The 141,529-nt window shown below is 45.6% G+C and overlaps 8 protein-coding genes and 2 long non-coding RNA genes across 16 annotated transcripts; 4 read left to right on the forward strand and 6 right to left on the reverse strand.

Annotated features, from left to right (window-relative positions):
* The first annotated feature begins 16,579 nt into the window (after nucleotides 1-16,579).
* On the forward strand, nucleotides 16,580-32,582 carry LOC125745473 (metabotropic glutamate receptor 3-like). 3 transcript variants are annotated; one of them, XM_049018382.1, is made up of 5 exons: nucleotides 16,580-17,170; nucleotides 18,493-19,345; nucleotides 27,741-28,804; nucleotides 29,877-30,066; nucleotides 30,500-32,582. In XM_049018382.1, the coding sequence occupies exons 1-5, from the start codon at nucleotides 16,706-16,708 to the stop codon at nucleotides 30,574-30,576; spliced, it is 2,649 nt and encodes an 882-aa protein (XP_048874339.1). In that variant the 5' UTR covers nucleotides 16,580-16,705; the 3' UTR covers nucleotides 30,577-32,582. The 3 variants fall into 3 exon arrangements, with proteins under 3 accessions (XP_048874339.1, XP_048874348.1, XP_048874358.1); XM_049018391.1 differs by having other exon boundaries at nucleotides 29,877-30,051; XM_049018401.1 differs by lacking the exons at nucleotides 16,580-17,170; nucleotides 18,493-19,345 and adding an exon at nucleotides 26,223-26,912.
* LOC125745466 (endosome/lysosome-associated apoptosis and autophagy regulator family member 2-like) lies at nucleotides 31,744-62,766 on the reverse strand. The gene is made up of 22 exons (XM_049018369.1): nucleotides 62,634-62,766; nucleotides 56,909-57,029; nucleotides 54,710-54,899; nucleotides 50,001-50,148; nucleotides 49,179-49,268; nucleotides 48,834-48,939; nucleotides 48,601-48,753; nucleotides 45,979-46,067; nucleotides 45,453-45,633; nucleotides 43,064-43,192; nucleotides 42,255-42,345; nucleotides 42,067-42,169; nucleotides 41,781-41,918; nucleotides 41,140-41,403; nucleotides 40,464-40,637; nucleotides 40,010-40,199; nucleotides 38,798-38,894; nucleotides 38,424-38,525; nucleotides 37,041-37,167; nucleotides 36,713-36,891; nucleotides 36,175-36,337; nucleotides 31,744-35,485 (listed from the first exon to the last, which is right to left on the reverse strand). Exons 1-22 carry the CDS (start codon nucleotides 62,724-62,726, stop codon nucleotides 35,417-35,419), a joined length of 2,997 nt encoding a protein of 998 aa, XP_048874326.1. The 5' UTR covers nucleotides 62,727-62,766; the 3' UTR covers nucleotides 31,744-35,416.
* A 3,419-nt stretch (nucleotides 62,767-66,185) lies between these two features.
* Nucleotides 66,186-69,312, reverse strand: meig1 (meiosis/spermiogenesis associated 1). Of its 2 annotated transcripts, none has more exons than XM_049015966.1 (3): nucleotides 69,205-69,312; nucleotides 66,860-67,018; nucleotides 66,186-66,740 (listed from the first exon to the last, which is right to left on the reverse strand). In XM_049015966.1, the coding sequence occupies exons 1-3, from the start codon at nucleotides 69,211-69,213 to the stop codon at nucleotides 66,612-66,614; spliced, it is 297 nt and encodes a 98-aa protein (XP_048871923.1). In that variant the 5' UTR covers nucleotides 69,214-69,312; the 3' UTR covers nucleotides 66,186-66,611. The 2 variants fall into 2 exon arrangements, with proteins under 2 accessions (XP_048871923.1, XP_048871922.1); XM_049015965.1 differs by lacking the exon at nucleotides 69,205-69,312 and adding an exon at nucleotides 67,202-67,334.
* Nucleotides 67,308-72,365, forward strand: LOC125743789 (protein artemis-like). 3 transcript variants are annotated; one of them, XM_049015960.1, is made up of 15 exons: nucleotides 67,308-67,432; nucleotides 67,645-67,795; nucleotides 68,023-68,074; nucleotides 68,232-68,316; nucleotides 68,451-68,510; nucleotides 68,636-68,691; nucleotides 68,888-68,989; nucleotides 69,069-69,141; nucleotides 69,235-69,375; nucleotides 69,478-69,579; nucleotides 69,736-69,872; nucleotides 70,096-70,150; nucleotides 70,304-70,392; nucleotides 70,470-70,564; nucleotides 71,340-72,365. In XM_049015960.1, the coding sequence occupies exons 2-15, from the start codon at nucleotides 67,687-67,689 to the stop codon at nucleotides 72,089-72,091; spliced, it is 1,908 nt and encodes a 635-aa protein (XP_048871917.1). In that variant the 5' UTR covers nucleotides 67,308-67,432; nucleotides 67,645-67,686; the 3' UTR covers nucleotides 72,092-72,365. The 3 variants fall into 3 exon arrangements, with proteins under 3 accessions (XP_048871917.1, XP_048871916.1, XP_048871918.1); XM_049015959.1 differs by lacking the exon at nucleotides 67,308-67,432 and having other exon boundaries at nucleotides 67,443-67,795; XM_049015961.1 differs by lacking the exons at nucleotides 67,308-67,432; nucleotides 69,478-69,579 and having other exon boundaries at nucleotides 67,443-67,795.
* Nucleotides 72,366-72,874: 509 nt separating this feature from the next.
* hspa14 (heat shock protein 14) lies at nucleotides 72,875-77,886 on the reverse strand. Its single transcript, XM_049015962.1, has 14 exons — nucleotides 77,779-77,886; nucleotides 77,437-77,517; nucleotides 77,184-77,266; nucleotides 77,016-77,064; nucleotides 76,820-76,925; nucleotides 76,552-76,642; nucleotides 76,345-76,449; nucleotides 76,032-76,193; nucleotides 75,386-75,541; nucleotides 75,184-75,286; nucleotides 74,521-74,736; nucleotides 73,566-73,736; nucleotides 73,248-73,315; nucleotides 72,875-73,133 (listed from the first exon to the last, which is right to left on the reverse strand). Exons 1-14 carry the CDS (start codon nucleotides 77,833-77,835, stop codon nucleotides 73,055-73,057), a joined length of 1,527 nt encoding a protein of 508 aa, XP_048871919.1. The 5' UTR covers nucleotides 77,836-77,886; the 3' UTR covers nucleotides 72,875-73,054.
* Nucleotides 77,887-78,069: 183 nt separating this feature from the next.
* Nucleotides 78,070-79,998, forward strand: cdnf (cerebral dopamine neurotrophic factor). The gene is made up of 4 exons (XM_049015964.1): nucleotides 78,070-78,256; nucleotides 79,078-79,205; nucleotides 79,464-79,605; nucleotides 79,688-79,998. Exons 1-4 carry the CDS (start codon nucleotides 78,097-78,099, stop codon nucleotides 79,870-79,872), a joined length of 615 nt encoding a protein of 204 aa, XP_048871921.1. The 5' UTR covers nucleotides 78,070-78,096; the 3' UTR covers nucleotides 79,873-79,998.
* A 17,313-nt stretch (nucleotides 79,999-97,311) lies between these two features.
* On the forward strand, nucleotides 97,312-116,064 carry LOC125740952 (protein FAM107B-like). 2 transcript variants are annotated; one of them, XM_049012696.1, is made up of 4 exons: nucleotides 97,312-97,525; nucleotides 112,362-112,545; nucleotides 113,411-113,567; nucleotides 115,402-116,064. In XM_049012696.1, exons 2-4 carry the CDS (start codon nucleotides 112,418-112,420, stop codon nucleotides 115,519-115,521), a joined length of 405 nt encoding a protein of 134 aa, XP_048868653.1. In that variant the 5' UTR covers nucleotides 97,312-97,525; nucleotides 112,362-112,417; the 3' UTR covers nucleotides 115,522-116,064. The 2 variants fall into 2 exon arrangements, with proteins under 2 accessions (XP_048868653.1, XP_048868652.1); XM_049012695.1 differs by having other exon boundaries at nucleotides 97,314-97,535.
* Nucleotides 113,676-115,323, reverse strand: LOC125740978 (uncharacterized). The gene is made up of 8 exons (XR_007397813.1): nucleotides 115,209-115,323; nucleotides 115,086-115,167; nucleotides 114,922-115,003; nucleotides 114,741-114,880; nucleotides 114,513-114,659; nucleotides 114,332-114,471; nucleotides 114,128-114,168; nucleotides 113,676-113,760 (listed from the first exon to the last, which is right to left on the reverse strand). It is a non-coding gene; the product is annotated as an uncharacterized LOC125740978 (long non-coding RNA).
* Nucleotides 116,065-118,434: 2,370 nt separating the features above from the next.
* Nucleotides 118,435-122,073, reverse strand: LOC125705901 (G-protein coupled receptor 15-like). The gene is made up of 2 exons (XM_048972246.1): nucleotides 122,015-122,073; nucleotides 118,435-121,623 (listed from the first exon to the last, which is right to left on the reverse strand). The coding sequence occupies exon 2, from the start codon at nucleotides 121,300-121,302 to the stop codon at nucleotides 120,157-120,159; it is 1,146 nt and encodes a 381-aa protein (XP_048828203.1). The 5' UTR covers nucleotides 121,303-121,623; nucleotides 122,015-122,073; the 3' UTR covers nucleotides 118,435-120,156.
* Nucleotides 122,074-129,537: 7,464 nt separating this feature from the next.
* Nucleotides 129,538-136,280, reverse strand: LOC125746613 (uncharacterized). Its single transcript, XR_007399018.1, has 4 exons — nucleotides 136,074-136,280; nucleotides 130,309-130,375; nucleotides 130,000-130,141; nucleotides 129,538-129,725 (listed from the first exon to the last, which is right to left on the reverse strand). It is a non-coding gene; the product is annotated as an uncharacterized LOC125746613 (long non-coding RNA).
* Nucleotides 136,281-141,529: the final 5,249 nt, after the last annotated feature.

The raw sequence follows: 141,529 nt of genomic DNA on the forward strand, positions 1-141,529 counted from the left end.
TCATTTTTATACATTTACGCAAATGGTCATTTCATTAGAGCAGTCCGGCGCCAAGCACCTGACTCTAGGGTCCAACAGGTAGGACCGGGGATCATGCCTTATCGACACTCCTTAACAACTTCTCCTTTTTGAAGCTTAGACATCTATGGAGGAGAAAGTGGGAATGTTTTACTATATAAATGGAGCTTTAGTCTAAAGCACATAACCCATCCAAGTATGTAATGAAGTCTAGCTACTGTAAACTCATAAAGGATCGACTGTTGTCGCACTGCATTATAAGAACAACGTTTGCATATGATGTTTTTCCTTCTCGTGATGAATGAAACGATAACAGGCAGGCTTTTCCATTATTGTTTCAGCTTTGTCTGTATTCAGGGGCGTGTGGATGATGAACACCCTTGTGTCAGATGCGAGCGGCCCCAGAGGCAGCCCCCGCCGTCCCAGTGCCGCGTCATGGAATCAGCACGCCTTGAGTGCTCTGCCGAGGTGCTGGGCTGGGGCTGCCGCACTGACTCCGGCTGCTGAGCTCATCACAAGTCAGAGAGGGCCTCAGCTTCAGCCGGATGCCAAAACGCGGGATTCTCTGGAATATTCCACTGCATCCTTGAACCAGCTCAACGTTTCAGTGGCATTGAGCTGTGGTAGTGAAAAAGTTACAGTTCATTGATAAAAAAAAACATTTACAAAAACAGAGGAGCTCCTGCAGAATGGCACGGGGATTTGTAGCATCACCTTCGAGTGTTAGGGGTTCGAATCGTGCCTCAGTGCCCCTGTGAGGCTATTCATGAGTGATTCCTCCCCCAGGTTGATTGAGGTTCGCTTAATTGTTGTTTCTTAATTGCCAGTCGATGGACTTGTGTGATTTGCTGCATCCCGTACTGGATAAGTGGTCACGGATGGATGGATGGATGGATGGATAAATGGATGGACGATTTTACACATATGACAATAAGCAAAACCAGTTCAGACAGTAAAGATACCAACACTGCAGTATTCAATTATTTTTTCGGTATTAATTGGTATCAAAGCCTTTCCATCTATCTTAATACAATACCTGCTTATCTATGCGGAGTCATTTTCTTTAAACGGTAAGTTGATCATTGAAAACATTTTTAAAATTAGTTACAATTTGAAGGACTTGCTTCAAATTGGAATCATAAAGCTCCGAAATGTGGGGGGGACTGGAAATCATAAACTGGGAAGCAATAATCTCAGCAAAAATCCCAGCCGTTCCTACTTTCAGCCTTTACATTTTTAGGTTAGATCAAAACGGGGGGATGGGGTGCTGAGATTACAAAACAAATTGCTCCGTCTGTTCCCGGCTGGAGAGACTACACTCCCCCCTAGCTCACTCAGCAGCGGGGGGACAAAGGACGCATTATTCACCCATCAGCATTTCAGGACTGTGAAGCTGTTGAAGGCTCTCAGTACCCCGAGAACAGACTGCATGATTAACAAGATATGGGTACCAATTCCTGCTACCCACACGCAAAACAACAACAGCAACAACTACGCGACAGTACAACACAAAACAGCGACACACGGACAACAACGCGGCAAAACACAGATCCAGTCCAGAGAATAAATATATTAACATTTTAAAATGTCTGCTTTGAGATCTTAGTCTTCAATGCACAGGACGTGTGTCGTGCATGGTCTCTAAAATCGTGAAGGCATGTACGTCATTTGTCTTCATAGCGACGTACTACTTGGCCAACGAAAGATTCTCTACAGAACCAGGAAACCCAACGTGAAGTCCGGCTGTTGCCACTCAAATGCTGCTCCCCTCACTGAAAGCTTGGCACAAAAGATTGTTAATAAGACAAGTGAAAGGTTTGATATAAACATATAGAAACCGAATACCTTCTGTCTGGTAATATTTATGCATACAAGAAATTCTCATAATTGCAGTGCGAAGCGACCTGTTAAATGTCTGAAGATGTTTCAATTCTGATTTAATCAAAATTTATTAGCGGCTTCGAAAACACGATCTAAAGTTAACTTTAAAGGAGCCTTATGTTCTTTGTTTTGAAATGTACTGTGTGTGTGATAAATTATCCCCTCTTCGGAAAATATACCATTTAGCTAGAAAGGGAGCGAATGTATGGCATCACGCTGAGATCAGAGCAACCTGCTGGGAGCAGAGAGGAGTAGAGTGCTTTTCCGAATTTTTTTCCCGATACATTTAGTGATATTGAATTTATCTGCGCTAAGTATAACATTAATTATGTTGTGTTGGCATTAAAATGCCTTTTATTAAAAATTAATCGAGGGCATTGAAATAAGTTAAGAATTTTTAAAAAACTAGATACGTGTTTATGCAATATTATCAGTATTACTGACCATTCATTCCGTATGTTTCTGGAAATAACCTTGTTTCATGGTTTTACAATCAAATTTGTAGTGACTGATCGAGTCTGTGGCCAGCCATAAACTACATGCATGACCGATTTGGTTTGTTTACGCAGGATTACTGCTGCTTTAAAAATAACGTTAATTCATTTTCGAGTTACTAAAGTTAAAATGAGAGCCACAACTAAACGCAACTGTTGCGACTGACGTCCCCTTAAAATGCTGTAATTTTACACATGATGTACTGCATTTCACTTCACTTCACAGCATGCATTTTAAAACCGTTTAACAACACCCCTAGCTCATGTACAAAAGGTAAACTTGTAACATGCCCGTTTAAATACAATAAAATAAAATAAAAATGCATGCGCTACATGTAGATTAATCACGCGGTTCACGCATAAGTTTGGAGCAGAAACGTCATTTCGAAGTGTCGGGGGAAAAAAGTTCAATGCACTTTTCTAACCTTGAGAAACTGTAATACAGCGCACTTTAAATACTGCAGAGAGCGCCTCTTTACTCGAGAAGCGCCTTTTTGAGCTGCGCAAATTCACGTCCTCATTTTTATTGTTTAAAAGGGGAACGCAGAAGTTCTCCCAGCCAATCAGACAGCGTTCCGAGGCGAGATTGATTGCTGTTGCTAGGAGACGGGAGCATCCTTTGGCAAGCGGCGCTGCCCTATTGAGAACACGCCGCTTCCCCCCGCTACTCTTCCCTGGCGCGGAGGTTTTTATGGAGAGCTACTACACCTCCGCCGCTTATAACTCCCAGAGTGTGCGACGCCACGGAAAGACTCGCAGGACCGAGCAAAGCGTACATTTCATAAACACGGGAAGCGGCTGCTGGACGGATCTCTGGAGCGGATTAAGGAAAAGGGGAAGGCAAGTCAATCGATTGTTTTCATTGATCAATCAATTTAAATTACAGTGACAGCGGTAATTTCACATTGGCAAGTGGTCGATGCGCGGGAAACAGGTGAAGAGTGCGAAATGTTTTTTTTTCAATGTTTAATATACATTTTCATTAGTTATTTTTAAACTATGTGCAGGCGCATGCAGAACTGAAAAATGTCATTGTGATATTTGGTTTTCTTCTATTTGAAAGGCAACAACTAAGAGGTAATACAAGAGATGAAGTTAATGTTGCTATGGGCTGTCCTTTTCTTTGAGCTTGATCATTTTCGGAACTGTAATTTGGGAACACTTGCAAGTTATATAACAGGCGAGGCAGAAAGGGACAGTAATTAAATTGGAGGAATTTAAGCCGCTACAAAAGAAACTGTTTAAAATATAGAAAATAGTTAGGCCTAATGTAAGTTGGTTTATTGACAAGGCATAAACGTGCCCTTATCTCCTTTGCGGAAGCACCCGGTGCCTTACAGTGTTAACAATTAATCTCCTACGCTAAGCGCAACACCCAATTATTCACTTGTCATTCCTCTCATTTAAAGCGACGGCCCAGAGCTTGTTACTACAGCGGTGCATGAATGCGAGTTTCAACGCTTTCATTAATCGCATCTTGACAAAAGCAAAAGAACAATGGCTACAACGGATATCGCCTTGCGAGAGGGGCAGGTTTCTGCACCACGTTAAAAAATACTGCCAAGAGCTCCCCGTTAACTGAGCTGCCGATCGCGTAGACATTTAGACACCAAAGTATAATTCAGGTGAGGAGAGAATTGTCAAGGGGAAGAGCAGACGTGGTGAAAAACACGTTTGCTTGGAAATGTCTAGAAAAGGACCCCATTTCAATGCATCAGGCGTCATGTCCATAAGCAGTACCTAGGCACTCTTGCCTGTTACACAAGGATATCTTAAAAGTATGGGAAGGCATTATTTATATCAGCAAGTACCTTTCATGGACTTGGAAATAGCCGACATATGCTGATCCCTCATTCATATATAATTTAAGGGCTATATTCCGTGATTATCCACAGCATTAATACTGTTTATACCAGGGAAAGACATTTACAGCTTGTTCTGGATCGACAAAATCTCAAAGATGCTGACTGGGAACTGGGAACGAAGTGTACGTAAGACCTAAAGTCTGAGCGCAAGCAACAGAAAAAGCGGTAAATCTCTCGCAGAGGAGCAGTTCCATTTGTTGGCAAATCACAGTGCAAAATTCCCACCCTTCCTCCAACAGAACTCAGTCTCCAGTGGACACAGGGAACAATCAATGAAAAGCACATAATATTAGCTGTAAGCAGCTGTACACACGGCTTGTTTAGCTGAGGGTAATTATGGCTTTTTAAAAGGTTGTGCAAGTGTGATTAGATGTTAAGTGGAAAAGCGACCCGTTATCCTGCTTCAGCAGATGCTAAAATTGTTTTTTTTTTAACATGACAGATGCCTGTGACATTGCCACAGACACACACGCTGATCGCCTGTGTTCTGAAAACCGCCGCACAGCCCCCAGAGCGTGTATTCGAACCGCGTTCACAGGGCGGAGCTGTAGACAGACACAGGGGAAATTCTCACGTTCGCACGTTCAAGGCTGCCCGTCTTCGATCGCCACCAAGTACGCGCAAAACAACTTTGGCGAAAATGGGGTCTGGTGCCGTAGAGGGTGCAGTGTTCCTCCAGATCTTGGGAATTCACCTGTGTCTGGCTGCTTAAGGCGTAGCAACAAGGCTTGACCTAATGTAATAAATAATGATGCATCTCAGAGCTGAGTATCCATCACTGCTATTTTCATTTATCAGTATTCCAGTGAAAAATTATATTTAAGCCATCTGAAGACGAATGATGCCTGGGTGCACATACAGATCTCACTGTAACAGAAACCTGCTCTATGGATTCTTCCGTAATTGTTGTTCATAACCCTCTGATCATTCATCATATACCCATTCCATGAGCATTGTTAGGTACAGCAGAGTTCCACACAGGTTACATGAAACGGATAAATTCATATTAGACGGTTACTGCGAGAGTGGATGTAGCCTGAGCTAAGAATCATCAGTATCATGTCCTTCTTGGCCGGTCGATGTGTGAGCTGCGGTTTTCCTCAGGGCGGTCAGCTGTCACACGTCCTCCGCGAGACGTCCGATCCCCCCCCCCCCCCACTGTCTCCCTCCCCTGCTCCGAGCCGGGCCAAATCTCAAGCCATTAAACCTCCGCTCTTCAAAAGGATTGAACTTTAATAAAAACAAGTCGAGTGTTCCTTATGCGACAGCCTGTGGCAGTGGGTAGCCTTCGATCGCTGCAACCGGACCACAGATGCTATGGAAGAACTTGATTGTTATTGAAGAACCAATGAGCACAAATTTATGGAGAGCTGGAATCGGAATCACAGGGATAAATGAACGAGCAACAATTTTTTATTTTTATGGCCTTTTTAAAATGTCACCGGCACAAACATCTGGCAGCTTGTTATAATCGCCTTAAAAATAAGTAGCTTCCACACTTTGGTTAAAAGGTGGTCAGTGGCGGCGTCCAGTCCTGCTACGCCCCGATTCTCACTTCAGCCGTAGCCTCTGATGCCAGAGTGTCTTTCTCGCGATGGAATCTTCCAGACTGATTAGGGCCAATCCAGCAGCTCAGTAGCGCCGTTAAGAGCAAACTCCTCCTGCAGAGTCATTTCTTACACCAGAGCGTCTCAAACTCTCCAGTCAAAAGTACACATCAGATTTTTCTGTTCAAAGTCAGAGGTCTGGGACAATTTTCAATGACAAAACTGCGTTAAGTGAACTGTGATGAATTAGCAGTAACCTTTAATATAGACGTCAATATGTAACAAAAATGGAAGCATTTAACACCCACTAATTGTTTTGACTTTTTGTCATTGGCTGGGAGAATTATAAAGGGTTATGTGTGTGTGTGCGTGTGTATGTGTGTGTGTGTGTGTGAAGTTTGTTGGTTCTACATTGTATTTTTGTACTTCACACCACAAACCACGTTAAGCCATTTTATGTCATTCATAAGGTGGTAGGATTGGCACTCCAGGTTCTCATCCCTGATGTGCTGTGCTGGGTCCGGCAATGCACTGTAATCACTGCCTGCTCCATACCTTACTTTATTCATAAGGTGCAGTATCGGCTGGGTCCAGATTAACATGTAATTCAGTCTGTATCCAGACCACAGCCTGGACATTGGGAACCCCTGCCTTACGGAGTACGGCATTCGGTACACTTGTAATATATGGATACCTGCTCACAAAAACCATGACTTAAGAATATAAAGAGTTTAGGACTTTTCAAGACCTGGGCTTGTGTGTGGTTCAGCGGGCTAGGCCTCGGATCAGAAGGTTGCCAGTTTAGTTCCCGTGCTTGGCGGAGTAACCATATCATTGTTGGACCCTTCAGCAAGGTCCTTAGCTTCCTGAGAACATCCTCCAGGGTGGCTGGATGGATGGCTACTCTGCACTCAGACCCCAAGCTTTGCTCTGACCCCTATATGGGTGTGTATGTCTTTGAAAACACATCCCTGTGAGCCTGTGGTGTGGAAGCAAAGCTTCATATCATTTTAAATGAAGCGTCTCTGAGTGGTATGAGCAGGTAGGTGAATGGAGATGGGTTGGTAAATTGGCACCAAAAGCGAAGCTTCAGATCGGTGTGATTAGGGGCAGCGTGTGGGGCAGCGGGCTGAGCCTGTGTCCTTGTAATCAGAAGGTCGCAGGTTTGATCCCAGCCTCAGCACGTCTGCGGGTCCTTGAGCAAGACCCTTAACCCCCAGCTCCCTGGGCGCCGCTATGGGTGGCAGCCCCTCGCGGTCAACTTACTCCACAAAGAGCAAGGCGTAAAGATAATTTCCCTACAGGGGATCAATGAAGTATCTATTATTATTAATCACCACGCAGATATGCTGTCGAAGGCGACCAACTGCTCACCCTGAGCCCTTCCTGACTCCGAATCAAGGGGTTTATCGCAAATCTAATGCATCCTTACTCAATGATCACGTAACGATTTTCACACTTCAGCAGAAAAATGATAACACACACTACTCACATTCATGCACACGCAACACGCACAAGTAAGTTTAACACATACAAATACCAGTATTGTAACGTTACTGTATAATTGACTAAAGAGCTTGTTTTTATTAATACACAATGTACACAATCTATAATTTTTATTTTTCCCCATCAGCCAGCAGCCTAGCGAGTAACCTGAGTACGATAGAGACATAGAGAGACGTACTCGTAACATCTCCCATTCCGGGCATGATCACAAACACCAGAAAACGATTTTGGCTGCAGTTACGCATTGCCTGGCTACCGAGGCCATGCACTCGCATTCTGGAAGGTTCATCGGTATCGTCGGCTGGCTGTGAAGCCTGCGTCTCAGAGCCACATTCGGTGGGATCACGCAGGAATACGTCCGACACACTACGAGCCCCCGAAAGTACCAGTGCGCTTTGTGCCATCTCTGACCATGCCATGTGGCAGCTCCTTTCCTCCACATCTTTTTTATTGCGTCTCATACGCGCATTAACAAATGCACGTCGTTTTATCCGAGGCACCACAACACGCTTCGTGAAGCCTGCTTCCACAAAGCCCCAAACTTTAATTACCTTATAAGAACAGATCACAGAAGCTTTAAGGAACTCGGGTGTCTCCCTCATTTGTTTTTAGTGTTATTGTCCCATAAGGTGGCATCAGAGCAGTGTGATTTACGGTCCACGTATTGACCTCACTTTGATCATAATTGGGAACGTGTCTCTATTTCCAGGAAGAAAATTATGGTTTTCATCAACTGCATCTGTGAGGGAGAAAGTCCATCATAAACTCTATAATTGCAGGAGATGCATTACTTGGGTCATTGGTTTGAGAGCCTTACAGAGATGGGCATGAAGTGTACACACAAGTGTGTTACACCCAGATTAATTTCTGCTGTTCCTTTTATATATTTTTCAACAGTAAAATTCTTCTTTAATACGTTTTATAATGATATGAGATGTGAACCACTGATATGGATTTTTCGTGCATCTTCCATGTACAGGTATACATCTCCCACATGGGAGTGTCGGACACATAATGACTGTGCTTATAATAAATCAGGTGATGCACGGGGGTGAAACACAGAGAGACCATTCTGATAATAGAATATTCATATCCCATCAATAGATCAGTGGCATTTCAATCTTAAGAAATGATCTTAGAATGAGTAATAATATCTTACCCAGAACTCAAGTTCTGGTGTCTGGACTTGGGAAGTAGCTGTGCTGAATTTAAAATTCACAGAAGCTTGCTGTCCGTTCATAGAACTGCTCTTTCAAAGAATTACTGAACGTGTCGATCAGCCATAACTACGCAGAAACAGATCAGAGCAACATACCAAACATTTTCCCCTCGCTAATGAAATATAAATAGCTTCTTAGGTTACTGTTAACTCACAGGTATTAAGAGCACTTCCCTGCACAATTTCACAAAAGCATCTTTCTTGGGGTCCAAATGACCAACGTGATCAGGACTCGCTGTGGCACCTTTAAGCCGTGCACCAGTAAAGGCTCCGAACGTATCACCAGATAAAAGCTTCGTTTAAGCATCTAATTGTGGCACTTGTACAGAGACAGGGTGTAGATTCTTTAACTGTGAGGTTGCTGACTCTAGTTTCGAGATGGGATGCCATTATAATGCTCTTTCAAAGTGAGGAACTTGACCTCAACTGTGCCAGTGAAATACCCAGCCGTACAAATGGGTGATACAAGACACTTCAGATGGTATTGAGCTTCCCATACCCTGTACAAATGGCCATCGGTGGAAAATTGCCAAACCTGGATTTCTGAAGGAATTCAATAATGAAACAGGAGCAATGAATTTTGATATAAAGAGGTACATTCTCCGGTGTCATGTTACCATGGCAGATAACACGGTCAGTACCGCAGAGGTTTAACCGGTACCTAAAGAAGCCATCCAGTTTGGCTGAGCAACAAATAGCTAAGAATCGCTTATTATGGTGACGTGTAGCGAGACAGCTGCACATGTAGCGGGGGCTGATGGGACAGCAGGCTGAAAGGCACCACGACTGGAAGAGATAGTGAGGTCATGCTTCTCTTTCACTCTCCAGTGCGATGTGTGGTCTCCATGTACCCCATGGGAGAGCCCCCGCTGTGCACGCAGGCCCCATGATCCCTGCCGACCAGGAAGGTCAACTCCAATAGCATCTTCAAATTGAAAGCAGCTTACCTCCTACGAAATGCAGGACTCCTTTGATGCTCCATTACCTTCCATGAAAAAAAGAGAGAGACCGAGGAACAGAGCAGTTTGTGTAAGGTTGTATAAAAGCCCACCTTTTGAATTAGCATTTTAAATGACAAGCTATTAATTATTCAAATGAAAAGAAATGTTATTCAAATTATCACTGTGGAGTACTCTAGAATTAAGAATTATTTGTCAAGTTATAAAATGCAAAAATAATTCATCGCATTAGTTAAACGTTAAAGCAGATTTGCATGTGCAGAAATGAGTCCCCCCGCCCTCAGCGATTCTCTCAGTCTCCTGTGAAGTCAAGCAAATCTCAGTTAAGTATAGAATATCATGGTGGAGTGATTGGGGTCTCTTAGAAACTGCTGAATGGGTGCCGTTTAGCATAGCTGTGATAATGGGCTCTGCATGGTCACCATCGTCGGTCACTGGAACACGGGATTTGCGCTGGGACCAGGTAGGGATGGGCGAGCACCTTTGGTCTGGAACCAAAAACAAGAGAACACAATAGAGCACAGAGGGGAGTGGCAGCCATGTTATTGCCACCTACCAGTAGGGCGGCGACACTCGCCCCATAAAACTGAGAGGGAGGAGAATGATAAAATTGAGTAGAGGATGAAAGGTCAAAGCTTGCAGGTGTTATTAGGTTCAGGGTGTCTTAACATGACTGTTGAACTGCTTCTGAGTTTGTAGTAGGAGTATTTAATCCAACTATCAAGCTCGCGGAAGAAAGCTTTTCCCAAAGTCTGGAAGGTTAGATTTATGCACCAGAATAGCCATCAAAGAGGTGATCTAAACAAATGGCTTATGGTGCATTCTGAGGCAGAGTGGGGGCTCAGTGAACAGTATGAGGTTTCAGGCCATTTCCTTTCTCAGGCATGCTGGGGGGGGGGGAGAGCTGTCAGTTTCCATTTGCATGTTGTCATGTGTGTCCAGCAATGATCTGACATCCAATCCAGGGTGTCCTCCTGCCTCCAGCCCTGTGCATCATGGGATACGGTCTGGAGTCACTGTGACCCCATACTGAGGAGTAGATAGACAACACAGGAATGTATGGATGGTTAGATTGTTGGATTCGCGATCGAGGAAACATTCACTTATTGGGCGGATTTTTAATGGAATACTGCAAATTTGTTAGTTTCACTAACATAAGTCATTCAATTGATAACAATTAAAATACAACACAAGGCAAAGGGTATCTTAGTCTAGGCAAAGCTTTTTATTTACTGTTAGTGCTGATATCTGTGCATATTCCTTGCCAGGAAACTCCCCACTAAACATTAAACCAAATAACGTAACCTCATTCTAACCCTTCGCCAACAATCAGTCGTACTCCTCTATTAAACAAAATCGAACAACCATTACCAGCAATTACCCACAAAAATTGCAATTATAATAACAGCTTGTATCTCTGGTCCTCTTTCATTATGGCAGAAATCACACAGGCATATTGCATTCTTAATATTGCCTTAATTAGGAAAAACATCAATTACTTATACCAATCATCTAATCAAACCCAATCAGTGTTGCTTCCCGGGAGTTAAACAGTCCGTGGCAGAACGGCTGAGGCGAGCAGCGGTGTCACGAATATGACATCATAGTCTACACTGGAGGCCCGGCTCATTCTTAGGAAGCTGACATACTTGCACAAAACATATAACATTGCTAAGCCAAAGCTTATGCCTGCATTTTGACAGTAGATTTATGTGCTACAAAGAAGCTAGGAATACAGAATCACTTAAGAGCCTTTGATGCAAGCGCGCCGAATGCTAACACCATACAAAACTGTGAGCACTCTCATTAAATGCTAACAATACTCCCCACACCCACAAGCTACATCTGCCGGGGGGTAACAGCAGGGGGCAGCAACTGCGACCATAGTGGCCAACTCCCCCCGTCCAGCCACCTGACCGTCACCCTGCTGGAGGTAACGTCAGTCATGGTTGGCCGTGATTAATGTCCTTTCTGTCATTATAGAACTAACGACTAGTGACTGGCGACAAACCCCTTACTTTGCAGATAGCAGACTGAAATAAAGGTATACAATAACCAGCCATAACATTAAAACCACCTGCCTAATATTGTGTAGGTTCTACTTATACCACCAAAAAAAGCTGTGACCCACGGAGACATGGACTCCACAAGATCTCTGAATGTGTCCTGTGGTTTCTGATACCAAGACACTAACAGCAGATACTTTAAGTCCTGTAAGTTATGAGGTCAGGCCTCCATGGATCGGGCTTGTTTGTCCAGAACATACCACAGATACTCAATTGGATTGAGATCTGGGGAATTTGGAGGCCAAGTCAACACCTTGAACTCTTTTTCATCTTCCTTAAATCATTCCTGAACAGTGTGGCAGGGTGCATTATCCTGCTGAAAGATCCACTGTCATCAGGGAATTCCATGAATGCCGTGAAGCGGTGTTTAGGTAGGTGGTAGGTGTCAAAGTAACATCCACATGAATGCCAGGACCCAAGGTTTCCCAGCACAACATTGCCTAGAGCATCTCACTGCCTGGTTTACCTTCTTCCCATGGTGCATCCTGGTGCTATTCTCTTCCTCAGGTAAACGACGTACATGCACCTGACCGTCCACATGGTTTAACAGAAAATGTGACTCATCAGACCAGGCCACCTTCTTCCACTGCTCCATGACCCAGTTCTGATGCTCTTGTGTCCATTGTAGGTGGACAGGGGTCAGGATGGGCACTCTGACCGGTCTGCAGTTAAACAGCCCTGTACACAGTAAGCGGCGATGCACTGTGTGTTCTGACGCCTTTCTATCATAGCCAGCATTAGCTTTCTCAGCAATCTCTGCTGCAGTAGCTCTCCTGTGGGATCAGACCAGGCAGGCTGGCCTTCGCTCCCCATGGGCACCGTGATCCTCGAACGACCATGACCCCATCACCGGTTCACTGGTTGGCCTTCCTTGGCCCACTGTAGGTAGTTACTGACCACTGCATACCGGGAACACCCCACGAGACCTGCTGTTTTGGAGAAGCTCTGACCCAGTTGTCTAGCCATCACAATTCGGTCCTTCTCATAGTCGCCCAGATCCTTACACTTGCCCGTGTTTCCTGCTTCCTACACATCAAGTTCAATAACTAACTGTTCACTTGCCTAATACGTAATGGCTCCGTCGATAGGTGTCATTGTAACGAGATAATCAATGTTATTCAATTCACCTCTCTGTGGTTGTAATGCTATGGCTGATCGGTGCATAATGACCTGGAACCTAACCCGAGGGGGAGCAACTGCTAGCATTAGCTTTGCAGCATCAGTTTAGTGATCTTGGGCACATGGCAAGAAGTCCCATTGTAATAAGGGAATCCCATCCAGAGCGGCATATCTCCAACTAAGGTGACGAGTTTCCCTCGGATAGCTAGCAGAACAAGAGAAGCAGGCCTCCCCAGGAGACACTGAGCGGAATATGAGTCATTCATCTCTGTCTGTCTGACGGAAGTCTGTCTGCGTGCCTACAGGAACACCGAGTTCCATACTGAATTTCGTGAAAGGCGGCTTTCCCTGGCTACCGTGCGCTGTGCTGACATGCGGCTCATCCCAGAATCTAGTACGTGTCTGTTCAGACGATCAGAAACCCTTCATAAGTATAATTCCTATATGTGTGCCCAGATGTCACACTCATCAACAAGATGAATAATGGAGACAGTAAGAGATACAGAAGATGTAGCGCAGTGTAATGAAAAGGGAATTGCATTTATTCACAGAAGAACACATGTATGAATGCCTTTTTACTGCCCCCCCCCCATCATTTTATGGAATGATGCTGTATTTTAGCACAACAGCTAGTTCTCTCAGCTGTGACACAAAGCAAGGGGACCCTGGGAGCAAGGGGAGACTAGGAGAAGTGGGACATTGGGAGAAATGGGACACTAGGAGCAAGGGGACACTAGGAGGGGTGGGACACTAGGACTGAGGGGACACTGGAAGAAATGGGACACTAGGAGCAAGGGGACGGTGGGAGCAGGAAGGCATTAGGAGAAATCGGACACTGGGAGCAAGGGGTCACTAGGAGCTAGGGGACACTGGGAGAAATGGGACACTAGGAGCAAGGGGACACTGGGAGCAAGGAGGCATTAGGAGAAATGGGACACTAGGAGCAAGGGGATGCTGGAAGAAATGGGACATTAGGAGCAAGGGGATATTGGGAGCAAGGGGACACTAGGACCAAAGGGACACTGGGAGAAATGGGACACTAGGAGCAAGGGAATACTAGGAGAAGTGGGACACTAAGAGCAAGGGGACACTGGGAGAAATGGGACATTAGGAGCAAGGGGATATTGGGAGCAAGGGGACACTAGGACCAAAGGGACACTGGGAGAAATGGGACACTAGGAGCAAGGGGACACTGGGAGCAAGGACGCACTAGGAGAAATGGGACACTAGGAGCAAGGGGACACTGGGAGAAATGGGACATTAGGAGCAAGGGGATATTGGGAGCAAGGGGACACGAGGACCAAAGGGACACTGGGAGAAATGGGTCCCTAGGAGCAAGGGGACGCTGGGAGAAACGAGACACTAGGAGCGAGGGAATACTAGGAGAAGTGGGACACTAAGAGTAAGGGGACACTGGGAGAAATGGGACATTAGGAGCAAGGGGATATTGGGAGCAAGGGGACACGAGGACCAAAGGGACACTGGGAGAAATGGGTCCCTAGGAGCAAGGGGACGCTGGGAGAAACGAGACACTAGGAGCGAGGGAATACTAGGAGAAGTGGGACACTAAGAGTAAGGGGACACTGGGAGAAATGGGACATTAGGAGCAAGGGGATATTGGGAGCAAGGGGACACTAGGACCAAAGGGACACTGGAAGAAATGGGACACTAGGAGCAAGGGGACACTTGGATCAAGGAGGCATTATGAGAAATGGGACACTAGGAGCAAGGGGACACTGGGAGAAATGGGACACTAGAAGCAAGAGGATGTTGGGACAATGAAGCCATTAGGAGAAGTGGGACACTCGGAGCAAGGGGACACTAGGAGAAGTTGGACACGAGGAGCAAGGAGACACTGGGAGAAATAGAACACTAGGAGCAAGGGGATGCTGGGAGAAGTGGGATGCTAGGAGAAGTGAGATGCTGGGAGCAAGAGAATGCTGGGAGCAAGGGGACAAAAAGCAACATGTTCAAGGTGTTAACTTCGATAAAAGCGGGCATTAAAAAAATTAAATCATCTGCAAAAATGTACTCTAAATTCATATATTCACAAATAATTGATAGCTATTTCTGTCTCTGAACTCAAATGCTGGACCAGCTTATAATTCATTGTTCAAATGTGTCTGTTCATAGCCTTGCATTTGTACCTCAGCTTTCACAACTACCGTCCACGCAAATTAGTTTGGCCCTTCATCTCTTGTGGATTCATCTCCGCACATGTTCTAGCTTTGGAATTAATTGCCAGATCAAGGTGCAGAAAAATTAAAAAGCAGTAATGAAATTAACACATCTATAACTACGGCCCCTTTGCAATGAAAGAACTTTAATAGAATTTTTACCCTTCTGTCCATTGTGGAGGATAAGACTATTGCCAAACAATGAACTGCACCCAGTAATCTCAAGGATGGTTTAATGGAATAAAACAGCAGTAATGTATTCATCCAGATATTAGGTTGCTTTCACATTTTCCATCTCGCTCTCCACGACAGACATATACATGTAAATACATTCGAGAGCAAGTTTGGAGAGTAGGGTTAGCGGACTTCAGTGTCTCTGAAGCAGTTCAGGTTAAGGACCAAAGATTACTCTGTTGGGATTTGAACCCACAACCTCCTGTATAGGTCCCTAATCCTCTGAGCTACACACCATCGAATATGAATATCAGAATATGTGCCCAATATACTGGTGGGGTGGGCTGGGTTGGGGGGTAATTGCATCCCCTATGGGTCCCCACCCCCCTTTTCTCCATCTAAACTCTGACAGACTTTCCCCCCCAAGGATGGATTTCTCCCCCTCCCAGCTGATTTGAGACTCTACCCCCCATCTGCCCAATAGCTGGGCTTCAGGTCCAAGTTCAATCAGAGCCGGACAGAAGCGGGACAGAATACCGCCGGGGGGGGGGGTGCTGTTTGTCCCTCAGCTGAAGGGGGCAGCGTTGCTATGTGAGGGGAGGCCGGGAACTGCCAGGGGAAGCGCCGGTCCGGCGGTCTGACTGTGCTGCTGCCAGGTCCATTGAAGATCAGTTCGGTTTCATAGGGGCATCCCCCCACCCCTCACCACTACCACCCCACCAGAGGGGGAAACCCAAATGAGATTAAGGCAGCTTTGCCAAGACCCAAGATCAAAACACAAAGGCTCATACATCAGCCTTTGATCTGAGCGGGCTCATCCGCACACAGCCAGCAGCCACTGCGGACTGTAATAGACCCCGCCCCCCCACCCAAAAAAAACAAAACACTCAAAAAAGGCAAATGGAACGTTATCGCGACAGCTGCAGTGCTGCAGGGTCCTCTGCTTGGCGTCACACTGCTGTGCTTGGCCGTTTAAAAGGCTTCTTGGGCTCTTTTGGACTTTAAAGGGTTTGCTCCCCTATAAAAGTACAGCCCTTTGTCTTCGAAACAATGGATATTTTAATTAGGCTCTTAAGTAATGAGAGTTAATTATCATTCCATTATCGTTATCAGTGTGAAGAACGATTTTAGCACAATAGGGGAATGGTTATCATTACTGTAAAATGGCCTTGTCAGGGTTTGGTGAAAGATGATGTGTCCTAGTTCCTGAGCTTCTGGGTCCTTGGAATTTAGCTGCAGAAACAGCACCTGCTTCACGATATGCTTATAGGGCTGAAGAAAAGATGTATGAGGTTAATGCTTCATGATGCGTGTATGGCTGCGTTTCTTGACCCGGTCCTTGGGGACCCCCAGTCAGTTCACATTTTTGCTCCCTCCCTGCTCCCAGCACACCCGTGACAGGCTTTCGGTGTTCCTGATTGGCTGGGAGCTGTGAGGGAGCAAAAATGTGGCCTATCTGGGGGGATCGCCACGGAATGGCTAGAGAAACACTGGCTTATGCTGAACAGAACCACCTTGATGTAAATGTTACTTGCTTTGGTGCTTTTCAGAGGTCCTGGGGCCTCCTGGTCCATGCTCAGTTGGACAGGACACCTGTCACCCCATCCATGGGCAGCATCCAAGAGCCCGGCTACGCCTGAGGCCCCGCCCCCATCCGAGTAATAACCCCGCCCTGAAACCATGACGACCAGGCTCCCTGCCCCACTGCCGCTGCTGCTCCTGCTGGCCAGGGGCCTGCCATCGCTGGGCGACGCCAGCTTCGGCAAAAAGGAGATCAAGATCGACGGTGACCTGGTGCTGGGGGGGCTCTTCCCTGTGCACGAGAAGGGGGCGGGGACTGAAGAGTGCGGCCGCGTCAACGAGGACCGCGGCATCCAGCGGCTGGAGGCCATGCTGTTCGCCATCGACGAGATCAACCGCGACCCAGTGCTGCTGCCCGGCATTTCGCTGGGCGTGCACATCCTGGACACGTGCTCCCGTGACACCTACGCGCTGGAGCAGGCCCTCGAGTTTGTGCGTGCCTCCCTCACCAAGGTGGACGACACCGAGTTCATCTGCCCCGACGGCTCGTACGCCCTGCAGGACAATGTGCCGCTAGCCATCGCAGGGGTCATCGGCGGCTCCTACAGCAGCGTATCCATACAGGTAATCGCCACCAGACCGCAGGTGTGATTGCATGCATTAAGGGTGTTAATTAGCAAATGTAACCATTTCCACGCAACAGGAAAGAGTGAACATCAGGAGATACTGGGTACACCGACATCGTACGTCTGCAGGCTCCCACGCGATATTATAATGCTGTTCGGCATATTACATAATTTGGCAAATGCAAACATTAAAATTCGGCCATTTCCGCTGAAGCGGTTGCTTCATTTTCTTCACGGAAGACGGGCTGTTTCAGCACCTCGCCGTAGCCCAGCTTGACGGCAAGGATTCCCTCAGCTTTTTCCTTCAGGTCTCCCTGCCCACACGCCCGCGCCCCCCCCAAAGGCCCACTTCGAGGAGGCTGCGTTCTGGGTTATATTGCACCCAGGGAGTTCTTCTGACAAAAAGGAGAGTATTTGCATAGCTTGAGAAAGAAAGCCCCCCCCCCCCCCGCCCCAAAGCACTTTGCATTCCCACACAAAAGGACTGCCTCCCTATCTGCTGCGGAATCCTTAATCTCCTCACAATTCGGGATCCGGCCTCTCACTCTCAGAGGAGACCCTGGGGGACCGATGACCTCAGCCTCGAATAAGGGCTCTTATCCCCAGAGGTGGAGATTTAAGGTCCGGAGAGTACAAACCCAAAGCAAGATTTTGTTTCAACCAACCAGTTGAGTAAAAACAGTCACAGTGACAGAGTACTGAACTGGAACCGACAGCCTGTCTGCATCTGCATTTATATGTCCATCCAGGTCCAAGCTAAATCTCCGCTGATGCTTGTCTGGGCACGAAAACCATAGTCATCTTCACTTTCAATCAGGGCATCACCACTGCTGTTTTTTTTTTTTTGGGGGGGGGGGGGGGGGGCTGTACCTTAGCCTATAGCCAACAGTAAACAATAAGATATAGATATCTAGATGTAGATATATACTGTAGATATCAATAGATAGATATAGATATCAATATATAGATATATAGAACACATGTGAGCCAAATGCCAAATTCATGTTTTAGTCAAAGCCCACGTGCACCCAAGACAAGCCCCCCCCCCCCCCCCCCCCCAGTAGACGGCACCCTAGACAGCCGCCTATATAATTTCATGGATTAACCGGTGTCTGATGATCCTAGAACCTACATCCCAAGACACTCAACGCAATTTAGAGACACCACACTGCATGTTACCGGAGTGCAGGAGGTGACCAGAACAGAGGGACACGACCAAAACCCCATGGGATTCGAACCCAGAAGCTCAGAGGTGAGGCACCAATGCTAGCCTCTGTGTAGTTTTAACTACTAATAGGTCCAAAATTTCTGCCCCCCCAGGTGGCCAACTTGCTGCGGCTGTTTCAGATCCCCCAGATCAGCTACGCCTCCACCAGCGCCAAGCTGAGCGACAAATCCCGCTACGACTACTTCGCCCGGACGGTGCCACCCGACTTCTACCAGGCCAAGGCCATGGCGGAGATCCTGCGCTTCTTCAACTGGACGTACGTGTCGACTGTGGCATCCGAGGGTGACTACGGGGAGACGGGCATCGAGGCCTTCGAGCAGGAGGCGCGGCTACGCAACATCTGCATCGCCACCTCTGAGAAGGTGGGCCGCTCCAACGTCAAGAAGTCGTACGAGGCCGTCATCCGGCAGCTGCTGCAGAAGCCCAACGCCCGCGTGGCCGTGCTCTTCATGCGCAGCGATGACGCCCGAGAGCTGCTGGCCGCCGCCGCCCGCCTTGCCGTCTCCTTCACCTGGATCGCCAGCGATGGCTGGGGGGCGCAAGAGAGCATCGTCAAGGGCCACGAGATAGCGGCCGAGGGCGCCATCACCCTGGAGCTGGCTGCCCATCCTGTGGAGGAATTCAGCCGCTACTTCCAATACCTGGACCCGGGAAAGAACCGACGCAACCCCTGGTACAAGGACTTCTGGGAGCAGAAGTTCCAGTGCTCGCTGGGTGGGGAAGCATCACGCAAGCCGTGTGGGAAGCACCTGGCCATAGACCGCACCAACTTCGAACAGGAGTCCAAGATCATGTTCGTGGTGAATGCCGTCTACGCCATGGCGCACGCACTGCACAAGATGCAGCGGACGCTGTGCGCTAACACGACGCGCCTCTGCGACGCCATGAAGCCGCTGGACGGGAGGAAGCTGTACAGGGATTACCTGCTCAGCGTCAACTTCAGGGGTGAGTGCTTTGGCTGGGCGAAAAAGCAATTAACGGCTGTCCTTAAGTCGGCATGCGCTTAGTCTGAATATCGGGTTTTGCATAAGAATCGCGGAGATAGACTATTCCTGTATGCACCCTCTCCAAATGCAAAAAAAATAAAAGGTTAAACTGGCGGAAAATAACTGGACGGCGCTGGTCACTGAGATTTAAAATCCAGCTTCTATAATCGTTATTTCACACTTAAGCCTACCTGTTAACTGAATGATGACAGGGAAGAAATTTAAAAAAAAGAAAGAAAAAACAGCCCCGCAAACAGCTGCCGGCTTCAGCCCTGGTGGGCAGGTGCAGATAAGGGGTCTGGTGTGCCCCTCTTTCAAAAGCACCATCGTCGTCTTCCAAGCTGGGAATTAAAACGGGGCGTGCAGAGCTGTCTGGGACCACTTAACTTTCAACCCCGCACCCATTTTTTAATTGTGGAGAGCCAAACCCCACCCTCCAGACCCGTGGTGACCTGTCCTGGCTTTTTTGCAGCCACATGCGTGAGAATTTAGAACCGCCCAACATAAACCAGCTCAAAACAACGGTATGCTTAATAAAGGCTCATCGTCGCCATCGCTTATGACGGTAATAATCGCCATTAAGCAGATGATAGGCTGCCGGTGATTACGGCTATCGCCATGAATAATGAATGACAAGCCGTCCGCTGCTTTGCACACGGTCCCAGCTTTTTGTGAAATCCCGCAGAGCGACGCTTTAACGTAGCAGGTCAGCAGACTGCCTTTTTTTATCTTTCATTGCAAAGATCACCATGGCACCCCCCACTCCCGCATACAGTGCAGCAGAAATTCCCCGGTGGGTTTTTCTTGGGAGGGGATCGGTAAAGGACTCGGACGTGCAAGACAATACAGTTTGAATCTCTCGTGGGGAGATTTGATCAATAAAACGCCACGTGCATTGACAGAACAAATAAATGCAAAGTACCCTAAAGCTGAACAGAGTACACAGTGATATAAAATGGCAGGATAGGGAAAAAACAGCGATCAGGATGTGAGGAAGTGCGAAAAGGAGTTTACAGAATAGATCGGTATAAAGCATCCCTCAACACGCCTCCACAGCGACTCGTAACAAGTGTGTCACGTTACGCCCTCCCCCCTCCCGGAGCATCTGTTACAATGCACGTCCAAAAGCAGCACACACCATCTGCAGGTACCAAAGAACCAGAGGGGAGAGGCATAAAAGCGCTCTCTGACGGACAAGGCGTCCAGAAACGCACAGACTCCTTTAAACAGCAGATTTAAACGCGCATCGCTTTGAGGCAGTGCTGTGTTGCATATGGCTTAGCGATATTGCGTCGCAGCGGAAATCCAGCCTTTGCCTCGCCCGACACCATCCCCCTACTCTGGATCCGGCGTAAAACAACATCGCATCACGCTTTCATCTTCCACAGCTGTGGCATTTATTCAGTGGGGAGGGAGGGAGGGGGCGATCTTGAGGATAACTCTACCCTATACATTTTTAAAGCCATCACACCACACCCATACCCAGCATCTATCCACCCTCTGCGCCCCTGATCAAACAAACACGATTGTCTCTCCCATTTTCCATGCGCTTACATTACCAGTACTGTGCCAGACTGGAGCGAAATGTCTGCAAGACAATATTTAGCCACGAAATGAAAGGGTAAACCGCCAGTAATGACCGCAAAACTCACTCCACACGCCCTCCTTGTGGATTAAAGCATGCACTGCTACATCTGCACGCAGGAAGCAAGATGTCTGCTCAGAAGTAGTCAAGAAATCACAGCATGGTCTATTTTAAAAGGTGCAGTCACTGGAAATACACAAAATATCCCACGTTTGGAAGGGTCTGTGGGAAACGTGACCAAGTTGTGTTTTCCGGCTCTGTTTTTTAATAAAACACAAGAGCAAATCTGGTATTAATAAATCCATCTTAGCCCAGATCATTTCACTGAGCGATGAATGATCGATGGCTCCGATAAAGGCGCCCGCTTCTCGCTATCTTGAGCGCGTGACTGACGTCTATATTAAATTACGCCTCATTCCCCTTTTCCACGGGCATTTGCATGTTTGATTGTACGACGTTTAGTGTGCCACCCACTTCATTTCACACACGACTGCCTGCCTTTTGCACAGCCCCCCCCACCCCCCCCAAAAAAGAAAACAATCTCCATCTATAGCTATCTCTCGTTCTATAGCTACAGTCATATTGTGCTGTTTACTTTATAACGTTCTGAACACTCGCTATAGCTACAATTAATAACAGAAGCAGACAATCAATACAACACATGATATTCCCTTTATGAATTAAGAAGATAATATCTTTTATAGCGCTAAATTCAGACAGTAGTACCAGCTATTGTAGGAATAGTTACTCAAGACCTTTAACTTGACTTCTTATCGACAATTTCTTTTGCCACTGAGATTTTCACTGGCATATAGACATTTTAAATAAAAGCGTCCAGTCGTTGCGAAGGCATCACCACCCTCGCCAGGAGAAGTGGGCCTTAAAGACGAATGGCGGAACTGAAATCTCTGCGAGCCGTAATTATTAAAAAAAGGCGCACATACACACACGGAGCGTTTGTAGTGAGTCTGCTTCTGGCCAGGACAAAAAAGACATTCTAGAGGGAAAAAAGACACCCCCCCACACACACACAAGCCTACACACCCACTGCACTAGAGGAACGAGAATAAATTGGATGTGAGGTTGATTCCCAATGTGCGCCAGACTCGCACATCGGAATTGAAGGATGCGTTCATTGCGCGATTTTCCTCTCCTGATGGGCGGGCTTTGGATCTAAGCTGTTTAAGTAACAGACATAAAGCTGGTGTCAGAAAATCTATACGGAGGTTGTTTACTGCACCTCTCCATTTTGCGTAATATAAAGTTCGCTGCACGAACGTAGTTGCAGACCGCGGTGAACGGGTAAGATAAGACAAAAAAATAATCATGCATAAGAACACGAAGAAGAGGTTCTCACATTCAAGTTAATGGTGTCTTAAAATGTAAACTTTAGAGAGCCTACGGAAGTTTTCTAACCGGTACATCTACAAATTAAAAATCTGCCTCAATCTCCATCTTTCAGCAGTTTTTTTTCTTACATCAGTATGCGAGTTATCGTAAGAAAATTTTGTTTCCTGGCCAGGTGTTGCAAACTACATTGCATATTTCGATATTCCATACGTTTTAAGGCCTGGAGAATTCATTTCTGATGCAGCGCCTAATTGTGCAATTGGTCAGCTACGGCGCGCTCCCTGAAAATGACGTTTTCGATGTATTTATGGCATAGAGGCCGTCTTTTAGAAAGCATAAATGATGGGGCGCTGGAATTTGCATCATGGATGTCCGTGTTGGCACAGCCTGCAGCATTAGCAGTTTAGTAGCCAACAGCTAGTTGAAAACACACCTTATGAAACCAGTCGCAATAGCCAAGCAATAGAAGCGAAAATCCACAATTCACTCGTCGCCAGGTTCTGCGGGCACATGTTGCCAGGAGATAGGTAATTCTCCCCAAATATTACGCGTTCCTCCCTGGAGGTAACATGTAATTACAGGAGCTCGAGTACGTCTGACGTGGACGAACAGCAGACCTCCTTTCCGCAGCAGAGCGCGCTACTGGGGAAGTTGCCTAAGTGCAATTCGACAAGGATCCTCCAGTGTTTGTTTTCATCTTTTTAATGAGAGGCATCTCCCCAGGAGTGTGTGGAATCTACCTAGTTTTGAGATCAGAAACACAGGTGCTAGACGGACTGATTTTTTTTCCTCTCACGTCTGGTGTTCAGGTACAAATATGAACCCCATCCACCCCCACAGCTCAAAACGAACGTTTCTAAATCTAGCAAAAAAAATAAATACATATAAAGGTGTGAGGTGTGGAAAAGACATTAATGGGGAGAGGATCCTTCCTGGTAAGTTGTGACAAAAAATGAAATAAACAGATAGGTAGGGGGAAAAAATTAATTAATTAGGTCTGATGTACCTGGGAGCCTGTGCATGGTGGTTCTAGACCATTTCACCTGGGGGCAGACTGGGCCAGTTGTTATGTTAAGGGGAGGGGGCATTTGACTTGAATGTCCTCCAAGTAGTACTTACACTAGATTGCAAGCATTAAGAAGCAAAAGACCATTTTGAAAACCGCCGAGTTATCTCACTCCGATCTCTTGTTTTGCGTGTTATGCTTGGGGTAGCGATGGATTAATGGTTAAGTAAGTGCACCCTGAGCAAGGTACCACCCCCAAGCACTGCTCCCCGGGCGCTGAATTAGCTGCCCCCTGCTATGTCACATATGGGGTAAAAGCAGACGACATATTGTTTTGTTGTGCTGGAAAAGACAATTATTCACTTCCGCAAATTTGATGGTTTTGTTTCCGTCGTTAACTTTGTTTTTCACCAGCTGAAGCAACTCTAGCACCCGGGGTGCTTAGCCGTACCCGCGTTTATATCACGTCAAGAAAATGTGCTTACCGTAACCCTCACAATAGTAATAGTAGTAGTAATTATACATTTATTTTAGATCGAAGTAGCATACATATTTAGGGGGGGGGGGTGTATGTTGTGACGGGGCACTGTCCCCCAGAACCGCCCCTGCTGGGTGCAGAACTACTTTTAACATTAGCAGAATCACTGTAAACATTACATAAATATCATTTATGTAATAAGCCTGAACAATGAAAGGAAGCGGAATACACAACAACAAATGTGTACGTCGCTAACTCGCTTTCGGCAAATGTACCAGATTAACATATGTGTTAATTCTGGAGACAGTATTGTTTCTGAAACGAAAAGCATTGTCAATAGATGTAACACAACAACAAGACGTCTATTCCCCATAGCACCGATGCAAGCAGCTGAGACTGACAGCAAGTGGAAATACTGTACGGAGTATCACAGAAGCCTACAGCTGCTCTGCCTTTAACCTCAGGGTCGCCAACTCTCATGCATCTGACGCGACACTCATGCTTTCAGATTCACCCTCACCCAAGAAGTCTTACGGCAAACCGTAAGATTATTATTATTAAACCCAAAGTTAGCTACATCAAAAGCGTTGCGGCAGTTAGCAAACCCTACAGACTATTTACAAGGTAATAAAACTCTTACATGCGTGTACATGTGTGTGCAGACTTGTCTCGAACTGAAAATGTCACTCCAGCCTGCTGACCAAAGTTGACAACCTGGCTTTCTAGGCAAGCTTCTCACAAGAATATGTAGATTACAAGGCACGGAAAAGGGCATCTGAGGGGCTTCAGACCCGAGTTCAACACTCTTCTCTTAAACAATCATCTTCTCTTTAAAGAAGCATGTAAATATTTCCCTCTGATTCAGCAGACGGTATTAAAGCGCTATGGCTTTATCTCAGCCTGCAATCACCACTAACCTTTTCAGAATAAAATCCTTGCGTAGATATTGACCGTAAACTCATTCCTTCCCCACCAACACAACTATGTTGTCCTTATTTTTATTATATAAAACGGTTTTAATCGGTTCATCATCTGCATACTTTCATATCTCCATAACCAGGCAGGCATAATGTGCGTTTGAGTTATTATGCGGATATTTGCGGAGAAATGCCGGCTTTCTATGGTTTTCATGAGCTTTGATCTGATCCGATAAGCTCCTTGTATTCACGTTTTGATGACAGCTGTTAGTCCATAAAACCGCTCACTAAGTTAACTGGCCTCCGTCTTGGTAAGCAGTATATTTGTGAGATTGGATCTTCATGTTTTCTGCGTCGAGATGTATGGGGGCGGATAAAGTGCAACATGTCCCGCATTTCTCTGGACCCTCCAGCCTCCCGGGAGCAGGACCGGCCCTGCCTGGGGGATTTGCGCGTCCCCAAGCCAGGGAGCCGCTGATTAGCGACATCATCAAGCCGGCGTCTCTAACGCGGTTAATTTCAGCGTCCGGTGACAGAGCGCCTGCGTGATTTAGACGCTCAAGATACTGGAATGTTCGCTGGGTAATATGGAGGGTATTAGAATGAAGATCAAGATCGCATTTTATACTCACACTCTTTTATACCCAGCAGAATATGATACATCCTTAATGCCCTCTTTAATGTTCATTAAGTCACATTTCCTGCTGAGACTTCACATGCACATTAACAATAAAGAGATAATTACATCCATTATTATATACGATTTGAGGTAGGGATACAGCTGCTTGGTGTTCATATTAGTTTATGCTCTTTATTCCTGGATAAAACACTTTAAAATCATGCGTCGTATCAAGCATTTTTTCCACAGCATTCCCCGATCCTCCGCATTAGTTTAGCGCCATTTTAGATGCATTACTGCCCCCTAGAGGTAGGAATATGTAGACTGATGGATCTGATCCATGGACGCCTGCTCCCTTTGGTAACACATTATACCTTGTTCACATATAGTTATGGGAATTTCTCAACCTCCGCGTAACCCATTAGTTGAAATTAAGGTGGCTTGCGATCTGTTCAGGTATTGATTTTTAATAAATCACAAATCTCCTCAAGTAGTAAAGAACCCCATTAAGCAAGCAATAAAATTTCACGCTATTACTCCATTCAATTATGTAACAATCATCAAAACCTTAGCAAGACAAGTTCGTTCCTCAGAAAATAACAGCAGCGCAGTTTAGATGCGTGAAAAGTGATGCTCTTATCAGGATCAGCGTTTTCGTCTTTACATCCTGAGGTAGAACGTATTTGTCGTTTCTTTGTAAAGCGGTTCTGTGTTTTTCAAATCCTCTGCAATCGTGCAGCTTCAATGAGAAAAAAATAAGTATAAAAAAAGTATAATTTTAAATTATTCCAAGAAAACAAGCAATATTCAAAGGTTTCGTCCAAATTTTAATTCAAACTCCTCTCTGGCAAATATTCTGGAGGCCAAAATCTTGCCAGACGCCTTCACACTTCCGGATTAGGACACGTCACTCTGGACAAGAAATTCTGGTTTCTATGCCCGTCTTTCCATTTCACATGGGTAACAATTTAGGTTTTACTTAAGGATTATGTTCCAAGCTCCAAAATAACTAGAAAAACCTTTCCATTTCAGTCGTTCTCTGTCAAACTGTCTAATAAAGATCATTTGTAAAAGCTGCAACTTTCTGCATAGTATCAGAGGATCAGCTTGGTTTAAAATTGAGACCCATCGAAGTATTTTTTAATTTAAATCCTCTTTGTTATTGTAACTTTCTTTATTTCAGGGATTTGTTTAATAGTAAAATACCAAATATATCCTTGGTTTTGATTGCATCTTGAAAGGAGCAAAAGTAACATAGGATGCTAGTTGAACTGATTGAAAAAAGTAAAAATCAGCGATTTGATCGTGAATAAATATGATTTTTTTTTGTTCGCTTAATGGGCGTTGATCAAAACAAATAACAGGCAAATGAGTCGCAATTAATATTTATTGACAAAATGTTTATAACATTCGATGAAAAGAGGCAAATGTATCACTTATGAGAAACCCAGGGAGGCAGCCTTTCTGGGTTTGTCTACTCTACAGATGCACTATTTCTTACGGGGTGTGCTTGATAATCTGGATGACTATTAGGTCCATTTCCAGGTGCTACCTTGAAAAACATGGACCAGGTTAGGAAGGTGATATCACCTTGCTTTTTAGATATATTCGCTGTACTAGATGTATCGGGTTTCTGTCATATCCAGAGGGGTGATTGGGGATGTGGTGTTATGTTTTATTCAGACACCGAATCCAGGGAACCATCTAGACTGTGTGATGAACTGTGAGGGGTGAGCTGTGTTTAGAGCTTTGGAGGTCACTCTTGGGTGAGTGCAGTAGGTGCGTTTTAAGCTGTGAGCACTGCATGGTCGGTGCATGGAGGCCTGAGGTCAAAGGTCACCTCCTCATGCCCTCCCTAGCTTCCTCCTGCCCTCTTATAATCCATTATCCTGTAGACTCAGCAGGAGGGGTAGCACAGTAGCTGTTTGGCAACTCGATTATCGACGTCATCAAAGGGTCGACTGTCTTGCTTTTCATCCCATCTGGCCAACAGATTGTCCACTACCTCTGGCCAGAGCTGAAATTTTACAAGATAGCTTTTCTTTTTTCCACATTTGAATATCTCATGTTTTAAGTTAAGTTTGGGGGTCGTCGATCCCGTTAATCAAGCTACATAAAAACAAGGAAAGTACATGTTATGCCAATAAGAGAAAATCTCAGACAAACACGCTTGAAACACATCTAAAAAGAAACTGTCCGTGTAAATGACACGTTTATTCTTAAATCAACAGCGTGTCATATTGCATTTGGTCCTTTAATGATTTCCTGAAGGTTCAATCAGTATTTTACAAGAGGATGAATGTGATAGGAATCGATGCGGCGGTGTCTTCATGGACTGTGAAATCCCATCATGTCTGCCGATTCTGACCCTTAGAAAAAAATCCATTTTCACTCCCCAGCACCTTTCTCTCCGTCCGGCGTGGACAATGTGGTGAAGTTCGACGCCTTCGGCGACGGCTTGGGCCGCTACAACATCTTCAACTACCAGAGGCGGGGCGACAGGAACGGCTACGTGCATGTGGGCGAGTGGGCGGAGACGCTGACCCTCAACAGCGAGCTGATGCAGTGGCCCCGCCTCTCGGTGCCCACGTCGCAGTGCAGCGACCCCTGCGCCCGCAATGAGATGAAGAAGATGCAGGCGGGCGAGTTCTGCTGCTGGATCTGCACGCCGTGTGAACCCTACGAGTACCTGGCCGACGAGCTGACCTGCGTGCCCTGCGCAGCTGGCCAGTGGCCTACTGAGGACCTGACAGGCTGTTACGACCTGCCTGAGGACTACATCATGTGGGAGGATGCCTGGGCCATAGGACCTGTGGCCATCGCCTGTGTGGGGATCATCTGCACCTCCCTGGTAGGTGGCATCTTCATCCGGCACAACAACACGCCGCTGGTGAAGGCATCTGGCCGTGAGCTCTGCTACATCCTGCTGTTGGGCGTCCTCATGTCCTACTCCATGACATTCTTCTTCATCGCCAAGCCCTCGTCGGCCATCTGTGCCCTGCGCCGCCTTGGCCTGGGCACCTCCTTCGCCGTCTGCTACTCGGCACTGCTCACCAAGACCAACCGCATCGCCCGCATCTTCGGCGGCGTCAAGGACGGCGCCCAACGTCCCCGTTTCATCAGCCCAAGCTCCCAGGTCTTCATCTGCCTGAGCCTCATCTCCGTCCAGCTGCTACTGGTGACCGTGTGGCTGCTGCTGGAGGTGCCGGGGACGCGGCGCTTCACCCTGCCCGAGAAGCGCGAGACGGTCATCCTGAAGTGCAACGCGCGCGACTCCAGCATGCTGCTCTCCCTGGCCTACGACGTGCTGCTTGTCGTCCTGTGCACCGTGTACGCCTTCAAGACCAGGAAGTGTCCTGAGAACTTCAACGAGGCCAAGTTCATCGGCTTCACAATGTACACCACCTGCATCATCTGGCTGGCCTTCCTACCCATCTTCTACGTGACCTCCAGCGACTACAGAGTAAGTTATTAGGCGGTCGTGAGATCAAGGCGTTAATATAACGTCAGCTCAGTAATAGTTGCAACCCATGCCGGCAAGATGTATCTCTGGTCCCCCTGTCTGAGACAAAGTGAAATTGTGTTGCTAAGTCTACACCCCCCTTAGAAAACAGTGGCCTAGATGGCCGCCTGCGTTGCTTAATGGGTTGAACGGCAATAGCTCAGATACACACATACAGTGTGGCTACTTTGCATACTAAATTCACCAAAGTAGCATGGTCATGTCTGGAGTATCATGCACATTGCTGTGTGCTCATAGGATTTATGTTGATTATTTTCAGCCACTGATTTATTATGTCCTATGTTAGAATATGAATGTTTTTATTCATCAATTACAAAAAGTACATGAAGTTCATTTTGGTACAAGTGATGGCGTGAAGTGTACACTAAAATAGTATAAAAGTAAAACCAGTAGCTACAGAAATAAGAAAGTACAAATAAACTAAAACATGCAGGTGAGATAACTGGATACAATCAGCTTTAAAGTATGTGCAGACAAGCTTATAAAATTAGGCACTTATTCGTAAACATGCTCACAGTCACTCTGCATGCATACACATATAGCAGTTTACCTATTCTATATATGTAAATCACAGAAATCTATTATGAAACAGTTATAAGGTGTTTTAAACATTTGCCATACGTACGGACACATCGAGGCTTGTGTAAGATGTGTAGTAATTTAAGTGCAAAATTTAGAGAGACAGCAGTCTATTTAGTGTGAGGTAATGACTCACACGTGGAACTTGGAATGAAATTTGTTGCTACCCCTTTAAATGAACAGCCTGTTATTTAATATGGGATTTAGGATAGAAGTGAACTGAGTTACACAGGAAGTGAATCATATGGGCACGTTTGTGTAGCGTTTTAGTTAAGTGTAAATGTCAGGCTGGCTTTCAGCTTTCAGCTTCAGAGAGCCAGGCCTCTGGGATGTTACATCACAGCTATCCATCACCTTGCCTCCCCGCTGTGTTGTCTGATGACAGTGCGACCTGGAGGGGGCGCTCATAAGTTTCTGTCTGGCTCCGCTTCAGGTACAGACCACAACCATGTGCATATCGGTCAGTCTGAGTGGCTTCGTGGTGCTGGGCTGCCTGTTTGCCCCCAAGGTTCACATCATCGTGTTCCAGCCGCAAAAGAACGTCACCAGCCATCGGCTGAACCTGAACCGCTTCAGCGTCAGTGGTACAGCCACCACCTACTCGCACGGTGAGCCCTCAACGGGTCAGTTCTTCATTTGAATCATTATCCACTTACAATGTCTTCCCCAAAATAAGATTATAGATTTCAAGCTCAATAAAAATATCGAAAGCTACTTAAAATCTGGATCAGATTTAGTTTATAACACAATAATACACAATAGTATATTTAATATTGTGATTCCTTTCAGTTAGGTGATTATAGACTGCTGTGTTATATATGCATTATAGTTAGCACTGTACTGGTTAGCATTAGCATCTCAATGACTTTTTAGCTATTCCTGTGGCAAACTGCTCAGGTAGATTTAAGACCCTGTAGCCCAGGTGTGCAGGTTCAAGATGACAGGATATTGGAGCTAGGTGTCTGCGTTTGGAGAAACATCACGTAGGTCTTTCCAGGGCAGTGATACGAAGCGATTGAGAATATGACCTAGACTGACACTGTCCTCCTCTTTCAGCGTCGGGGGGTGCCAATTACGTCCCGACTGTCTGCAACGGGAGAGAGATTGTGGACTCGACCACCTCGTCCTTGTAACCCACCGTCAAACTCGCTGTCGCAGCTGTTAGACTGTTAGCCAATTTGCACATATTGTGCATCTCCTATGAGCTAGAATCATTTACGTAGAAATTAAATTATTTTTAAGGGCTGTACATATTAACTGATGTTGTAGACAAAAAAAGAAAACATTTCTAGGATGTTTTGATAGTTTATTATACCTTGTAAATAACCATAAACTTCACTGGTAAATGGTTTCCATTGGGTTAGCTAAGCACTGAGTGGCTTTGGCGATTCCCAGACAATGTTTTTTCATGCCATTTTATAGACCTCACGGTAATAATCAGCGGGTTATACATTTCTATGTTGTACATATGTATATTATGTCTAACTGATGGTTTCAACAGCACAGTAACAAGTTAGCTGTATGTAACATGTGTGCCGGGGAGGGCAAGAGAGTCATGTGACAAGATGTTAGAAGGATGGAACGGGGCTTTGTTTGGGGCCAGGAGCAGAGATGGCTTTAGAGAATGGTGAGGAGGGACAAACACAAATGGCAGCCATTTTGGAATTGTCATATAAGCTAAACATATAAACAAAATGGGTGGCATGTCTCGGGAGAGCAACAGTGGAGTGTAGGGAAAGGCTTCGAGGTCTGGGCAAAAACAAAGAAACGAATAAACAGACCTCATTTTTAATGACTCCGTGATAAGGCATGTCCTGACTCGTCCACGCCTCTCTGTCTGACACCACTTTACCGGAATCATCTCTGGAAGACAGCCATTTAGACCCCCTGACACAGACATGTCACGGCTGCAGGTAGCCTTCAAGATGGTGGAATCAGCGATGGAGAATTTACCCATATAATATGTGACCCTCAGTAAAAATGTAATAATTTTTACACTCAGTAAAAACAATGTAATGTTTAAGAATGGCTAGTTGTGCCTTAACTTACGTCTTGTAGTTTTACACTGAAGCCTTGCTGTTAGATTTTGTGCATGTAGGACGTGGCGGGGAGCCACCTTTGTATGAGTTGTTTACATTTTCGTACCGTGTCGTACTTTTGACCTCATTCGTGAGACTGTTTTCAGAGACTCAAACTTCTACCAAGTGCTGCTGTGTCCATTAGTGGCTTGCGTTTGACGAGTTAGAGACTAGCTCTCATTTTTAGCGACGCGGGAAGTCGGCAGGAAAGCGACACATCTCTTAGAAGTGTTGCCCAAAGCCAGTGACGTTTATTCAACCATCCCAACAACAATAAATAACAGGTTATAAACAGGTTTGATCAGCCGCGATGAACACCACAATACAAAACATACAAAAGAAGTCACCGAAATCGCTAGAACTGATCCGTGTCGCCCATTGGATGTAGTGAGAAACGGTTATCGATCTGTCTTCCAATGCATCCCCACCGCCAGGCCGGTGGCTCGGGTCTAACCGTATAGAGACTCCCTCGTAAAGAACATCAGATCTGAGCCGAAAGAACTGCACGTTTTCAGAGAAGACAGCTGGAACAAAGACAAACAAAAGAAAAAAAGAGGGAAACAAACATGGGTATCGGAACCTCCTTACTGGTATGGGTCACTGTACTATAGGTTTCTGGGTCTACCTAGTCCTTGTTCTGTTCTCGACAAACTACTATGGGAGTCTGAGAGTGAAAAGGGAACAAGTGACATCCTATCAGTCTTGCCCCAATTTCACTGGCCTAAAATAATGAACAATAAAACCACCAGGGTGCGCTGTGCAGTTTTGTGGATGTTCTTTATCGTACACATTCAGTTTCTGTTTGTGTCAAAATGGCTGCTTCCCCACTTGTGAAGTTGCTCCCGCTACCCAGCAAAGTTTCTGCCATTCTCCGCACAGAGGACGATGCCAAAGAGGATTCCGGAAAAGCGGAAACCTTAGCCTCGTTCGAAATTAAGCTGTGGTTATGAAGGGACCAGCTGGACTCGACCTGGGACAATATAATGTACACCACTGGGTTTATGGCTGACGTTTGAGATATAGGAAATGGTGGTTGAGTTTTTCTGTCCAATTTTTCATGTGTCCTAATTAAAAAAATACCCAGCAAAAATAGTGTTCAGTCAGACTAAAGTCTGGCTAAGTCTACCTAATCCTGAAGCAATAGTTCAGTGCTCGTCGTTTGTGCAATAACAAGGAAATGATGGAACAGTAATAAAATAAATAACTATTCACAGTCTGGATCTGCTTATTCTCAGTACTTCCCAATGCCCGGTTCCCTCACCCAGACAACCAAAAATGACTAATTACATTCATCGGGGGTGTTTGCCACCACTCAAGCCACATGTGGGGCTTTTAACTGGAGTGCTTGTGACTTCTTGAGGCCCCAGAAAAAACGAACCAGCCCCTCATTACATTTTACTGGAAGGGTGTTTTTCCACTGCCACCAGGAACCGAACCAGAACCGACCTGTACCGTGAACTGGCGGTTTTCCAATGCACAGTATGCGAGCCCCACCTGAGCCGTACTCATATAGAATAGAATGGATTCATAATGAAAATGTACGCGAGCAAAGACAATTCCGTTAGTGTTCGATGCAGACACAAGACGGTGATTCTCACTTGCTAGCAGAATTTAGCACATAGTAAAACATCATGTGCACTGTGGGAACAGTAAATAAGCTGCTCTTCCGTTTTGCGTCACTGTCGCTCTTTACGCCTTTACCGAGCCAAACCCTTCTGTGTGGAAAACCGAAGCAAGCTGGAACGGCGCTGTGACGAGGTCCAGTTCATGGTCCGGGTCCGGTTCCGGTTCCTGTATGCCAGTGGAAAAGCACCGTGAGCCACAATAAGCAGCCATATCTAGTTGTGGTCAGTTGTGCGGGTTTTTGAGTACAAAGTCCTTCACTGACAGCTGAGGCATCAGGCGAAGACACTTTCCAAAGAATTATTTTGACAAAGCACTGAGGGACTGACAATAACCTAAACTTCCCTAATACACATACCCCTGTATGCCACTGCAGAAATATCAGCCAAATCCCAAACACCGACGTCTTACTTCAGTGTGCGGAGATGTGGGCCACACTCATTCAACCTTCTGTGCTCCAGGCCTAGTCTTCCTCTTTCTTTATTAGCTTTAATAGGACAGCAGGACGCGATGTGCAGCTAACTGAAACCTGCCGAGCTTCCATGCTACAGAACCTTCAGTAAGGATACTTCAGTTGCTTCAGCTAAACACCCATCTTTGTAAGCCCCTCACTGCAATACAAGTCAGGGCTGCCAAGCAACTGCGATTATAATATAATACAATTAAAAGCAGTAAGTAGAGTCTAACCCTTATTTCTGTTCCTCAACATTCCTCCCACTACCCATCAATCTGAATTAAATTGAAAAGCCATATTTGCCCCTTTATGAATGGGGTTAATGCATTTATGGAGACTCCTTTCCAGCTGAGCAAATTCATAGTGAAGAAAGGGGTGTTTTTTTGCTGGTGTGTGATGGTGAAAGGAATTTTCTGGAATTTGGGAGAAAAAAATGTCTGTCCTTCCTGGGACAGCGGCTCCAGTCTGCCTTTCTGGTCCCAGTTACTCTCTCTAATGATTAAGTTCTAATCGGCCTGAAACCCAGCTTTACCCAAATGCCCCCCCCCAGAGTATGGATCTCCCTCTGCACCCCCCTTCCAAAAAACTTCATCAGTCTCAAACAAAGAAAACAGGATGTTAGGGCTGCTTTTAATTTTTCTTCCTTCTTTTGTATTTTGTCTTGAAATGAGATTAAAAGTATAGCTGGACATGACCTATAATGTACTGCAAGCCACCACAGGACACTGTCCCCTTTCCCATAATGCACTGCAGGCCCAGGCTGACCACAGGACACTGTCCCCTTTCCCATAATGCACTGCAGGCCCAGGCTGACCACAGGACACTGCTCTGTTTCAGCTACCGCACTCAATAAGTCAGAGTTCCTTCAATCCACCGACTCAGAAATCAAATCTATAACATTTTGAATAGCTTCATTTTGACAGCATGACAGGAACATGTCACTGTACGATAAAGAATGTTCCCTCAAAACTGGTAGACTTTGATTAACATTGATATATTCACCCAGCTGAAAGGCTTACTGCACCCTGCTGCTGGGAACTGACAGTGTGGTATTGCATTAATAGCAAATAGAAGTTTTATTTCCTGCAGTTATACCGTTCATTGAAGGGTAAGCCAATATCTCTAGAAGCACATGCCATTCTAATTATCTTAGGCCTTGTCTAAAACATAATGTCCAAGAAGGTACAATATAGTCCGACAGAATGAATATTAGCACAATAAAAATAAAATCTTAAATAACACATCTCTGACATTCACAGCAATTACCAAGCCTTTGGTGAGAAACCTCAGATGAAATATGGCCTCCTGCTATTTTAAATGACCATAGGGACACATCCTACAAACCCCTGTCACTACCATGGCCCAGGACGCTGACGTCCAGCTGCAGATCAGGTCTGGGGGACATGGAGAAGTGGAGGTTGGCTGCCCTTCCTGCTCTGACCCTCCTCTCCAAAGGGTTACACAAACAGGGAGCTTGACTGAGCCTGATTTTATCTCAAAACATAAATGGGGTAGATTTGCCAAGGAATTGGGGGATGGGCCAGCATTACTCAATGTTACCACGTGAATAACCGGCCAAGAGAAAAGCCCACATCGGTTTAAAATAAAAAGAAATGGTCTGGAGGCGTCTATCTCCACGTCAGCACAGTCCCGCACATCTTCAGTCTCCAGAGCCTCTCCGAAGCCCTCCACTCAGATATAGGGCCACCAGCTGTAGGTGTCTTCTCAGTACTGTACTTGGGTTGCGAGTCTTTCCTTGGGTTGTGGGGTTTTTCCGTCGTTTCCTTAGACCCTCCCAGCACCAGTCACGCACCCCCTTTATCCCCACACCCATCTCTCTGTCCCAGAGGACTTCAGCTGGACCGACTCGCAGTTCTCGCCGTTGCCCTGGAAACAAAGAGGTACCACACGTTGCACACGTTTTAATTTTTAAAACACTCACGCTGTAGTCGGACTCAGGCAAAACACTACAAGCTCACTTGCAGAATCTCACCCTGACTCCATCTGCGAGAAATCTGCACGTTCTTGCCATGTTTATCGTGAACCAAACATGTGTGTTGAGTGTGTCCCCTACAATGGACAGGTATCCTGGTGTCCTCTACTAATGCTTTGGATATACGTACGGCCCATTCTTTTGTACTATAGAGACTGTGTACATTGAATCCTGAAAGGTCAAATATAACACAGCAAGCCATGAGTTCACAGAAAGTGCAGCCAATGACACTCTGCAAATCATAGACCATAGATGCCACAGCTTCCTGTGTGCACCCTGATTTTGCTGAGCAATAGCCCTCATTAGCCTGTGAAATGGTTTCTGCACCTTGAGTAGTCAGGCATGTAGTCATTTAGTAAATTACGTGTTTGAACCCCCTTGAAATCCTCAATCAGCAAAACCTATAGAGGGTGACCTCAACCCCCCCCCCCCCCATCAGCTAAATGACCGGAAGGAGATACCCCCACCCGCCAATCACCAAAATCTCCTAAGGGGGACTTAGCGGATTGGTTGCCGGACCTCTAACAAAGTTCATTTCTGGCTAAGGGCCTGGTAGGAGTAAATCCTGGCTCCTCGGCCTCACCTTTGTAGCAATGGACTTCAGCTTGCCCAGTAGCGAGGGCTTGTTGGAGTAGACCACATCATCATCATTGTCCTCGCCTTCCATGATGGCGCAGCTGTCGGCCGCTGGCAGTTCGCACTCCCTGTTGGCGGTCATCACCAAGCGGGAGTATTTGTACTCCAACCTGCCAGGGTGCAAAAAAAAACACACATTAGTTGCCATTCAGCCCTACCAGCACACAATATGACCACAAGATTCACAGATGAACTAATCAAGGCTCACGCACAAACATTTAATCTCCTTCAAGGGTGCTGCCTGTCTTGGCCAGAAGGTGTCAAGGAAATTCTCTTAAAATTTAGATTAAAAACACATCCGTCCACCGTTACTTTTAAGCGTTTTCAAGTAGCTTCAAAGCTTCTAGACATATCTTCTCTGTAGCTAGTGAAGTGTGTCTAACAGAGTCAGTTCCTGGGGGCTGGCAGTATTCACTGTGCCAGACATCACAGAAGGGTCTACACTGAGGACCACAGAAACTGGCCATGAACAAGTGCGCCCGTACTTTTTGTTCTTCTTCCAGAAGTAGCAGGTGAGGGCAATGAGGAGCACGCCCATGAAGGCGCCGAGCCCAGCTCCGATCTTCAGCCAGAAGTTGATGTCTTCACAGGGCATGGTCTTCTTCGCTGGGAGCCGGATGCCTTTGGTGCAGAGCTTTGGTTCATTCCAAACATAGAGAGTGTCCTGAAGGAAGGAGAGGAAGAATGTAGGCCCAGATCAATACAAACACATGAAGGAACAATGCAACAACAATACATCACATGTGCACACAGTCACTTCCGGAAGCCCGTGACAATATACATGGCAAACAAACTAAGTAGGCAGATATTCACCTGGGCTCCACTTTTGCAGGCCCCCTCGATCTCATGGTAGTCCATCTCTGTGCAGCGAGGGCATGCGCTGGAACTCTCCCAAAGGAAGTTGAAGATACAGCCATCGCAGGTTCCCGCAGGGCATTTACTGAGCAAGCAGACTGGGCGTTGGTCATACTGAACCATGTATAAATTGCTATATTGGTGTTCCATTCCACCTAGAAGGATTCACTGTTCTCTTTTTAAGATCTACCGTCAACTTTAAAACATTCCAATTAGGTTTTTACACAGGCTGAAGCACTGCAACATCTTTACCAGAACTTCGGAGGAACTTCTGAAGAACTCGGAGTACTTAAAGTGTGCTGAATTGAGCTGAATTTGCCAGGTCATACATCAAGGAAGATCCAAATGCTGCGACTAATTTAAAGGACTGAGTCAAATTCAGTGAATCCCGGGAATTTGGTTCCCTGAACATTTCATGCCTCAGCTCCTTCAAAGTCTCCTGCGTTGAAGCTGTAATCACTTCTTCCAGGTGTCGATTGTGCACACATGTGAACAGAGCAACAAAGCAACAAGCCCATGTATAATCCTGGTGAAATGCTTTTCATCTCTATTCATACATCGTTGGTCACTTTAATTATCGTCCATTGTTTAGTATTCTACCATATTTACAGCACAAGAATATCGTTTTATACGCGGAAGACTGGGAGGGGGTATGCAGGGGCGCCGCTAGCAATTTTGGGCCCTATGACAAAATATGAGGTTGGGCCCCCCTACCACACCCATTCAGATCTCTGGGGGCCCCTAAAGGGCGTGGGCCCTTAGAATTGTCCCAACTTTCCCCCCCTTAGCGGTGCCCCTGGGGGTATGTATGCCCTAGGTGAAGACCCCATTCATTCACCTGTTCCTAATTACCGGAAGGCTCCTCTCTCTTGGCCTTTCGGACCACACACACTGGTTTTGTGTTCCAATCCAGTCATTCCCATGCATGTGGTCCTGACCACTGTCCTTCCTTTAGCTCTTATAAAATGCATTAAAAGACACACTGGAATATCTGTTGACTTGTTTTTGTACTTATTTTTGTTCTCACGCATGTCCATGTGAAGATGCAGGACACTGCATACTCATGAAGAAAAGCTGAATTCCACTGAAGTTCTTTCGAATGCTGCAATGCTTTAGTCTGTTCAGAGCCTTGCCGTACCCTTCTGCCTCTTCTTCAGTAGTCATCCATCACTCATTTTCACCCCTCTCTGCTTAAATGGCATTCCTCAAAGCCACCAAACACCTAAAGTTCTACAGATCGTCAGGTATTACTTTGAAGAACACCCTAAAATTGCCTGTGCAAGTCAGGACACGTGTTGGCAGGAGACGCCAAATGGGCGCCTTGCATGGAGCGACAGCTACCTGGGCACGGAGAGCTCTCCTCGTTCTGTTTTCTCTGGGTTACATCTTAAGGTGATGACCGTATGTCGGCCCTTGTCACAGGAAGATGTCGCCTGCGGTGATCTGAGAACGGAAGAGCGTTCTCATGACATCGAGCAAAAATGAGCCAACGAGTCATTGGAGAACAAAGTTCATATTACAAATCTGAACAAAACAGAAAATTTCGTAGCAGCGTGAAATATCCCCAAAGTAAAGTAAACAGGAATCATGCAACCAAGTCTAAATTTGGTACCTAAAATAAACAGATATGTTTATCCATTTGATTGAATTATACTGAAAAATATCTTCTTCCTGACTAACCCTTAGCACATGCTCACTCATCTGCAGACACTCACCGGTAGAAGAAGTTGACGTCTGGCACTTTCCTCAGAGTCCCAGGGAACAGGTCAGGTTTCAGGGTGACGCCGGCGAGCGTGCCGTCCACTGTCGCTCCTTCGGGAATCAGATGGGATTACAGAAGTCAGACTCGGGGCATCGGAAACACGAAGGCCGGTTCTCAGGAAAATAGCGGGAAAATGCTGATGAAGATTTCTCAGGATTTCTCAGTCCAGATGCTATTCATAGCATAACTGCTAGACAACAGAGTTGCCCAAGCGGCTCAGATAAACTGACAAACTTGGCACATCTTTATAAATAAAGACGTACGACAGACACACTCCTCTATAATCCATTATCGAACTTTAGCTTCTGGGAAAATCATTAGGTTTGTAGCATCTGTGTGTTTTTTTTTTCCTGTAGCAAAAAAAAAAAGTTCCAGAACTGATGGCAGCTTTGCCGGTAAGAAGAAAGCAATTTCACACAAGGCCGCCCCTGGCTGTCTTTAACAGTGATGGTCGGCAGGTTCCTGTCAGGCAGGAACAGTTAACAACAGCGTTAAAGAGCTTAGCTCTCCATTTGAATGAGCTGCAACGGGGCTCAGAAAGTCGCTACTCAGCAGACTGACTTGCAGGTCTTGAGGGCTGGGGCTTTGGGAGGGGATGGGGGGGGGCAGTGGCCTATTTTCTGGTGAGTAGTGGTGAGTCTGACATGTGACCCAAGACACTGGGAACAGATCGAGGCCCCATCGTACTTAGCAATCAGCTGAAGAACCCTGGATTCTCTTAATATTGTGGGTGAGTTATATTATTCTCAAGGTTAACATCTGGCATCAAAAACATTTAACTGAATTCATTTAGCAGACATTTTTTATCCAAAATTCTATCCTATAGCCAAAGCAGAGTCAGACAGACCCTAGAGCAATTGGGGGTTAGGGACCTTGCTCAAGGGCCCAGCAGTGACATCACTCTGCTGACGTTGGGATTTGAACCAGCAACCTTCTGATCACAGCATCCTAACCCACTGAGCTACACACTGGCCCAGTTATCTATTCTGAGGCAGCTATAATGCAGTGATTTGCAAAATACTGGATAACACTTAGTACCTCCAAGCTAGCAGTAAGTACCATGAAGTACCACTAAGTGCTACTAGCACTAAGCAAGTGCACCCCCTCACTATCTCACTCCCACTATGCCTAGCTTCTCTGCCACGTGTAGGGTAGACCTCCTTACCCAGGAAGGTGTCTGCGAGACTGATGGACTGGGAGGAGAGGGCTGTGCGGAAGCCCCGCCCATCCGAAGGGATGATGGTTGATTGGCAGATGAAGGTCTCCACCCAGTTCACCAGCTCGCTGGATTCGCTCTGCACGTCCTTGCTGGACAGGTCCGTCACGTTGTCAGTGCACATGGCCAGCCGCCTTCCCTGTGGAGTGGAGCACAGGGATAGACATTTTCAAAAAGGCTGTTTTCATCAAGTATCACCTCAACTGCGTGTGAAAAAAAACTGAACACTCCAAATCTTCACTCAGTAGGAAATCAATAGGTAAACCCTGTAATATACAGGATTGTATAGCTCCTATTTTGCAAATACAGGCTTTAGTCATTTGCAAGAAGCAAATACAATCTATGGCAGGAGACCCCCACCCCTCCACGGGGGTAAACAGGGCAGCCGGTAACGGAGCCAGACCTCATGTCCGCACAGGCTGATGTTGAACTGGTGGAAGTACTTGGTCCCCTTGGATGTGAAGCTTGGCCCATTCATGACGGAGCTCACAGCACTGAGCGGGCTGAAGTCGTAGGTCAGGGTTTGGTTCTGCACCGTGTGGGAGAAGCTGCAGTCGCTGAAGCAGACGGAGTGCTCCTTCCGGGACAGAATGGGACATGGAAACGGGTTGGATCAGAACCCCGGACAGAGTGCATTCTTTCAGTGACAGCTATACCTGAAGGCAGGCCTCCATTCCCATTCCAATTCCCACACTGCAGGGTGTCCAGATCATCCATGTCACGGGGGACACTCTGAGCTAGGACAGGGTTTTTAAAGTACTGTTTCGATTAAAAGGACCCGGATTTCACTATAGCATTGAGTTCTTGCTGTGTGCTGATTGGTCAGTCTCCTAAAATCATGCTTGTGCCACTAATATTAATGCGAAACAGCTGGATGAGTCATTCAATCAGAGAAACAAACTAGTCAAATTCACAAGAAGAACTTATCCTAGCACAGGTGCCTTTCAGTTTTAAAGTAGCTTGTAAAACCTAAAGTAGCCCAAAGAGTTTCCCCTCACATGGGTTATCTGGTCACCCTACCATATTAGGAGGCAGTACTCTCAGCAATGCCCATACTGGGAGGCGATACACTGTGATACCTTGTTGCTCTTGCTGCCAGGACCGCAGGGCAGACAGGCCTCCCTGCCGTAGATCTGATGTCCTGACAGGTAGGTGTCCGGGGGGCATTCCCGGCATCGGTTGGTCTCCTTGTCGATGTAGTGCCCAGCGGGACAGGGCACGCAGGAAGACTCCGACTGCTGGGATACCATGGCGCAGGCACGGCAGGAGGACGCCACGCCGTCCTGGGCATTGGTGACCGTGATGGAGTAGATCTTCACGATGTCGTTGACCAGCCTCCTGCCCTGGACGACAAACGACATGTGGGGTTGTAGCATGTTTCTCAATCTTCGGTCAGCAAGCTAACGCTGCCAGGAGATTCCTCTGCCAGGTAAGATAAGCTTAACTCTAGATATTCTATTCAAAGCCCTGCAAACAATCACCCACCATAAAAGCACTCCCAAAGAACAAGTCTCCTGACCTCCTACTCAGAAGAGCAGAGGAGGTACAGGTTCAGATCTCCTCCAACCTTGATATTCCAAAATCATTTAATAATTTACGCAATGCAAATGAATATCAATACTGAGTGTGACATGCGGTCACTGAGCTCTTAGGCCAGTCCCTCTGAGACTACATCATCAGTTGTCACCCGGTGTATCTCCCCAGCCGCCGGGACACTTACATCAGCTGCCTGATTGGTCCGTTGAAAGGCCCACGTGTAAGACACCGAGGCGTTCTTGGTGATGACGTGGCTGTATGACTGCCTCTCCTTGCTGCCCTCCCATGACTCGACCACACTGGTACTCTTCCTGTTCACATCCTGCAAGGGCACAAGTGTTTCCAGACAGTCCACATTTCTGCTCCCTCTGGGAGCTAGGAGGGAGCAAAAACGTGGACTGCCTATGGGTCCCCCAAGGACTGGATTGGGAAACACTGATCTATGGCTATGGGTGTGGAGACGGACGCACCATCATGAAGTAGAGCTCGCAGTCGGCAGAGCAGATGGTCTCAAAGACAAAAGTTATACGGCCGAACTCGCTGCCCTTGCTCTCCATCACAGACGTTGGAAGCCTATGGGCACAAATGCACTGTAAGGGTCCAGCCCCCCCCTCCAAAGCGACAGTTTTCCAAATCGACACGGATCCCGGCCGCTCACCTGAATCCTGTAACGCGGAGGTTTAGGATGAGGTAGTCATTGTCGGAGCTTCCTGCTCCACTGCGGATATGGTCCCCAGCCACCTCCCAGCCTAAAAGAACCAAAAACATATTTCGTCCAGCAGCTTCTTACAGGCATGACATTGTCAACATACAACAGGGTTATGGTGTCCTTCAGTGCTGCTTTATATGGACCAGCTGCCACAGCCTAGGCCTTCAGTGCATCTGTGGAGGCTCACTATACACACGAGTATCACCTTCTCCTCAAAAGATCTCAACCCAAATCTGAATAACCTCAACAGAAGCCCTAAGAGGCCAGCCTTCCTCATTCTCCTTCACAGACCTTTGCTCGTGAAAGGATGTAAAACGAACCCCGCTCAGCTTTCTGGAACTCCGAGGTTCTGACTTCCAGGCTGTGAGACCAAGCAGTTAATCAATCGTCCCACTGAACACTAAAATCGGGGACCCATGTGGCCACAATTCACTTTTCGGGGCAGAACATTTCCTGTGTGAAATGTGCGAACGCCTCTAGGTGCAAGCACGCCCTTGCAATAATGTAGGAAACAGAGTGGCAGATCTAAATGGCTCCCATTCCCTCACATGCGCTGGTCATCCCAGTCGTCCTACTTCAGTGGACAGCAGTAAATCACTTTCAGTGTTTGAGGTAATGGAATAATAAAATATGAACTTGCACATCGGTCTGGAATGAACATGTACCGTCCAAGCGTCAAGTCTAAAGGCATCACTGTTTCATCGATGGTCCCACAGCGCCATCTAGCCCCCAAAAGCCCTTACTGCATCTTTCCTCACCATTCATGCCGTCACATTTGGAGTTGCCCACATTGAAGCAGGATGTCTTCATGTTGGCAGGCAGCACGTTCCACCACTTGTACTCGTATCCGAGGGCCGGCTCCGTGCCCGCTGGGCACTTCTGGCATGCTGGGAGAGGGGGTGGGGTTATCAGACTTTCTGATGGGTGGGGCTTCTTTTTTTCTATTTTTTTAGAATTTAGATATCAGTGGTCATTGTTGACACACCACGGCACACAACAGCAAAATATGTCCTCTGCATTTAACACATATGTGACATCGCAACATAACAGGCGGTAGCTAACTCAGCACCCGGGGAGCAGTGCTTGGGGGCGGTATCTTGCTCAGGGTACCTCAGAAGTGCCTTGCTGGTCAGGGATTCGAACCCACAACCTTTCAATTACAAGTGCACTTCCCTAACCATTAAAGCACCACTGCCCTGGGGACAGACTAGCAATGCTAACACCTGAAATGATTCACCCTAATGACATAATTAGGTTAGCGTAGTATAAAAGAGTTTTCTAGTTTAATTTGCATTGGCCAGGCAGACATCTCCCAGAAACGCTCCCAGAGAGAAACTCCCTGATTTCAAGGCTGGTGTTAGCCCTTAGAGTTAGCTGTTAGGCCTTATTGTTAGCTGGTACCTGACATCCCACTTTAGGCATATTGATTTGAAGGAAGTGGATGACGGAGAACCAGGAGGCAGGGTCCTGGCTGTGAAATCTGTCAAGCGGGGTGGTGGTTTGATGATGTAAGCTAATGGAGGGGCTGGGGGAGTGAGGGTGAGTGTAGTTGGCTGTAGGTGGGAAGACGATCTGTTGTCAGGGAGCTGCTGTACATTTGTGGGAGACTCCCGGGTCTTCCAGGACAGATGGGATGTCTGCTTGTCGTTTTGGGGGAGAATGTCACAGGCCTTGGGCTTTTAACGGTGATCATCTATCTCATTAATGCTTTTAGGGTGATGATACACAGGGCAACCTTCCCTGACCAGGTTGCAATGTTCCTCACTTTCCCATTGATACTAGGAAACAAATTTCTATTTGAAAAACTTTGATCAGAAGTGGCCGACTTATCATGTTCATTCAGATCCAGATGAGTTGCTCCTTGTCTCAGCTGGTTGGCAATTGCCTGGCAACATGGTTCAAAAAGTGGCATAAAGCCAGTTGCTCAATCCCACTCGAATCCCACTCCTACCTGAGTGTGTGTGTTCCAATCCCACTCCTGGCTCAGTGTGTGTGTGTGGTCTAAGCCCACTCCTGGCTCTGTGTGTGTGTATTCTTATCCCACTCCTAGCTTAGTGTGTGTGTTCCAATCCCACTCCTGGCTCTGTGTGTATGTTCCAATATCCCACTCCTGGCTCTCTGTGTGTGTGTGTGTGTTCCAATCCCACTCCTGGCTCTGTGTGTGTGTGTTCCAATATCCCACTCCTGGCTCTGTGTGTGTGTGTGTTCCAATCCCACTCCTAGCTGAGTGTGTGTGTTCCAATCCCACTCACTGCCGAGTGTGTGTGTTCCCATCCCACTCCTACCTGAGTGTGTGTTCCAATCCCACACCTGGCTCTGTGTGTGTGTGTGTTCCAATCCCACGTCTGGCTCTGTGTGTGTGTTCCAATCCCACTTCTGGCTCTGTGTGCTGTGTGTGTGTGTTCCAATCCCACTCCTGGCTCTGTGTGCTCCAATCCCACTCCTGGCTTTGTGTGTGTGTGTGTGTGTTCCAATCCCACTCCTAGCGGAGTGTGTGAGTTCTTCGCACCTCTTTCCCCCAGGGACTCTGATGCCCTCCCGTGTTCCAACCTCATGTGGTTAGGTGACCTGGAGTCTCCAAAATGCCCTTAGTGGTTGTTTTCTGCACTGTGCTTCCTGGGAAAGGCTCAAGACTCACTGTGACCTGAGTCACTGCTTAGATCCTATCAGATACCATATGATAGTATATCTTAGTGCTATTTAAAAACAGATAGATCATTCATATTTGAAGTGTGCTGACAAGAATCAACACACACAAGAGAGTTTTTAGGTGTATTACACATCAACAAAACAGACACAGATGTCCAGATGTGGGATCCACACCACGGATCAGGCATAACAGCATGGATGTGTCCTCTAACGAGAAAAACATTGAGCTCAATGATGAATGAGATTGAAATAAAAAAAAATGCACAACTAAAAAAAAAGTGAATTCAACGTACTGACATTAACTGAGCCAAGATCTTTGTGAAAAATGAGCTACAGCTGAAAGTAGCGTAGCGATGAGTAAGTGACACCTATGAGAACGGCTGGTTTACTACAGACAGTTTCCCAGGGAGGCACCGTGGGAACACCCACACGCGTCAGTCAGTGCCAGTCGGACCATACGCTCACAGGAGGGGCCCGCGCCCATGTTGCCACAGTTACCTTCGATGCCATTGGAGAAGGTTCCGGGGGGGCAGGGGGAGCAGGTGGCCGTGTCGTGGTTATAGAAACCGGGATTGCAGGGCGGGCACTTCTCTCGCTCGCCAGAAGGGGGCAGTGCCACGGCCCGTGTGACATTCTCCATGCAGATCTTGGGCTCGATCCACTTGTACATGATCTGAGTCTGAGACAAGAATATTTTAAATGTGCTAGTTATCCTTCTTCTGTAACTAGTCCTACGCAGGGTCCGGAGCCTATCCCAGAGCTTATGGGCACAAGGCAGGGAATAACGATGGGGGGAACTGCAGTTCCCAGAAGAATCCCCATGATAACATGGGGAGAACAAGCAAACTCCATACACACAGGCCAGGGTGGAGCCTCGAACTCTAGTCCCAGAGATGAGCGACACCATGTCACCCTTATCCCAGTTATCTTTTTTTAATTTTTTTTATTTGTCAGGCCCTTTATTGGTTTATTGTTGGATCACCAGAGGGATCAAGGAAATCAAACACGTGCGTAAGGTCCTTACTTTGCCATCTCTGTCGCAGGGCGTGTGAATCTGGAAGTAGTCCTTCTCCGTGCATGGGAGCTTCCGCTTACAATCCGCTGATCCCTCGGCTGTGGAAAGAGCAGATTCAGGGAACGCGCATGCAGGGATCTGCTTTCAGGCTTTCGGCAAGCTGGGATAGACGCTGAGGCAGCACTGGTTCTCCAGGTGACAGAGTTGCCTGGTTTAACTCCGCCCTCTGCTGGCACCACGTCGCCCCCTGCAGGTGGGCAGCGGGTGCAGCACCCTCTGACTCAAGCATTACTCAGAGGCCCATGCCGCGTTCGGTCCGACAGCCTGGCACGCTCAGACACTCGACCAGCGAAGGCAATGCGCTCACAGAGGGCCAGACCGCAGAAAGCCGACCACGCCCCCAGAGTGCCAGACCTTCCAAACTGTCTTTCGCAGAAGATAAACAGAAGGAAATCATGGTTTCCCAGATCCTCATTGATCCCAATATTTACAGGCGCCTGTCCAATACAAAATCAAATATTGCCAATTAAAATGCCGCCAGCTGGGCAGGAACAGGCCTTCTTACAGTTTTTCTTAGCTGTTTACACACAGTTACTTGTACTTAAGACACAATGACTACAACATGTAACTGATGCACCAACCCCCTGAACCAATTCTGCTAAACTACAAGCACAATTCCTGCTTTACACTCAAATTGCAGTTTTAAAACACACTTTTTTCAAAACACGACACTTCTCTGCATTTGGCACAATTTTCATGAAGAAAATCTCTTGTTTTCACAAGGAACACACTGTCAGTCAAAATTGTAAAGTCAGTTAACCCTACTTTGCATACTAACTCATCACATGGGTAAACACCTGTCACACATAATTGTAATTTAGAAATCAGAGCTTTATAAAAGGCCAACAGGTGAGCTCTTCTGTTTCGGCAGCAATGGATGCCAACGTTGGAAACAGAGGCAGAGCCAGAGGAGTGAGAGTAAGAGGAGGAGGACAGGGAGGACGAGGAAGGCCAAGGAACGTAATCTCTGATGAGATCAAAGCCACTTTGGTTGACCGTGTGGTCAACCATGGTCTAACAATGAGGGAGGCAGGGCAAAGAGAGTTGAAGAGTTGAAGTCCCTGGCCAGCGTGGTGGGAACATCACAATGTGTGCAGCAATTACCAGCCATGGTGTCATCCATCACCATGCTACCCTTGGCCCCTACAACACTGCCCATCTGATCACATTCCTGGAGATCCTACACAACACACTCATTCCAGCAGATCAGATAGATGGCCCAGAGCAGCTCAGGTATGTTGTCATTTGGGACAACGTAAGTTTCCACCGGGCTGCTCTGGTTCACAGCTGGTTCTCTGCCCACCCACATTTTTTAGTTGTTTATCTCCCTCCATATTCTCCATTCCTCAGTCCTATTGAGGAATTTTTTTCTACATGGAGATGGAAAGTGTATGACCGAAATCCACATACACGTATACCCCTTCTCCAAGCTATGGAAGATGCATGTGGAGATATGGCAGTTGATGCTTTTCATGGCTGGATTCGTCATGCTAGATGATATTTCTCCCGCTGCTTGGCCAGGGCAAACATTGCTTGTCATGTGGATGAGGTGCAGTGGCCAGACCGAAACAGAAGGGAGGATGCAGCAGAGTTGTTTTGTTTTTTTTACTGTAACTGTATTCAGTAAATTCTTCTGTTGTTTGTATATGTAACCACGGTGTGTGCAACTGCGTTGGTTGGGATGAACACTGTGTACATCGTTTTTGTGGGAAAAATACAGTAAAATATATATAAAAAAAAAACAAAAAAAGGCTTATAGTAAGTCATTATAATGAATGGAGAAGAAGTGGTCATAGTGTTTTACATTAAGCACATCAGTGATCAACTGGTTCTTATAAATGTCTATTCATATGATGGTTTGCGTGTGTCATTTGAAAACAAAATACCATTTTGAGAAGAAATTACATTGTTTTGAACGTAAAGTTTCATTTTGCTAGAGAATTGAAGGGTTTTGCTCATTGTGTGTGTGTTTTTTGATTTGTGTGTAGAGTTATGACAATATGGGGCATGCTTTTAGAAAATGTGTGTAAACAATTGGGAAAAACTGTAACACAACTAAATTCCCCCCAAATTTACTCAAGCTTTCACCACCGGGGGCAGTGTGTGGCTCAGACAGCTATATCTCATTGCCTTGATTCAGAAGATTGTGGGTTTGAGCCTTGGCCTCCGCAGAATAGTCACATATCCATAGGTCTTTAAGAAAGGCCCTCAACGCCCAGTTCCAGGGGTGCTGCACCCCGGCTGTCCCTGTGCTCACACCTGCATGTGTGTCTGTGTGTCTCATGGAGAACGAGATGGGACAAAAAGGGAATTTCCCCAAGGAACTAACAGAGTATCATTATTCTGTATTATATTCTTACATTGTACCGTCTTGTCCACCTCTCTCCTACCGCGCAACTGACAGGAATTTCACTGTGTTCTCCTGAACACATGCTAAAATAAAACTTTAAAAGCCATGAAGCAGACAGCAGAACCAAGAGCAGCCAATCAGCAATCATCAAAACCACGGGCAGGATCCACCGGACGCCACTGGCCGTAACATGTGAGGCATGATCTCTGACCGGAACCTACGTGAGTACTCCTTCTCGTCGTCGCAGAGGGTACAGGAGCTGGCCCCTTTGCCCGAATAGGTGTTCCTGGGACACACCTCACACGACGAGGACCCCGGGGTCCTGCTGAAGGTGCCCGGCTTGCACTGGAAGCACTCCGATGTGTAGGCGACACCTGGGAGCGAGCCAGCCAACGCTGGGTTAGTATCAGAGCTGTGGCAACGGCAAAATGCGAATTCTCCAGCTCTCTCTCACCCTCAATCTGAATGTTCTTCAGCAGCACGGGCTTCAAGACCTTGGTCCCAAGCAAAATCCCAGTTGTCCTCCAGTACAAGATGTTGGTCCCCGACTTCAGGTTTACCTGAAATAAGAAACAACGTAGGAGATACTGGAATGTGGACCGACAGTGAGAATCTACTGCTTGTTCTACACAGTTTTGCAGGATATCATTTTTCACAAAGCAAGCAGATATTCTTAATGGGCACTAGAGGGCGCAGTTAGGCCCACTGCTGAAAGGACGTATTGTTTTGATATTGGAGCTTGTGAAGTCCAGAAAATCATAAAGGGATTCGATATGGTTGCGTGACGTGAGGGGCTTACGGTGTGAGTGCCCCACTCGCCGCTGTTTGTCAGCTTGATCCACTTCTGCTCTGACGTTTGATCCATTTCCTGACACTGATCATTCTGGATCTGAAAGAAAAGTCTGAGTAAGCAAACTAAAAACATATCTTTGAGCACAGCTGTTTATATGAATGATTCTGCTGATAAAATGAAAAATGAACCATCTGCAAACACAATGTCGCGTGACAGCAAAGAAGGCTATCACATGACAGACAGACAGTCAGTCAGACAGACAGACAGACAAGTAGGCAGGCAGACAGACAGACAGACAGGCAGACAAACAGGCAGGCAGACAGGCAGACAAGTAGGCAGACAGACAGACAAGTAGGCAGACAGACAGACAGGCAGACAGGCAGACAAACAGACAGGCAGGCAGACAAGTAGGCAGACAGACAGACAAGTAGGCAGACAGACAGGCAGACAAGTAGGCAGACAGACAGACAAGTAGGCAGACAGACAGGCAGGCAGTCAGTCAGACAGACAGACAGGCAGACAAACAGACAGGCAGGCAGACAGGCAGACAAGTAGGCAGACAGACAGACAGACAAACAGACAAGTAGGCAGAAAGACAGGCAGACAAGTAGGCAGGCAGACAAACAGACAGGCAGGCAGACAGACAGACAGACAAGTAGGCAGAAAGACAGACAGACAAGTAGGCAGAAAGACAGGCAGACAAGTAGGCAGACAGATAGACAGGCAGACACAGAGAGACATAGACAGACAGACACATTACTAATCCTGAACAAAAGAGCAGGTCATTCATATGGATGTAATATCTTCTTAAATGCAAAGCAGACTCACAAAGAATTCAAAGAAGATGTGGTTGTCCTCATACTGGTAGTCAAAGGACACAGATCCCTGCTTCTTCAGGTGCACGGCGTATATCAGAGAGACAGTGCACTCGTCCCTGTTAGACTCCAGGTAGTTCCCTTGGGGGACCCAGGTGGAGCTGTAAGGAGCAAAACAATGCAAGCTGTGTCTCAGGAATCAGATATAGGGAGGTATAAAGGCATAATGTGGGTTCCTTATTGGCATGATGCGGGTTCCTTATTGGCATAATGCGGGTTCCTTTTTGGCATAATGCGGGTTCCTTATTGTCATGATGCGGGTTCCTTACTGGCATAATGCGGGTTCCTTATTGGCATAATGCAGGTTCCTAATTCAGACAATGCGCGTTCCTTATTGGCATGATGCAAGTTCCTTATTGGCATGATGCGGGTTCCTAACTGGCATAATGTGGGTTCCTAATTCAGATAATGCAGGTTCCTTATTGGCATGATGCGGCTTCCTTATTGGCATGATGCGAGTTCCTAACTGGCATAATGCGGGTTCCTAATTCAGATAGTGTGGGTTCCTTATTGCCATAATGCGAGTTCCTTATTGGCATGATGTGGGTTCCTAACTGGCATAATGCGGGTTCCTAATTCGGATAATGCGGGTTCCTCATTGGCATGATGCGGGTTCCTTATTGGCATGATGCGGGTTCCTTATTGGCATGATGCGGGTTCCTAACTGGCATAATGCGGGTTCCTTATTGGCATGATGCAGGTTCCTTATTGGCATGATGCGAGTTCCTTATTGGCATAATGTGGGTTCCTAATTGGCATAATGTGGGTTCCTACAGTCGAACCTCGTTACTACGTACAAGACGGGATATCAAAAACATGTACGTTATAAGCATAGAACGTATCCACTTAGTGCAAGATGGATGAAAGAACTCACGAAATATCCATGTAAATGATAAAACTTTAATAGAACAGACCCTTAAATTGACTACAAAACAAACGAATACATTATTACTTGTTAAATAATTCGACAAAGCTCATTTGGATCCTTGAAATTTTCCTTAAATTACTCACGATTACTTAGTGCCGGCCGGCGATAAACGGCAACGAAAATACACAACGGCTGGTCAAAATGGATTTTTAAAATAAACATTCGCATCCAAATTGGCATTTGGCCTGAAAATATTAATGATATTATGATATTAAATCATAAAATCCTTTACTTCCATTATTATTCTGAATTCACAGTTACCGGCATGACCGGTATTTCACAAGGCTTAATAAACAAAGAATACGCACATAACACTTAAGCCATTACTACGCAATCCAATAACGATCGGTCAAGGCAACTCATTTAACGCGGGAAGTTACAACGCAATAGACAAATGTGCATTGTCGGGCGAAGATCAGGTAGATACAGGTAGATGTAGCGACACAAGTTATGGTGCGCGGGGAGAGCGCTATACGTTGTAACGATGGTTAGTTTTCGTATGTTCTCTAGAAATTTGGATGTTGTATCGAAGTTTACGCTGTAAGGGTGTACGCTGTAAACAATGGCTGCTATTGGAATAATACATAGGCTAAAAACGAGAATTAGAAACCTGTACGTTGAAAAGGTGAGAACGTTGTATCCGGGGTACGTAGTAATGAGGTTCGACTGTAATTGGCATAATCCGGGTTCCTAATTGGCATGATGCGGGTTCCTAATTGGCATAATGTGGGTTCCTAACTTGCATAATGAGTTCCTTATTGGCATAATACAAGTTCCATCCATGACATTAAAAGGAATTTAGGTACACAAACCCTGAAGACTTTACCTAATCGAAAACGCTTCAGCAAAGCAAATGAAAGTCCTCAAACACAGCACTTGGAACAAACACGCCTCAGCAAAAACAGCATCTGACTCAATCAGCCGTAGATGTGGGGCTTGGATGTGATGGAAACTTCTCCCACTGGGTTTACTCTCGTTCTAAAGTTATCCATGGAGATAAGTCTGTTAATCATTACTTTTAACTTCCCCGACCTAATTATGCTCAAATCTGAAATGGGGCACAGGAGGAAAATTGAATTAAGCTTGCAGTTCTTCTGGCTAAAGTGCAGAACGGAGAGTAAGGTGAGGGGAGGGGGAGTGCCAGACTTACTATCCTCAGGATGGGAGGGGGCTGTGTTTTTCTAGTAAGATGCTGAGACATTGTGAGCCTGTGCCGTCCCTGTGTTAGCATGTGCCGTCCCTGTGTTAGTATGTGCCGTCCTTGTGCGTGCTGTGCTGTCCCTGTGTGAGCATGTGCCGTCCCTGTGTTAGTATGTGCTGTCCCTGTGTGAGCATGTGCCGTCCTTGTGCGTGCTGTGCCGTCCCTGTGTGAGCATGTGCCGTCCCTGTGTTAGTATGTGCCGTCCCTGTGTGAGCACGTGCCGTCCCTGTGTAAGCTGTGCCGTCCCTGTGTTAGTATGTGCCGTCCCTGTGTGAGCATATGCCGTCCCTGTGTGTGCTGTGTCATCCCTGAGTGAGCATGTGCCATCCTTGTGTGTGCATGTGCCATCCCTGTGTTAGCATGTGCCGTCCCTGAGTGAGCATGTGCCGTCCCTGTGTGAGCTGTGCCGTCCCTGTGTGAGCATGTGCCCCCCCTGTGTGTGCTGTGCTGTTACTGTGTGAGCATGTGCCGTCCCTGAGTGAACAGGTGCCGTTCCATGTGTGAGCATGTGCCCCCCCTGTGTGTGCTGTGCTGTTATTGTGTGAGCATGTGCCGTCCCTGTGTGTGCTGTGCTGTCCCTGTGTGAGCATGTGCCGTCCCTGTGTGTGCTGTGCTGTTATTGTGTGTGCTGTACCGTCTCTGTGTGTGCTGTGCCGTCCCTGTGTATGCTGTGCCGTCCCTGTGTGTGCTGGACCGTCCTTGTGTGTGGTGTACTGTTATTGTGTGAGCATGTACCGTCCCTGTGTGTGCTGTACCGTCCCTGTGTGTGCTGTGCTGTTATTGTGTGTGCTGTACCGTCCCTTTGTGTGCTGTGCTGTTATTGTGTGAGCATGTGCCGTCCCTGTGTGTCCTGTGCTGTTATTGTGTATGCTGTACCGTCCCTGTGTATGCTGTGCCATCCCTGTGTGTGCTGTGCTGCTATTGTGTGAGCATGTGCCGTCCCTGTGTGTGCTGTGCTGTTATTGTGTGTGCTGTACCGTCCCTTTGTGTGCTGTGCCATCCCTGTGTGTGCTGTACCGTCCCTGTGTGTGCTGTGCTGTTATTGTGTGTGCTGTACCATCCCTTTGTGTGCTGTGCCATCCCTCTGTGTGCTGTACCGTCCCTGTGTGTGCTGTGCCGTCCCTGTGTGTGCTGTGCTGTTATTGTGTGTGCTGTACCGTCCCTGTGTGTGCTGTGCCGTCTCTGTGTGTGCTGTGCCGTCCCTGTGTGTGCTGTACCGTCCTTGTGTGTGCTGTGCTGTTATTGTGTGAGCATGTGCCGTCCCTGTGTGTGCTGTGCTGTTATTGTGTGTGCTGTACTGTCCCTGTGTGTGCTGTGCTGTTATTGTGTGTGCTGTACCATCCCTTTGTGTGTTGTGCCATCCCTGTGTGTGCTGTGCCATCCCTGTGTGTGCTGTGCTGTTATTGTGTGAGCATGTGCCGTCCCTGTGTGTGCTGTGCTGTTATTGTGTGTGCTGTACCGTCCCTGTGTGTGCTGTGCTGTTATTGTGTGTGCTGTACCATCCCTTTGTGTGCTGTGCCATCCCTGTGTGTGCTGTGCTGTTATTGTGTGAGCATGTGCCGTCCCTGTGTGTGCTGTGCTGTTATTGTGTGTGCTGTACCTTCCCTGTGTGTGCTGTGCTGTTATTGTGTGTGCTGTGCCGTCCCTGTGTGTGCTGTGCCGTCCCTGTGTGTGCTGTGCCGACCCTGTGTGTGCTGTGCCGTCCCTGTGTGTGCTGTGCTGTTATTGTGTGTGTTGTACCGTCCCTGTGTGTGCTGTGCTGTTATTGTGTGTGCTGTGCCGTCCCTGTGTGTGCTGTGCTGTTATTGTGTGTGCTGTACCGTCCCTGTGTGTGCTGTGCCGTCCCTGTGTGTGCTGTGCTGTTATTGTGTGTGCTGTACCGTCCCTGTGTGTGCTGTGCCGTCCCTGTGTGTGCTGTGCTGTCCCTGTGTGTGCTGTGCCGACCCTGTGTGTGCTGTGCCGACCCTGTGTGTGCTGTGCCGTCCCTGTGTGTGCTGTGCTGTTATTGTGTGTGTTGTACCGTCCCTGTGTGTGCTGTGCTGTTATTGTGTGTGCTGTGCCGTCCCTGTGTGTGCTGTTATTGTGTGTGCTGTACCATCCCTGTGTGTGCTGTGCCGTCCCTGTGTGTGCTGTGCTGTTATTGTGTGTGCTGTACCGTCCCTGTGTGTGCTGTGCCGTCCCTGTGTGTGCTGTGCTGTTATTGTGTGTGCTGTGCCGTCCCTGTGTGTGCTGTGCTGTTATTGTGTGTGCTATACCGTCCCTGTGTGTGCTGTGCTGTTATTGTGCGTGTTGTGCCGTCCCTGTGTGTGCTGTGCTGTTATTGTGTGTGCTGTACCGTCCCTGTGTGTGCTGTGCCGTCCCAGTGTGTGCTGTGCTGTTCTCATTCAGAGCCCAAAATAGACACAACTTGCTGTCCAAAAGGCTAACTCCTGAACAGACTGCGAGTGGGAGTTTTATTCGGGGGAGTTCAACACGGGGGCCGATGGCACGGGGGCGGCTGCTCCGGTGTGGCCAAGGGGCCTGAGCCACTCACTTGCTGCAGGTGAGGGCTTCATCCCCACCGGGGCCACTGTCCAGGTAGGTGGCCAGGTTGGTGAAGCCGGCCGGGATGTCGTCCCATTCGTCAAAGCGAACTCCACTGCCCAGGGAGTAGGTACCAGCCGCGCACTGCGTGCAGTGCTGTGATGACATCTCCAGGAACTCCCCGGCATTGCAGGAAAAGGCTGGGGGGGGGTACACATGAATCATAAATTGGGGAGGGGGGGGTTTCACATGGATCACAAAGGAGGACGTAAGAACCAATAATGGGTAGAATCAACTCTCTCTGCTGCCAATCACTGGCTTCCCAAGGCAATAAAGCAACCAATGACATGTGGTATAAACTCTACACTGCCAATCACTGGCTTTAAATCCAATAAAGCAATCAATGAAGTTTGGCATTACCTCCACACTGCCGATCACTGGCTTTTCGACTCAGTATACCAACAAATGAAATGTAGAGTTAACATTGCACTTCCAATCACCGCGTTTCTGACCTAATAGAGCAACCAATGAAATGTGAGTTAAGCCAGGCCAGGGCTTGATAACCCCACCCACAACGGATGTAGCAGCCGTATATTACTGTTGCTTAAATGAGAACTTCAGGGATCAAACCCTCTGAGACCCTCTGAGAAACATTAAAATGTGTTTGTACCATTTACCCAGGGCACAGCATCACTTACAGTCCTGAAGCACCAAACATTTTTAAAGAAATCTAGTTTGATTTCAAGTTGAAATATTAAACACATTAAAAGTAGCATCGACCCAATAATTCTCATTTTCACACTTTCAGTCTCCAGCCATGGTTTGTCTATTCTAAGGCACTGACTCAGAAGTATCTGTGAACGGACACAGCGCCATGATGGTGCCAATTACCGTCACACTTCTCTGGTGGAAGCAACCTGCCAAGGGCAAAATGTATGGTCAGTGGGGGGAGGGGGGGCAGGGTGAGTGTCTCGCCCCCCCCAATATTCACAGAAATAGCACTCCCACATTTGCATGTGTATAGCTACTGATTGCACACTTGCCCCCCCCCCCAGCTCTTATAGTGCTCTGACATCATTTCGGCGATGCCATTCTGCCACAGAAACATCCCTCGTTTCTGTTTAAGTGGCTGGCGGGCGGCACAGCGGCACTGGGGCGGGCGGCTGTGGGCGAGTACATAGCAGCTGCCGTTATTGACACAGAGCAGCTGGAAAAGGGGAGCAAAACTGAGTGAGCTGACCGGGGGGGGTTGGGGGGGGCAGTTTTAAGAGAGGGGGTTTGTTCCTGGGACACCCCAAAGCTCAGGACTCCCTTTACATTAATCCCGAGTGCTAGGCTGGGCCCCCACATGGCACACAGCAGACAGGACAGCCTGACCCCACTCATTAATCGTTAATTACGCTCAAGGCTGATTTCCGACACATCACAATGGCTTGGATTAAACACACAAATGTCACACACTGATGGTGACAGAATAATGGACAGACTTTCACTAAATGAACCGCTGAGATCATCTGTCATCCCTGCGCTGTCTCTCCTGTGTGTTGCCATGGTAACCAGTTTCCACGCACATCCAGGCCACGGCAGGTTTTAATTCACGGTTCGCCATGCCGCGACGTGGTTACACCAAGGCCAGCACCCATCAGCACCCTGTGGCGTCTTAACCAATAAAGTGAGCTGGATTTTTGACATGCTACTGCTGGGGTGGTTTTGCCTGGTCTCCATGGTAACATGGGGAGCAGCTTGGACCCTTTCTGGCTGCGTCCTTCCGGGGGCATGTCCGAAAGCGGTTTGACCCGGCTGGTCCGATAGCGAGGTGGTCTGCTCTCTGTCTCCAGCAAGACTTGCGGAAAAGGACGAATGCCTAACGCTGCAGGATCTCTGAGGCAGGACGTGTTTGGACGGGAAATTCCACACCAGAGATAAGCAGGTGTCAGGAATGCTGGGGGGGGGGCGATAATCACACCCTCACATACATCCTTCCGAGACCCACGACAATTAGCAGGCAAATTAACACACAGGCTTCCAAAATGCCTATTAAATTAAATGTCTGTTAATTTCACCCTTTATTTAAACGATGCCATCATTTTTCCTGATTATTGTTCCCTTGTATCCATCTCCTCCTTACCTCCAGGGAGGGAGACCCCTTCCTAAGGAACCACTCGCTTCCGGCCTGATGCGTACCAGACGGATTCCCTCCCATACTCACTGCAGTCGGTGCCTCTGACCGGATCCGGCAGTCCCGAGCAGAGTCCCTGTCCACGGGGGATGGCCACCCTCCACCGGGACCCCGTGCTGTCACACTCCGTGTATTCGAAGTAGTAGTCCGTCTGTTGGAAGGGAGCACAGAGCAGAGCTGTCAGTCGCTGTTCTAAGAGCGCCAGGCCCTAGCTGCAAGTGACACATCCGGCACCAGCTCGTCTATACAGCGACGGCTTCGCTTTTTGGCCACTGTCTGGCGAGGTCGGCGATGCCCTGGGGTGAAACAGCATCCGGCGTGGGGCGAGAACTGTTACGCAAGCGGTCATCCGCATAAGCCGAGCTCGCGACATCCTCTGAGGCGTGGCAGGACCTGCTTGTCACGTCACGGTCACCTTAGAGCCTGTACCAGGAATCATGGGACGCCAGGACACCATGGATGGGATGTCCGTCCAGTGCAATGCTAAAGAAACTACCAGAGTCAGTGATTCTCAACCCACTCCACAGGGATCCCCAGACAGTCCACATTTTTGCTCCCTCCCAGCTCCCAGCCAATCAAGAACAACGAACACCTGGCACAGGCGTATTGGGAACTGTGAAGGAGCAAAAATGTGCACTGTCTAAAGGACTGGATTGAGAAACATTAATCTAAACCACAAGTCTTCAGACTGTGGAAGCTTAAGCACTTATAATATCCACGAGGGGCAGTTGGTTTAAAGGGGAAAAAAAAATGCATTTTGGTCAGAAGCACATTTTGGGTGAAGAATACGTTTTAATGATCAGCTGTGTGGGGGCAGAGGGGGCCCCAGTCAAATAAATAATGGGGTCAAAAGTGCAGCGATTTAACAGAAAGGGGAAAGCGGTGTCGATAACCAGCAGCGAAACTGCCAGAACTGCCTGCTCTCCGCCACGGCGGCCATCATCCTCACTGCCACGTTAGCGCAGTTAAGTCACCTTAACGAGGCCCAATTAACCTGCAGCATGCGAGTGCAGCGTTTTAGCGGAGAAGGGGTACCTCCATGGTGGGGACACTCATGTCCTGTTGGGCGTCAGGCGGCAGCCTGTCATGGGATGAGGGTGGGTGAGGATTCAAGGAGGGGGCTGATGGAGCCACCACAATTCCATGACTAAAAATGGAAATGGTAGCCCTCTCCATTTCTCTGGCATGCCCCCGTGTCTTTCCCTGAGCCTCTTCACAAGGTCAAACGCAGCCGGCTGTGCTGCACGCAACAGTCAGTCCCCCCCCCCCCCCCCCCCCCATCTCCCCACACCACAGATTCTGATGCCGGGAATCGCTCTCCCTCCATACAGTCATCCCAGCTTCATGGGGGCCCTTTGTGATACGGAGTTAATGATCTGCGCAGTCATCCCCTCGTTTACTGATAAACAGCGCAGGAACACTTAAACAGCGGCCTCCCAGAGAAAATAAAACGAATCAGCCACGACAGTCGAGATTCCATTTCGCTGAAATTTGCTCTCCATAAAAGACTCATTATTCTTATTCAACTCAAGAACAAAAGAGGGAGTGTTAGTCAAAAAGTTATTTTTTGGGGGGGTGGGTCAATTATCATCCCACTGCTAATTTTCCCAAACAGTCCGTGTTGTCAGCAGTTGCCTTCTGGAAACTTCTCTTCACAGGACAGCACAGATAGCGGAAAGGGACGAGACACGATGCAGAACAACCCCCTCGCTGGGACTCCTATTGGCGCCAAAGCCAGTACAGCAACAGCTGCTTTTATCCAAAGTGACAAACTGACAAAGTTCCCTACAGCAATTGGGGTTTAAGAGCCTTGCTCAAGGGCTCAATGGTGACATCACTCTGCCAACCCTGGGATTTGAACCAACAACCTTCCGGTTAAAAGTCCCAACCCGGACACCAGTTGTGCATGCAGCCCTGTTCCTATGCATCTTGCTTGCTATGTAATTTTACTGTGCTCAGAGCTCAACGACATGAATTACCCATGCGAGTATTGGCACTTATGAAGGATATACGAATGTTAAAATCAGCAGACGATCCACACCTGTAGGCTGGGAAGTAGCCAGACTGCTAACAAAAGTGTTTCCTGCCCTTTGCAGGGGAAACAGTACGAGATCCTTACAATGAAGCAGAGCTGCCAACTACATGTGGCCTAATTCACACCCCCTCACCCTATTTGCTAGACTTCAGCCTACTTTAGATCCCAGTTAAATCACAGAAGTCTGCGGCACATCCTACACTTAGCTTAAAAAACAAAATCTGGTCATTTAAAGGGGCTTATTTTTAGTTAAAAGCACGAGAAAAGAGGGAGGAAGCCTGCAGTGCTTACGTGACGTTTTATCTGATAAAGAGCTTTTAATTGAACAAAAACTCTTAAAAGAAATAAGATTTTATAAAGGCAGAATCTCTCAAGTACTTGCAGGTAGACACACTAGATTCATGTCACCCTTTTGATATCAGACCCAAAAGGTGCTGGACTCCAGCACATACCCTGAAGCTACAATCGCTAAGCTAATTCATTAGCACGTCCCACCGCCAGCCAGCATCAGCATAACCACTGATCGATAATGAAACACGACCCAGCTGAGGTGAAGCAGGGAAGCCCATTTACTTCCTCTTCCAAAGCACAATGTCCAGGATTCTTTTTCAGTGAAACCATAAAGTGCCCCATCCACTCACAGGAGAAATGGGAAACTGGAGTAGAGACGATTGCCAAGCATAAGTGAAACAAATTTGCCTTTCCCTGAAGAGAATGGAGGTCCGTGGTGGACTGGAAGAGGCAGGCTGTCAGTCTGACAGTGGTATAAGGACAATAAGACATCATCTCTCCATACAAACTATACACATTTTTTTACAGGGAAAAATTTAAAGCAAAGGAGTGCCAGAAGCCAAATGCGTGGGCAAGGTATAAACGGCAAAAAACAAACTGGTGATAGTACAGTGAGAAACCACAACCGCAGATGGCTCACCGTTTGACTGGATTTACTACTTCGCCGCTATAAATAGGTCACCGTTTTATAAATAGTGTAAGCCACCCCACATTAAGGTGATACAAAGCGAATGTAAAATAAATAACACGATTAGCAATGGAAGAAGGGTATATATACAGAAGGTGAGCTACTAGAAGGTTCGCTTAAATTAGCCCCTTCCACAGAAATGTGTATCTGTTAAATGACCCTATTAAAGAGTCTTTGGTCCGATAGCGAGAGTGAGTTGTAATAGCAATAACGAACTATGTGTATCAAACCGGAGAACCAATACTATAGATCTACCGATCTCTCCGATTTGATACATATTAATTTCCGTAAAGTACATCGACAGAAACAGGGAGGAGAAAAACGAGAGAAACATTAACGGAGAGTGCAGAGCAGTTCACAGCTCAGATGGTAATTATTAGGACGGATAGGGCTGAATATAATTATTCAAAACGATTATTATCATGTAGATGTTAGTAATGTGTTCACCTGCTTTTCTGACAAAGGTTTCAGCGGAAAACAGACCGAGAGGACGTGCAGCTGTAGAGATAAGCATGCGCTTCTGTTTTGTCATGTTAATCAGCCCTCGGTTTCAAATATCGGGGGGGGGGGGTATTTCATGTCAGTACCAAATAACACGAAAAACAACGAATGTATGACCAGCTTCTGCTATGCCAAGATGGAATCGGAATTTGTTTACTTTGCACATTTTTCAGAGGCAAAATTTGTCTGGAAAGGTAGCTACATCAATCCTCGGTAAACACTTAAGGAGGAGCCGTGTCATAAAGATATCCATCCATCCATCCATCATCCGTTTTCCAAACCGCTTATCCTACTGGGTCGCGGGGGGTCCGGAGCCTATCCCGGAGGCAATGGGCACGAGGCAGGGAACAACCCAGGACGGGGGGCCAGCCCATCGCAGGGCACACTCACACACCATTCACTCACACATGCACACCTATGGGCAATTTAGTAACTCCAATTAGCCTCAGCATGCTTTTGAAACCGGAGTACCCGGAGGAAACCCCACGACGACATGGGGAGAACATGCAAACTCCACACACATGTGACCCAGGCGGAGACTCGAACCTGGGTCCCAGAAGTGTGAGGCAACTGCACCACCATGCCGCCCCTCATAAAGATATTTGATTTCAAAATACTGTAGATCGCATGTATGTAATATGCAAGGATTATAAACATCATTGCTTTGTAACTGGTTTTATGTTTTTTTAAGATTATATGTGACGATCAACTAGTAGCTGAAATAGACACTCAAACTGAAGTAGTTTGAAAAATGGGGTTTAAAAACTCACGCATGTTAATTATTTAGTAGTGCAGGCCTATTTAACGAGAACAAACCCCATTAAATCGAAAAAATACATGATATACAATTATATCACAAGGTAACTATCGGTCTTTACATACACAATAAAAATCAGAACTGATTTTGAACGTATCTTGCCAGAAACTGACATACAATTGTGCAAATTTAGAACTACTTTAAATTCATTATCATTAATCTACACATGAGCGTCCTAACTGCTAAATGGCAACAACAATATTGATGTAAACAAGAGATTCTTACAAGAGTAGGTTACACACAAGTAAGGGACATCTAAGTGGGGTTTATAGCTTATCAGGCTGGGACTCGCAGTGATTGACGAGATTAGCGCGCGTTGCCTGGCACCGAGACCCCTTCGAGATGGTAAATCATGGGAGTCCAGCGTCATGGCAACGGCTGATGGGATGGAGGCAGCACCTGGGTTAATGAAGCATGTGTGCGCCCAGTATGCAGGGGACCGGTGAACGCAAACACGATCAAGCGCCGCAAAGAGTAAATACGACGAGTCAACAGCTCAGAGGATCTGGGGTTAATGTGTGGCCTATGCTATTTAGCGCGATGAAACACCAATCTCCTAGATGTTTGACAAAGTCTGCCAATGTCCTTGTCATTTTGAGAATGTACTTTAATTCCCTAGTGGAAATAAAGGAATTGGATTTTTGTATACATTTCTCCTGAGTGTTCACGAGGAAGAACCACAACACAGCAGTTAAGTATTTTATAAAAAGGCTTTCTCTGAGAAATACACGCGATTCAGTTTCATCTGAGGTCGCTGCCAAAAGATGGTCTGATCTCTGTTAAAGGTCGGTATTTTATTCGTTATTTATATTGATGACGCTCCCCTTTACATTGTAAGAGTGCACAAATAGCAAACGTACAGCTTTGACGCGGACTATCCATAACGGAGATAAGGTAGGAAAATAACACCGTTTCATGCTGATACTGTTACTCGCTGTAATTGTTTATTACATAATAATTGCAGTTTGCAGAATCCAGCGCTAAAACTGGAACAAACAGTCCAAGTACATCAAGGGGCTGCAAGGACTGGCGACTCGTGGCGTCTGCTAATTTCTGTCTCAACTGTACAAGTGTGACTCATACTATAGTATTAGGATTTATCTCCACGTATTGATGAATGTACTATTTCTGGTACAAAATTTAATTCGATGTAACTCATTTTTGCAAATATGAGGCCCTGTGATCAATATATGATGCATGTGTAATTTAATGAAGGCGCTTTGATTTAAAACATTAAGAAAATTGACTAGTAGAGTATTATATATATTTTGCCATTAACCACGGTGCCTCAAAAGATAATAAAGAAGCCTTGCAGTGGAATCTAAAAGCCTATCCTTACTACTTCAGCATGTCCAAATAAACAATAACACGTCGGTACTGCTTATAAACGGACCGGATTCGTACACATTCGATGGCTTTTTACCTCTTGGCACTGAGGCAGACCACCGGCCGGGGATACCAGCTGAAGCGAGCCGACGATGAGGAGGACGCAGCGCAGCCAGGCGGAGGACGGCATCGCACTGATGAAACCAACGCGGCTCGCAGCTTCTCCCCACTTCCGTGTCTTGTACGATAACCTGCGGGTCCTCCAGGCGAAGATCCGCGTCGTGTTCACATGTGGTTTCGCCACTGCTTATTTTTAAATCTGCTTTTCGCCGTGTGCTTTCTTCCCTCCCAGCCAGAACCCCTTCAGACTGCGCTCAGATCCGCCGGCTTTTCACAGCGATTCGTGTGACGTAATTTGTCATCTGGTCAGGGCAAGCGCACTGAGAGATGTCATTTTGCTTATTAATATACTAGTAAATACACCGAAGAAGGGGGTCGACAAAAAGAAATGCAATTGTGCGAAAAAAGCAGCTCACAATAATAGGCTATATAAATAAGTCTAAGCAAAACTACATGCTATATATAAAACCATTAAAACATTTCCAATTAAGATTATATTCACAGCATTAAATTCTTCATTATGCTTTTTTATTATTCTGTCAATTATAACAGAGAAAATGTCATGTCAGATGCTAGGCGCTTAATTGCTTGGAAAGAGTCCCATTGAACAGGCGTAAATGGTGTAAGCATGTGAGTTTGAGATTATTCTATAGAAATGATATGTTTATCACGTCGATGAAAGCTTTACACCATTAAAAAATTATATTAGTCAACATATGCGTCTAATCGCCTTAATATGATCATGAATTCCGCATTAGAACAATAGAATGGTGATTGAACATAGGCCTACACAGATAAAAATGGAAATACAAACAGCTTCTACGACACTGGTCACGAAGAATCCATGAATGTGGAGATTAAAGCATCAATCGCATTATTTTCTTTTCTTTTAAACAAAACATTTACGTTACAGTTTCAGTTATATCAACACACTTTGAGAATAGACCCAAAGTCCTCCAGTAACCAACTAAATGTAATAAATTGGCCTATATTTCCGGAACACATGAGTTTCCAGATAAATTATTCGGCGAACAATAATTAAAATACAACCTCATAACAAAAGCAACAACAATAATCATGATAACAACAAACACGTCTTTATAAGTCGCATCATGTTTACATGTGAATATGACTATTCATTTCGAATACTTGTACGACTACATAGTGCAATTACACGTAGAATCTGTCTTCGGAGATGTAAAGCGGTTTATGTCGGCTAGTATTGGTACCCAAGAAAGGTCTGTGTCGAACATTGTATTAGACCTGTGGGGTGCAGTAAACCCGAATAAACTTTCTAAAATATAAGATGTAGAATCTTGCCAAGAAATCTGTAAACACTGCGGCTACTGCTTTGATGTCAGTTAATAGTATCGCTTGTTTTATTTAGGAAGAACTGAAAGGTGAAATACATTTGCGCAAATTTAACAGACGCTTTTGTCCAAAAGGACAAACCGGCGGAAGGTAGTCTTGATTTCCGGTGCTTATCCGGTGCCGACTTTTACCTGTTTTTGTATGTCCTGTTTTTCCCGAAGCCGAAACGGAAAGCACGCACACAGGTCCATTAAAAGTCAAATAAAAGTCAGCTGTTAAAACGTCTGGTGAACCGTCTTCCATAGGTAATTAATTCATATAAGTAAATATCGCAACTCAGTCCTACAGCGGCCTGAAAACACCCAAAAGCATCAAATAAATGCTACACCAGTTAAACACTGCATAAGTTTGCAACGTGATACATAGTATCTCTTTGGGAAACACATAATGTATCTAAGCGTGTTACCACGCCGGACTATTTTCCAGGCGTAATCATGGATACAGGAAGATGTCAAATTACATTGATGCATTTTAACATTATTTGTAAATAAATGGCATATAATTCACCATCTATGCAACACAAATATCTCGTTTCTCAGAAGATTATTTAGTTTACTGAATAATCAATACAGCTGCAAGATTAATAACAGAAACCATCAGTCCTTGTTTTATTTGTTAAGACTTTTCGACAACGACTGTTGTGTTCAGCAATAATCTCCATTAACAACTGACTATAATCTTATCCAGGTGTTTAGCCATCCATTTCACCTAATTCGAAACAGTCTAAATCTCTTTAGATTGATGTATTCCTAGCAGCTGGCATTTAATGTTCGGCTAAGGATTGCCTTGTAGGTCTTGGCACACTAAAAACCCAATCAGATTGTATGTCCGTTTGGTAAATCCAAATATTAATTGCAGAACTAAACTGCTATAGAAATGATGAGATTTGGGGTGTTTCTCAATACCAAGACCACAAAGACCATACTTGTGGTCTTGGGAAGACCGGTCTTGCTAACTTACCTCCCAACAATGAACTTGGGCTGCAATGAATCATGGGATTGGTCTCATTTGGAAAGGATGCAATCCATATGATCGGTGAGGTGATGAAAACAAAGGGCAGATTGTGAGGGGGGGGGGGGGTCTCTTCATCCTGACAGGTGTGTGGCACTGGCTTTCAGATGGCCCAGACAACAAGCAGAGCCAGACACTGAAGAAAAATTTTGACAAATATCTTTGATCTTTGTCTTAATCTTCAGCTTTTACAGACATACTTGTGAGCTTTTCATGACTGGTTATGTTCCAGTGTTATCTGACGAGATTAATTTTGTTTAATAATGAATAAGCACAGGTGTCACTGGAGATATTCTGAAACCACATTTATGAAATGTAACTAAGCCATATATGTCATACCTTCTTCTAGTCTGTATCCCAAGAATACTGTAAAAATGTGTGTGTGTGTGTGTGTATATATATATTATACACACACAGATACACACACAGAGCTCTGGAAAAAAATATTTGCTTAAAAATCTGCCTTTTTAAATCCTGGTTTAATCGTGGTCCTACTGGCAGAAGGCTACACTGAGCTGCTTCCAGGCTCATAATTACTAAGACAGCAGTGTACAAGAATATGGTGAAGCAGGAGACACTGGGAACGACCAGAAACCAGTCAGACAGAAGTGACTTATTAATACCTGAGATACCCATCAATTTATCCTATAGCGCCTCATGAATCGTAGGATGACACCAAGTGACCTTAAAAAAGAATGGGAAACATGAAGTGCAGGTGTGAAGTGCACTGCTAGGACAATTCATAACAGGCTCCTAGAAGCAGGACTGAAGTCCCATAAAATAGGCAGAAGCCTTTCATCGAGAAACAGAGAACTAGGTTGGACTTTGTGTTCTACACAGACGCATACATTGAGAAAGGAGTTAAACAAGCAAATCGTGCTGTGGTCTCTTAATTTTTCCCCCAGAGCTGTGTGCATGTGCATGTGTATGTGTGTGTGTAGAAAATAATTTATATTTTAGTTAATGTGTTTTAATGTTTCCTCATATATTGCACATTGTAGTTCAAGTATGTATGTATGCATCTGTGATGATCCAAGAGGTAAATATGCAGACACTTTTATACAAAAGTTCAGAACCAGGGTTACAGAAGATATAACAAACGATGCAGCTTCTTATAATAGATGCCTCAAAGTCACAAGGTCAGACATTATCATATGCAAACATACACAAACTGCTTTAATAGCATTTACCTTCACTATCAAACATGCCCAGATTTAAATACAGAGGGTACATACAGTACTAGCAATGAAGAAGGTTCGCGTCAGAAGGTAAAATGTGAGAAATCAGCAAAACTAGACATCAACCTGCTTTTCCATGTATTTTTTTTTAAATAGGTGTCAGTTTGTTGGGGGAAAAATTATGTTCTGTAGGTGTGTCCACACTTGTGATTGGTACTGTATAAATATTTGTGCATACTTTAACCACTATTATCTAAATAAATAGGACAACACATACGTTATGCTGCTCTCAGTGCTAGTCACCCAGTTCTACCATTCCATGCCTTTGTTAACTTAATTGTGCACTAGTTCGTCATTGGGTTAGGCATTAAAATGGTTATAAAAGGCCGCGATGGTCAGTAAACATAAACTTTCACTTTGTGGACCTCCTTATCATCGCATTCTCTCTTTCTGTTATAATAGTAAAACGTGTTGTCCCGACGCTGCAGCTTTTTCACGAATCCGGTCTCTGGCCAACGATCAACCTGCAATTAATACAAGTAGGATTAAAACATTGATACTGCCGTAATATCACATTTTAATGAAAACTGGACCCGCTCTATTCAGACTGGCCACCAGTTTAAACAGTTTTAATAGTCTTTACCAGCTCGACCCGTTTGACTTGCTTGTACTCCCGTTCATCCCGGTATCCAGCCTGTTGGAATCTGTACAGATTCTCTACCTCATCTGTCCACCGCTTCGCCCTTGTAATGGTTCTGGGGATCACGTCAGCATCGATACATGACGCACAAGCCATTTGTTCCTGAAGCATAATGTGAAACACAGAACGACATACATGGTTCAATGGTCGACAGCACTGCCTTGGTTAATTACAGCGTAAATACTGATTCCTTTAACTAACGCTAGTGCATGCTGACCACCATGCTACGTGTATTTTTATAAATTTTATTAGACTGGTCGTTACGCAGAAGTGTATAATGCTCACTTTATAGCTGACGTTGATTCGGAAATGTAGTATATTTCCAACTAACAGAGCCCGAAAACTGTTCTCCGAACAGTATCGTCGCATAGAAACATCTGCTCCGGTGTCTCCTAGCGACGCTAACGCCGAAGCCGGAAGTGACACACTGCCTCGGCCAACTAAGTGCTTTCCCGGGGTTTTCATGCGCTCCTTCACGCACTGAAAATGTGTTCACCTATAATATGAAGTTCATCGGTATTGTCCGTTTTAAATAATACAATTTGACCATAATCGTAACATAAGAGTTTACAGACTGAATTGTTTTACCAGCAATAAATGTACGCAGCCTTCAATCCACCAGATGGCGTACTGCTTTGTGTTTACTGCGTCAACACTGATCATAAATGACACAGGGGCGGTTACAAAATGGTTAACCAGCCCGCAATAAATGTCGCGTTTTTTTCTAGGACTTCGTGTCCAGTCTAACACCAGGCTGCTGATTACTCAAAATGAGCTCATTCGGCGGCCGCATGAAAGAATATCCCAGTATTTCCCTGGACCGTTTCGATAAGGAAAATGTACATGCCAGAGCCTATTTTTTATCCCACTGCCACAAAGGTAAGAACCGGATCACAAACTAGACAGCAGGACGTTGGACATTTTGGCCAGGCATAGATTTATAAGTATCTCATCCTTAAGCCTGATAACCAGGCGGGAAGTTAAAGAAACCGAAAGGAGTCGTTTTAGTCAAAATGGTTGATTGCTGTTTTGCTGGCAGCCTACTCTAGTAATTCTGCCCACTTTTTCGACCAAGTCCTTGTAAACTAAGTCTAACAATTCCACAGATCATATGAAGGGACTGAAGGCAACGGCCCTGAGAAGGAAACTAAAGTTTAGGTATGATGTGATGTTTGCTTACAGGGTGCTGTCAGTGAACGTTTGCACTTTTTACTTTATCAGTAGTTTAACACAGAAATCGTTGTTTATCTGGCTTCATGTCTCATCTGTGGATGTTTTCACTGACGCATGCATAATATGTTTCTGTATGTTCTAGCTCGACAGTCAAATTGTACTGTTCGCCTGTGACAAAGGAGATTTTGCTAAGCAATCCAAGATATGGATTCTGGGAAAACCACGTTGTAAGTAGATATACGAATCATTTATAAGATCACAAGATTGTCCAAACTATTACGACCACGTGGTGATCGAAAAAGGAGGCAGTTTTTACGAATCGGGATAATACCTGGTTTGTGCTTATTGCCATTTATACCAGGTTGCTCTTGAGGTGGAAGACCCAACTCAAATATCTCTGGTTGATGAAATCTCAGGAGAGGTAATTATATGTTCAAGATTACTAGGAGGATGTATGCAATGTTATTGATGTGTAAAGAAGTATCATTAAAGAGACCAGCGATCAAAGCTGTATATCCCTGAATAATTGATCATTTTACCCGTTAGAAAGAGGACATTCTGGTAACATTGATTCCAGCTGGACACTGTCCTGGATCTGTCATGTACGTATCAAAACAACACTTTACTTTTGAAACGCTAAAAAAAGAAAATCCACATTTAAGGATACGGGAAACATTTTCTTTAAAATACTACAAACTTCTATCTAGATAAAGATGTGGTACCCCGACGTTGCTGTAGTGGGCCTACTTGTTCTTTTAAGTTGTATTATATATGTATTGTATTGTTTCCCTGGTGTAGGTTTCTGATAGAAGGGGACCGCGGCACGGTGCTGTACACCGGGGACTTCAGGCTGGCCCAGGGGCAGGCGGCCCGGATCCAGTCCTTGCATGCTGGCGGCCGGTACGGTTGCCTCGAATCGCTACTTGCCCGCGTCGGCATGACGCCGTTTTCCTTACGTGATGCGTTTCACTGCTGTCAGGATAAAGGACGTTCAGAGCGTTTACCTGGACACGACGTTTTGCGAGCCCCGGTTCTTCCAGATACCGAGCAGGGTAAGTTCCGTCCCTAATCTCAACCCAGGCGGGCCCTGCAGTGCCAGAAGCGCTAACCCTCATCTGCACCATGCCCTGCTCGGTGTCGTCCAGGAAGCTTGCTTAGATGGCATACGGGAGCTGGTGAGGGAGTGGATCGCCATCAGCCCGAACCACGTGGTGTGGCTCAACTGTAAAATCGCCTACGGGTACGAGTACCTCTTCGTAAATCTCTCGGAGGAGTTCGGATGTCAGGTAAGCACGTGTACTTGGACGTCTTATTAATGTAACCTGCAGGGACTGCGTGCCCCCACCGCGTCCCACGTGTGCCTTTTTAAATCCGCCCCTCTTCTGCAGGTTCACGTGAGCAGCGCGCACGTGTTCGCAGGGATGCCCGAAATACTGTGTCACGTGACCACGCGCCGCGACACGCAGATCCACGCATGCAGATTTGCCGGGGTGGGATGTGCGCGCTGTCATTGCATACCGTGGTGTCAGAAATAAACTCATGCAACAAGTCGGTCTTTTGACGAATGTCTACTATGTGTCACGCTAGCATTGGTAAACTGAAATTCAGCTGTGAAATGTGCCTTATTTTCACTTTTACAATTTTAGGGTGAGGAGTATATCAGAGGCAGCAGGCTGCCTTGTGGCATGAAACCCTCGGACGGAACTGCGCTGCACGTCATAAGCGTCAAGCCCTCAACCATGTGGTTCGGAGAGCAGCCCAATAAAACTGCCGTAATTGTCAAGTGAGGATAGATCTCAAGATCTTATACCACTGCAGCTGTAGTCCAGCGAAAGCAGCACGGCTTAGCGCATTTCCTGTAATGTTTCAGGTTAATTTAACAGCTGATATCAGTATGCGTGTAAAAACAGTGTCTGTCAGTCAGGTTACGCTGTTCTTGACACGTGTAGTTTTTCCTGGATAAGAAGAAGGTGACATTACTTTGCTGATGCGAGATGTGCTTTCAGAACGGGGCCGACGTCTTACCGCGCCTGCTTCTCCTTTCACTCCTCATACTCAGAGGTGAGGAAAAGATCTACACACTGACACCGGCTCGCTAACCACTTGGCCCAGTTTTATGTGCAGAATGACGTACAATGAATGATACTTTAATCGGAAAAAATAAAACCGCGCGTGCTCATTTCCTCTTCACCTGTTTGCGGATTATCTTGCCAGATCAAAGATTTCATGTCCTACATTTGCCCCGTCTACATATATCCGAACGTGATCCCGTATGGAAAAACTCTAGAGGAAGTTCAAGAGATGTAAGTGAATCGCGTGACTGGCGCACCAAAAGCAAGCAGTGGCCCTTTTTTGTAAACTGCACACAAATTTCTTTCAGATTAAAACCGATGTGCAGAGAGCACTGTGGACGAGGATTGGTGGTGTACAAACCTCTGGGAACCCTTAAAAGATCGAAAGTGGAACAAATAAAAGGTATAGTGGGCATGAGGCCTGTATTCATCAAGCCAGTGCACCTGCATGTTAATGTTATTCAGGGGTGAACAGCCTTGTTCCTGGACTGCCAGTGTCCAGCAGGTTTCCTATCCTACCTGATGAGTTACTATCTGTCCAGGATCAGGCATGGCTCCTCAGTGATCAATTAGGAGGGAAACCTGCCAGACACCGGCACTCCAGGGTTAGGGTTTCCTGCCCCTGTATGTAAAGCACCTGTCTTTAGTCATTCAGCGTCTGCCAGTACTTAACTGTTCACTGTCAAGGCAGAGGACAATATATGCTGAAAGACTTCATAAACAAAACTGCTTCTGATCAAAACTTTGAAGAGTTTAGGGATCACGATACAGATAGTTTAGTGTAGAGGCAGACAAACACGCTGGCGTTACGTCCTTAAAGAGGGCGACATTTCAAGGGCTGTGCCGCATGGCATGTGGCACATTAATTACCAGCTCTGCTCCTACTGTCACTATTGGCTGAGGAGTTGGCCAATCAGCTAACGGTTTCACTGGCCCAGTGAGGCACTGGTACTGAGTGTTGGCGGCAGTGAGACTTACTTAGGAATGGTTACTTAATTGTCTAGCATAGCTTTAAATCCCGTGTATCCAATTTGAAACCCACATTTGGATAAACCTAATAAATAAAATTTGACTGGCATCCTCTCCATGGGGGTCCCATTCAAATCCTGCCTAGGTTACGTAGGTATATGGGGAAATGGATAAATGGGAATGTTTGAATCCCTGTCTCTGTTCCCCAGATTCTGACAGCGAGTGTGATTTATTTGACGACGAGGATTTGGCTCCCCGCCGAAGGAAAGTGCCAGATAAACACCCCCCTGAAAAAGACGGGTCACCGATCCCAGAGAGGTTGGTCCCTACGACGGACCCAGAACCCACGTACACAGCCGGCCTGCTAAATGAGAACTTTCTGGACTGCACGGAATCGAACGACGAGGAGGAAGACAGCGAAGATGGAGACGAACCAGCAAGTCAACTCGGCACCTACAAGGTGATGAACGGAACAGACGTCGGCCGTCTCGAAGCAAAGCTGCCGACATGGGAGGCGTTTTTCTCAGTCGACCCGGAGCTGACGGACGAGAGCCCGGAGAGCAGCCAGACGCGGCGGACGGAAATGGGGGCGTCGCAGTCTCCCAGACTCTTCAGCGACTCGGACGACGACTCGACCCACTTCTCATCTCAGTCCACCCACATCTCAGACCCAGGTATCAACAGCCAGGTGGACACCATCCTTATCCGGCCACCGGAAAACATGCAGGGAGATGCTGGGCTTCCCAGCCACTCTAGAGACCACAGAGAGTCCAGGGATGCACGTGTCACGTCGACGGAGACGGAGGAAGAAAAGCCAGATTCCCAAGTCTCCTCCGATTTTGAAGTACCCCCAACGCCTGAATCAAACCCCCCTCAGCTAGGGGACCTGAAGGAGATGTATAAAAGACTGGCCGCAGGAGAATCTCTTTTTAAGACAGGCAATCAGACGGGCAGCCTCTAGCACACCGCGGCAGATAACTACGGACCCATAAATGAATTTTAATACCTGACACTAAGATGGGCCTTCAGGGAACATCCATTGTATTCGCACAACGGTATCTTGCACAGTTCAAATTCAATGTTTACAATGTATTTAACATCTGCTGGACTAATTAAAATGGAATGATAACAGTATGATATTATCAATATATATTTTTTTACCTCAGAAATTGCACAAAACAAGGATTGTAAGAATTTTAATTACTACTTAATTAAATGCATTTCTCAGATCTAAACTGAGGGATTGGTCTGTTTCTGTACTTCTGCTTATATTTAGTTTTTCCTTTTTTTAGCATCCACCTCTGTAGATCCAGCGGCACTCAATGGGGCAGGTGTCCCCTCTTATTTGCTAGCTCGTTCTGTTCTCTGCACTAGCAGCTGAATTCAGGTTACAGCTGCCAGCCCTCCGCGGGGGTGGGGGGGGGTTAACCCAGTATGCAATAGGGGCTGGTGCAGAGACTGTTACGCAAGCAATGTTCCCAACATGACATTTATAACCTTCTGAATTATTTACATTCTGACGCTTCAGAACCAAAAGTAAGCAATTAAAGATGTAGAAATGAGCAAAGGCGACGGACCAGGACCAAGAGATGCCAGAAATTGATGCATTAATCAGCTAGAGATCTGAAGGTTAAAAAAAATTCAGTCAGACTTGGGTCATAAACAGCCATTTACCCAAGACAGCCAAACACATTCAGTCCTACTTATCAGGCATTTGCGTGTGTCAAACAGTGCAGCGCAAACGTTAATGAAAAACAGGAATATTTATTAAATACAGTAGGAGTTCCATGTCACGATGCCCAGATGAGACCAAACAACGGTTGCTGGGTCGGCCTGACAGCTGAGAATGAGGGCGATGGTCGTATCCATCACCTGCACAGAGGACGGTGTTTTCGGGCTGAACGAGGACACAGGAGGACCACCCTCAAGAAGCCAACGCGATGGTGATGGCTTCGGACCTGCCGCTCTCCTGCTCTGTGCAAGTCACGTGCAAGGACCCGTCCCTGTGGAGGTGGGGACCAGAACAGAGGGATGTAGCCAGAAGCAGGGCCTGGTGTGCTGGGTGTCCGCAGTGGAGGTCGGTGCCAAAGGCCGCACGGCACATGACAGCGCCTTACCTTTTCATGGTAACGACCGTAACAATGTCCCAGGGGTCGTCTTTCGGCTCTAGGTTCCTGAGGACAATCTAGAAAAACATTCGGTAACAGAGAAATCCAACACACACAGGCAGCTGCAGATCTTTCTGGGGTACATTTAAATAAAAATAAATAAATTAAAACCATTAGCCATGGGATTTGAACCCATAACCTTCCGGAAACAGGCGCAGATCCTTAACCCACTACACACCAGCTTAGTACATCTATGCACTATATACACAAGAATTGACATGCACTCCCTGCATATGGCTACGGGCACAAAGTTAAGTCAAAACCTACATCTGCCACTTTCTCCTGGGGGTTGCAGTTCTGGCCATTCGATTGGTAGAGCTCCAGGCAGATGGAAGACAGGCTTCCTGGGCCCTGCAGGGTGTGCTGTCGGCGGGCAGGGAGGGGCGTGCCCGAGGGGAACAGCACCGTGTACACATCTGCACCAAACTCATCTGCCTCCTAGAGGAGGGGAGGGGTAATGCGGGTCATAAATTAAGTGAACATACTACAGTAAAATTCCATTATAGTGGACTCGCTTATAACGGAATATCGTCTATGACGGACGAGGTCCGCTGGTCCCGGCTGTGCGGCTTTAAGAACTTGCAGAAAAAGCATCGGATATACCGGACTCGCATATAACGGAATCTCGCTTATAATGGACAAACAATTTGCCCCCCCAGGGCCGCTTTTAGCTGTAGTTTTGTTCGCTATAATGGACATGCAGGCTCCGCCTACAAGGTGCATGGCGTGCCGGTGATATCCAGTGCAGATACGTAATCGGGATTATTAATAGTGACGCATCTGGTCAGGTAAAGGTGTACTACATGTACAATATAATAATCTATACCACAAGTGTATCTGCTGGGGTGTGTCATGAGTAAATATTGTCCTGTAGTTGTGTTCTGGGCATACAGCAACTCTGGATATAACAGACTGTTTTGCCAGGTCCCTTGAAGTCCGTTATAACGGGATTTTACTGGACTGCACGGATCAAAACTTCCGCAATTTCCGCAAAATGCAATGAATACATAACATTATTGGAAAAATGTCTCATGTTTAATTTAACGAGATGGACATTAGGAGATGCACTGAAAGCAGAGTATTTTAAATATCAAAGGAAATTTGTTTTTAATCCCATTATAAAACTTCCCTTTTCTTTCTCATTAGCATCAGATAAGCACGTCACAGAAGCATGATACAGTTCATTCCAACCTAAGTCATGAGCTCGACGCCACCTCCTCACCTTAACCAGGATATCCTTGGCGCAGCAGTCCACCGTGATGGAGTCCTCATCCAGGGAGGACGTGTCCCTGCCCACCAAGATGCCCGCCTCAATGGCTGCACCCACAGGGATCACCTCGTCCGTGGGGATGGAGTTGAGGAGCTCCACGTCAGGGAAGATGTCCCGGATCATCTGCTGGAGTTTGGGGATGCGAGCAGACCCCCCACACAGCACCACCTGGTGGCAGTGGAGGGTTATGGTTAGATGCAATGAGACATACAGATGGTTCAGTTTCATTCTGTAATTCGCAATACGGTTAATAAGCATGTTAAACATAATATGGCCACTTTATTAGGTACACCTTGCTACTTCTGGGTAGGACCTGTTGTATTAGCTACACATAGCTAGTACTGGCTAGGACTCACTTTTGCCTGCAGACCCACTTCAAGGGTAGATAAGTTTGTGTTTAGAGAATCCATTCTGCACGTCACTGTTGTACTTCGCAGAGACTAAGCATCTGACCTGTTTTAATGTTTAGCCAAAGAGCAGCTGAACCGCTAGGCCCTGTCTGTGTGCTGTATGTGTTCAGCTGCAGCCACATACTGGTTTCCTTTAACAAGCAGGTGTCCCTAATAAAGAGGCCAGAGAGAATTTAAAAATGTTCTAACTGGTTCTCCATCGCACCTTGTTGATGTCACTTGTGGAAAGACCCACTTGCTCCAAAAGCGTTTTGATGGGCAAGATGCTCTTATTAAAAAGGGAGGCACACAGGAGTTCGAACCGGGCCCTGAAAGGAACCGCAAAGAGGCGGGACATGGAGTTGGTGACACGTTAACTGGCTCTGCCCCCTCGCTCCATCCCCGGCACCTTCCCCCGACCCACAGACCTGGACACATTGCACTCGAAATCCATGCCGTCGTACAGCGAGTCCACAAAGCAGTTGGAGCTGCCCAGCGTGGAGAGGATGTGCTTCGCCACGTCGGCGCTGTTCATCAGCTTCATCATGGCTCTGGGGTTTCCCGTCACGTCGTGCTTGAAGGTCCTCGTGTCATGGGAGAGAAGGAAGGGAGAGAGAGAGAGCTTCTCAGTAAACAAGGGGAGAGTAATGTGAGGGTCAGGAGGTCATGGCCAGACTTCTTGGCTGCCGAAGGCTGGATTATTAACAGAGGTGGAAAGTTCAGGTACAGAAAGTAAGATTTTGTTTCAACCAACTAGTTGGTTAAATCTAAAGAGTCACAGTGAAGGAGTATTCCGCTGATGGGTCAGAAAAAATCTTGGTCTGGATTTTTTACTTTCTGGACCTGAACTTTCCATCTCTGATTATTAATAGCCATCCAACCATCTTCCAGAACCCCTAATCCAGTACAATGACAGTGACCTGGAAGCCTAGCACAATAAGCACAGAGCACAAGGCAGGGGGGACCCTGAACAGGATGCCAGTCCAGAGGGCAGACACAGGAACACAGGTCAATTTGAAGTTGCAGATCCATCCAACATCCCAACAGGAAACAAAATAAATAAAAAAATCTTACTTCTTAAACTCTGCAGCGAGATACTGAGCCAGGGTCCGAGTGAACCCCTCCCCACCCGTGCTGTGGTCAGTGTGGGTGGCCAGAACTCTGTACAGCCCGCTGTTCACCTCCATGACTGTCACCGTCAAAGACGTCCCTCCCAGTTTGTACACCATCACGTGGCTGTGGGGCATTTTAAGAACTCTGCTAGCTGAACCCAGAGGACAAGAACCACAACCGACTACACAGACTACGGATGGAAAAACGTTAACCCTTAAAATCAGCACAGGACTAGAGCATTAGACTTTCTAAAACCTTGAACACTTAAGTTCACCTCTTTCCAGTGGGTGAATCTTGGCCAATGCCATAGGCCAGCAAGGCTGCAGACGGCTCATGAATCAGCCTGAGAACATTGAATCCAGCATCTTCTGCGGCCAGCCTGAAGGATAGAGAGGAACTTTTAATGCCTTCTTACGTGGGGGCGAAGCATCTGTGCACCACCGCCGGGTCACTGTAGCAGAGATCGTGGTTTCCAGCTTACCGGAGGGCATTCTTCTGCATTTCTCCAAACTCAAAAGGCACAGTGATAACAGCATCACTGACATCAGACCCCAAAGCAGACTGGGCCGTTTCTTCATCAAGACAGGTAAGAAAAGCAAACGTATGAATTAAAAATTAAGTAACACTGCCAATTAAAACTGGGCAAACTTCCGCATTTCACTGAGCAATAAGTTTCCACAAATACCCCGTGTATAAAACGATAAGTACATTTACTCTAAATCTATGTTCCACTTTTAAAAGGCACCTACCTTTCATTTTGTGGAAGACTAACTTCGCCACTTCTTCAGGTGACACAAATTTGGTGACCTCGCCAACATCGATTTCATACATTGGCTTATCACCTTTGTTGAACACCTTTAGAGTGACAGACAAACATCCAATAAGCGAGTATTTCCCACGTTACGCTCTTCACAGGCAAAACGCAGAGGTGTTGGCGGCATTTACCGGGCATTTGCTGTCGGCTTTGTGCGCCTGCGCTTCTGGGTCATCAAAACTAAACGGGGAATTATTAGGTGAGAAGGACAAGACTAGTTACGTTAGTATCCTTTAAATTTAAATATACAAAAAATAAGAAAAATCCATCCACCAAAAATATTCATGAGAATTATTCACCTTCTTCCCAATATTTGCTTAACTTTGACGACGGTGTTGGCGGCATTTCTTATTCTGCCTTGCTTCGCGGCTATTCCGACAATCTGTCAACGACATCACCGTGGTCATGTCAGTACACACACACACACACACACACACACACACACACACACACACATATATATACACATACACATACACATACATACATACAAGCACACGTACATACACAAACACATGCATGCATGCATGCCAAAGCGGTAAAGTGTGATACCTGTTCAGTGTCCCGAAAGGCAACGACTACAGGAGTGACTCGATCGCCGGCATCATTTGCGACTACATCCGCCCTTCCGTCCTAAAATTGATACATGAAGTGCGATTAATCAATTATTCTCAAGAAGAAAAAATAAAATTAACCATTTAAATGTAACGTACAACGCAGTGCAATTCGTTACAAAACAAATGAAGTTGCTAAAGTGATTGCCGCCGGTCCGTCAGCCTGCTACTTACACAAGCACCTAAACCAATGTCGACCGCTATCCTTACTCACATGGATAAATATACATATAAATTGCTGTTCGTGTCAGTTTATCTACCTAAATGTCCGGCGTCTTACCTTAAATATTGCCGCACAGGCACATGTGTAACCAAAGTGTACACCTATAGCGGCCATGCTTTTGGTAGATGTACGGCAGTCGACCGGAAGAGGTTGAAATCAGTTTCTTTAGTACGACCAATAGAAAACGAAGGTCCCACAATTTATCCAATGAAATTGGGCAAAATCCAAGAGTGACTGAAAACATAACAAATGAGAAGTTGACCTGCGGGAAGGGTGGCCAATAATAATCGCATTACATTACGCGATTAGGTGTGAAGAACCAATAGAAAAGGAACATATCGACCAATAAAAGATACCATTCATCGTTATTTATTTATGGAAAAATGTAACTTGCTCTGTATGAAACGGAGAGCCGCAGACTTTGCGCAGGTTTTAAGTATGACGTTTTTCAAGCAAACGTTGTCGTTCATGAACATTTCCAAAGTTGTCTTTCTGTGTGTCATGCTTGACTTCTCTAGTGCGAGGGATTGCGAAGGTGAGATTTGACGTGAAGGGTTGCCGTGCGCCTGAAGGCTGCTTGTAAAAATAGTTGCCTGCTTGGTTTTGCGGACGCTGCACAAATTTGGACAAAACTGAAGGAAAACGCATGTGCATGTGCTCGCATTCCTATCGTCTGGGAGCTTTTTCCTCTAAAGAAGCGAATAAATTAATAAAACGTGCATTACCAATAATATGAAAACTATAATAATTGACTACAGATATGGAGTGCACACGGAAACACACTTCCTGAAAATAAAGATGGAATTGACGTTTGGCTTCATATTAAAACCTGGGAGTTTCTGATGATTTGCGTATGTTTTATTTCATTAAACCTAATTTGTTTGGCCTGCAGAGAAGCGTCATAACACAACAGCAATATTATGATGAGGTATTTATGCAGTCGTATAAACAAAAACACACAAAGGAAAACTGCAATCAAATTGGGGTCTAATACGCCAACGTGGAGTTAATAGGTTTTATTTTTCAGACATTGGGTGCCTGTGGCTAATTAATCAGTGAATATGTATAACACCGGTAACATTTGTATTTAACGTCACTAGCAAAGCAGTCAGCCCCACAATTATTCTAATAAAAAATTAATATGATAAAATAAATACATGAATAATACGACTTCTCCATATCCATTACTGAAAGCTGCTTGATATCTGCTTGCTGAATAGTATTACCTATGCATGTACAGGTCGGCCTATATTAACGGAATTATTTCCCGTGTGTATTATCACCGCTTTTACTAACATAGCTTGTTTTCAAAATATCTAAGATAATATCACGTGGCTAACATCACTGCTTCCGCAGTGTGCGTAGGATTTCTGAGTAGGCTATACGAGGGTCTGATGTCCAGGCACGTGGAGCTGACCCCTGCCGTGGTGGAAGAGGATCTTCTGACGGCCTGTGGAAAGGCCGTCAGCAAGGAGAACAGGCTGGTGAGGGAAGAACCTGCTTCTCCTTACGTAGGGGAACATTATGGCAACACACTCAGGACTGGCCAACTGACACCCAGGGCCTAGAGATAAATCATTTAATTATTCATCAACATGTTTGGATCAATTGTGATATAGTGCTGGTTCTACACTGGGACATTCACGCTTCCCGCAGGGCCGGATCCATTTCCCGATTTGGGCGAGGGCATTTCCACTTGGTTTTGTCTTGATTTGGTTTTGCTGCCCTTTCTTTACTTTCAGTGTTATTACTTGGGAGCCACCAGTGATGCGGCCACAAAAATAACAGGGGAAGTCACACGGCCCATGAGTTTCCACCTGCCCGTAAATAAAATCTGCGAGCGGCTGCAAAAGCGAGACAGTCAGATTTGCGAGCTCACATACGGTACGTCTGAGACACCGAGTCTGATTGCGTCCGCAGGTTTGTTTTCGTCGATGCAAATGGACCTCCTGCTTCTGTTTTGCAGAAAAGCAGGTGACAGACCTCAGTAGAGAAGGCCTGTCAAAGCTGAGAGTGGCCGAGCTGAAAAACATCCTGAACTCCTGGGGCGAGGTGTGCCGCGCGTGCATCGAGAAAAGTGATTTTATTAGCCTTATCCAGGAGGTGGCGACAAAATACAGCAAACAGATGGGGCAAAAAGCAGAACTCTGATAGCTGAACGATTTGTATTTTCTAAAAGCCAAATATATTTCGTTAAATATATTGTCGAACCTATGTTACACTATGAGTATAAACTCCTTAGCTAAAATATTAATAAATAAAGGTCTTAACAACTCATTTGAAAGTGGTGTTTATAAAAAAGCCTTTATTTATATTGTTTTATACTGATATTTTGTTAAAATATTCTGTTTAAATCCAACTGTCATTTGTTTACATTGTCTAATTTATTGTGACATTTATTTAGTTTTAATTTATTGTGATTTATTGTAGTAGGGTGCAGTATATCGTGTGTTGCGGAAATGTAATACCAGTGCTGCTTCTTAACATACGGTAGGTGGCGCTATTTTCATATTTCAGTTTGAAAATTAAGCTACGTGTTGATTCTCACGCTGAGGTGGATGATCCGACAGAGACCGACAATATTATTTCTTTAAATGTATTCCTGCTACGACTGTATCGAACTAACTGCACTTGTGTATATATTAACCCAAGGCAGTTCTGCAAACAATCTGCAATCTGTCAACAATTACATAAGTGTTCTGTAAACAGTTATAAGAGCACTCTCCCCACATTTTCCAATAACCCCGTTTCGTCGTAAGATAAAGATAGTAACCTTGAGATATTTTAAATTCCAGGAAGTTAGACTGGTCCCCTGAGAACAAAACAACTTTCCTTATGAAATCTTACCGTAGACCGTTTGCAAAGTCTTATATTTCCATGGTATTCGTGATTATTTTCTTACTCTATGTCAGTGTTTCCCAACCTTTTTTGAATTGTGTACCCCCTGAGAGATTTTCTCATACCACAAGTACCCCCTTTGTCAAATGTGTTGATGATTCAATAGTTTGTCTTTTTTTGCTCTTTTCATTGATAAAAGCTGGGTTTGTTATTCATTAAGCAACACATCCCAGATAGATTTTCTTTCTATACCAGGGCACAGCTAATGGAATGGCTGATAATATTTACCCATCATCAGGGAAATTAAATATAAAATTTTTTTCCACGTACCCCCTGTAATGTGCTCGCGTACCACTAGGGGTACGCGTACCCCCGGTTGGGAATCACTGCTCTATGTAACCTTTTGTAACTTTCTCAGTGTCCTTTGTTACTTCAGTGTGTTACATTACACACCACAAGTCTTGATTTTATATTAATTCTCTGTGCTGTTGTTATTGAGCGCTACCTCAGCGGCACAGGTGGGCCTGGGTGGTCCTGGTACCAGGGACCACCCAGGTGAAACTCAGACCCAGCCAATCAGCGCTCACAGCGAGCGATACAAGCCGATAAAAACTATCGTGTCTGACAGGTAGACCTACGGTTGTGTGCGACTAATTAATTAATCTGAGTAAAAGTCCTATTCGGAGACAAATATATTTTTCTTTCTCTTTTTCTTAAAATCTGAAAAAAAAATATATGTAACCTAGTATCTAGTGTGATTTTGTCCGATTTTCTACCAGCCCACTTACGCTATGGTTTCTGACTGATTGTTGCACCGATAAACGTGAATACATGTAAAAGTATCAGATAATAATTCGCAAATTTACATCCTTTGCACAAGGGTACACCTGCAGTTCCATCCAGGAAGCTTAGCCAGTGTGAGCTATTCCTTTTCTTCATGAAGATAAACATCGCATCTCATCATCAGCATTTTATTACTGACAATAATCTTTATTTTCACAACATGTGTGTTTCCTTCTGAAACATTGCAGTTACGCAATTTTTGTTTGCAAAACACGTGTGCAGAAAGGCACACCACCCTTTATCTTAGAATAAAGTGACATATCGCTGTACTTTAATCGGATAATTAATATTTTGACTGGGTATATTTTTTTCCTGTAGAAATACTTAATAATTTATTTGGTTCCCCACAACATAGAAACTACAAAATATATGAGCAATATAACTTGTCGGATTTAGGGTAGCCCAGTTGAAATTGTCTTCATTCACTTACATTTAACCCAGACTACCTTAAATCCAACACATTGTCCCAGATTAATCATAACCCAATGTTAATATCCCTGTCGAATGAGTCACACAGATTCGACAAAGGGAATCGCTTGCCCTGTCACCGAATTACACAGAGAAAGCTCCAATTTAGAAGGTCTATTTTAAAGTTAACAATCTTTCATAATTTATATTTAGCAGCAGTTGACCGTTAGGACGATTTAAGCCTGGTTGTTTGTTATCAGCCGTATGCATCTCCTACTCAGAGTTCTTTAAATACGGTGATTACAAGAGCTGTTAGAGTCACGCCGATGTTCCGTTCGCTCGTCCACACCGACCAATGGAAATAATATTAATCTGTATATAAGGCCTCATGGCATTCTGGGAAATGCGTGAAAATCACAGACCTGCTGACCTATTAAGAAAAGGAGAAAGGATGTTTTATAAACATGCATTTGTTCTATGTGTTTGCTATGCAAACAGTTCCAAGAAATGTAAGCTTTAAGCTGCACATTTTCTAGAAATGACAGTATTTTGTAATTGAAAGCTTCTCTGTGATTAATAAACAGTTCCCATGTCTGACATAAGTCTAATATATATGCGTGCAAAAAATAAAAATGTGCTTCAAAACCAGACTACGTCTCTTTAACTCCAATCACTTCTGTATCATTTAAAGCAGGGTTGTCGATGTGTGTTGAATAGGAGGCACACAAAATATATACAAATATATTGTTTTTATTTCTGGTTAAACAATTTGCACAGTGTACTGTTGTTAAATTGACGGTCTGGGTACTGCTCAGACAGCTGGACACAGGTGCATTGTGGGAGGTAGGGCCAATATTTCCAAACCCTTAACAAATAACAGGGGTAATCTTTTTACGTGCTGGTGTAAAGCTGTCCTGCTGACATCTCATAAACAGCCCTTTGAAATATACTCCCACCTCCGTGATAGGTTTTACATATACCGTCATTCTCAGATCCTTCGCCGTTCATACTTAATTGTTCTATTGTATTAAGTTAGATCTTAGTTTCGGATCTAAGGTCCTTTATTTTTTTGTTCACACGCGAATTTCTTTCTTTTTAGCAGAAAACTGAAACGTCGTCAAACAAATTTTCAGAAATGTTTCTGAAATGTTTAAGGAGTCTTTAGAAGCCAAAATATACTTTCCACAGAACACTGAACACACAAGTATGAACTCCTGCCCTGCACTAAGGTTTGTTGTAACAATCGAGGACGATTTCCTCAATGCATGATAAAGAAAGACCACATTGAATTTAGTCTGATCTTATGACCAGGAATAGCTGGGGGAATTTCTGGAAAACTGGGACAGGAATGAAATATTTACTGGGAAATGAGTAATTGTCTTGGGGCTGATTGCAAGTCATATCCAAGCCATATGAGTAACTGGATGAAACATCTTGTCACACTTCAAAGCCCTGGGAAACAGACTTGATAAAGTACAGGCTTCAGCAGTCTGGGTACTTTTACATCTCTGTGATGCTGAAATCATGTGAATCCAGACTCTGTATCGTCAAACAGTGTTTCATTTGAAAAACTAGTTAAGGCTTCCATGTTCCCAGGCAGGCAAGGGATAATTTTGTGGTATTGTTCACAAGTGAAATGCACCATTATTCAGTACTGCAGAACCTTTAATATCTCCTTTATGAGTTTAATCTTAAATGTAATTTTAAATATTTTTTCTTGTGTTCCTACTGCTGCAATAATGTCTCATGGTCAGAGAGTCATGTCTTTGGATGGTCGAGTCATTTACAACCAAAATGCAAAGATGTGCCAGACCAAAGTGAACTGAATTTTAAATGAACACTGTAACCACATATTCAACAAACAGGCAGCGGAAAAGTGCCCAGGGCAGTGCCGCCGAGGACGTTATTTAAATGGATATCAACAAACTGCTTTTAAAGGTCATCTGTGCTTCCTGCTTTAGAGGAGGACTTAGACCGCCTTGAGTTTCCAGCGCGTGACACTTCTGAGCACAGCTCACGCTGGGCTTGTGCTGGCCGCCTGGGTCCATCTCTCGTTTCACCTACCGCAGTGCAACCTGTTGTACAGCTGTGCCCCTGGGGGGCGGGGGAGCATTCTCTTTAAAAGCTCAGATGTTAAGATTAACATCTGAAAGTTAAGTTTGACGTAATTAGCCGCCTTGACTTTTTCCAGCAGCTGCGGCTCGGCCCAACCAGGCCTTGATCGACGGGAGCCTGCAGGAACACACTGGGGACCATGAGAGCACACTCATGGGCACCCCCCCGGCCCCCCAGGTGGAGCGTGTCGGGTGAACGCAAGGACGCCCCAGCAGGTTTTTGGCCACTGACCGAAGCAGCAGAGCATCCAGAGAGTGGCAAGTAGCGGGGTCAAATGGATGGATAAACATTCGCCAGCAACCCGCAGAGGACGTCTGCATTCGGCGATGAGAGGAGAGCTGCCTGTGATCATTAGCTCAGGCGTGTGTCGAATTAGCGATTAGTGGCTGTGTTCCCAGTATGGCGGAAGTTTAGACCGATGCAGGGCTAATGCTCCCCTAAGCAGCACAATTAATGAAAGTGGATGGCGGAGACTTTGCAGACAACTTCAAAATGGGATTCTGGAAAAAAAACAGGCTAGGCTAAGATCCAGCAATGGCGCTTGGCGAAAACAGCTCAGCTCAGTGCAATAGAAAGATGCCTTTGCCCCTTTTCCTCTGTCCCTGTTCCTCTGTCCCTGTTCCTCTGTCCCTGTTCCTCTGTTACTGTTCCTCTGTCCCTGTTCCTTTGCCCATGTTCCTCTGTCCCTGTTCCTCTGTCCCTGTTCCCCTGTCCCTGTTCCTCTGTCTCTGTTCCTCTGTCCCTGTTCCTTTCCCCATGTTCCTCTGTCCCTGTTCCTGTCCCTGTTCCTCTGTCCCTGTTCCTTTCCCCATGTTCCTCTGTCCCTGTTCCTGTCCCTGTTCCTCTGTCCCTGTTCCTTTGCCCCTGTTCCTCTGTCCCTGTTCCTTTGCCCCTGTTCCTCTATCACTGTTCCTCTGTCCCTTTTCCTCTGTCCCGCTTCCTCTGTCCTTGTTCCTTTGTCCCTGTTCCTCTACCCATGTTCCTCTGTCCCTATAGCCAGAAATGCATGTCAGTGGCTCAGCAGTGGGTATGTGTCTTTACCCAAACTATATCTGACACTTGCTATGCAGCGCTCAGCTCAAAGTCTCAAACTACTAGAACAAGTTCATTTGCAAATAACCAAAGAGTACACTACTAGACTTGGCATCAGCTTGCACTACATTTGATAAACAAACAAACATGCTTTTTTTCCATTTGCATAACCATAAGTACAGGTAGAGGTAGATGGGAATGCTTGTCTTCGCTGACCAATCTTGCTCTCCATAGGTTGGCGGTAACAGTGTGCGGTCATCTAATGTGCAGGGCCCCTGAACCGGGGGTTAAGGCCCTTGCTCAAGGGCCCACGGTCATGTGATTGTTCTTCTGACCCATAAGACTCATTTCGTGGTGATGGGTCACATTTATCAGGAGGCCATGGATTGTATAGAGTAAGAAAGATAAATTCAGGCTTTATGCATCCCATTCGGATTTATTATAATTTATTACCAACCCTCCTTAATGGCTTACAGGAAGAAGCTCAGTCATCCAGTATGGTGTAAAGGTGCATAGCAGGATGGGGTATAAGGGGTGGGTCACCCCCCCCCTCCCGGTTCCAGCTGTTGTTCCCGCCCATGCCGCTCGTGGTCCTGGACGCCTTCCGCTGGATCTGTCCAATTTTACGCTGTTTTGCTACGGCATGAATCACTCACCGTTTCCTTTCATACATCACTGGCTAATGGTGCAGTCAAACAGGCATTTTATAAGCATTTGTTGTGTGAATGTAACTCCACCTTGGCTCTGCTAACCAGCCCACTTGTTCCAGAAACTTCCATCCAATCAGTGGCCCAAGATCCAGAAAACTACCTCTGTCCTGTCGTGCCCATTGGAGAAACTGGGCGGATAAGCCGGTATGGAAGGGGCAGCCCAGACCCGAGTGCTCGTGTCAGTTTTAAATGAGGGTAGAGAGATTAATTAGTTAGCAGACAAACCTACAAACTAATACAACAAAAGCTATCAAGTGTCCTTTTACAACCTTGAAAGTGTTCTTGCTTAGAAGACACATAAAGATCAGTGTAGCTGGTAACAATAGCTAACAATGTTACTCCTAATAGCACAGCCTGTGAAGGCGTGGTAGCACCTGTGTAAAGGATGCCTGTTTCATTATGTGATTTTGGGCCCTTTCTTGGGTCAGTGAGACTCGATAAACCATGTGGGAAAGGTACCAGGCCTCTTAAATGGCGGATTGGCGGGTTGTCTGTGGTTGGCCACGCCCTCCAGAACGTTCCAAGTTAAGCTTATAACAAGCAGCCCCCCCCCCCCATTCTCTTTCAGGGGACAGCAGAGTGACTTTGGGTCATCATGCATGCCTACACACCACGTCTGTTTCCTGCACAGGCCCTGTTGACGTTATTGTTCTGCAAGTTTCCAAACCCCTCCGCAGCCATCAGACCAAAACAATCGAGTCACAGATATTTCACATTTGTCCAGAACTAACTGTCCATCCCCGAGGAAAAGGTATTTCCGGATTTTATCTAAACATCTTGTGACAGCTACGTGATAATCACACGGGCGAGATGTTGCGAAAGATATGAGTGACGCGATGGGGACATGCCAAGCGAGACAGTCAAACATGATAAATGAACTTTTATTAGGACCAGGCTTCTGAGTCTACAGCAGATCATTTCATAAATCAAGCAAATATTTCATTAATTCATGAAAGATGTGGTGGAGGCTTGTTTCCTGCACAGAGACAGAGGCTGTCAATAGAATAACAACGTCTCTGCTACTATTAGCAAGAGCAGCTATTAGCTGTTAACCATCTTCCCACCGTTATCTTGCGTGATCAGGTGACTGCTCGATTAACTGTGCGTCCCCAAAGACAGGCGGTGTGTTGTTTGCTTGTTGCTGTTTGTTCGGATACCACCAGGAGGTGATCGGCTCTTGGCTGTGGTTCTGTGTGGGCTTGGTTTCCATCGGGTTTATCATGGATGGTGAAGCTTGTGAGAAATCGCTGGGCATGTGTTGACCTTCTAAAGCAGATTTTCCCTAAGGGCTCAACTCCTGCTGTAAATGGGTCCCATGGCCTTAATGTGACAATAGACTCGTATGGAGATCTTAACGTGCCAGGTCAGTAGCTGTCGTTTTACCACATCCAGCTGAGAAGATCAGAACAAACATTCAATTAAAGCATAAATCTGCCGTCTGCACTCCTAAAAACAAACTCCTGAGACTCGCTCCAGTGACACAAGAAATCATTCCCCTCTGTACTCCCTGGTGAGTCTGTAATATCTCAGGAATGTTAGGGTGTTTTTCCCGTTCTGGAAGGACAAAATGAACTAGACATAGAGGACTGGATACTTCATGGCCGTCCATCTTAAAAATAACAGCACATTTCAGTCAATCGTTCTTTAACGTGCTAAAGCAGAATTTCGACAAACCCTGCTGACCCATCGAATAGAATCCATGCAGCAGTTCAAGCTCAAACATTGCTCAACGGAACCTTCCAGTCACGGAACCTAGCCTGACCCCTGCAGGTTGGCAGTTGGTAGTGCAGGCATTAAGGCCCAGAGGGTCATCATCCCTAAGGGTTTATCTGTTGTACCCTTGAATGAGATACTTCACCTGAGCTTCTCCCATAGGATACAGAGCTGCAAGAATAGATAACAAAAAATTTCTTGACAAAATGTCTTCGGGTGGGGCGGGGGCAGTGGTGGGGGGGGGGGGGGGGGGGTGCCACGTTCTCTTTAGAATGACAGTTACCCGTTTGCCCTCCAGTCATTCTCTCCACAGGTTTTGGACAAAGACACCACGTGGCAGGAAATACTGTCAGATTTTAAAGAGTTATCAGGTACAGAACGAAGCAGACATTTCCTCAGACTTTTTTCCTCTTCCCCCCTCGGAAAACATTCCTGGTGTTGGAGAGGAAAACGATCTGGCATCAGCTGGGGGACTGGAAAAGGAATCTTGCTGGTGTCGGGTTACTCAAGGAACATAATGGTGTGCAGTGCTGCACAGGGAGAGCTGGCGTGCGAGTGTGTGTGTGTGTGTGTGTGTGCGTGTCACATGATACTGTTAGGGCAGCATAACTACATTACGGTGTAGTGTTATTCCTGTCAATGACTAGTCACTGGCATTGTGAACTGTTTCGAAATTTAGGCATCCACAAGGACAATATGAATATCAGTGTATGTAATTCAAGAGGCATTCTGAATCACGCGTGTGTGACTCAAGTTTGATGGGCTATCACACTCAGGAAATCTTGTCCAAATGCCTGGTACGTCTCCCAGACTCTCAGAGGTCGGTTATTCCATCGCCCAGCTTTAGGTCTAAAAACTGTAACGCCCATCTAACACAGGAGATTCCTCCTCCCACGTAGGGACAGAGCGGGCCGGTCGCTGGAAGAGCTTCCTGAGTGCTTTGTCGAAGTCCTTCCCCTTCTCTGGAACCAGGATGGGACACAATGAGGCTGTCTGAGTATTTATCCAGTGCTAGGATGAGCCGATACTCTACGTTTGAACTTCATCTGGGCCTGAACCACGCAACTGGACCACTGGGCCTGGCCAGTCAGTGGAGCCTGAGACTGTTGAGCCTCGGGGGAAGGAGCTATTCACAGACCCCCCAGTTAATGTGGTCAGTAACGATATGTTTGCTTCACCAGGAATCTCATCACTGCTCCCAAACAGGACCTGAAGGAGCCCAGGCAGTCGTCCGAAACTGAGACAGTGCTGAGAAGAGTCGGAACATCCTTGTTGGAACCAACTGCTGCCAGTAAACCCTTAAAAGTCAAACTGTAGGCACCATCGTCCAGATTCCAAAACGTGGAGTTCGTATGTCTGGAAACATTTACAGGCGAACTGGGAAATGTTGTTTTTTTTTTTAAATAATCCCACGCTCTTGGCTCCAAGTAGGACGTCCTGGAAATCCTATCATACGTCAGCTATTTACGAATCCCGCAGTAAGATGTCCCACTCTGACTGCCTTTTACAGTAGAAAAACATCCACATGAGCCCAGAATCAGCACTTTGTACCTTTACCACTATTGCCATTCAATCTGCGGCCTTCTTCGTCTCATTTCTTATTTCCATGCTCTCCAGCGTTCCTCATGCTAAAAACACACCTTTTATGGAGTTCATAAACTGGAAGTACTGAGATAACAGAGGTCAATATGTCGTAAACGAAACAACAACGGCGTTCCTTGGCAGCAGCTCTGGATCTTGGAAAATCCACCTAAGATGAGACGCTCACAAACACCGTACGTCCATTTGATCCCGCATAGCTAATGATAAGTGCGGCGACCTGCTCATCCGCCAGATTCGGACTGAAAACTGAATGAATTATGTGTTTTGTTTTCCTGACAGAGAAGGGTTCAAGGGCACTCATTGTTACTGGCCTCCACTTCTGATTTTGCTCCCCATCCGTGCGGTCGCCCGTTTCCGGAACCTTCCCGGCTCTGCAGCAGAAATCCTGCTGTTTCAGCGTGTTTATCTAACACTTCCCATTGTCTCCTCTTTCGGAGGAGCACGCGGTGAGGCCGAAACTCCGATCCCAAGGATACTGTAAAACACTGGGGTTGGGTTCATGTCTGTAGAAGAGGCGGAGCTAAGGGGAAACCCCCCTCCTTACCTGAAATGAATTCCGCAAGATATATAGCAAGTTTGTGGTGTATAATAAAGGGGGGGGGGGGCACGGACAATGGCTCAACTCTTGCGGTTATACAACTTTCCCCATGTTAGAGAGAAATGCTTTTGTACGTTGCTCGCTTCACTGTGCTGAAGTTTCCTGAGGGATGTAATCAAAGATGTCAGTAAAGCTCACGGATAAAGCTGTAAAAGATAGCAACTGCAAACAGGGAGGGGATTTCAGCATATCAAGCGGAGCGACGTCGCCATTCAAATGCGGAGAAATGATCTGGCTCATAATTTGCGTGCAGGATTTGATTGCGCCTTTAGCGTTAATGGCAGCTCCTATCGATCTCCTGGCTCGCGTCGCTGGCACTGCCGCCATCGGCCCGCCCTGCATCTTCTCCCGCTACTTTAATTAGCATCCGATACTTTGTGACGCCACTCCACTGCTGAGTTATGCGCAGAGAGAGCGAAGAGCTCCGCTGCTGGGCCATAAATCCACGTCATGGCAGCATCACGTGCTAGGGGGCGTTCCCCCGGGGGTGACCGCATCCACAACACTCAAAATGAGTTTGATTGGATGGATCAATAGCTTCTGATACTTGGATCCTGCATCCCAGTGGGACGCTACACTTGTGTAATTACAACCAAAATAACCATATTTCAGGTAAAAACTATAAATTAGCTGTGATTTACCAGGCATTGGAGAGGGTGGGGCTTACAGCCTGCATCAGTCTCGGACAAGCTGTCCTTCTGAGAGCCCTACTCCCTTCATAGACCCCCCCACCAAGATTTACATATGACAAGATGCCAAGAAAGCAGACTCCAGAAGCCACTTAAATGATTAGCGTCCCGCGGCTAGCAGGAACGTTCCTGGGTGGACTGAGGTCACCGGGGGGGGGGGGGGCCTGCAGGCACCACACCACTGTGTTCAGGCATCAGAGCAGCTTCTCCTGCTTAACATTCTGCAATTTCCTTTGGGATTAATAAAGTATCTCTTTAGATAGTTTCCATCTATCCATTTTCTATTTCCTATGCTGGGGCGTGTGGGTTCAGAGCTGAGGGGGGGAATAACCCATTGCAGGGCGCTCATACCTACGGGCAATTTGGGGGGGGGGGGACTGGAGCAAACCCTAACAGACTGGGGGGACATGCAAACTCCACACACACTGAGAGCCAGGGCAGAGACACGAACCCAGGTCTCCAGAAGTGTGAGCCAATCACGTTGTAGCCCCTGCACCAGCCTACAAATACATGCACTGCATTTATTATTTTCCACACCCCTCACGATGTTTACTGCTGAAATATGACAAGTCTGTCATTGTGCAGCGGCAGCCAGAACAGCATGAAACAGTAGAACAGAACAGTGATATTTTATTAATCCCTGTGGGGATAATTCTCTTTATCCTGTCTTGTGTTCCATGAGACGGACATACAGGTGACAGCAAGCTAGGATCACGGTGAAGGGGGAACCGCCTTGTGGTGCCCTAGAAGCTGGGGGTGGGGGCAAGGTCTTGCTCAAGGGCCCATGGACACGTCACTGTGTTGTTGAAGAATGACAGGAAACCGAGACCTTCCAATCACAGACACGTAGCCCACTGAGCCACACAGAGTGAACTTGTACAACTGCATGCATTTAAATTGTTTGATACAGTGATGCACCAATCTGGTACTTGGGTAGAGCATGCAGGAGGCGGCGCATGACGCAGGGTATGCTGCGGAATTCACAGTGTTTTGTTTGCGGCACTATTGACAGAGGTTCTGGAACCTCGTTGACTCCCCAGTTAGCCACGTCCATTGGGCTCGTCTTTGAGCAAATGGCCCTTCTTCTTCACTCTGTTTGTATTCTTCTGTGTTCACGCCATTCACTTGACAGAAACGCCTTCAACACGCCCACTCATTTTGCAGTGGACTCGCCAGAGATCTCCCTTCCCCAATCACATATGGGGGGGGTCACTCGGAAATTACCCGGACTTTGCACTGGGGAGCTAGCAGGGTGAAGTCCGTCTGATGTCCGAAATGACTGATTCAGACATTTGCGTTCACACAATGCAGCCCCTCAAGTTAATGTCTAGAAAAGTTCAGGGTGTCTGAAAGGGGCACAAGTTTCACCTTGTAAAAGGACCAGGCCCGACTTTAACTGGAAACAGTGCCTCACCCCCATAGAAAGAGAAGCTGGAGATAGAGGGTGACCCAGTAGTGAGTCTTATTGTCTTTCGGAGGCCCGGCCATGTTGGGTGGGTTCTAAGAAGGTCCACACCAGAGAAGGTCGATAGGATCTGGCCACCGGGCTGACCTGAGGCCCAGCGCATTCATTTAAAAACAAACATGACTAGAAACAGGCCAACCACCACATTTACTGAAGTTAATCTCACGCAATTACCACGGTAATGACTTAATCTGTTTATCGTGTTCGCTACCCAAATTGTTGTGAGGATTGAGTTTCTGATTTCAGGGTGGGGTAACTTTCAGATGTTATCTGCCACATGAACTGGATCCTCACATTGCTACTGCAGGTCACCGGCTGCATGCCTCTGCAGCCATCGTAGCGTAACTGTTGCATGCTGGCCTTGCAGGTAACAGGCAGAAAGGCAAATGTAAATATTCAGTAGAGGCAAGAATGTTTCCTGTGAATCACTGCATTGTGAAGAAAAATCGAACTAACCGCACTATATCTTCTCTGTAACATTCACCATTAGCTACATCTACTGAAATTGTGAAGAAGAAAGCCTGAGATCTAATATTTAATATCTACCAGTCCCATGTCCTTGACCAGGATAATTTGTTAGATTAAAATTACATAAGCATTAGTCTCTTGAATTTTACCAGTCGTAACTAGCTAAGTACATGACGAATTGGATGTGAGTGAAAGTTGATTCAGCTTTTTTGTTTTTTGTATTAGTATCAACAGTCAAATTGTGACACAGAAATGACTGTTAATTTGCAACACTTTCCGAATGGCTCCGGATTGATTATCGCATGAGCTCCTCCACTTTGCATTTTTGAGGCGAACGTTTACTGTAAGAGGAGAGGTTTTAGCAGACCCTTGGGAAGCTGCCTTCTGACAGGAAGTGTGGCCGCATCACCGAACCTGGAAGCCTGCCGCTTCCTGTGGAGGGCTCAGTGTCGAGGCTGCGTCGCTTGCTAACGGGAACGTCCCTCTTAGGCTGATGTTAGAAGCAGCTGCACGTCGCACTGAGGAAACAAACACACACTGGACCCAAGCAGAATCAATGATGCTTAAAACGCAGCAGAAATAATGTATATTACTAATAATGTATGTTAAGAAAACAAGAAGAGCAGTAACTGTTCCCAAGCGCTGGAGCCTCGCAGTCTGCAGGGTTCACCTTAAATGGGATCCTACTGTCAGAAAGATAATAGCATTTGTCTTCCCGCTCGGAAAGTGATAAAGGTATCTAATCTCCGGTCTGCGTTGTAAGTGGCACGTAAAAGGAAAGGTCACACAGATGTTTGATACGCGTGTTGTTAGCTAGTGTCACTGCAGCTGCTGACAGGGACCCAGAAGAACCCAGGACAGGGCACTGAACATCACTGACTAAGATTGGAGATGATAACTGCCTGCTTTAGTATCCATCACCAGGCTTCTTCGGAAGCGAAGGACCTGCAGTGAACCCTGACAGCCATCAATTCAGAAGTACCACTGAGCATTACCAAGGTCACATTATTTTTCCAGAGAAAACACGCTTCGGCAATGACTCTTCCACTCATGCCCTGATGCGTGCACGCCAGTGCTTCCCAACCTTATGCCTGCCACGACACATTTTGCACGGTGTAATTATCCCAAGGCACACCATTGATTAACATACGCTACTAATTGGCTCTTACCAATAACACATTGTAACCTGTTGGTTTAGGATCAGGAATGTTTTCTGAAATTTTCCTTTCCAAAAATCATCTTGGAGCTTTTCATCAAGCCTATAGGACAATGAAATATATGCAAAGCTTTTTCTTTGTCAAACCCACTTAAAGCTTATTTTATTTAGTGTGTGTGTATATTGTACATATACACACACATACACACACAGATACCGTGCATTCATTTCTATAGGCTAACCCTAATCCCGACAATGACAACCTTAACTCCTACCCAGACCTAACCTTAACCATAAGTAACCAGACGAAAAACACATTTGGCTCCACAATGTAATAAACATAACCCACACACAGCGCATGCCTGGCCAGTGATAACGGCACACTGATACAAAAATTCTGTTGTACCTGTTTGCCTTTTGGGAAAGGCCCCGGACAGCGTGTACCTTCACACAGAGCTGGGGAAAGGCCCCGGACAGCGTGTACCTCCACACAGAACGGGGAAAGGTCCCGGACAGCGTGTACCTCCACACAGAACGGGGAAAGGCCCCGGACAGCGTGTACCTCCACACAGAACGGGGAAAGGCCCCGGACAGCGTGTACCTCCACACAGAACGGGGAAAGGCCCCGGACAGCATGTACCTTCACACAGAGCTGGGGAAAGGCCCCGGACAGCGTGTACCTCCACACAGAACGGGGAAAGGTCCCGGACAGCGTGTACCTCCACACAGAACGGGGAAAGGCCCCGGACAGCGTGTACCTTCACACAGAGCTGGGGAAAGGCCCCGGACAGTGTGTACCTCCACACAGAACGGGGAAAGGCCCCGGACAGTGTGTACCTCCACACAGAACGGGGAAAGGCCCCGGACAGCGTGTACCTCCACACAGAACGGGGAAAGGCCCCGGACAGTGTGTACCTCCACACAGAGCCTGGGAAAGGCCCCGGACAGTGTGTACCTCCACACAGAACGGGGAAAGGCCCCGGACAGCGTGTACCTCCACACAGAGCCTGGGAAAGGCCCCGGACAGTGTGTACCTCCAAACAGAACAGGGAAAGGCCCCGGACAGCGTGTACCTCCAAACAGAACGGGGAAAGGCCCCGGACAGCGTGTACCTCCAAACAAAACGGGGAAAGGCCCCGGACAGCGTGTACCTTCACACAGAGCTGGGAAAAGGTCCTGGACAGCCATACGTCCATGCAGAGTGGGGAAAGGCCCCGGACAGCGCGTACCTCCACACAGAGCAGAGAAAGGCCCCGGACAGCACGTACACCCACGCAGAGTGGGGAAAGGCCCCGAGCAGCGTCTGTGTCCATGCAGAGCGGGGAAAGGCCCTGAACAGCACCTACATCCACGCATAGTGAGGAAAGACCCTGGACAGCACGTACGCCCACGCAGAGCGGCGAATGGCCCCGGACAGCGTGTACATCCACACAGATACTCATAATTTAGAAACACCACTTAGCCTAACCACATGTCTTTCAACTGCAGTAGGAAATAAATCCTCACAACAAGGAAAGAACATGCAAACTGCAGAGGCACACGGAGCGGAGGGGAGAGGAAACAACCCTACCGACTGTGTGACCATGCCGCCCCAATCACAGAAATCATGCGAAATAACGGCTGGGAGTAGGCACTGAACCAGATCAGGCAGCGCCTGAGCAGAGCTCCGCCAGAGGAAGATAAAAGTGGAAAATGAGTGAATATTCAGGGACTTTATCAACTGTTATTGAAGGACTCAGGGTAAGAGGACCATCAGGCGATACAAAGCAATTATCTAAAGGAGCTGGTAAACCATTTAGGTAGTTTCCCAAACATGAACAGGCAGAAACAGAACGGGAAGCACAGTGTAAATGAAATCCACTAAAGCACACGCCAGGACACCCACGCAGTCACAAACAATTACAGGACCATTAGGAATGTCAGGGTGGGACAGCCTGCAGACCGCAGACCCCGACCACGTCTGCTCGCTCTCAGCTGAAGGGAAAGCCTCATTTGCATAATAATGAATGCAGAACGGGGGTGGAGTATGCATTAATTTTCACGAGGGTGGGGCTATTTTGTGACCAAATTTGGGCATTTGGTGAGTGTGCAGGAGCTGCTGCTGTGTACAGATCCTGCCGCCTAAGAGCAGAATCTGACAGCCTGATGTTGAGAATTTGACTGATAAAGACCCATTACAATGACAGTGGACAATGTGCTGGGTCACACCACGTAAATGGGGACCTTGTGAATGCAGAACAGAATAGTGAACTTTATTAATCCCTGTGGGAAAATTCTATTTTTTGCTTACTCCATCTTGCTCTCCATGAGACAGGCACACAGGTGAGCGGCAGCTTGGTGTCACATCGCAGGGTCAGCAGGCCTGCTGGTTAAGGACTTCGCTCTGGGGCCCACAGACATGTGACGGTTCAGCTGAGGTCAGGCTCAAACAAGGGAGCTTCTGATCACGGGCACGTAGGATTTGCCCGCAGGGCCGGACACTGCACCAGAGCTGCTGACACCAGGCCAGTGGACTGTGAAATTATACAACCATCAGAGAGTAACTGACACATCACTGCGTGCTGGATGAAAGTGCTGAGTCACCAGCTGTCCCCACTCTCTTCATGGAGGGAACTACCCAGGTTCCAGACACAGTGTCCCTCCCCCAAACCCACGTACTCCCAGGGGGTGGCTATCTTACTGTGGCGCGATCATAAACAGTGGACACTAAAAACTGTAATTTTCTCCAAGGATCAGCGAAGACAGTAGAAGACAATAGACCCAGCAGCCATTTTGCAAGAAAAAGAAGAAGTTCATTTAAATTAAATTTGTTTCCCCTCACACGTGGGCAGAGAAATGGCCCCTGTGCTGTGCCAATCAGTCTTTTGGGATAGCCCAATGGGGGGGGGGGGGGCAGGGGGTGCTGGTCCCTGTCCAAATCTCTTTTTTTCTTCTGAACAGGCCTCTGATGCAGAGAGCACCCCATGCTGAACACCAAATCAGTATTAATCAAGAACATAACAGATTTAATTTTTACACAGATTAATTCAATGTGAAAAAATAATCTGAAACTGACAGAAATAATCCAAAAGCACCATATACCGACTTGGAACTGAAAGCTACCATGCTTCTGCTACTCTCTGTATAAACTGTAAGGCAACAGCCGCTTTGTTTTCATAATAGCGAAAACTGTGCTATTCTTGTGAGCAGGATGCCAGTTTACTAAAAACAGGCCTGGAAATATGTAACGGAAAGTTTAAAGTTACAGTTCAATAATAATGATGGAAAACCATACTTTATTACAGTCATCATAAAAACGTCTTTAGGTTTCACATTCATTGCACAGGCTAATGAGCCTGCTTCAATGTTTATTAATATCATACATCAAAATATTTTCTGAAATACGTGAGCATCGTGTGTTCATCGGGAAAAGAAAGAAGCGCCTGTTTAGCCAGTCGAACATTTAATGTACTTTAAGATAATGGCAGAAGGATTTGTCTGGCATGGAAAGATAATACTTTAAGATACGCCGCAACAAAGGGGAACTAACCGTCTATTGCGGAATTAACCGCTGTATTGGTAATCTGATTAAACTGCAATAACCAGTTACTTCACAAACAGTTTTACAATCGCCCATAGGATCTGCGAGGTTTTTACAGCATCTGAAGGACCTGATAAAAACAAATCTATCAGATAGTGTGCATGCTATGCTTGGAAGTGAAACAAAAGGAAGACATGCCTACAGTTGTATATACACACGGAAAAACACCCATGCATGCAAACATATGCGCCAGCATTCTGTTTGTGTTATTACCACGGCATTCTGTCACACCTACACATAATACAGCGCATTTAATGGCCGGTGCAGCTCCCGATCGCACAGCGCGTCCTTTGTGTTGCTCAGATCAGCGCGCTTTCGGTAAAGCGTCCCGTCCCTCCCTCTCAGTCACGCCCATAAGACCCGCACACAAGGGCCATAATGAATAAAAAGCAGATCGAAAGGAGGAGCTACGCATGAGGCACTGGCAGGGGCTCTCACAAACGGCAATTTACGTTTTTGTTCTGCTTTCGTGAAGTGTTTCCGAAGAAATAAAGCTAGATATCCGCGGGACGTCCTCGGCGCGACGATGAGCGGCACATCGGCGCGCGGCTCCTAACCTGCGCTTTATTGACGAGGGGAGCAGCGACGTAAGTGGAGGTACGGGGTGCCTCCTTCCTCTTTTTGTACATTGTTATCTTTTGCGGCGTTATGGCGCACAGGCATGGCTACAATCTTTGTTTGGAAAGTCAGTGTGACATTTTTCCCGAGAGGGAATGGTGCGTTGTTGGTGAAGCGGGCGAAACTTAACTTGGGGACGGACTTGAGCAAAGACCCACAAGACAAAACCTAATGCTGACACGTGTTTTTTTAAAGCGCAAATGTGCTTTTAATAATCAAACAACTTACTGATCCCCAATGGGAACAAGAAGATTGCTGGTTTTTAGCGACGTTTAAAAGTCTTGAAGGATTTCCCTCATTGTGTCGCATTTTTTTCATTGTTGTTGTTGTTGTTGTTATTATTATTGTTGTTATTATTATCCTCCATTATCATCAAAATCATCGTCGACAACAATAGTGATCATAATAATTCCTGTAGTATCTTACTATTATTTCATTTTAAATGTGTCGTGACGTTAGATGTTTTCGCGGTTTAAATGATTAGTACATTGAAAGTACTTGATCGTTGTCTTAAATGCATTATGTGCTTTTTGTCTTTCCTTGTTTAGGGGAAATCGATTGTACTTCTGAATCTAACATAGAATTAAACCGTAGATTTGTGTCACTCGTTGATTCAGTGAGTTCAAGAGGAGGACACACTAGAAATATGTAGTGTGCAGTTCTACGGCTGTGTAGTGCACACTATTACAAAACTGTAGAGTAGTGTCTGACAGCGTTAAAAGTCAACGCTGTTAAATTCTCGTATTGTGACGTTTGGGAACTACCTGAATAGAAAATCATCGTTTGAGGGAGTTTTCCAATGAGAAAATCAATTAAACAAAACCAAAACATTCACATGAGGGTGACAGATAAAGAAAAGGTCGAAGGTATGAGCGCTGTTGTTTGCAAATGACGAGGTAAACAATGCTAAAAGAGGCAGATGGTATTTCGGCATCTATTAACACGGGTTAATGCACACAGCTCTCACACATAATCGGGATAACATGCAGGTTGGAATACATCTGTCACACACAATGTGAATATCACTCAGGTACTCTTGGCAGCTGAAAAACACACCGTCTGCATAACACCGAACTTAACACACGCCGTTGTTGTTTCCGACTGTCAGATTAGGCCACAGGTTAGTGTACGCAGCTCACAAGCATGCAGTCAAAACAACACACACAGACACATGAGGAAAGCATGAAATTATGATAGGATGTTAGTAAAACGTGCTGGGTATCTGGAATGGCATGACGGATTGGTTTTCCTTTCGGGGATGTCAGGCAGCTAGATGGGGAACACATGTTTGCCATTACGCTCGAATCCCACTGAACATTTAACATCTGTTTCTTGATCTTTGAACCAACACTGTGGAATTGTTCCTCTTGCCTTGTGGATGCATGGTCCCCTCCCTTTGGTTTCCAAAAGGGAAGCAAGCTCCCTGTGGACTAGGTGGACCTGATGGGGAACCGCAGACCAGAACCCCGGGGGTCTTTGAATTTTGGGAGATCTGTTCTCCTCCCCAGACATCTCTGCTCAGAGTCTTCTCTCTTAGCCGATCTTCTGCTCGACATGCAGAATTCTGTCCGCACTCGTTTCCCAATTAGAGGAGCTTCCTGTCGGAATGGACTCGTGCTGTTCGCTCCACAAACCATGACTTTCAGCAGGGGGGAGTTGGTGAAAGTTACTACTGTGGGGCTTTTGAGTAGAAGCATAGGCCCTTTGACCATGACTTTTGAGTGTTTTCTTGGGTTATAAAGTGATTTTGGAAAGGCCAAAGGTATTCCTCCGTAAGCAAACTAGACACACAAATGGCTACGCCGACAACAGTCATGCTGAACACCAACAATCCAGAGCTTTGCGAACAGACTTCACTTAAGCTAAACTTCTACTTTGACTGATTTTAAGTACATTCTGTGTCTAACGGATGCAGCATTTTCCTCCGACATCTACTACGTTCCCTATTGTTTGTGAATCTTTCCATTGGCATCAAACTGGTCAGATTGACCCTGGTCTGCAGGATTTCAGTCATTTATCAGTGAGCAATCTTTGGACAACATAAGATGAAACTTTACTGATAACAAATTTATTGTCCTGCGGCATTACGAAAATAACTCCCAGCTCATTAATCACCCCCAGAGAAATAAATAAATGGATAAGAAGGAACATATGGAACAGTGAAGGTGCTACTGGCAGGGTATAAAGCTGAAAGGCGCAAGACTAAATGCAGGTGAAATGCTCTGAGATCCTCCAGTGGGGTTGGGGGACAGGGAGACCTCGAGCACTTAACAACCCAACGGCAGTGGGTACTGAGGAGCTCCTGAAGAACTCCGCCGTTCATCTTGGGGAGAGGAAGGGAGGAAGTGCTCCTTAACTGCACCAGCTCTGTTGGGAGGGGGGAGGGGGGGGGGGGGGGGCTCATTAATCAGAATGGAGTACAGCATGGGTACAATTTAGGAAGGATTGATCAAACATCCGTCTTGTTACTTTCGTCCTTGCCTGCGGTTAACCACTCAGTTATGTTTTGATGGCAGCCTCATGACTGGAAGGACTCTCGGTCTAACACTTTGTGTGTCGTTCTGTCACCGTAGCAGTTAGCCGTTTGCTGAGTGCAAGCGAACGACGGAGAAGTGACAAGTTCCTGTGCTGTAGGGTGAGGACACTTCACAGAAACCTCTGGCTCATGTCATGAATGTGGGGACCGGAGATCAGGATTCATTTGAGTAGTTCTCTGTCCTGTGAGTCACTCCGAGAGCGCAGTGAACACAGTGTGCCGGTGAATCCAATCTATTATGTCGGCAGTAATTCGCTTGCTGCGGTGAATTGCATATGGATAAAAGCCCTTCGTTCTCGGGGCAGAAGCCAGCATTCCACTTTCACCAGCTCCTGTGTGACACTTCCATGCCGAAACCCCTTAATTAAAGGCAGGAGCTGGGGCAGGGCTGCACTTTGAGACAGGAAGTCGGGAGAGCCCAGTGCAGCATCACTCAGGCTGCCGCATAGGTGGGGAGAGCAGACAGTGGGCGTGCAGCGCCTGCCTTTCGCCTATCGGTTTGTTTCCATGCAGAACGTCTGCTTTTTAAGCATATTCCCAGTCCTAGGAGACGGTTATGTTTTCTCTCTGCCATAGAACCCGTGCTCAGAGCCCAGTGCCTGGACACGAACGCACTATATTTTCCTGTGGGTTTCCTCGGATGCCAAAACTACTCTTTTGTTTATGTCCATTTCCCTTGTTTTGTTAAAGCCATCTTCACTTGCTTTCCCAGAAAAAAAAAACCTGCCCACCTCCCATTCCTGCATCACATCGATCTGTTCATTTAACACGCGCAGGAAGTTTTTCAGACCTCTCCAGTCTGCCGCCTGCCTCCCAGCCCCCAACAAAGTCCAGCGTCTTCCTTCAGTCCACTCTTGGAAAATGACTTCTGCAGTCTCTGCTGCTTGGAGCCAAACCCTCTGTTTCTCTCTGCTTCATCCAGAAGTCCTACTTTGATGCTCCACAGCAAAGCTGTCATTGTTTCGTGCTTCCTGCACTTTCTTCTGTGGAAATCTTTCTTTTTAAAGTTGCTTTGACCATTTCATTGTTTCATAGTTGGGGAAAAAAAAGAATTTTGAATGAGAACTAATAAATTCATATTGTATCAGAGTTTATCAGCAAGACAATTTTCTTTTTCAATGATTTGACTAGCGGATGCTCTTACAGATGGTCTTGTAGTGTTACATAGTGTGGAGCTGGATCACACTGTGTGAGATCCTCTCTCTCAATTATCTATCCTGTTTAGCTGAATTATGTACTAAATTCTGTCACTGCATGGGGAGACTCTTACGGTTCTTTGTTGTACAAAGAGGCTTAAACTGAACATTAACTCCCTCCCGTCTCAGACTGTCCCAGATGGCTGGAGCTATGAAGCTTATTCTAGCCAATAACTCTGACCTAGAAACCTTCCCAGTCATGTAATTTATGCGGAAACATGCTAACAACACAGTTCTATAACAATAAAACACACATAACAGATCTAACCTATATCTTTATATATATTTAGTTATTTTGACAGATGGAAAAAATGCGTCTAGCATTGCCGTCTCTCTATACAAAGGCTGCTGTGCTGAAGGCCTGAATCCATTGATAACCTTGTTTCACAATCCTGCTGTTAGATTTCTCCAGTATCCAACACTGTCTTTTGCTACAGATTTGATTTATTTTTCCTTAAAACGATCATTAGCCTGGATGTCTAATCTATGACTTGCCATCCTAAGCTCATATACTGGATCTTTTTTTTTTGCCCTTGCCCTTCCCCCACTTTGTGAAGGATCAGGAGGGTGGCCATAATGTGATAAGACTTTAGCTGCGGCAACATCCTCGATTATGATTGAGAGGGGGGATATTGTATCCTTTTCATTTTCTTGGAGGAGTGGTTTCCCATCCAGGCCTTTCCCCTTGCCAAGAAACGGCTCTGTAGTTCCACAACTTGGTCTACAGAGATGTCTGGCACCTTAGACCAGCTGTTGTTTGTACACGTTATCTCGAACATACTGCCGATGTTATCCTGATGGGTTTCTCGAGCGTTCCGATTCCTCTCGTTTCCTCTTGCCTTGAAAACAGTGAAGTACTCATCCAGAACTTGAAGTAATCGCACAAGAGTTTTCACTATGAATTTACTCACATAAGTATGAGTTAAATTTGTCCAGCAGCTAGAAGAGCTCTGCAATCTCCTGATCTCACTTAACAGGTCCGACACCCAGAGGGAGATCCAACCACTTGTCTTGACTATCTATGAATAGAAAGATCAGTCATTGACAGCTTTTGTGAGCGTAATGGATGGCACAAGCAGAAGGGAGAGCACACAGAAATTCATCCCTCACATTTTTTCCGGGAATACCCGGGTAATTTTCTTGAGTGAGGATCTAAAGTGGTTTCCAGTCGAGTCCAGCACAGGACCTAACATGTCTATTTGTGTTGGAACACAAGATGAAGTGTATATTGTGTTTTTCGACACACTCAGTTTGATATTTCACTGGTTTGGAGGTAAGTACTGCAGTAAGCCAGTGAAAGCCTGACCAGTCATGCAGCCCTTGGATTGCACCCAGTACGTGACCACTGTGCCTGCACTGCATGCCAAAGGATGCGTTATTGACAAAGACGCGTCACTGTCGTACCACATTGCTGACGGGAGGTTTTATGGCGACACACGCTGCAAAATGCAGGCTTGTTGCATAAATCATTACTGACTGCCCAATCAGGCTGCATACTATCTCTGGGTTAAACCATATAGCGCAAGTCCACCCCCTTCTATGCGTCTGAAACCGGTGCAGCTGCGACACAGCTGACGTGGTCCACCCGCGCAGCCGCCGCTGTTCAGGGACATAGATATCAGCCGACAGCTGCAACCTTCCTGATCTATACGTGAAACAGGTGCATCTTACATGGGGGGGTTGTGGAGGTATTTGCTTGGAGTCGCCATGTGCACCACCTGGTGGTTAGCTGACCCCTATACATATGCTCAGTGAATTATGGGCTTTCTCATTCACAAAGACGTCAATTACTGTTTCTGTGTCAGTAGTCCTTGCTTATTTGAGATCTAAGTGTACGTTCATCTGGATTATAAAGACAAAACTTCGCTGGCAGCTGTAATTTAGTGCTCAGGTAAATCCGAGGCTATCCTTCCTTCTGTTTACATTAAAATTCCACTTTTGGCACAGTGGGTGTTGTTGCCTGCTTAGACTCGTTCATCCTTGTGTAAAGGTGCCTCTCTCTGAAATGGGGTGTTTTTTTTCGTCTTCACCAGACGTTTTTTTGGCAACCAGTATTTCTGCTTCAGAAAAAGGAACTGAAAAGTGACAAAGCAAGGAGATTTGCCATCTAATCACTAAAAGGCAGAGTAATCTGGCTGTTCGCCTCTGGCGTAACACTTGATCCAAGATCAATATTTTGTTGCTATGACACCATGATCGGCCGTAACATCATGCAGATGTAAAAAGGACTCGGAGAAAGAGTCTTCTGGATGACATCTTGGGGTTACATGTTCTTGTCTGGCTCGGGGGGGCTTGAGGCTCGATACTCTGTGTGAGCTTGGCTGAATAAGTGTGATTGTTCCCATCACTCTGTAACCGCATGAATTAAACACAAACCGGTGCTCTCACATTCCTGGAAGCGAGTCCCCTCTTCCCTGGGGTCTACTTTTCCCCTTTGTCTGTCGGTTGGATTCATCGCATTCCTGCAGTGTGACACAATCTAAGCTGTGTGCATGTGTGTGCATGTGTGTGTGTTTTTTTTAAAGCCCTGCCAAGTTCATAATCAGTGGTTTCCTGGGGCTGCTCCCTACACTATTCCATAAGGACGACTCTCCTCACAGTGTTCAGAAACAGTAATATCATTCCACACCCAAGTTCAGGGTAGCTGTGAGGGGAGGGATAAAGGAACCATTTATTACTTATCTGGTTACTTAAGATCTTAAAAATATGTTTCCTATATTGGTGAGTGTAAATGTCCTGGAATATCTATTGACGGGGAAGTGATTCTCGGCTTTGCTGCGGTAAAAAGTACTTTACGGAAGTAAATTGTGACACTAGCTTTAAGAAGGCGAAGAAGTGTCAAACCACGGAATGTCAGTTATGGTAACAAATCAGAAAAAAAGTGATGTAAAATACCTTGTGCGCCATATTGATGTTCTTTAACAGACGTTTGGGTGGAAGCGTTCATGCCGTAGAGGAACAGGAAAACGTGCTGATGTCTCAGGGCTGAGGTAGGAAAGGCGGCGCTGAAAGTGCACTGCAGATAGGAGAAGCGGCCCCCGATGTCTGATCGCTCCGTGCGCCCTCCCAGGCTGACTCGAGGCAGAGGTACAGGGGGAAAAACGGCACAGAGTATCTCATCGGGGGAGGACAGATTTGATACTGTCCAGACTTTCCCCCCTAGTATATCCCCATTAAAGAAAACATAAAAGAGTGAGATTTTGAAACACTGATATCATTTCCCATTTGCCGCGAGTGGAGAGTTAGATTTGAGATCTGTGCCAAACACCTTTAGATTACATCTTCCTTCCCAACATTGCTCTCTTAGAGGCTGTTTTTTTTTAAGAAAAACAGGATATTGAAAGTGTAGTCATTCAGATGACGCAATGCCTGGAATTAATTCCTAACCACTCCTTGAGTGATTTCAATGAAGTCAACAATTACAAGTGGTTTCTTGGGCCAGTAAATCCAGGGCATGACAGATTGAATGTAGGTAAGAAGACTCTTTTGTGTTTATCTAGACAGAGCTGCTTTGCAAGGCTGCTGCAACTTCATATTTCTGAGCTCTGAGGAAATCTGGGTGTTACCTACTGGATGGCAGAAACGGAAACCATTTGCTTTAAGCAAAAGTTAAAAATTGTGTCACGACTTGCTAAAGATTCCTCCACCTGTAACGTTTTTTAGTATCCTCCTTCAGTTGTTCCCCTAACAGCTTTACATACTTTGGACCATAAAAAATGTGTCTTGGTGGCCCTGGCCGAACAGCTTATGTGTTTCTCACTGATGTGCGCCGTTTCTAGGTTCCTATGGGTGAGTTTTGTCCGATTGGAGTTGGCGCCAATTAATGCACTTTCCCACTGAAGTTCATGTATGTAGTTCCTAGTGCTACATTCCTGCTCTGTCTCGACCGGGAACTTTTGCAGTTCCCGGGCATTTCCATGTGTCACTTTCTCACTGCACAAAAGGAACTGTAACACTGTGCTGAATAATAAGTATGGAAAATGCAAGAAGTTTTGGAAGTTAAACTTCATGCATAATTTCATAAGCGAGCAAACTACACTGCCACCTCAAAACAAGGGAAACAACGGAAGTAATTTTATTATTATTGCATGAAATGGGGGGGGAGGGGGGGGGTCGATTGCATGGTACCAAAAATCTGGGCAAATCACATCCGTATTAGATCAAAACGAGACAAATCATTTTATTTTACAATACATATTTTACAATATTTTAGAATAAAATACAGGACAGATAGAAACACTGTTGGGAAGAGGTTTCGAAGTACTAGCCCATGATCCGGCTTTATACGGCCTGCAACATAATTATATTTCATTATTAAATCTGGCCAGCAGATCGATTTTCTCGTTTTCCACAAAATAAAATAATGATGTGACATTCTGCCACTGAAACTCTCCCCTCGGTATCTGTGGTAGAAATTTCCATATCGATGCACCACTATAAGAAACAACATGGAACATGAAATTTCAGAGATCACATTTTCTGAGGCAGGAATATGGAGACACAAGTCAAAAAAAGGTATTCATTAACCCTTTAAATGCAACTGAAATCCAAATTTAATGCCCTCTGTTCGATTTTCGCTCCACTACTTCCATTTCTTCTCCCCACAGTTCTGCGTAACTTCCAAGTTGGACCTGGTGCTTGTGGTCCACCAGTCAGCACAATTTATCACTATAAGCCACACCCAGTAGTTCCTGGTCAAATGTAAAGTTGCTCCCCCAGAGTATGGACTAAAAGAAAAGGTTTGGGAACTACTTCCCAGGCACTACCATTGGGCTGAATTCCTGCGGTTGGAACATGACAGAACTTTCTGGTACCTGAAAAAAGAGCCAGTTTGTATCTCTGGATTTGCATTTACTGAAGGACCTCGGATCATTCTCCAGCTTATCCACAAGCTAGGTTTCCTTAATGTACTCATCGGATAAAAAGGCTCGGAATCGCGGATCAGCTAGTCCCATATTCCAGGATCTGCTTATGCTTCCCACTTGGAAGGGTTGTGCTTTCTGGCTTCAGGCCTTGGTTCTCCCTAGCTGCATGTCCCTCACCCTATCTTGGGGGTGGCTGTCCGCCAGACTCCACTCCAAAACATGGCCCTCAGTACCTCTCCGTTTCACATGGACCTCCAGAACCTTCTGGAACGACAGTAGAAAGGTCTGACTCTGTGTCCATTGAAGATCTCTTAACAGATAAAGCTAATGGCTACCTGCTGACCTCTGACCTTTGGCTGTGTTCCTGGTCTGGCTCTCTCAGCCTGGATACCATATCAGCTGTACAGATGAAAGGAGGTGGAGGGGTTTATATGACCATCCTCTAAATAAGCTGGAGTTCTTGGTTGACCTTGTATTCATTTAGCTTGTAAGTTAGCATGCTAGCTATGTTGTCGTCCAGAGACTTGCAGGAATTCATTTTGTTGTTTTTCTTTAAATAATCATAGTGAATGTTCATAGGGTCTCTGATAAGGTTGGCTGCAGTCAAACATGTGACATCCGTTGACCTATGAAATATCCATAGAACCCGCTGCCAAGCAAGTGTGGGGTAACTTAACGGCAGATGGATTGGCACCGTCCAGATGAGCCACAACTGTCCACTAGGTCGCTGTTAAGCAGATCTGAATGATCGGCTTCCATTGTATTTTATGACTCAAAAGAGTGACACCAAACGCACAAGAAAGGGCCAGAGTTGCTGCAGTCTTAATGATTCCAAACACACCCTGTTTCTCTCGTTAAGGTTTCCCGGAGTAATCGTCTCAGATCAAACAAACAGCCTCCAGGTATGTGAAGTTATTAACCACGCAGCTGCACGATCAGCCAGCTCTATAAACTGTATCCCGTGTGAAAATAACCTTTAGCCGTCCGAGTCGATATTAAGTTGCGATCCCTGTGATTTTTATTTTTTTTTCCCCAGCTGTGTTTGGATCATCTTGTCCTGCAGCATTATAAAGCGAAGCTTTTTCTTGATATAGGTTGTGTTTTACTTGAGCTGTAACATTACTAAAGGGTTTTATGGCCTCGCGTGGAGGGCAGGATGAGCCCAGAGACTCTTCTCTCCCTTGTATTTGTTTGGAACAGCTGGCCTCTTAAACAATATCCCATCATGTTGATCTTTTAAGGCCTTAAGTTGCCTCACTGCATCTGGGGGGCGGCATCAGTGTATCGAAGGAAGGTAAGTTGCGCGTGGTCTACAAAATCAAAGCGAAGGACCTCGGAGCACCGTAAAAAGCCTCCTGGCTTCGTGTAGATGCTCGAGGTTAGTCCTTTGCTGTTTAACTGCTGCCCTGTTCCAGGTTAGTGGTGCTTAAAAGTCATTTAATGAACATGGTGACAGGAAGTGACAGATTTTTTACAGGCCTCTTGGAGGGGGTAGGATGGGAGTTATTTGGGGGGGGGGGGTTAAAAGAGTAGAGAGGTTTGTACTTCATTTTAGTGCCTCCCACAACCCCCCCAGAGCCACATATGTAAAAAGTACATAATGACAGAGGCAGGCAGTTGCACATTTCAGAAGCCTGCCAGCTGTGGGGTAGCCATCTTTAAAATAAGCGGGAAGACGTAACCACGGCGACCAGCCCCAGCAGGCAGCCCGTTTGACTAAAACGGCCCATAAGCAGAATCTCCTAGGTGAAACTCACCCCGCCAGGCTAGTCATTCCAAACCCATTCAGGTTCCTTAGTGGCTTTTACAGAAGCTGATGTATGGAAAGGTTTTTTTTCCTCTCTGAGTGGAAGCTGAAGTTCTTTGGTTATGGTCTGTTTTTGTTTTTGGATGTTTTGGGAAACAAGGTATTTTTCTGTCTTATTTCCTGTTTTCGCACAATCACAGGTTACAAGCCTGATGGCATTAATATTTATGCAGTGATTTATGGCCACACCCGGCCATGCGGGTTACAGTGTGCTGTCCCACAGCGTGCTCCAGTGGCACATTGCCTGCCAGAGATGTCCACAGGAAGCGCAGTGTCAGCGCTAATCTGCAGCATTAGCACTGTCTACTGTGTGTTAACTGACGCTAGTGCTGTCTAGTCCAGTCCAGTGAGGATTCAGGATATAGAGTTACGACGCGCAGCTCCAAATTTGCCTCAACGAACCAGTTAGTATGATACGAAGTGAGAGGACACAACTCAGGGCTCAGCCAATGCTCAAGTTAGACGCTAATCTAGATGTAATATATGTAAGCCATATCCATTTAAATAGTTAATAGGCTGTTATAAATTCGGTTTAGCCACACACACACACACACACACACACACACACACACACACACACACACACACACACACACACACACACACACACACAGAGTGCTTTGATAAACCTAAATACCCTCAGCGTTTTGCATGTAATTAAATTATGTAGAAAATTGACCAGAAACCCTTGACTGAAGCTATTTCATTGAGTAATAAGTAAGTTTGGAGCATTCCAGTGCTCTAGCTCTGATGCTTAATGAATCACTAGTGGGTAAATACCATTCTGCTCAAAGTACGGGTCAGTTGTTGCTGTATGACTGCGAACGACAGTGGTCCAGGATGTGAGACGGCCCGTTTGGATTTAATAACCACCCCCGAGGCGGAAGCTGTGTGGTTCCACCCTTCAGAGCCGTCCCCAAACACAGCTGCACGTTCCTGAGCCTCTTACTCATTCGGGGTTGGGGGGGGGGGGGGGTGGCGGGACAGGGAGAGATACATGGTGAATCAGGCCACTATCCCCCCCATTCGGGTCACCGAGTAGCACTCGTGGGCTGTGGGCAGCTGTGATGGGCAAAGGTGATTAGTCAAAGGTCACAGAAAGCCAGAGAAAGGTTACAGTCCCATAACCCACAGGCTCGCAGGAGACGTTGCCAGGAAGTGTGGCTCACTGCAGCCTGTTGACTTAAGGGTGGGGTGTCACTTTGATATGAATCGGAGCGGCCTGGGGTTGCATCTGGCCTGGATACTGTAAGGTATGAGACATTTATAATGCAGGGAGTGTCTTCTTACTTCATTGTTCCTAACAAACCCCCAGCTTTCATTTTTCTGTGTTGGGAAATGTGCCGATTTTGATTTCTCCTCAGGGCCTGCTTGTTATGTTACGCAAGACTGTCCTTTACATATACGAATGTCGCTATCCCCGGATGTTAAAGAGATCAGCGGTTTGATCTCTGAGGCAAAACGGTTAAGCAAGCAGTGTAAACGATGGTCAGAGATTATAAAGCGGTGGGCCAACAGGAGTCCTATCCCTGAAAGCTGTTTACGCTCCTGTAGGGCTGTAATGGTGGACTGTGGTTCTGCGGGTGTGGTGAGGGACGTGGCCAGGTCAGGTGGAGAGGGGGATGGAAGTGTTAAGGCTCCTGTCAGTGAGCAGCTGTGATTTAACGACTCATCAATACTGATTTTAATCAGCCCTGCCCCCCCACTAGTAGAACACAGGACTGAAATCTCAAACGTCACCTTTTGAGTGGATACTGCGCTTTTCATTCTTTTGATCGGTCTGTATTGCAACTTCTTTTTAAATTTCATTTAGGTTTAGTTGAATTCTGGTAGGTCATTTTTATTACGGTTTCTTACCTCTGTAGTTTCTCCTCATATCTTGTAAAAGCAAGCAATACCACTGCATTGTAACAGGCGTGTTTACTGCGTTATGGGGTCCCCTCTGCCCAGCCTTTACCCTCATTGGTTGTTTCACACACAGTAAACAGCTGACATCTGAGGGTCAAAGTGCCCACTTTTATGTTAATTACATCAACCAGAAACAATGTAGGAAATCATATATGTAGGAAACTGGGGAAGGATTTCTGGATTAGAGGGTGGATTTTTAACTTTTTTTGTGGTTATACAATGAAGAAACATTCGGTGGAAACTGCTGATAACTTTTCTATAAGCAGATTTTGTCAGCCCAGTCCATTTACAGTGTAGATGGTGAGTTTAATAAGGACAATACGCTGCATGTACGACATTATCGATTTGTGTACAAAAAAAGACTTTAACCTGTAAGCGTTCTGTGTATTATTAAAATAAATTACACTAGGGCCGTGAATTTTAAAACGAGGATGAATGTTTTAAAAACGTCTTCCTGTTTGTAATTGTAATACTTTCTGATCAGGACCCCGTGCGTGAATAAATCATATAATTGCAGCCAGGCACATTTCTCGGGTCTGTGATGTAAAGCCCCCAACCCCCCCTCTGTCCCCACCCCCCACAGTGAACCGTCTGACCCGAGAAAACCCCGTCTGCAACCAGCTGAATACTGCCCCCTTTCGGACGATTCCGCTGCGGTTTAACGAGCAGTGGATCGACCAGATCTGTGTATCTGTGGCCGGTCTGTAGGATTTTCTGGGCGACTATCTACAAATCGAAATAATTCAGTAACATTTCATTAATGCACGTTAAGACTGTTAAACGTAACGCTTTAACATATTGGGTTTTGCAGTGGCACGGCGCCCCCATCTGTGTAGACTTCTAGTGGAATCTTTTTCGTTTGTCTGTCTCCACAAAAGTTTCCATTATAATTAAACGATGAATATAGGTTATATAATAACACCGTCTGAGACAAATTGACGGTGCTCATTCATATATAGATTTTTAGAGAAGTGTGCTAAAAGTTTTAACGTTTACTGATAGTCACCAAAAAAGTTGATCCTACTGATCTCGGAGTCTGGTGTATAACAGGCACAGTTTACAGGTTTAATAAAAATAGTTATAATGCCGATAATCGGCGTGACTCATTTAGGTCTAATTCAAAGAAGTGGCGTCATTCATCCCTGCGGCTGAGATCAGGGCGCCAGCTCACGCTTTAGACTCTCACACCCACGCAAGAAACCTTACAGCAAATCTATATTAATCCCTTATAAACCTAAAATTAGCTACATCAAAAGCGTTGTGGCAATTTGCAAACACTGCAGACTACTTGCAAGGAAATGAAACTCTTACATAAATGCAAATACGTGTTCAGAATTGAAAATCTCACTCCAGAAAGTTCACCATATTAGAAAATAAACCTCGAAATTTGATAATGGTTGATTTTTAAATTTCATTTAAAATCAACCATGTGAATTTATATACCTACAGATACAAAGGTTATTGACGTATAATATAAAAACAATAAATACTTAGGCTAAACGAGCGCACTGATTTTCCCACTCACCTTGAGCTACGGCGTTAGAGTATCTCGCGCAGGCCCACGTGTCTCACTGCTGACCTCATGTGGACAATCGGCGGTAGTGCAGCCCCTCTCTGCGTTGAAGAGAATCCCTTCATTGACTAAACAAAACCCACTGGGTATTTTCAATATTGCTTTGTGTTGTTTTAAATTGCTGAATGAATTGGAAATGTACACACTTTTTTTTTTTTTTTTTTTTTTTTTTTTTTTTACAATAAATGAGCAGTTGTTGAAATGATTTGTATATACTTTGCTCGATGCCGAAGTTCTTTAGAATAAACACCCAAATCAGCTGCAGAGTATGACAACAAACTGGAAAATGGTTTGAAAAACGTCACTGTGATTGGATCGAGATACAAATCTCGTTTTCATGTTCTTCACAGTATCAGTATCAAGGTCGTCTTACGCCTTTAGAGTTAGGAGGGGCTTTGTGTTTCCTTTGTGTTCCCAGATGCAGAGTAGTCAATTTATAGCACAAAGTTACAGATTTTTTTGTGTGTGTGTGTGGGGGGGGGGTCCACGTACAAAGGATGCATTGTTTAGTTTTATTCATTTCCTCAGTGTTGGCATTGTCAATAAACCATATAATTCAGTGCACATAGCCTCCCATATGGGGATAAATTGTCTTGCCATATAAGGGGGAAAAACAGACGGGCTTTAACCGAAACTTATCCAAGCCGTGGGAAGTTCAGAGTGAAATGGGGCGAATCTCGTGCTTATGTTCCGCCTGCCTGATTTCCTCATATTTCGCTTCCTCATGCTACATTGAAAAGTCAACCCTGCCTCTATCAGTCTGGCGGTTTGTCGCTATTCTGTGATCTGTTCAGTTGCCTTGATCTGAACGTGACACTGCAATGTACTAGAATGGGTTGAGTTTGTGACATGTGTGGCATAGCTGTCCATGTATGAGGTCACCACTGACCCCGGGTCTGGCACCATGTGTGTCCCTACAGAACAAGGCCAGGAGCAGGAAGGGGCAGCAGACAGACCGTCCTGGGCGGGCAGCACCATGGCTGAGCCGGACTACATTGACGGGGATTGCGATGAGCTCATCAAGCCGAAAAAACTCGTGAACCCATGTAAGTCTTCCAGGAACCATCAGGACCTGCACCGGGAACTGCTGATGAACCAGAAAAGGTGAGACACCTGCTTTGTCCTTCTGTGAGGGCCGGGCTGATCATCACACGTACATCTACATCATGATAGAAGTCGGACAAACTGTCCTGAAAGTTCTGCCAGGTGCAGAGAAAAGATAAACTGGGCCGATGACATAAAACAATCATTATTCATTCATGTCTGTTCCCTGACCCTGCGCCCCCCCCCCCCCCCCCCCCCCAAGCTAAGACACGTAGCTGGCTTACGGAAAATGAAGTGCAGTTCATTTTAAATGTCAGTCTGACGTCATTACCGCCACATCCATTTATGTAATGGTGCAGAGAGGGGGGTGTCTTTAGGAGCTCTGGGACACACAGCTCGTGATGACTGACTGGCGAAGGAAGCTTGTATCAGTCGGTAATTTATTACAGTCTGGGGGGCTTCAGTGTGAGAGCTTCAGTGTGAGAGCTTCAGTGGCCCTCATGGGGACGTCCTGTGTGATGTAATCCTGAGGTTTACACACAGAAGACCTGGTGTCTGCTTCCCCTCGCGTGTATCAGTGACGACGGGATTCCAGCGTCCAGCAAAGCCGATAGTGGGAGTGCCGAGAGCTCAGGGAGCGCAAGGCCTTGCAGGTCGTCAGGTTTTCCGAGGACAAATATTTCCTCATAAGCAAAATAATAAGTTGTAAAAAAAAAAACAATTTCATAAGCTCATGCTAGGAAGCATAGTTCAATTTATAAAGATGTTTGTCTACATGAACACATTTAAGTATGGACATCCAGGTAAATCCCAGGGCAAACATTTGGTTGGACAACCTATTATACATCATTAGTCATTATCCTGATGGCCCACGGTTCCTGAAAGACTACGAGGGAAAGTGACGATGCGGGTGGCCTCCCCACAGGGGCCTGTCTCCCCAGAACAAGCCGGAGCTGCAGAAGGTCATGGAAAAGCGGAAGCGGGACCAGGTGCTGAAGCAGCAGAAGGAGGAGCAGGAGGCCCACAAGAAGCGCTCAGACCTGGAGATCGAGCTGATGAAGCGGCAGCAGAAGCTGGAGCAGGTGGGGCCAGCCAGCAACACGTATGCTGGTGCACCTGGGCTTCATTGACAGGGAAATCACAGTAGATTCTTCGGTGACCAGCAGGGACCTTTAGAGGACATAGGGATCTCAACTACCAGCAGCAGAGACTGTGAGTGGTCATAGGGATCTCACCTACCACAGCGGAGACCTTTAGGGGACATAGGGATCTCAACTACCAGCAGCAGAGAGCTTTGGAGGACATAGGGATCTCAACTACCACCAGCAGAGACTGTGAGTGGTCATAGGGATCTCAACTACCACAGCAGAGACCTTTAGGGGACATAGGGATCTCAACTACCAGCAGCAGAGACTGTGAGTGGTCATAGGGATCTCACCTACCAGCAGCAGAGAGCTTTAGAGGACATAGGGATCTCATCTACCAGCAGCAGAGAGCTTTGGAGGACATAGGGATCTCAACTACCACCAGCAGAGACTGTGAGTGGTCATAGGGATCTCAACTACCACAGCAGAGACCTTTAGGGGACATAGGGATCTCAACTACCAGCAGCAGAGACTGTGAGTGGTCATAGGGATCTCACCTACCAGCAGCAGAGAGCTTTAGAGGACATAGGGATCTCACCTACCAGCAGCAGAGAGCTTTGGAGGACATAGGGATCTCAACTACCACCAGCAGAGACTGTGAGTGGTCATAGGGATCTCACCTACCACAGCAGAGACCTTTAGGGGACATAGGGATCTCAACTACCAGCAGCAGAGACTGTGAGTGGTCATAGGGATCTCACCTACCAGCAGCAGAGAGCATTAGAGGACATAGGGATCTCAACTACCAGCAGCAGAGAGCTTTAGAGGTCATAGGGATCTCAACTACCAGCAGCAGAGACCTTTAGAGGTCATAGGGATCTCAACTACCAGCAGCAGAGACCTTGAGAGGTCATGGAGATCTCAACTACCAGCAGCAGAGACCTTTAGAGGTCATGGAGATCTCACCTACCACCAGCAGAGACCTTTAGAGGTCATGGGGATCTCAACTACCAGCAGCAGAGAGCTTTGGAGGACATAGGGATCTCAACTACCACCAGCAGAGACTGTGAGTGGTCATAGGGATCTCACCTACCACAGCAGAGACCTTTAGGGGACATAGGGATCTCACCTACCAGCAGCAGAGCGCTTTAGAGGACATAGGGATCTCACCTACCAGCAGCAGAGAGCATTAGAGGACATAGGGATCTCAACTACCAGCAGCAGAGAGCTTTAGAGGTCATAGGGATCTCAACTACCAGCAGCAGAGACCTTTAGAGGTCATAGGGATCTCAACTACCAGCAGCAGAGACCTTTAGAGGTCATGGAGATCTCACCTACCACCAGCAGAGACCTTTAGAGGTCATGGAGATCTCAACTACCAGCAGCAGAGACCTTTAGAGGTCATGGAGATCTCAACTACCAGCAGCAGAGACCTTTAGAGGTCATGGAGATCTCAACTACCAGCAGCAGAGAGCTTTAGAGGTCATAGGGATCTCAACTACCAGCAGCAGAGACCTTTAGAGGTCATAGGGATCTCAACTACCAGCAGCAGAGACCTTTAGAGGTCATGGAGATCTCACCTACCAGCAGCAGAGACCTTTAGAGGTCATGGAGATCTCAACTACCAGCAGCAGAGACCTTTAGAAGTCATGGAGATCTCACCTACCAGCAGCAGAGACCTTTAGAGGTCATGGAGATCTCAACTACCAGCAGCAGAGACCTTTAGAGGTCATAGGGATCTCACCCATCAGGCTCTGGTGTCTTCTCATGAATGAATTAGGGTTTGTGCCAATATTGCAACCCTCATCATGTGTTTTGCATCTTCTTCCAGTTTGAGCTGGAGCAGCAGAAGATCGAGGAGGAGCAAGAGAACACGCCCGAGTTTGTCAGGATGAAGGGCAACCTGAGGAGGACGAGGCAGGATGGAGAGGAGCCAGACCAGGCCCCATAGACTTGGGGGGGGGGGGGGCTGTAGAGTCCACGGCACATGTCATGGTGACCACATCACAGGGGGGGATGGGTGTGTGTGTTCTGTAAACAGATTTCCCACAAAAAGACTGGGGGCCCATCAGATATTGAACCCTATCACCCCCCCCCTCACTCCCCCTCACAAGCTAGTTTTGTTTGTCACATTGTAAATGGACATTTGCACACTGGATGGACTCTGGAGATTGCTTTGATTCACTTTTGTAAAGTCAACACGAGTGCAGTTATTTATGTGTTTTGTTCCTAGGTGTGGGATTCTGGCCATGTTCCTGCCGTTGTGGTTCTTTGCGTCACATAAGCTGGGGTCTGTTTTTCCTCGGGGTTGGGGGGATGGTGGAATTGGTGGGTGTTTAGTTGTGTGACTCACTTTGCTGGTCCGTTTTCTGTATATGTCTCTTATTAAGCTATGTTTGTTTTTTAAAGTAATTCTGGACCTTTGGGGGCAGTGACTGTTGTTTCCTTTTCATTGTTTTATAAGAAATAAAGAATGATGATGATTTGCACGAAACGTATGTCTGTACACTGCAGTTTGTGTGTTCACATTTGGCAGAGGGTAGAGTTTTGACCGAAAGCATTTTCTGCGATGGTTCAGGGGAGGGAACTGATGACAAAGAATTACAATGTCCAGCTTTTTCTTTAAAAAAAAAAAAGGGGGATTTTTTAAAAACTGTCTCTAAGCCACCTGATATGCCCCACGATCAAGTTCCCACGGTTGTGAAATGAGACATGGCCAGTTCTTTCAGGTGTGTGTTATTTCTGGAGCAAATCTCACAGGATGTGGGAGGCCGGGCACTGAACCTGTGACCTTGTGGGGCACGACAGGTGCCGCCAAAATCAGGCCTCCCACTTGTCCTGTTTTTCACTGCCCTCGCTGGCTGCCTTGCTCAGTCTGTATACACTTCCCTTTTAGGGAACGTGCATTCTCCTCTAATATAATAATTATAGAATAATTATAGAATCCTTTAGCTGCAATTTACCTGTTACAGTGAAATTTTTTTCTAGTTGACCCAGAAACACTTTTTAAATAAAATTAAAAAAAAAAAATGCAAAAAGATGAAATTCACTGGTGTACTTAAAACGTGCCGCCTCATTTGGATGTCCTCCCTAAAGTTGTACCTTAACGTTCCGAGATTTTCTCGAAAATGTCCTTAGCTAAGTAGACCATCTGTACGAGATACTGAACCACTCCTGTTGGTTCTGAAACCCCTGGAATACACACATCTCTCTAATCTGCCAAAGTCGCACTAAAATAAAAACTTTGGTTCATGAGATTAATAAATGTCGACACTGCAGGTGCATTTACATGTATATCTAACGTATTCTCCCCCGATAGACACACTGGAATAGTCCTTAATGAAGCACATTGGACATTCTTTTATAAGACAGTAATGTAACTTTTCTTTCAGCTGTTGTGCCACTGCTCGTCTCAATATTGATGACATTCACACATTTGTGCACACTGGTGGTTTATAGCAGTGTTTCCCAACTCAGTCCTCAGGGAACCCCAGACAGTGCACATTTTTGCTTCCTAGCAGCTCCAAGTATTCGGTGTTCTGATTGGCTGGGAGCTGGGTAGGAGCAAAAATGTGCACTGTCTGGGGTTCCCTGAGGACTGAGTTGGGAAACACTGATTTATAGAACAAATAATTGCCCAGTCGGCATAAATCACATTTACGGTTAGAATATTAAGTTTATTTTGTTTATTAAGGTTCTCCTCAGTTGCAATATTTCGATATTCCTGCTGTGTTGTATTTATAAAGAACAGCCAAGCAGTCACTGCACTGGTTGTCACAGCTCCGGAGAAGACGTTCTATATTTATCCATTCTATCCCAACCAAAGGACTCCCTTCATCGCATTCTGCGATTCGCTAGAACATGATATACCACACAGAAAGCAACGTATGATGTTCCTACTAATACGCTGCGTTGCAGTGCATTTTGGAAAAGCACCACTGCACGAATTTCTCTGCGCTGCGCACCCCCATTGATGACAATGGAAATGGTTACAAGCGCATTCAAAGTGTTTGTTTGCATTTTTCACTCCATCTTTTACCCCCACAAACACTAAGGACATTCATATACAATCATAGAAACGGCCAATACAACGCAACATTAAAAACGTATAAAGACGCACAAGAACGTGGACCACCGCGAGACGAAAACGGAGAAAAACGCATGCGAAGAAAATGTTACAAACGCAGAACGACGCGTTGCGTTTTCATTGCGTTTTTTGGCTTCTCTAGTGTGAACATACCCTAAGCGTACCATTAATCTGGAGAACAGACGTGGAAACAGTGCAGAACTTGAGTAAGTTATACCTTTCAAATCTCCATGACATGCTGGACAACTTTATCGGAGAACTCACCTCTGAGCTCTGAGTGCTGCCACTTCAACACACAGGATGGCGCAATTTCGAGAAAGATCGAGAAGTTTTAGCTCCTATTTCTTTTTCCATAGAGAAAAAGTGATTGTCAGCATAATATTAATAGCGTATGAGCATGGTTCTTTGACAGCTACGTAGATCATAATTTATTTGATTGATTTTTATTTTCAACAACGGTCATACAAGTTTATATATGTCGGACAATATATTTTATGCATTCTTAATTAAAAAAAAAAAAAAAAAAAACACTAAAGAAAATTGACTTGCATATTCTAAAAGAGCCTTTCTGTCGGGTGTCCTACAATTTTTCTATTGCTTTGTGTTGTAAAAGACGTTAAACATACTATGGAAACTAATCTTCTGGTGGGTGTGAGAAAGTGTGAATCATTCGCCCCTGACATTTTCATCTAAGCAATTCTTCAACCACAACTTCAAAATATGTCTGTTAGGTTTATTTTTTATCATGAATGAAATGAAATTTCCTTAACCACCCTGGTTATTTATACATTTATTATGAAAAGTAAAATAGTTACAATTAGTTACAATTAATAAATGTAGAAACCAAGAAATAAACACAACATTACGAAGGACAGAAATCATAAATCCTATCGATGTTTGTTTTCCTAATTTTCAATCGAATGGTATAATATTCTTTATATACAATAACAGGCGTTTATACTTTTGCTACTTTAGAGGATTTATTTAAAATATCTACTTTAATTTCCAGTACTTCGCATTAGATTTGCAACTTTTTAAATCAAATTTGATCCTTAAAACATCCAAATAATCAAAGATGCTATATTGATGTCAGGAAATCATAGCTGCTACAAGGCTCCTAAAATTAAAGCCTAAAATCACGGCATTCGCTTCATAAACATTTAAAATTTTGTATATAAGATATGTGAAGTACTGTAATCCAGAGAACACATAATTAAAATATATTTAATGAAATATTATCATTGAAAAATTACAGTTTTCATATTCAAAAGAACACGACTAATCTGCATATTAATTAGTTGAAATGCAGGATAGATTATTTAGACTTAACGCTCAGGTAAATTACTAAATCAGCAATAACTACAGTATATTCTCATTAAAGCTTAGTTTGCGCAAATTGTATTAGTTTATGTTTGGTTAAATTCTCCATCAGTGGCTGTTAAAACGTAAAACCTGCTGTTTTAGCTCTCCTCGTCTTTCCTTATTTATATACAATACTTCTTGATACTTGTCACCCTAAAGGTTTTACTGCTAAATTGCATATCAGTCTTGCAAATTGATAGCTGACCAGACGATCATATATTTATTATGTATATATTTTTTACAACATCAAGCTTTTAAAAAATGTTTCGAAATGTATTCCTGTCCATTGCGTTATCAAGTTTGAAGCGGCAGGAAGTCATTTCAGTACTAACGTGCCTAAACCTCTACTCACCCCCAGACTTGTAACTCTACGCTGTCTAATGTTCCGCTGTAAACATCTGTAAGGTGGTTACATTACTCGTATAATTTTTGTCTTTAAAGCTCAGTTTAGGCACCCTTTCATTATAAGGCCTCAGAGCTACAGCCATAAATCACGATATGCAACATTTAGTTTGGAAAGATTACGATCTGAAGCTAATACGATCTGGCATCGCGTCCAGGGTATATTTATCGGTCTTGTGCTTTGAACTTCCCGGGAAAACTCCCGGCTCTCCAGCACCCTCTCCTGGAAGATGGGTGGACGTACAATCTGACTCTCTTGTCTAGGATTTCATTTTTAACAGTTCACACACACAAAATAAATATACCCTGTGAGTTCCTACAACTCAGGAGTCTCCAGCTCCTGCCCCGGACAGCCCGGCACATTTTTGAGTTTCCCCTCATTTAACCACCCATTTCTTGAGCTGAATCAGGTGTGGAGGAACTGGAAAAGACGTAAGTTGTGCAGGACTGGGACTGAAGTGCCTGGTATAACTGGTATTATTTACCCAAAACATTATGATGAAACTGAAATACAATTTCACAAAACTGCAAAGTTGACAGAAATATGACACATAAAATCTAGGACAGTTAATGTTCACTCTCCAACCCTATCGGTTTTCAATTTTGAACTACATTTCAGAGTAACTCTCTTCTTCGATGCAAGAAAGAAACTGAAGAAGATTAAGACATTTTATGAATCAAATGTCTTCAAATGTAACAGATAGTAAAACTCCTATCAGACTCATGAACTTACACCTAAAGCTGACTTTCTACATTTTCAAAGCTCTGCTCCTGTAAGGTGTCCTTCCCTGCCACTGAAATCTGGACACCCCCAGTGTACCTGGCCCTCTCTTTTTCCTTAGACGTGATGGAGTCCTTCTCTGGGTACGTGGTGGAGGTGCTGAGCTCTGAGTTCCTCTTGGTGGGGATGCTTAGGAATCTTTTGGGAAGCAGTCCTACCACCTTTTTCCGCATGTAGCTGTCCATCCAGAAGTAAAGCAAAGGGTTCATGCAGCTATTACTGAAGGCCAGACAGGTGGCCAGAGATACAGATTTAGCCAGATAGACAAAAGCCTCTTCGGAGAGCTCCAGGAACCCGGAATTCTTCAGGGTCAGCACTGTGTGTAGGATGTTAAAGGGCAGCCAGGTCAACACGAAGAGGGCCAAAATGCATAAGCCAATTCTAATGGAGCGTCTCTTTTTCCTCTCAGCCTTGCTGGCCACCTGGAAATGCTGGTAGAGCTTCAGGGCCACAGCAGAGTAGCAGAAGGTGATGATAACTAGTGGCAGCAAGAAGGCTATCACCCGAGTCATCAGGGTGAAGACAACCTTGGTTGGGGAGGCTGTGTCCTGGCAGCTGGATGCTTTGACAGCCCTGGAATGGAAGCTGTGGGACCCAAGTATCAGCGACGTGATCCAGACCATCAGGACGGTCAGATGGGCATAACGCTTGGTCCTCATCCGCCTGGTGTTCAGCGCCATGACGATAGCCATGAACCTGTCCGCGCTCATGCAGGTCAGCAAGAAGATGCTGGAGAACATGTTGACTGAGATCACATAGGAGCTGAACTTGCACAGAAAGTCCCCAAACGGCCAGTAGTCATCCAGTGAGAGTGAGATGATCCACAGCGGCAAAGTGACCAGGAAGACCAGATCAGCTACAGCGAGGTGTGTGATGAAGACGTCCACCAGTCTCTGTTGCTTGTTTTTCACCATCATCAGGTATATGACCAAAATGTTACCAAAGATCCCTGAGCAGAAAACCAAGGCGTACAACACAAGCAGAATGATTTTAAATGCACTCCAGTTATCCTCCAGAGACTGAGGAAGATCGAGTGTTTCATAGTCGTATTCTGTCATGTTATAATAGTACATTGAGTTGTTATTCTCCATTTTTCCCATGTTTCTTCATTTAAGAAATCGTTAAAATCCCTTGACCAGCCAAAGTCTTACTTGTGTAAACATGTAATGCCTGTGTGGTTTGCTCTGAAACGTTAACATTCTTGATGCTCACTTCCTTAATGACACGTGATATTTAACTACGTGAAGACAATCAGATGGAAAGACTGATACATTTCACCACACAAAAAACTCAAAAAACCATAAATAATCCTATATGGCGCCTTTAAATATGCCAAGTTTCACATAATGCATAATTTTTCTCTACAGTAGCATAAAATTGAATTGGTCTCCAGAAAAAAAATCGTTTTCATTCTTGGTCTCCTAAAGAAAATGGGTGAAAATATTGTAACAAAAATGTCGAATAGACTACTATGTATATACTCACACAGGAAAGCTTAATCTCAAAACAAATCCATCTAATATAATTTACCTTTGAAGAATTGCTAACCAAACTTCATGAATTATGTAGTAGTAGAAGTAATAATAATAATAATAATAATTAGAATAATAATAACACAAGTTAATTACTTAAGTGTGGGTACTGCCTGTTTTTCATTCAATGCTAAATTCACGAAAGTATTAATTTGTTACATGCAGTTGTTGACTGTAAAAATTGTTTGAACCATTGTTGTGGGCAAATAACATATGGAGATTGTCATTTACAATTATTTTATCATTAGTACTTATAAACTAAGAAGTATTTGCTACTTACGAGCGGTTCCCTTGCGCGGCGGGGAAGATGAGGCTTTGGTTATTGATCGTATGTGACACAGACATGAAAAAAATCTGAGACGCTTTAATCGCCGTTTATTGTGAAACTTTAAGGGGAATTTACTCAAGTCCTTTGAATGACTCCTGACCACAAAAGAGGTTCTACCAATTTTCTGTTCCATTTCTTATTCAAGACACACAACGTTTAATTAAATTATATTTTTAAATTATTATACTATAATTAAAAAATGATCATAGCAGGTGTTGTCGTACAGGCACAGAAATGTACATTATTTCTCTACTTTATTTGGTTTGGCATTCTAACATTCGGGACATTATTATTTTAAACGATACTAATCACTGCCATTTTCGAAGATAATATACATACAAAACAATATACTACACGCTATTCAGAATTGCATCCATCCCGGGAAAGTGCACAGAGCGGGGGTTACGTTATGCATACTGTACCTCCTAAATTTTCATTAAACAGTTCTTCTGTTGTACATTACTTGGTGAATAATTACAATAGTGCCTTTTTAATCGCTCATTGTTTACATCAGTTTGATACCGAATTACCGATTGATTTTTGATAAGATTTCCAATCTATCTTTAAATGATTAATGCCCATTAAAACATCTTTATGTACACATTTTGTCCTAATTCCTTTTTATTTCAAAACTTTTCCAAATTACCCTTCATGTTATAAAGATCTGAGCTGGGACAAAATCCAGGATACCGTATCGGTACCCAGCATCGAAGCAGGTTTCACTTAGACCCGAATTTCGTGAATATAACTTTAACCAATTTCTCTACAAAATGTATTGAAATGTTTCTGAGAAAGTGATTTTTGTCTTGGGATATGACTGATATGACAAACTTTCTGTCACATGAGACCCGCGTGACCACTCTGTTCAGGAAAGGCTCATCATATAACGACCTGAGTTAGCTCGTCATTAAGCACAGGGCTGACACCTCACATTTTCAGTCTCACGCTCACGCCAAGAAATATTACAGCAAATCTATATTATTCCATTCTAAACCTAAAATTAGCTCATCAAAAGTGTTGGGACAGTCTGCAAACCCTACAGACTATTTACATGGAAATAAAACTCTTACATACATGTAAATGTGTGTGCAGAATTGTCTCGAATTAAAAATCTCAGTCCAACTAACTCAGCAACGTCGGCAAGTCTGTAATCACTAAGTTTAAATTCAAGGGCCCTCTGTCAACGAGGGTTTATGGCTGTTGCGCTACAGAGTGCAAACACAGATAAATACGTGGCCGATCTTTCTTTCTTGCCGTTTCTGCAGACTGTTCATTACAGACAAGCAAAAACTTCAAGCGATAATCAGAACTTATGATTATCTACAGCCGCTCACAACCCACTTTGCTTTTCTCAGTTTCATTACTGTTGGTTCAGTTGTCGAACCACAGCCAGTTAGCCAATCTGACTGAATCTATACGCAAAAGCAGATCTTGAAACTGACATATACTACTTTTCAGATTTGAACCCAGTCAGGTGCCTAGATGTTGACCACAACAAGGTGTGAATGATGCATGCTTGCAAGACTGATAAGTGTGAAAAGGCTGGAGAACAGGGCCCATTTGGTTGAGTCACCATCTCGAGCTTTTTGCATTTTTCGCTGAAGTGTTGAAAAGCCTCCCCAAGCTCACAGCCTGGCCTGGACGCGTGGGAACCGCAGGCAATCAGTGTTGCAGTTCACATGATTTCTGAAACACAGTTCTGTTTGAATATGAATACCATTAGAGGTGGTTTTTTAAATCGACTTTTGTTTTCTTTCTGAACAATACAGCAGAACTTTCAGTGATCGAGGGCTGTCCACTCTCATGCATGAGCAGATCTATATCAATCCATTATAAACCCAAATTTAGCTACATAAAAAGCATTAGGTTAGTTTGCAAACCCCACATACTGTTTAAAAGGTATTAAATCTCTTATATACATGTAAATGCAAGTGCATGCTTGTCTCGAATTAAAAATCCCATGCCAGCCAGCTGACCAAAGCAACATAAAATTGAGAAGTTGAGGTTAAGTTGAGGGCCTTGCTCAAGGAACCCAACGGCAGATATGGATAGTTCAGGTCCATTAAGTAAAAATCCAGACCACGATTTTGCTACAACCAACCAGCTGAGTACACTGTGACTATGACTCCTCATACCAAACAAAATCATGGTCTGGATTTGTACTTTCTGCCCAATGGTGACTGTGACCATAGGATTTGAATCTGCAACCTTCCAATCGATGGCCGTTTTTCCACCGCAGCAGGTACCATACTTTTGGTACTTCAAGGTGTTGGCTTTCCATTGGTGTAAAAACTGGTACCGACGGCAAATGGCATCACAACTTAAAGTAGGGCATTTGAAAAATGGCTATAGTAGGACTGGATGCGATATTAATACCAGTATCTTATGTTTCTCATCCAATTCTTACATCACTAGTCAGCTATATTAAAATAAGGCTTTTTCTTACTTTCAATTCTCTACAGACATTGTATAAAGTTTCACTAAAATATTTTTACTCTGTTACTCTGTCATAGGAAAAGAAAACTTAGCAAGCTTTGCAATTTTAATTATTATTCCTTTTATAGATTGTTATATGTTTAAAAATCAGTTTAAAGTTTTACCTCCTCTGCTTTTGCATGAGCGCTGCATGCGTTCTCCGAGACGATCATAATCATTTTCATCCTTGCTGTTTAAAGACGGGTTTGTGAGAAATTTGTGAACTCCTTTTTTGTTTTATAAATACCTCAATATTTACTACAACAAAGTCACACTGCTAGGACAGTATGTTGTATGCATATTGTATTAGTATATTCAACAAAATCACACATTTTTTTTTTGTATTGTGTTTCAGAGGCAGGCTATTTGCATCACCAATCAACAAAGAAAGTGTTTCCACTCCAAAGTACCGAAGAAGTACCCCAGCTGGTTTGGTACTTTCACTACTGGAACTTTGCGTACTGGTACTCGACCGGAAGTCAGTGGAAAAGGGAAAGAACCATCAGTACTGTACCAAAAAGTACAGTACTTGGTGCAGTGGAAAAGCATTCGCAGACACAGCATCCCAACCTTCTGAGCCACATTCTATGTCAGCACCTGACATCCTGGCTTGAGTCTGGCGTATGACGGCTCTGGAGTACACTGCAGAAATTCACCATGACCTGCCAGTGCCCCTGAGTGGGCGGTGGAGAGATATGAGAATAGCAGTAACAGATTACTCTCGCTCTGAGTCGACATGCTCCCGTTTGCAGCCCGAACGTATGTCATTTCTAACAGTCTCAGAGGTCTGCAGCTCAAAGTGGCACAGAAGGATGCCAAATTCATCCCACACCTGACACGTAGCTCGTGATTCACACTGAGAGTCTGTGGGCACTGTGAACTGTGAGAGACTGAAAGTTCATTTAGCGGGACGTGATTTATCTGAACAAAGGCAGTTTTGAATGTACTATCCTCAGGTTCATACGGTGGGAAAGGTCTCGTAAACCTGACCTCAAGGAGGATGCTGTCATCGTACCAGGAATCTGAAAATGTACGACCGCTTCGGCTGACAGCTTCCCTCGTCGGGGGAAAAAAATACAGCACTGTGTGAAGAATAGCCCTGGCCAATCAGAGCTGTCCTTTCCAGCGGAGGCGAAAAAATAACCGGAGATTCGTGACACATGTGTGTGGCTCGCTGTTCGTAGGCCGCTGGGAACCAGCTCAGGATGGACACTCTGCTCAGTGAAACAAAACCGAAAACAAATTACGGGGCTGAAAAAAGTAACGAAAGACTGGCTGTGCTAGATTCCCACTGCTCACAACCCTTTTTCACCGAATTTGTAAAACCCCGTTAAAAATAATTTAGAAAAGTTTTTAAGCTGTTATTAATATTGATATGTTACTAATACATTCAGTCATGTTTTGAATCTGAAATATTTACAGTACAACTACTACAGCCATATGTACTTGGGGCCCCACAGTGACACAGTGTTTCACCTCACACCCCTGGGACTGGAGTTCAAGTGTCTGCCAGGGTTTCGTCTGTGTGGCGTTTGCATGTCCTCCACATGGTTTCCTCCAGGTACTTTGGGTCCCCCCACCCCAACACATAGTCCAAAAAACATGGAGGTCGGTTGGAGTTGCCTGTGTCAGTGTGCCCTGCGATGGATTGTCACCCCATCCTGGGTTGTTCCCTGCTTTGCACCCATAGACTCTGGACCCCCCATGATCCTGAATAGGATAAGTGGTCACAGAAGATGGATGAACATTTTTATCCAAAGTGACATACATTTTTGAGAAAGCAAGGTCAGCCAGTCTCTGCGGGTTAAGGGCCTCGCTAAGGGGCCCAATGGTGACATCGCACTGCCGATCACTAGATATGGACCTGGTGACCTATCAATTCCAGGACAGCCCCCTAACTGGCTGGATGTGCAAACAATAAGCAAACGATGTCTGGCTGCCTTATTATTGATTTTTATGAAAGTATTGTTTTTCAACTGCACCAATCCCTGTTCAAAAACAATGTAGGTCACAGCAATATATCATCATCTAGTTTATTATTATTATCACCATCTGTAAATATTTATTTATTTATATAGTAGCACAATATTCTGTTTTCAGGAGCAGCTATTTGTGTACCGTGAGCCTGTTTATTTTGTTTGCACCATATTTACCTGTTTTCTTTTTGTCTGTTTGGCACATGTATGTTTGTTCGTCTGTGCATTATGTTCTCAATGCTGTTTGAACCAGAATTTCCCCCAGGGATCGATAAAGCCCATCTTAATGCTAATCTTAACTTGCTTCTCAGAAACTGCTTCTCCTGAGTTTATCATTTTTACTGTAAAATACTTACATACCTACCGACCACTGAAATGATTTTATTCAGAATGGTCTAGTTTTTCATACTCCCACATTTTTTAACAAATTATATTTAAAAATTTTATTGTGTATTTAAAAATTTGTCCTTGTGTTCCAGTATAAAATGGGAAGTCAGCACTAAGGGGATGGGGGACACTGCCTGACTGACAGGTGCTAAGGCAGAGCTCGCAGTTTATTAGCTATTCTGCGATGGTGGGTGTGGTCAAAGGCGGGGCTACGCCATACCATATTTTAGTGTTATTTAAGGAGCAGAGTGCATATGTTTCCAGTAGTCGTTTAGTTAAGTCAGGTGAATATTACTTGCAAGATCGGCGGGGGGATCTCGCTTGTGAGCTATTTGTTTGCTCGTGATCGATGCAGCTTGCCTACGGACACCCGGACGAGTTTACCACGGGCCACATCAATGCAATAGATGTGTCTAAGAGTCTGCTCTCTCCACAGGGCCTGATTCATGAACCCAGTCACTCCGCATGGCACTCGAACCAGCAAAGTCAGCCGCCCAAGAATCCAGGGTACCAATTAATCTTCATGTGTCCAATGGGGGGAGGGCGGAGGGGTATAGGACCTGGGGGAGGAAACCCCACAGAGATCATTGGGACTTGGTGGGGGGGGGGGCAGCTTTGGCGAATTTCAGCTGGTGCCTCACTGAAGCATGTGGGCCAGCGTGTAATTGCGTGTTTGGTGTGCTAGCCCCAGAGGGACACCCCCCCCCCTTCACAAGACAAGGTGAGAGGGGGTCACAACTTGATTATCATGCAGATTTAGTGACATCCGGCCCCCTGCCTGGTACAGTAGGCAGCTGCTCCATGTCAGCATATTTTTTGAGGGATTCTTTTTCCACATCCTCCCCCGCCCCCCGTCCTCGCTGATAGTGTAGGCAAATCCATGTGCAGTTGTGAACGCCCTCCCTCTCTCTCTCTCTCGCTCCCTCTCTCCTCTTTGAAGGAATGGGCATACGTGGAACAAAGCCACCCAGAACCATCCCGCTCCGCAGTCTCTTCGGATCACTTACCCAGCTATCTTCCGCGCCACGGATCCTGGACCGTCGGGGGCACAGCTGTCGGGGGGGGGTTAAAAGCCAGAGTCGGGGGGGCTGTCTGAGGGCCTGGGTCCCATACACCGAGCGCTGAGATTTAGCGCCCCCCCCCTGTGATCCTTCACCTACCATCCCCTTGCCAGGTGAGGGGGCGTCCCGGGACAGGATTGGCACCGGCGGATCCTTTTTGGACGGACAGAAGGGCGGGGGGGCGCTGAAGGAGGGCGTCAACCAAAAGGGTCCCAGCAACAGCTGCCGAAGACGTGGAGCGAACGTCATGGCCGTCCAGACCACGCCCGAGTCAGCCGTCTACCTTCTCATGGTGAGTATTCAGTGCGTCCCCCACGCGTCGCCCCGTCTATGACGCTGGGGAAGCCCCCTGGGGTCAGGGTGATGCATGCTGCTGCCACACAGAGGACCCCCTCCCCCCCTTCGTGGGATACTTGGTGCCTTGGTGCTCCGAGCTGGACCCCCTGTGTGATGCCGCCCTGCCCTGTGCTCATTATATCCATCCTCCCGAATTCCAGAGATCCACTATGTTCCGGGCTTGCGGCATTCCCGGTCCCGGTGCAGTCCGGAGTTCTCCTGTGCGCGCTGGGTGCTGCTTGCCAGACGTGCCCACATGGCATAAGCGTTTGCTCCAGCACTAGGGGAGCTAGTTTTGTGTGCATCTGTATGTGTGTGGGGAGGAGGCTGCAATGTCTTTTTTAGTTCTAGTGAAAAACTTGTGTCCCGGCACACCCCCATAGCGCCCCCCCCCCAAGCTCAGGGAGGTCACCATGTGGAGCCATAATGCTCATCCCCACAGTGACCCCCCAGCGACAGAGTGATGTGGGGAGAGTCTGTACCTGTGTACCACACCTGTCAGGGGCAATGTTGCTATGGTGATGGAGGGTTTCTCTCCCCAAAATCTGACACCATGATGACATCATCATCATCATCATCATCATCATCAACATCATCACTCCCCAGCAGGACAGGTGCAGACAGCAGCACTGCACTGGGGGAGGCACAGTATTAATGGTATTAAGTCAATTAACATGACATTTAACGTGATTACCGCACATCTAACATCTCAGCACTGGGTCTGTTTATGTGCTATTTTTACTCTGACCGTAAATTTACTCACTGCCTGAGAGAAGTGCCCTCAGTCAGGCGCTTTCCCGTCCCTCACCTCCCTCTACCCAGCTCCCCCCGCGGCACTTCGCAGTCACGTGACCCCGGAATAAATTATCGCTACTGGCTGCCACCTCGACGACTTGCAGCCACGTCCCGGCCGTCACGCTCTGACAGTGTCACTCACACAAATTCAAGCTGAAATATTAATTACGGTCCCGGCTTCATAAACACGTGATTCTACTGCGATTGTAAATACGCGTCAAGTAATCAGTATTAAATGATTTAATCACTAGTGAAATCTCCTGATATTCCATCCATCCATTTCCAAACACTTGTCCTGATTTCGTTCCACACAATATGTTAAATACAAAAATGTAAACTTTATTATTTGTATAAATTCAACTAGTTAATAATAATAAAACAATACATTTCAGTTAACTATACTGGCAACTTCGATAAAGGCATTTTATATATATATTAGGTTGTATTTAACGAAAAAAGGATGTATTCTGCATGTATTCTAACCACACCCAGCGCTGTAAAGAAAATTATTTTTTTCCTTGTGAACGAGGGCATCTTGTGGATAATTTCGTGGAAGCCAGGGACCGACCCACTTCCCGTTAGCTGTCCGTATCAAGCCTCGGTTCTTCCAGGTCCTCCTGTGGTATTCTCCGCCTTTCCAAATGCAAATTTTTGCAGCATATGAATTTAAAACAAGTTTGGATGGAACCTCCTAAATACATACCTTCCGCTTCATCACCCAGATAACTAGTAGTGACTTTTTTTTACCATCGTGGATTAAACAACAGCCTTGTACTATATAAGCAGTATGTAAATAGGATGGATGTAAATAGAAAACTGCTTTCCCACATTTTTACTTTTAGTTCAGTTACTTCAGCCATTTACATATGTATCTAGTTACTTAAAGATACAGTTCAGGTTATCTTACGCATGGCTCTTGTGACAATGACCTCCTTAGTCAGTTGCAGCCCCTTAGCCACTGTGTCACCTTGCGGGCAGCAATGTAGACAGTCCATGCGAATGTGTGATATCACAGCCAAACAGGCAGCCTTGTTTGTGGTCCAGTGACTCTAGCCAACAAAAAAACCACACACACAGTGAAGCAAAATATTAGCTGACTGGCGGTCCATCATCCTCGGAGATTATTCACTATGGTTACCAGGGTGCCCCGCCCAGCCTTCCCATCAGGCCGTGCTGTCATTAGAACAATTCAATTAAGGAGGCGGTGGATATTTACCATGAAGGGATGAGATAAAACAAATTGTCTTTTACGCTCTCTTGGGAATGAGATTTATTTAAGTGACCTGCAGTGAAAAACAGTGAATGTTAATAAACATATTTCTAAATCCGAGGACAAACATAAAACTCCTCATTCAATCAATATAATCAAATATTTATAGATTTGGCGTCTTTGTTATGGATTACTGAAACAAAAGCCATTGTCTAATTGTATTGTTGTCATCCTGGAAATATGCATTTTGCTTGTACACATATTGGGAGATTCAACACACTAAACACTGCTTTACCTAAACTGAGGCAGATGGGCAATTTTGGTGCACAAATTTAATAAGAAATTAGGTGTGTCTGCCTGTGGGATTGTGGAACATTTATCAATGGGCTCATTCCTGTGTTTCCCCACCAGTAATCTGCTCCGTCTGATCCCTGATTGGCTAGCAGTCACAGGCGGATATATGAATGGCGGCAGAAAGCTACACATGCGGGTTTTGACCGGGCGTGATCTTGGGTTAATCTCAGATTATCCCAGTGTCAATGTAACCATGGTTACTGTCACGACTAGGAATCCACATCCATGCCTCAGTGTCCTTAAAGTGTTTAGGGACTCAATCTATGACTCTCAAAAATAGCTTGAGAAGATTTGAATTGTCATTCAGGACCAGACTGTAATGTCACTTAATATGTTAATGCAACTTCAATTAATATGGCACATTTTTACACTGACATGCCTCACGAAACTCCTTTATGGTGTTTTACGGCCATTTTGCAGTGGGAATCATAATGTACAAACTCTGAAACACCGGTATTGTGAATCCCTGTTATTCTCTGACCCTTTCCCTGGAAAATATCATCTGCAAAATATGAAACTAACAAACTGTATGTATATGTAACCAGCATATATATTTAAAAAAAAACTGGATTGTAACGGCAAATGCAATTGAACACTTGGTACCTTGTACCTTGTCCGTAGGTTGAGACTGTGGTCATGTGACCCAGCTGTTACCCACAGTAACTAGGTGAAAGCAGCAGTGTAATCACAGCCTCGCCTTGACCTGCACATGTCTGCCAAGCCAGTATGATGTCATTCCTCATCCATCATTGCGTGCTATTTTTAAGGCTTTGGCCCAGACCATAATGCCCCCCATGTTAAGTGGACCTGAGCTCTGAGACTGCAGACCCTGATCCCATTACCCTGGAACGTGGCCATGGATGACGTCTGATTAAAGAGGTGCATCTGCTTAGCGTCGATACGGCTTCTTACAGGCACTGTCTATGTCAAGAGTAACCTTGTTTTTCCTGAATTCAGGAGGAACTTAATTGCATTTCATCTCCATTAAGGAGGTTTCAGATTAATTGAATGAGTGGACCTTTGCCGTTAGGCCTTATAATCAGCACGCTTGCTATAGTCCTTTTTATTTTCACATCACCTCTCATAACTGGCATCACTAATAAATATGCTTTTTAAGTAACTGATGCTAATTTAGTCCTCTTGTATTTTGCCCACCCCCTTCCCCAACACCTTATTGGCTGACAGCCAATCACCAATCGTAAATCACTTCTGAATGAGGGCGTCATACGTCATAGGCTGTCTGTTGGCTTTTAATTCGTCTCCATGAGAAATGAGCAGAGGGGAACAAAGTGCTGTGACGTGGTGGGGGGGGGGGGGGGGGTGCCGGGGTCCTAGGTGACAGAATCGCATGAATGAGGTGCAGAGAAAGGATGCTTATCAGATAACAGTGGCCAAACAATGGTTACATTGGCTGCACTTGATGATGAATTGCGGTACGTCTGCACCTTGGATTTGTGAACGTATTTCTTAAAATACTCCAGGCTATAGTCCCGAGTGATCAGACCTAAGGGCACCCATGGGTGGATGCAAACATGAAATAAGGAATATGTAGTACCTTTACTTTGGCTGTAGGGGGCAGTGTTGGCTGTGTCATTTCCCCTCAGCAGGAACGGGGTAACATGCCAGGTGTGGGGTGCACAGTCGGAAACGTCTCTCTAAACACAGGAGAGAAGCTGGAAACCAGCTAATGAAGGCTCCTGACAGTCGCCGCCCTATTTAAGCCTTAAATTACGCTAACGCTAATTAGCATGCCTTCCTCATTTGCATTTCTGGAGCAGCCAGGATGCCGTCGCAGGCGAATGCAGACGCGCTGCTGTCTCGTGGGCCGGCGTTCTCAGCCTTACTGCACGGAGACCCCCAGCGTATGCTAGTTCCCGCTCCAGCTAATTACCTTGCCTTAATTGGTCCGACTGGCTCGTTAGTTAGCTGCATAAATACTTACCCCACAATTTCCAAGCACCTGCAAAAACGTTCATACAAAATTTTCATTTTCCTCATTATTTATGAACGCAGATCTGACGACCTGAAAGTTATTGTGCTAACAAACTAATTATAAGCAACATCTTATGCAAAGATGATGACAGTGTTTGAACTGAGTTTGAGATCCATACACTTTCGTGACTAATTAGATTACGGTTATTAGCGAGACCCTACATTAATCTGAAGAAAGGTGATCCTCTTGCTAGTCTCACTGGTCTGAGATCAGACCTTAACGTCTATGCTACATCCACAACAACTACGGGTCACAGAAGAGGACATTACAGGGATAAGATAGAGATTAATTGGCTAAACTCTCCTTCCTTAAAGTGCATGTACTGATTTCCGTCTTGCTTGCCCTAGCCTGCTGCACTCCTACCTTCTCCCAGCTCACGACGCACTGCCTAAATCACCCCCCACCAACATTCATCTTCCACATGCATTTCTCAGATCTGTAATTATGGGATTAGACGGGGGTGAATAGTCACCCTTGTGCAGTGATGTTGGAGAGGCATAGCGTACATCTCGGTTAACAGATAAACAAAAGAGACCTGCGGTTATACAGCTCGCTGCCTTACAGTATTTTAATGGGCCACATTTCGGGCCTTGGCAGTACTCCGCCCGTCTGGGTAGAAGCTCTGAAGCGTTTAGGGCCCGTTGGGACTTCCTGAGAACTGGGTTACTGGCACCCGCTCTGGGGGACATGCACCTCCTGCCTGCCCGGCCACATCCTGTGTCTGTGGTTCTGCTAGCTGCGACAGGCTGGGGCAGGGGTGGGGGGGATTCCGCAGAGGGCAGGCTCCTTGATTTCAGCTGCCGTTTTGTAAAGCGAGATCCGTTACTTTTTCAGCGATGGGCAGCAGCTATGGCGTGTGCTGCTGCAGGTTCGATGCCGAGATGAGGCTCTCTGATTGTGTCGCAGGTATCTGCTTAGGGGAAATGGCAGCTTCTTTCTGGGAGGGTGAGGGGGGTTAAATTATTGCAACATAAACTGAGCTGTGTAACAATAATTTTCAACCATAAGACAAGACAAACTATACAGATTCTGGGGCTCCGGAGACCATGTGTGGCGGTGGGAGTGCGGCAAGTGTCTTGGAATAGAGTCATGTGACTGGTTTCCTCTGCACTGATTTGTTGCCTTGTGTCATGTGCTTCCTGAGGCAGGACCTAGGTCACTATTGCTGGATATTTGTTTATAGGAGACGGTTGGGTGGTTTGCCACCAGCAAGCTGGACTAAAGTTCTGAGGCAGAGCACCTGTTAACCTTCTCCAGCCTTCCTGTGTTTGGTTTGCTTTCCCTATCCCACGGAAATGCCACTTTATGATTGGTACTTATTGGTGCCCCCCCCATTAATGATTCTTGTAAAATCTTCGCTAACCACTCTCCCTCTCACAAAAAACTTTTGTAATTGTGCAGATTTTGTACTTACGTACATGATGTGGATGGAATGGGGGGGATTTAACGCACCCTGCCCAAAGGAGCAATTTTAGATAGTATAAATACCTTTATAAAGCAGTAATAAAGCATCCTTAATGCAACCATTTTAGTGCATTATAAAGGTATCTATACAGCATAATAGATTTACACACCTATAATGTGTAAATTGTAATTTTTTTAATAAATATTTATATGCATGTTTATAATGCTTTATGAATCTGTTTATTAATTACTAAAAACATAAGTAAAGTGTTATCTAGAACATTTTAAACTGACCTGTATATTGAAGCCCTACAACGGGACAACATATGCCAGTGATCCTCAGAAAGAGTTTGAAGAAATATTATTAAAAACTGTGTACATCTTTGTATTCCGTCATACTTTTTTATTAAATAGAATTTCTTTTGAACAAGCGTTTTCATTCCGGATATGTCCCAGTGGAATAAAATGACATATGTCAGTATCTGTAAAAATTGGGGCAGATGTCTTCCCAGCTCCCACAGCTTCCACTTGGCCGCCAGTTCGTGCAGTTTGGGGTGAGCCCCAGTGCCGGGCGTCTTGGAGGAGCGGCGCCGCTTTGCCAGTGCACCTGTTCGGGCGCCATCTGCCGAGGCGACGCGGCAGATGCGCGGATCGGCCGCCTCCTACCCACTGCGGAGCCGGTGTGGGACTCTTCCTGCCCCGCATATGGCGCTCGTTAGCAGAGTGCTCGTCTTTTGTTATTGTCATGAACAGCTGAATTAGACAAACGCCGGGTGCATAAATTGATGGGATATTGTAAGGAAGCCGTAATGATAAATCGCAAAGAATCAATCGTCACTGAAATCATGGATAAAACTTGCATACTAAGGTGAACTTATTTTAAGTGCCGTAGATGATTAAAAACACAAACATAATCCGTTTCATCTCAAAAACTGTTATTGCAAACACGACAAAAATATGCCACGTGGAACATATCTTAAGTAATATATAAAGTAATCTGTAGTTTCGCTGCCATGTACCCCCCAAAATAACATTCACGTTTCCTGTGGGAAATTACGTCATTTCTACATTTGCACTGTCGGAATAAAATGACATTTTACGTGTCTGGTTTGATTTTATCGACTACCGAAACATAATTGAGACCATCAAGTTTTGCAACCTGTTTTAAATTCATTAGTCGCTGTCCTATAACCTGAAAAACTGAAACGCATTCAGCTTTTCTTTTGTCACGTTTACGCCCCTTAATTTCGGCTAAGAAATTCACTGCTTTCAAGGCTAACCGAATAATCTCAAGGTGGCTATAATCTATTACGGAGGCTTGGGGTGTAGTTTGGGTTATTAGCTTTTCTGCGTAGAGGCACTATAAAATGCATGCGATATATCATCTCGTTTCTTAAACAGAAATCGAAGCACATCGTTATTACACACCGCCTTACTTCTCCCACATGCGTCGTTATTGGCGTGGTGCGCTTTTAGCGGCTTTGCTTGTCCGCCGGTGGAGCGATGCGCGGAGGCACCAGTAGGTTGTGTGAGCGCCTTCGGGCCGCTTAATACAGATCCAGCGTGGGTGCGTGTCTTAAAACTTCTTTTTGTTGTTAAATTTAAAGTTAAAAACAACAGATAGTTAAGCACTGACACCCTCACGGGTTTCAGTCCCCAGCACTGCTGCCTGCTGATGCTCACACTGAAAAGGCATTTTTTTTGTTTGCTTATTCATTCATACATGTATTTATTAATTTGATAGGATCCCTGGAGTGGAAACTGCCTTAAGTATCTATATATTGTAATCTGGAGAGAGGGAGAAAGGTTTACACAGCGTTCTGCTTGGTGTTTGTAACGCAGCCATTTTATTATCAGAGGATGAATGTGCGGATCTCACGGGATCTCCTGCGTGGAGCAGTGACCTTCGCCAAAAGAGATTCGGGCTCTTTTGTAACATGAGACCTCGTAGGTCTGAATTTGTTTCTCTGACAGTGCGCAGAGTCCTCCGGTGTGGTGTGGGGAGGAGAATGGGGGTTACCTTCGTGGGCCGGGTCGCAGACGGCTCTCCCTGTCACGGACATTCTGGCATGGCCGGCTCACGTTGGGACCCGCTCCATCTGCAGCTCTGCCTGCGACACTTCCTGCGTGCTGCTGACATGGGAAGGGGGCGGCCCTGCGACTCCGAGACCCCGAACTCGTCTGCGGCCCCTTTCCAAATTGGACTCGTGGCTGATGGGTGACAGGATGGGGCCAAGATGGCCATCTGTACACATATGGCGCCCCCTGTTTGCTCAAATGAATCAAATTGATTAAACGTTTCGCCTTTTTCGCTGAATGACGTGATTAGTCCAGGTCGTAACGTGTAGGATCATGTTCAGAACAGCTTTCAAAGTAAAACGGATTTAAATTTTGTCTGTAGTGTGTTTGAAATGTCTAGTTTTCCAGTTACATTAAACAAAATGAATAATCCTGCATTGGGATTTGATAATATAGAATTGTATAAATAAGTTTAGTTCATTTTTCTATAGCCAAAGGTAGTTTTCCCAGTGTAAATGTTCCAGGGTGTTACGCAAATATTTATCAAAAACAACAGCATCAGGAATATGCATAAGAGCAGCTAACGCCAAATAATCAAAAACCGGGATATTTACATTGTTCTTTTATAAAGGCAGCATTATAGAGTGACAGTGTACTGCTTTTCAAAGGCCACCACGACTGAGCAGAATATCAGCTTGGACAGTTATCAGGTAAAATCTTAGGTAAATGGTGTGTTCTGCACTTTCAACATCTGCCTCTAGAGGGAGACATGACGACGTTGCCTGAAAGCAGACCGTTTAATTTGGCTGAGATTCAAGAGATGTAGTTGCTATTTGTACAAGCACACATAGTACGGATACATAGGAATTTTTGTGCGAAGCTCGTAGAGTCAGCAGTTAAGACTGGCTGTGTTACTCCTTTTACCTTCCCGTTGTATACCAAAGCAAAATTCTGCATGTCTCCCTTCTCCCCACCCGCACAGAGAGGCTAATTTTAGGATTATGCTCATATGTACTTCCTTAAGGCACAGAAGAAAAGCTCTTCGAGAGGAGGATGCGTTGTCATTCCGAGCTGAGGAATGGGCCGTCCCCGAAACCCTTCCCGCCGCTAATCTCCGTGATGCCCGGCAGTGCCGGCTGTGTCTCAGTGGCTGTTGACGATTTGTCACCAGGACTTTGGGACACACTGCGGGACACGCGCCCTTGTGGGGACTTGCTGCAGTGCGCCTCTTCGCTTGTTCGGCCTCTCGGTGCCTCGTGACATTGACAGATAGCACGACAGCAGCGCTCGCTGGCTTAACAGACCCGACACCCTGAGGAGAAGGGTTTACCCACAATGCACCTCAGTATTTACGAGGGCGGCACAATACCTGCACACAGCTACTAAAACCCGTATTTGGATTACTGATTTTGGGACAGTGATGTGCTGATTCAGGAATTACTCCGCGTGATGGCAGGTTAGATGGTCGCCTCACAGCTAAGCAGGGCAGTAAATCTGCCTTTTAGTAGTTGCCATGTTTTTTTTGAGAATATGTACCTTTAAATTCATTCAAATGAGACGCCTGCCCGCCCCGTTAAATGTGAGAAGGTCAAGGGTCATCGAAGTAAAAGGAATTGTTTTTTTTTTCTTATGTATTATTTTTTGGTTTGATTTTTACTGAGCACCTGCCCTAGGGGAAATAGGAAATAAGCCGAAATGTTCGATTAAATGTAAAGATTGCCTTTAGAAAAAGCATTATTCTTTAGCGGCCCTTATTGCCGTATCGTGGTAGCAGGTTGCCGTTGACGACGACGCGAACATTAGCGAGGCTTTTATAAACTCGACATGCTCTGTACATAGTGAGGCCTGGCCTGTGACATAGTGCGTTTGAATGGTTGATGCACTGGCAGTGCAAACAAAATCTATTTTGTTCTGGGTTTCGTCTGGTTGTTTTTTCCGGCTACGAAGCCACGCTGCACAAAAGGGGGGTAATAATAATTGCGTTTGAATTATGATGTTATTATAGGTAGAGTAGCGAAACTCTGACTCAAATCATCAGCAACAAATCTAATCAAAGACAAGAAAATCACCCTGTAAAAGTGATATATGTGCCAAGTGAGCGCGAGTGTTTCTCTCTGGCTGGTTATTTTATGGGGGATCTCAAAGCGGATTTTTGCCGAAATTGGTCCTTTTGTGTTTTATGATGTTGGATGGATTCTTTCATTCATGCCGCACCTTTCCAGTAATTTTTACGGACTGAAGCTTGTCAGTGGTGTCACTGCACATCCAAGGCAGTATGGGACATCGCACAGAAATAGACTGGCCCACATGTTTAACATCTTATAGTCCAGAATTTCCCTGACGCATCAAACAAAACCCAGTAATTTATATTAACCAGGAAAAGGGAACTGGTCACCTGACTTCGACTGACGAGGGCGCCCCCCATTTAATAATGTACTCATGACAGAAGCTTTAGGTGGGCAGTAATAATTATTAGAGTGTTTTTAAGGTGTTTGTTAATTTCCCCAGATTACTATGACCTTAATGCAGCAATGAACCTTTTGTTTCACCAATATCGGGCAAAATGGTTGAGGAACCGACTTCTTCCATTTATGACAGGTGGCACTGGCCCCCACAGGGATCAGGGAGGTGAATTTGCATGCTCGCTAACGAAACAGCTCTCTCGTTTAAATTCCTCTCCACCGTTTGGTGGAATGCAATCCCGCCCCTAAATAAATTCCCAATCCCTCCCTCCCATCACATGAATGTGGGGCCGGTCTTAAACACCTTTAAATCTTATACAACGATACATTAGGCACGATCCGTCCACTTCTTAGCCACCTGCTGTCTGGCACCTCTGTGGCACTTTTTCCTGTGTTTCTGCATCGCTGTGCACCACCGTTCCGGATGTTAACCAGGCAGTTAAATGAATGAAAGCTTATCAGCCGTGAGGCAAGAGTTAAAAATATGTCGTATATACAATGTCGACCGTGACTCACATCCCTCAAATAGTAAGAGAGGAACAGAGGAAGGCGAATAGCGGCAGGGGTAGTGTGTCCCACGTTAAGCTGCTTATGTAAAGCCTTCAGTAGGCCTTTCTGGTCCAGAAATAACTGAAACCGGGGCGGGAGCATCCGGGCTGTGGTGCAATACAAAGCAAGCCTCCATAAATGTGCTCCCGAATCCGCTAATGAAAAGTGCTTCAAAGTATTCCTCCAGCATTAGGGAAGAGCAGGAGAGAGAGAGAGCCTGTCTATAGTGTTCACTGGCTGCTATCTCTCTGTGTCTATCAGCTACTGTCTGTCTGTGTTTGCCAGCTGCTGTTAGTTACTCTTTGCATCCTTTTTTTGTGCTGCTGAAGTCGGGGGGTGTCGGAGGGGCATGGATACCCTGCCAGGTTTAGGGGGGCCAGCACTCGACAGGTCAAATTTTATACAAAATTGGGTGGGGACTAGGTGACTTCTTTCTTGGTGGCAAGTATTTTTAGATTAGTAAGTGGGATAAACCTTTGCCGTATCAGTGATGTGATCAGTGTTAGTGATGTGATCAGTATTAGTGATGATCTGCCCCAATTAGCATGGCGTACATGCTCAGCATTAGTGCTTCTTCTGCTCAGGTGTCTGAAGGCAGCATATCTGCTTCAGAAAGTCTGACACAAGACATGCCCTTGAAGTGAATTCGGTGTTCTGTTGGTGTAATATTGGTGTAGTTGGTGTAGTATCGATGTAGTCGGTGTAGTATTGATGTAGTTGGTGTAGTATTGATGTAGTTGGTGTAGTATTGATGTAGTTGGCGTAGTATCGGTGTAGTTGGCGTAGTATCGGTGTAGTCGGTGTAGTATCGATGTAGTTGCCGTAGTATTGATGTAGTTGCCGTAGTATCGGTGTAGTTGGCGTAGTATCGGTGTAGTTGGTGTAGTATCGGTGTAGTTGGTGTAGTATTAATGTAGTTGGCGTAGTATCGGTGTAGTCGGTGTAGTATTGATGTAATTGGCATAGTATTTGTGTAGTATCGGTGTAGTTGGCGTAGTATTGCCCCAATAATTACCACAACTATGACCAAATGCCATCTCTGCCCTTGTTCCATGTTAAACTACATAGTAATTTGCAACAGTCCAAAAGACGGGACCTTCTTCCTGTATTTTGTTTCTAGCTCATGCCACAGACGTGTCTGGCCAATAGGCAGAATGAATGTTCTTGCGTGGTTTGCAGTGGTGCATTTCAGTTCAGATTTTGCTCGGTGTCAAAACAAACCAAACCATGAGGAAAACGCTCCAAGTGTGCAGACTCGAAAAAAGATTCGGACCAGAGCAAATGAACTATACATATGAAAACGCCATAAATCTCAATATACCGTACATGTGAGGCACATTGCATTAAACTGAGAGCGTGTGCTTGTGTGTGCATGCATTGGGTCCTCCATGTGATGGTATGCTTGCCTGGGTTGGGAGGACCAAAGAAGACCATGTCAATTCATCAGCCCCCACTCCCTTGTTTAACCCCCCCCCCAGCACCGCCAGCTGGGCTTCAGGTTGCAGACATTTTTTCTTTACTGCTGCTGAGTGCCGTCTAGAGAGTTGGGGGTTGCCCCTGACAACGGCTGCTAGGAAACCATTTTTGGAGTGGCTTCATTAGGCTGTGAGCTATGACTTCATTGATTGGGATGTGTGGAGAGGCACCTCGTCCAGAAGAAGACACACAAACGGGAGACTCACTGACATCCCGAGTGTAAGGGGACATGGACATGTGCAGTGACATTGTGTCGTGTGACGGGGATTTTCTGAGAGCCCTTAATTATTTCAACCATTTCATCAAAGAGTTGTCCAAATGTAAACAAAGGGTGATTCTTTGATGAATGAAATCTTGTCAATAAGACACAAGCTCATCCAACTCAACCTACTATACAGAAAGAAAATATTTAAAGCTTCCTGTCCATTAAGTATTACCTTTAGGTTTCCACAGGTTTGCATTGAGTGATGAAGAAGGTTCATCTTATTACTGTGAGGTCCTAGGTGATTTATGGATTTATGCCTAGGTGGCAGAAATGGTTTCAGGGGTAGAATTAGTGCAACATACACAGATTGCATCCAGCAGGTATCTCAAACTAAAGTTAGTGTCTCTGGTTAAAGTTGCACTGCTCTACGTTTGGTAATCTGAACTCTGATCTGTAACCCAGAGGGTCCAAGTAGATGGTAGATATATCTTGTATGTACCCCATTCTGAAAAAACAGCTTGTCAATTCTAGGTAAATGTCAATGATATACTGAGTTTCCCCTTTGGTGTGTTGTATTGTATGTACGGTACTATTTAAAGGAAGTACAGTATCTGATTTTATGGGTTTTAGGGGTTTGTCGAGTCATTGATGACTGGAGTCAAATTCCCTGTGTGCAAGCATGCTTGGCCAGTAAACCTGATTCTGATTGTTTTTCCCACTGTTAAAGGTGACACAACACTTAGGGAGGTTCTCTCAAAGCATGGG

Source organism: Brienomyrus brachyistius, chromosome 1 (assembly GCF_023856365.1).
Source record: "Brienomyrus brachyistius isolate T26 chromosome 1, BBRACH_0.4, whole genome shotgun sequence".
NCBI classification, from domain to species: domain Eukaryota; kingdom Metazoa; phylum Chordata; class Actinopteri; order Osteoglossiformes; family Mormyridae; genus Brienomyrus; species Brienomyrus brachyistius.

Bases quoted from the DNA above. Each gene is read 5' to 3' on its own strand.
- LOC125743789 (XM_049015960.1), top strand. From the start codon at position 67,687: ATGAGCTCATTCGGCGGCCGCATGAAAGAATATCCCAGTATTTCCCTG. The intron at 68,075-68,231 runs GTATGATGTGAT...TGTATGTTCTAG, and splicing joins AGAAGGAAACTAAAGTTTAG to CTCGACAGTCAAATTGTACT. The intron at 69,873-70,095 runs GTGAGGATAGAT...ATGTGCTTTCAG, and splicing joins AAAACTGCCGTAATTGTCAA to AACGGGGCCGACGTCTTACC.
- cdnf (XM_049015964.1), top strand. From the start codon at position 78,097: ATGGAAAAATGTAACTTGCTCTGTATGAAACGGAGAGCCGCAGACTTT. The intron at 79,206-79,463 runs GTGAGGGAAGAA...CTTTACTTTCAG, and splicing joins TCAGCAAGGAGAACAGGCTG to TGTTATTACTTGGGAGCCAC. The intron at 79,606-79,687 runs GTACGTCTGAGA...TCTGTTTTGCAG, and splicing joins GATTTGCGAGCTCACATACG to AAAAGCAGGTGACAGACCTC.
- meig1 (XM_049015965.1), bottom strand. From the start codon at position 67,285: ATGCGACGATACTGTTCGGAGAACAGTTTTCGGGCTCTGTTAGTTGGA. The intron at 67,019-67,201 runs GTGAGCATTATA...ATTATGCTTCAG, and splicing joins GAATCAACGTCAGCTATAAA to GAACAAATGGCTTGTGCGTC. The intron at 66,741-66,859 runs GTAAAGACTATT...TATTAATTGCAG, and splicing joins AAGTCAAACGGGTCGAGCTG to GTTGATCGTTGGCCAGAGAC.
- LOC125745466 (XM_049018369.1), bottom strand. From the start codon at position 62,726: ATGCCGTCCTCCGCCTGGCTGCGCTGCGTCCTCCTCATCGTCGGCTCG. The intron at 48,754-48,833 runs GTGAGAGAGAGC...GCTCGCTCCCAG, and splicing joins GAAGAACATTCAGATTGAGG to GTGTCGCCTACACATCGGAG. The intron at 43,193-45,452 runs GTAACTGTGGCA...CCCCTCTCCCAG, and splicing joins CTTCTCCAATGGCATCGAAG to CATGCCAGAAGTGCCCAGCG.
- LOC125745473 (XM_049018382.1), top strand. From the start codon at position 16,706: ATGACGACCAGGCTCCCTGCCCCACTGCCGCTGCTGCTCCTGCTGGCC. The intron at 19,346-27,740 runs GTGAGTGCTTTG...TTCACTCCCCAG, and splicing joins GCTCAGCGTCAACTTCAGGG to CACCTTTCTCTCCGTCCGGC. The intron at 30,067-30,499 runs GTCAGTTCTTCA...CTCCTCTTTCAG, and splicing joins GCACGGTGAGCCCTCAACGG to CGTCGGGGGGTGCCAATTAC.
- hspa14 (XM_049015962.1), bottom strand. From the start codon at position 77,835: ATGGCCGCTATAGGTGTACACTTTGGTTACACATGTGCCTGTGCGGCA. The intron at 76,450-76,551 runs GTAAGCTGGAAA...TCTATCCTTCAG, and splicing joins ATGCAGAAGAATGCCCTCCG to GCTGGCCGCAGAAGATGCTG. The intron at 73,316-73,565 runs GTAGGTTTTGAC...ATGTTTTTCTAG, and splicing joins CCCAGGAGAAAGTGGCAGAT to ATTGTCCTCAGGAACCTAGA.
- LOC125740952 (XM_049012696.1), top strand. From the start codon at position 112,418: ATGGCTGAGCCGGACTACATTGACGGGGATTGCGATGAGCTCATCAAG. The intron at 112,546-113,410 runs GTGAGACACCTG...GCCTCCCCACAG, and splicing joins CTGCTGATGAACCAGAAAAG to GGGCCTGTCTCCCCAGAACA. The intron at 113,568-115,401 runs GTGGGGCCAGCC...ATCTTCTTCCAG, and splicing joins GGCAGCAGAAGCTGGAGCAG to TTTGAGCTGGAGCAGCAGAA.
- LOC125705901 (XM_048972246.1), bottom strand. From the start codon at position 121,302: ATGGGAAAAATGGAGAATAACAACTCAATGTACTATTATAACATGACA.